Here is a 144,179-nt window from a genome sequence, read left to right as displayed (position 1 = left end):
GCTGTTCTAACACTATTATTCCTCTCTTGTCCATACTAGCGTTCATGTGTGTGTGACACCTTTGTAAGTGCCCTGATGTCTGCTGCTCTACTACTCTCCCTGTAGCCTGGAATATCCATTTCACACTCTACGGACTTAAGCAGTTGCTGATATTTTACTCATCGTGCATCAGGTTCGTTCCATTACTTCAAAAACTATGGTATGTTACCAACTGTCAACGGAGAATGGTAGTCACGTATCTATTAGCAAGTTGTTTTGCTTGGACCTGACTGTAGGAGTAGCTCATTTCTTCTTCATGTATTAAAGAGGGTTCTTCACCATGTGCTCATATCTAAGCTCATGGATTGCGTTTGCTACTATTGAATTTTAGTAAGTAGAAATCATTACAATTAAAGCAGCTATTCAAGTCACTCTTCAGCAAAATGCGTATTAGCAGAACCAACCTTATAACTAATTGGCCACTGGAGAACATTAGTGATGTATGAAATTGTTGCTTGAAAAATAACGTTTTCTTTGTACGTTGAAAAGCAGACACAGCAGTTTCAGGTACGTGCAAATTTTGTCTGGTCTATGACCAATTATGTTGAATATAATGGATAAACTAAAAGAAAAAGTTCTCAGATTATAAGATATAACATTAAAAAAGCATAAAAAGGAAAATACTGAAGCATAAAAAAACAGATGCAGAAAGAGAAAATAAAAATTAAATTGTATGGATTCCAGCTGGCTGTTATAACACCTGCTAATAGGTATGGAGACGTTTCTTAAATTAAATTAGAATACATTTTTTATAAATAGAAACATCAGAATATTATGTAACAGATCTTCTAAATGTACAGCTCCAAAATGAATAAATACCGTTTTAATGTTTAGAAACCATTTTATACTTCTTTTTCGGTATTTTGATGGTCACAGTTCTGATTTTAACTTTCTGTGAACTTTTGTACTTGGTAATCTATCATGCCACTATTATTTTCATTGGATTTTGTTTGCTTTATTAATAAAGGTCAAATCCCAAGGTAGTATTTCAATTAAAAAGTGTCCTAACAGTAGAAGCAATACCACAACGATCGATTTGCCACAACTCATTGAAATTTCTGATTTCTTGATATTACAGTAGGCAGTGGAGAATAGATTATTTTTGTAGGTATCAGCTAGTTGTGTACCTTTATACACATGGTGTAACTCCTTCACTGAGTAAAAGGTAGCTACTCTAAAGATTATATTGCATTTTGTGACAGGAAAACCCATATCACTTAGTAATTATATAGCCTTTCATTTTAAAGATAGTGATTCAGGGAACCTCTCTAAACCTTTCAGAATACTAAAAAATTCATGGCAATCTTACTGCTTTTAAAGTGTTCTTACGTTGTAGATGGTCATAAAATAGCGAGAATGGGAATACACAATGGCAAGCATAATGTCGTTCCTCTTTATTTCAAAGCATCTTTTCTTTTCTGACATTGCAGTAACTTTTTTTGCAAAGTAATTGCACCATGACCGGAGTAAGTTACCTATTAATTTCTGATACTACGTACCATAAGTAAGTCACAGTGTATAATGTAATTTCCCTCAAAATATTGTGATTTAGAGATAACTATATTCCTTTTAAGAACAAAGAACGAAGAACTGATTTTGTGCCTGGAATACCCACTGGGTTGCTCTGTAGTGATTCTTTGAATCTAGATCTGCCCATTCATATTGTAGAGTACACCAGAACATGCAGTAAACCACCATTTGAATTTTGCTCATGTGAAAACCAAGCTGCAGAGAGGAGATAATGGGCACATGAATATGGGCCTAGAAAGATTTTGAAAAACAGCTGCTACGCATCTCTTGGCCTGTTCTTGCATCAAGGACTTAGCAGAGAAGACGAGAACTACACTGGTGATGTACATATATGAAGCACGTATATATCCTAAGAGCCAAAGTCTTGAAAACCTTCACCTTCTTCCGTGCACTTTTTTCTCAGGCGACATATAGCTGAGTTGAAAACTCACTGCCCCATTTTTTTGTTTGTTTGTTTTTTTGTTTTACTGTGTCTAGACTCCCCTAGCCTAAAGATTAGTCCTAACTCCAGCAAGGAGGTTTCCTTGCTAAAGCCCTCAAAACCTATAGGTATGCTCAAATCGCTGCTAGTGTTTAGATGAGAAATCAGACTCTTTGTAGAAGGGGGAGGAATGTTGTGATGTTCCCTTTGATGCAGTAATGTGTGACTAAAGTACTATAATTCAGGCAAGAGCATTTTCTTTGTGAAGAAATTGCTGTATCCTAGGAACTTGTGTAACTTGTGTGAGTTTGTATCTCATCTAGCAGGTATCTTCCAAACCGCTGCATTCAACAACTGGAATTTGTCCTCAGTTACAAGAGACTGTTGGTAGGGCTCTTCTCTTTCACAAACAGCCTAACTTTTCTTTTTCCCATTTACATGCTAACATAATGACAATAAGATTTGTTCTGCTCTTGATAAATGATCAAGAAAACGTAGGTGAATGTTTCTACTTGAGTAGGAGGATGTTTCTAAACGCCTGTTAGTCGTGCATAAAGTTGAAAGGTACTTTGATCCTTTTGTCTTTCCTTTTTGTGAAAGTATAGCAGTTAAAATAGTCTTCTGCATCATCATAGTTTCTGTTTTAAGGGAACAGTCATTCTGCAAGAGTAGTACCAAAAATTGTATTACTGGCTGTTGCTTGACGTAGATTAATATAATGCGGCAGAGGACCACATTATCCTAAGTTGTGGTGTCTTGGTGAGGCAGCAGAATTGTCACTCCCTTAATAGTAAGACTGTAGTGTTTTTTACATTCTTCTCAGCAATATTTCACAAAGTTTGATGAGCGTGTTGTCACCGTCACTAGCTGGCGATGGCTTGTGTGTTTGTCTGATATAAAGTAAAATAGAATTTGACTGCAGCAAAGATAGGAGCAGAACTTCTTGGTCTTCAAACTAAGTCTTGGTTCCTGTCAGAACCAATGAATGACAAAAGAATACAGGAGTGAAAATATGCTTCCCCAATGGATCTTTAGGATCTTAAATATCTTTACCATGTTTTCTGCAACAAGAATTATTATTTCAAACCGGAGTTGTTTTTCTTTCCCATGCCTATTTTTAATGCAGTACTTTTGAAGCCTGTTTTGGCTGTACTTCAAAGAAGGTGGCAGCATTGCCTAGAAGAAAGTAAAGAAAGCTGAGAATTTGGGACTTTTACATATAATCATGTCTCTACCAGTGACTCATCAGGTACTTGAGTGAACAACTGACTTCTACATGTGCCCAATCAAGTAGTCAGGCAGTTTATAGGATTAGACTGAGCTCTTAGCCTCAATTCATCATTTTTTTTTTTTTTTTCAAGTTTTGTGGGAAAAATTGCTTTACCTGCAGTGCTGATAGAATTACTTAATTAATAGTCTGTAATTTGTCAAGGACAGTAGGCTTATGGCTGCAATTCAAAACTTCTACCTTCACTTAAAGGTAAAAATTTGATGAGAAATCCAGTCTCCTACTGCCTTTTAATCTCACTACAGAAAGCAGCTTTTCATTACTTCTGAGATACCACCTGTTTCTGCCATGGCGTAGTATAACTGAATTGGTAAAGCATCTTTAGAAACAGCTGTAAGATTTAGAAAGACTCACAGAAAAACACTGCTTGTTAAGTCTTGGAAAAGGTAATACATTCGGTATTAAACTGTGAAAAGATGGAAAACCATGTGAAACATAAAAGCTTAAGTGCACAGGGATGAAAGACACATTAAGATTGTAGATCACATGCAGCAGTGTGTGAAAATTTTTTCAACATATATAGATACTGTGATCTATTATGTGTGAAATATCATCAGTGAAATAATGTTGTCATCTTCTCTTCTGAATTTTTAAATATGCTATTGAAAACCCGCAATGAAAGTATGTAAAATTAAAAAGAGATATATTTATAATAACTGTTAGTCAAATGCCAACATTTAAAACAACAACAATAACTGGACTTTGTATTTTGGGTATCTAGTACAAATAATTTTAAAATAGACTGATTTCTTCGTTTTGCAGTGGTTTATGATGACTCTTTTAGGAAATCTTTGTTTGGGAGGCTGAAATAGTCAGGTGTGAAAAAGCTAGCCAGAACCTGTGAATTTTAACTTAGTATTCCCAAGAACTTAGTGATTAGTAGAAAGAAGTTTGTTAACGATTCAGTCAAGATTTATCGAGATTAACACAGAGAGACTATAGTGCATCTTTCACCAATTGTCAACAATTTATGCCGTCTTTTCTTCCTTTTTGATGTTACAAAATATTTTGGATCAGTTTGTGTACTTGTGTCTAACTTAATTGTACACTAGAAATGCCAATCACTTTTGTAGGCTGTCCAATGTACAAAAATTGAGATACCTAAGGCTTTCTGGTGAAAATTTTGTTGCACTTGGTTACATCTAATGGTTGTTTTTTTCTGCACTACCTGAATAGGTGAGAGTTTTAAAATTTCTGTTGAAATTCAGCTGGCCAAACCACAAGCAAGTATAGGCTGCTCAGGATTGCTTTTCATTGCACTCTGGAGACATCACAAAAACCCTTCTGTTCATGAAATCAGAAATTTTCATTTGCTTGGAGGGGTCCCAGTGTGACTGGCAAATCACAGGTGAAGGCGTCCTTTGAGCTTTGTTCTCTGATCGGTATCATCTACTCGTGAAGTCCTTGTCCTCTTCTTGCTACTAATGGTACAAAGCTATGCTGAAGGTCAACAGGCAGTGCCAAGAAAAGTTTGGAATAGATTTTGATAAATGTTACTGTTGCAATATATCCCTCATACTTATATTCCTCTCTAGAACTCTACTGTGGGACCAGTTACAGTGATAAAAATCTCTCTCACGCATATTGTATGATTAGCTTGCACTTTCTATAGCCTGTGCTGAGAGAGCTTATTCTTTGCCTTTGCTTAAAATTGCAGTTCTCAGTCAAGCAGAGATTTCTTTGAATTTTGTTCATGTGATGCTTCTTGTAGCATGTTTATTTTTTTATTATTATTTTGTGTAAGAATTCTGATTTTTCTTTCAGCTGCTTAGTAATTTTGATATGACCTTCAAAGAGGACACACACAGATGAGGCAGCATCTACAACAATAGCTGTTGTTGAAAGCTTGCTGAATAGAGATTATTGTCAAACAATTTGCCTTTGTAAAATCTGATAACAATATAACTCCAGAATTACAGTATATTAATCATGAGAAACATTTATATTCACTATGCCTTCTGTGTATGTTATATGTATGTTAGGGTTGCTAACATATAATAACTGATGGCTAAAAATGCTGAAAATACTCTTGTATAAGAATAGAGTAAGTTTCTAATACATACAGTTTTAAGTCTTGTGAAAAGTAAAGGGGTTTGGGAGTATTTGAGAAAGAAGACATATCTTGTATAGTACGTTTTTTCTTATCACAGATCATAAAAACACCTATAGTTCCCAATTCCAGATAACTCGAGACCCATACGTATTACTGGAACATTTCAAACGTTATTTATGACAAGGCATAGGATTCTTAATGTTAAAGAAATAAAGTTTTGTTGCAAGATAGTAAAATGTGATATAAATCCCATTTTTTTAATACGTTATAGTTTTTTTTCTTTAAACTAGAAATACTTAAAGGAGCCAATGTCTGTTGTGGTTTTCGTATATTTCAAACAGAATATTTGGATATGTAAGTATTTAAGGAAAAACTGGCATAATGGTTGCACGTCAGTCATAACAAGTTCTTTGATGGTAACGATGTATAAAAATCAATTTTTAAAAATGAAAAGCACATTTTATTATCCACGGACGCTGTTTTTATCCACTAGCTGATGTTGGAAACAAGTTTGCAGCTGAACTATTTCCTTTCTGCACATAATGCGAGCATTTCAATAGTGGACAATTGAAGTAGTGAGAAAGAAAAAAGAAGTTTATTCAGCTGGAGTATCCTAGCAACTGAGAAATATCAGGATTTTAGACTGACAGAAGAAAAAGTGATACTGGTTGAGACACCCATTATAGTTTTTGAATGTATTATAAATATATTATCCATCTGCTTGTTTTTTTTATTTGTTAACTTGTTGCAAAGAATTCCTTATTTTCTCTGCATTATGCGTTAAGAGATACTGCCATTGGCAGGGGAAATTTTTTTTAGCTCATAAATGGATACCTTTCTTCATTCTAAATTATACTTTCTTCTAAAGTATCTCCTCTTAAGCAAATGGAATTACTGAGAAAATAAGCATCAAGTCATGACAAACAGGTATTTGTGTGTATCCTGAACTTTTCTTTATGACCAGGTAACTGGTCATGAAGACTTTGAAAGAGAGGAAGGATGAATGATAATTTTAGAATTACTTGCAATTGACTGAAATAGCCATCAGTAAGAACAGTAAACTAAGTTAAAATTCAGAAAAGTTGAATGACTGCATTTGTATATTTTCCACATCAGTTTGCTCCCTTTTGGGCTTCATTGAATATTGTTGAAGAAATTATTGGTTTCCCTATGAAATCAACAGAAAGCTTCTGATTGATTTAGATGGGTGTTGGATTGTGTTGGAGCTTCTGGTTGTATTTCCATGTCTTTGTGAAGCAGATCCAAAAAAACAGTCTGCCCTAAACCATTCCAATTCACTGGTATGGCCTGGAATTCAGCGTGTTGTTTAGGGGAAATATTTCTATTAGACTCAATAGACACGGGTCTTGGAATTTCTTTTTCATTAGCTCTTTGACTTTTTTTTGTTTCTCCAGCTGAGACAAAACAGAGTTTTAAAAGAAAAAGACAGTTCAGACAATCTGTTTTTTCAGTCAGCCTCAACAAATAATGTTTTCTTCTACTCTTTTCTTTTGATTACATTCAATAATAGAATGTTTAAAATTCATTCATTACGTTACATCAGTCTTAGAAAGATCCTTCAAAGCATACACACCATAAAAGTAATCAACAGTCCAAATATTTTCAGCACCTATTGGCAATTATGGTAAATATTTAGATATAAGGGAAAAATAATTATTAAGATCTTTTGTTTCTTTACACCAACCACCTTAGCTTCCAGTTTGCGGAACAAAGATATACCTCGTTATCTCACTGTTTTTAAAATTATTCTAGGGATAATCTACATAGCGTTGAACACAACTTTTGTATGGTCCAAACTCATACAAAGATACCTTGAAGCAAAGAACATTTTCATAGCACATTACATAATAGACTAGGTGTGAAATTAGTTTTATGGTGAATGGATACCCTGAAGGTTGTTAGTCTTTTATTATGTACAGCTTCTCTTATATAGGTACATTAGTATTTTTTTCATAGATAATAAAGTACACTTCAATGAATGAATTATTCTTAATGTATATAGAAAAGTTCCTAAATATCTCCTCAGCTATTTTCACGCCATTATATTTATAATGATTTAGAAATTTGCATAGTTTACTTTGTTTACAAACATTAAGCTATCCAGAAAAAGATGAAAATTTGGTTTTGTTAAAGTTGAAGTTCTAGATTTGTGTCAGTTCTATGGTTAGAGTTTCTCAATATCTATCTGGTGTATCATTTTAGTTATACTGAAAAAGGATTAGGGAGAGTTTTCTAATGTTCAAAAGTTTTTCTAATGTTATGGGACCTCATCAGTGCTGCTGCAAAGCTTTTGAATGTATCTTTCCAAGCTTCTCAATCCCAAGAGAAATTATTTTGCTATATATGTTGTTCTGTAAAGCTGAATTTCAGTTGTAGGAGCACATAAGAAACCACCTATGTGCTGCTTCAAGTTGTTTAGACTGGGTATTCGTGTATAAGGTAGCTTCAGAGAAAATTATTTAATCTGAATATTCTGTTTATATAGCACAAAAACCTGGAAAAGCCCAAAACAAGCAGAACATTCTTTTCTAGACAAAGACCAAATTTGCTAATTGACGAGATTGCTTTTTGCTGGAAAACGTCTATTTGCTAGGACAGAACAATTTCCCGTAAATAGACTAATTTTGGTGTAACTTTCTTAGCTCTAGCAGTATTCAGTACTTCAGTAATTGGAAATGAATCAGTTATGTAGGGAGCCATAAGGTTTTGGTTGGATTTTTTTTTTTTCTTCTCCACCTGATTCACATCTAGGTTTTAAACCACTGCTCATGCTGGCATCTTCTGCCACTTTTTTGTGCACCTCTCTCACTTCTGATGTTACACCAACAGAACTGCTACCTGGCCACAGGTTAAACCTTGTAATGGAATAGATTTATATTGCTTATATATATGAGCAATATATCTGTGTGTATATATGTATTTTCCTAATGTAGATGTCTGTGTGACTACAGTATCAGTTGTGCTGGCAGGAGGAGACCCCAGAGAGTGAGGTGGGCAGGCAAGGTGAGTGGCGCCGCAGTTGGCAGAGGAGCTGAAAGCCAGGCTTGTCAACTAGTCCTTCCAGTCTCAGTATTTTTGAGCATCAGAGCGTTCCGTGGTGGCACTTGAAATGGTTTGATACTGCTGTAATGGGAACACTTAAAATCTCAAATTCAACAGCTAGACAATAATTTCTCAATGATTTCTGTTACGCATTTTAGCTCCTTGACCTAGATTTATATCCAATTTTCAAGTGATGTCAATGCAAGTTCTGTCCGAAGAGTAAGCGGAGAGTACGCACTCAGCATTTTAGAATTTTTAAGTATGGATTGGTAGCTAGGCATTAGGTTTGCCTTAGCAGTTGCAAAATAGGTCATAGATGATAACTATAAACCATAACCATTTCTATTTAGGCCATGTAATATCCTATTTGAGTGGTTGAGTGGTTTCATGACATGTCTAATCTTTAATTGAAATATTTATTGTTAATGTGGGAGCATCTCTTGCTATAAGATGTTTCATACTTGTTCAGTAATTTCTCTATACTGACATAAATCTGGTTATAGGAAAGTCCTGCAGAAAGTCCTCTGGGGAAGACCGAGACAGTCAAAAGCAGCACACTACTCTACCTTGAGAAAAATTGCAAAAGGCAGTGCTGTCCAGAAAGCAGGAGCAGTTTGGGCTTTTACTCAGTCAGTGCATACCTTTTGACAGTCTTTGCCTCAAGGGCTACTGTCAAGGCTCCAGTGAAAATTAAAACTGACCCTGACCAGTGGAACTCCAAAGAAACGAAAGACACATTCGTCTTTCTGGCTTGGGAGTGATTTGGTGTTGAGTTGCTTTTGCACTTCCCTGTACAAACTGCATGAAAATTCACTCGACCGTTGTAAACTTTTCAATTCAGACACCTAAAAAATTACCTGAATTGAATTTCTCTTTTAGAAAGGGACTTTCTTGGTGTCTAAGGCACCCCAGTAAACTGGATGCATGTAAAAATTATATTTCATAATAGCCTTTCACACTCTTTTTTACAAGAGCTGTTTTACCATTCTAAGGGGGAGTACAAACCAAATAAAACTGGCTTTCCCAGGGATTTGGACTTTTCTTTCTGCTGGGAGTGTTTGTATGTTACAAAGGATAATAATAAAAAAAATCATAGGCCTAGATACCTACTTCTAAAATAAGTGAATATAAGACATCTTTATAGATGTAAAGTGGAAGAAAAAAATCTGGTTTGGCTAGTGCATTTGGAGGGACCTTAGAATATACTATGTAAAGACATGTTCACATAATTAAACAGGTCTGATGACATGAGGAGAAGTGGTTGGGGAGATTATTTTCACCAGCAGTGTGCTTATATGAGCTGTTTCCTTTTGAAGGCTTAAAATCTCTAGTCAGAAAGAAGAGAAAAGAAATATCTCATTTCAACCTTTATTCTGAGAAGAAATAAAACAAATGTCTGCAGAGACATGGAAGTTATTTATGAAATATCTTTCAAGAAAAAAGAAGTGGTTGTACACATAAGAGTAATTAATTTAGTAAGTAGCCTAGGAGATGTGGTAAGTGTATAACAAAAAGTCTTGCTACATTGATCCCTTTGAGCAGCTGCAAAACTGCAGTGGAATTTGCAGGTTGTGTTCCAAAGATGGGGCGAGCTGGGGAGAGAAATTAATATGGCCGTTTTAAAGGGACTGGATAACCATTCTGTATTTTTCCTGATGGTTCAGAATGGAGATGCTAGTGATCCAGTGCAGCCTAACTTTAAATCAGCATTGCTCACATAGAAAAGAGCCAACTTTCCAGGGTGTCTGCAAGATCTTCTAAGTATAAATCTGGAGACAAGACATGTCGTGGTTTCTCTGGCGTAGGTTTCTATTGACCTGTATTTCCTGCAGTCTCATCAATTCAGATCATAACGATGTTCTTCCTGATCCCACCTCCACATCAGATAAGAGTGGAGTCTGGAGACTCATGCAGTCTACTGTCTTCCTAGCAGTTTAAAAACCCGGTTCCTAATAAGGAGACCTTACTAAGAACCTGGTTTTAATAAGGAAATATGGTTCTCTTTTATTATATATATATTTTATTTTATATATTACATATATTATTGCTACATAAAAAATTTAAGGGCAAGACTGATGTCTTTGTTCTTTGAAAAGAATAGTGATTAAAAAAACTATAAAGAATGAAAACTTAATGAGTTTATTTAAGGGAGGGATAGTAAATTTTACTTTAAATGGTAGGAAGGCAACTAAATCAAACAAGTGATTACAGGTTTTAAATTGTCATAGCACAAAACAAAAAAAGTGAAAATCAGGGAAATAAACATTAATAATAATCAGGGGAAAATTAAACTATAAAGATTTATACATACTTCAGTTCTCGAAAAAAGTTGCAGTAGAGGTGAAGGTTCGTAAAAACTTCTTAGACAATTTATAGTACCTCGTTGAAAACTTATGATATGCTTAGGAAAAATAGAACAAATAATTCTTTCCGTTCTTTGGCAGTGTCTGATGTTTGGATTTCCTCTGCATAGGTGTCCTTATCCTGTGTAGGTACAGTCTTCCTATGCAACTCTTTCTGCATGTGTACAATTGCATGCTGCGGACTGAATTCCTATATTTCATTATTGTGGTAGGAACTTTGCATGTTCAAAAAGATGTTATTTCAAAAATATGTAACTTGTGATGGAATCGGTATTCTAAGTCTCCTTCAAGTCCTCTTACTGTCAATATATAGCACAAGCTGTATTCCAACCCCAGCTAGACTTTCTAATAGCACAGTATTCCAATCACAACTTCACTTTCTAAGTGCACATGTACTATAAATTGTTTATGCACCAATATAAAATAAATAATGGCTGTTATGGGTTGGGCGTTCTGTTAACTAAGATAAAACTGAAGTTAATTATATTTCTATAGTTACTGCAAAGTTCTTCACCCCCTACTTATTTTATACTGATTTATCCTCAAACTAATCTTGAATTGCAAAGCTCGAATTATTCATGTGTGTCATGAGACTACTGACCATATATTTGTGATTAGTGGTATGTTTTCCACTTCAGTGTAAGGTATGTCAGTGGAAAGTCTTTCTATCCACACAAAGATAAAGCAAGTATGCGCTATTGTGTACAGTTAACACCTTACTTTTCAAAGACTGGAATTACAAAAAATAGTCCATGTGTAGAGTGACAATATTAAAAAGGGAAAGTAGTATATTCAAAAGCAGTTTTATTTAGTAATTTGTGGTATACATTTTAGAAATGTTGGACTTTAAAGTAATAAAAGAGTTTTAGGTTTTGTTTTTAGGGTGGGTTGTTTTGTTGTTTTTGTTTGTTTTAATGGAAACTTCATAAAGCAGTGAAAGGATGCTGGGTTTGATGAGATTCTGTTTCTGTTCCTGAGTTTGCTACTGGTTACTGCATGATTTTAAAATGCAAGATGTGAATTTATAAGCTTCCAGTGTAAAGAAAAAAATCATGCTTTATACATTTTCAGGAAAGACATTATTCTCTGAAGTATTTTTTGAGTTAGATACCCACATACTGTGTTCATTTCTTTGAACTTATCCATTGCAGTGAGTTTAAAACTAGATTATAAATCATTAACTTTCACATCAAGCAGTCAATGCTTAGGATTTCCAAGCATTAGAGAAGATCCTTGCTTGCCTAAGGATGTCATTTAAGGCAACTGTTAGAAGGCAGAGAACTATACTATGGGGAAGAGATTGATACAAACTTAACTAACAGACCCATGCATCGCTGCAGAATTCAACTTTTAAATGCTTAGTGAAAAAGTTATAGATGGTTCACCTAAGTGATAGAAAGATTCAGTGCATGATTCTTTATACTATGTTACTTTATATAATGCCCTTTTTACAGCAAATACCTTTTTTTTTTTTTTTTTTTTTTGGCCTGAAATAGGCCAGCTATAGGGGAGCAGAAAAAAGCACCAGGTCTTCTAATTATCACTTTGATAATTAGATGACTTAATTTTCCCTATGAGAATGTTCATTGCATTTAGCTGTGCATATGTGTTATTCAATTCAAAATTACTGTAGCTTTTAGAAGGGGAAAGTTTAATAAACACAAAATCTAGTAATATTTGTATTTGTGTGTTATAAATCAATAAGTCCTCAGGGAATGTTCTACCTCTAACAGAACTGGTAATAATGAAAAATAAAATAGCTGAAATTAAAACTCTTAATTCTATCCAACTCCTTCTCATACTGAGATTGCAAATTTTCATTCACGTTTTGGATTTTTTTTTTTTTACATAGCAAAGTGAAAAACTTGTTTTCCTCAGAACCTTGTAGGACTCCCTAAAAGGCAGTCCAAAAGAACGAGAGGCTGATAGAAAATCCTGGCACTTTAATGTAAACTGTAGGCACTGTGTACTTCGCTGTGGATGTCTACAGCTCAGCCTTTTCAAATGTTCACTGTGATCGTCCCATAATTGGAGGCTTGATTGATCTAAACTACTGTGGGGCAACATAACCTACTAGTAAGTGAATATTGTGCTCATGCCCTCTCTACTTGATAAATACAGGGGCGACTAGAAAGCCTCATTCATTAATTTAAGCGAAGTATCGCTCTCAGCGTTGCTGTTTCTGGTTTAACCAAGCAGTTAGCTTTCGCACAATCCCTCTTTGTTAGACTTCATACAGACTACCATTGTGAAGAGACACCGGGTGCTTTCTGGGCTATTTTTGTTCCTACTTTGGTGTCATTTGAGTGCAAAAGGGTTATTTGGACTGAAACTATGTTTGCTCTTAGTGTATGAAGAAGTCAGAATCTAAACTTGTACCTTCTAATAATATCTAAGAACACATACTGTGAGACGGTGAAGCCAGTCATAGGAGACTAAAGATTTCAATAAAAACGCAGCGCAGAATTCTCAGTAGCGCATCAGGCATAAGGGAGAGCAGAGAGAACTGCGTTCTGTAGTAGAGGAAATAATAATGATTAAGGCGACTGTTCTGCTAATAAATAATAAATCAACAAGAGAGTTCACTTGTAATAATACTATTAAAGAGCAGAAAAGAGACACTCTCTCTCTGTAAAGTAAGGATTTTACACAATGTGAACAATTTAACACACCTCTGAAGACTTTGCTCTAGTTGATCAAAGAGAATTTTATGATCAAAGGTGCTTTTTAGAGATGTAAAGGAGCAGTGAGAAAATAACCTTTATTGAGTGAGCATAAACTCAATATGTAATTCATGACCTCTAAAAGCATGAAATCCTATATTGTGGACAAAAAAAAATATAAATCAGTCTGTAGTACATACTGACGGGGAAAAAAAACACCTTTGTTTTATAGGGAGAAGAGGAACAGGACAGCCTTGGGAAACATGTGCAAGAAAATGTACTTGAAGTGACTGACAGAAGCTAAAGGAAAAAAGAAAAGGGGTTTGGGGTTTGTATTGGATTTTTTCCACAGCTGATGACCTTTCACAATTGGAAGGAGGAAAAGGCTGTATAAGAATATCTGGTAAAAACCCAGCTTCCCATTAATATGGGTTCTCATAAACGTACAAGAGAAGACAGTGCTGTTGGAATTTTAGAGAAATCTTCAAATAAATGAGAATTAACTCACTTCTCACGAAGGTTCAAAGTTTGGCTGAAGATTCTTGGCGCGGCACTTTAAGGGAGTGCGCTCTCCAGCCCCTGTGATACTAAAAGGTCACAATGACTGAAATAATAATTTCAAACAATATGTTTTAGGATTTCATTTTCACTTATTGTGAAACTAATCACTTACTGAATGAGTGAAATAAATATCAAATAACCTCCTAGTAAAATGCGCCTACAACCAAAAAAGTCATGGACCAGCTAGGACTTCTTTTGAAATAAAGGAGAATGTGTCCATCTCCTTTATATAAGCTAATACTGATAAGCGGGTACAGGTTACATTTATTTGTGCAATCCAGATCTAAACCTGAACCCAGCGGACTGGATTTAAAGCTGCTGCACGTGTTAAAAGGAGCTGTGTTAGCCCCTGAGTTGATGCCCTTAATAATGTACTGCTGAATTCCCCAATTCCTTTCCAGGATTTGTTACTTGTGCAGTAGGGTTATTCACACGCACCATGTTATTGTCAGAGAGGTCTGACCCTGCTGTTTTCTGTTCCTACGCACGCTCTGCTTCTGAAGATGTCTCCTCATATGCGGACTCTCGGGGGGCGGCAGGTGGTTGCTTGGAGATACAAAGAGAGACGCTCACTCCTCCTGCAGCCCTTCCCCTGCTCCAGTAATAGAACTGACTAAATAAATAAACAAAAAGAAAACCCGGCCCTCCTTCCCACTGAACCCACTTATTTAGTACTTATTACATGGCAAATAATATTCCGTCTTTGTTTTATCCGTCCTCTTCACAAAATTCTTTTTTATTAACAAAGTATTGATGACATAACTCTAAGTCCGAACCAATATGAATCAAGAAAGCTATTCCCTCAGCTTACATACAGGCAGAACCTTTAGATATTCACATTGCTGTGTAGATTTAACTAACTTACACTTACAAACCCACTCTGCAAAACATCATCTTAGTGTGAGAAACATTTCTCCATTAATTATCCCCAGGGAAATTTTGAGGAAAATTGATCCTGTTATAAAAGATTCAATATAAGAACTTATGAATTTAGAGTGGCTGCTGTTTGTAAATAAAAAAAAGTATATAAAATTTAATATTTTATTTTCAAGGCTATTGTAATAATACAAAAATACTGTTTAAGAAAATGCGCTGGTTATCTTGACAAAGGATTTTGGGGATTTCAATGTTTTAATGATTTGGTATCTTACCAGCTAAAAGGTCAATGTCACAAATTATCTAGCAAAGAAACAGTGTATATTCTGATTTGTGGAAGGTCATTAAGTGCCAAAACTTCCGTTGCAACTTCATGATTGAATAAATTACAGGGAGAGGTTTGAATCATGAAAAGAAAAGCAGTCTTACACCCCTAGCAATGTGTGGAACACATGCCGCCCATTTCCTGGACAGATAATCTAAGAGAAGAGAACAGGGGAAAGAGTTCAGTCATTAGGAATGCCTGGCTGACAAACCTAATACCTGTGGTGTATTATGAATTCAGATCTTACCTGTTTTCATTTAGATAACAATTGTATATATTAAATGTCTGAAATTAGAAGACAATATTTTTAAATTTCTTTATGAAGGTGTGTTCACCTCTTTTTCCTTTTTCTTTTCTTTGTTTTTAATCTGTGGGTGCATAATTCTTCAGTAGTCCATTAAAAAAAAATAATAACAAATTGCTAATGAAATAGACAGTAGTTACCCTGTGTTAAACAATAATGTTATTCCAAAAAGTTTTGCTGACATATCTTAAAATCTTCTCTATATTGTAAAGGAATGGGATAATAAGAATGCAGTGCAATAACTTGCAGTTAAAGTAAAATTACCTGATGATATAAACACAGTCAATTTCTGTTTGCTCCTTAATCTATTTAAATTTTTCTCATTATATATGCTAGGTAAAAGTAAATGAATAAATAATCCCAGAAGAAGGAACTCGGATGTCTCCAGCTCTAGGTGAGTGCTTTTATCACCCTACTACAGAGTCATACCCATCACTGGTACTCTTTCCAGCCCAATAATTTTTTCATTCTTTGTTTTCTTTTGGCACAACTTCTATAAGAGTGTGAAGAATGCCTCTGTACTTCTGTGGAGACCCAGGCTGGAAAATGCCGATGAGCCTGGTAAGTAAAGCTCATGGCTCAAAGGTGAGAGAGAAGACTGAAAGAGGCGTTAGATCTTCTTGGACTTTTAACCACTGGAATATCTTGTGGCCTAACCATTAAGATACTGTACAAAAATTGGCCAGTGGCAGGTAACACTGCAGACTTCATTGCAAAACAAAGCAGCTGCACTTTCATTTTGTGAGGAACCTTGTCCAGTTTGCATGTCAAGCATGCTCTGGAGATAGTCTGCTGTACTGGTGAGGAGAATCTGTCTTCCAGATCTTAGTCTGGAGAACCTAGGCCTTTTAGTTCAGGCCATTTTAGTTCAGGCTGTGTAACAGTGAGTTTTTGAAACACTGAATAGCTACTAACTAGGAGTTGTTCAAGTTCTGTGACTAGCTTCTTAAGCTTTGAATCCTATTTTCATCTAGACCAGGGTTATGCTTTCCATAAACAGTCTATAACTTATGCATGATGCTGAATGAGAGTCCTACTTTGGGTTCTAGTTGCATCTTTTTTGGTTAAAGCATAGGCAAGCAACAGCATCAGCAGCAAGTCATTGATGCACTTTCAACAGAGGCTGTTACCTTCTAATGTAGAGAGAAACATCTTTGAGCAAAGAGAAACTCTTCACACTGCCAGTCATGAGTCTCAGCTGAGAGCACCATGTCCCAAATGAATCTGGCACCTGCCTGTGTGAAAGATTTTTCCCTGTTGCTCTGTCAACCTCTTTGACTCTCAGTGGACTAGTACTGAAAAGTGCTCGAACAGCGTATACTGATCTTAGGTGAGAGGTGACAAATGTCAGACTCTGCTTGGAGGCATTGCTTTTAATTGTCACTTCTCAGCCCAGGCCAACACTTCGCTATATAAGCACCTCCCAATTTGTTCAAATTCCAAGGGAAACAGGTTAGCTTAAGCTAGAGCTCCAAAACAAGTCGAAAAGACACTTGACAGCTGGCATGAGTCACAGTGATGATGTGGCAACTTAGAGCTTTGCTTCTTGCGGGCTTGTTCACAGACCATTAAAAACTGAGCTATAAGCTGCTTGGCTCCACTTCTAAGTGAATGCCTTAATCTCTGGCAACATTACTGAGAAAGAAAAATGTGAGCAGTTGGAAGACTGACATGGAAGAACCACGCACATCAGGAATGTAACTAAGGACCTTCCTTGCAAAATGCATTTGCTAAATGTCCTTCTGTCCTATATATGTTAACAGGATATCAGTCTAACAGCTCTGTTGATTATCAGTTTTTCTTTAATAGTTTGATTTTGAAAGCTCGGAACTCTGTGCATAAATGCCTGGGTTTTATCATGTGCTAGAATAGTTGAGTAAGTTTGCAGAGTTTGCTTCACAGAACCCTATGGAGCAAGTTTTTTGTTTCACTTTTGCCTTTGCATCTTAGTTTTTAGGTTAAATAGAAGATCTGATTTTGCTACCGAATTTGACTCTGAATCGACAGAAAAAAGGAACTGGAAGCGTAGCAGATTCTTGAAAAAACATGGTAAGTGCACAAGAAAATGGACTAGTTTGAAGTCTAAAGGGACAAAAAGCCTGCAAATTGATCAGTGATAAGTATCTTTAATGGAAGCTGAGAGAGAAACGGTCAGCTGAGAAATGTAATAAAAAAGAAACTTGTGATTTTGTTGTCTCTCCTACTTCCTCAGTTTTTGCCCTCTCCCTCCTCTACTAAATTTCATCTTAAAAATCTAAATGATGCAAGTTTGTAGTAGGTCAGGTTTTGCTTATATTTATACTGAAAAATATCTCATTGTATCAACTCCTTGCATTCTAAACATAAATGTATTTATAAAACCATCTATGAAGCTGAATATTTGTATATATCTAAATCTTCTAAAGACTTACAGACTGGGATTCAGACTCATTATTTTTATTCCATAAGAATAAAATTTTAGGTATATGGAGTATATGGTTGTAAATGGAAAGCAATGACTTTAATTAAACTTAAGGATTAGAAAGAGGGCTGAAGGTATTAAACAAATTTGAATGTATTACTGAAATGCCTGTTTGAATTTGGCTCAATCCATGAGTTTGTTCTCAGAGATATTTTCATACCGTAACTGGCAACAGAAGATTTGGAATAGCAACAGTAATAGAGAAGCTGTATATAAAAAAAAAAAAAAAATAAAAATGAAAAGACCCAGCAGCTATCAGCCAAAATGGTAGTTCAGAAGAGAAAGCCTACCTGCTTAAAATTAAAGATATGCAACTGTGACAGTGCTGGGAAGAACGCATTTCCATTCAGCTCAAGGCTTAATATTAACATGCAAAGAAGCTGAGGGATGTCTTTTCAATGCGTAAGTTTTTATGAAGTAGATGGAAGTGACTCACGAAGGGCCGAATCCTGCACATGCTTCAGCTCCATAAAATTACAGGGGGAGTGAAAATTCTCAAGGGTGCATTAGAAGACTGAGCCTACTCAGTGGGTAGGCAAAGGACAGACCTGATTACAGTGGTTGCGGAAGTTTACCTCCCCACTGCCCCCAAAATGACTATACTTTTATTTTGATTCTGAGAAAGCAAGACAGAAATCCAGCACTGTGTCAAGCATCAGCAGAGGAGGGATAAGGCTGGATATTGACCAGTTAGTTAATCAACGGCTTTGAGTTGAGCACCACTTCTGTGTTGATAATACTAATTTTAATTGCACAGATATGGTTGATGTTTTATTTGTAACATTTCTTTTATAAAACTGTGACTTTTCATTTCATTCCTAATTTCAACCCTAAGTTGACAAATTTCAAGTGAGATGGTAATTGTAGTATTTTGGTCAGACACAAGGATAGACAGGCTTGGGCCCACTGATTCCGTATTGATTAGATACTACTGTTTACTATTTTAGTGTGACTTTACATGTGGTTTTGTTTACAACTACATGTTTAATAAACACTACCAGATTATTCCTTCATTTTTGTTGAGCGGATTGTGGATGTTACTGAAGACTCTTTTGAGAGTTGCTCAGATGTCTGTTTTACAACAGCTTTAAACCCACAACTTTGTATATATCTGTTCTTTCCTGTTTGATTCAGCAGGGTGTTAACATGAAAGTAACCTGGATATATCATATCCATGAAATTGCAAGTGAAGAAATACCAAATGTTTTTTCACTTCCCTTAGTCTACCAAGAGGATACAAAACTGGAATCCTTTCTCCTCTTAAAATTGAACTGATGTTTGGAGTTTGCCCTTCTAGACAGAAAAATCTTCCAATGTTCTTAAAATATTCTCATGAACTTGGATTTCTTCTTTTAGTCAATCTTAATTATTTTGAGTGAGAGTAAGGGGAGTAAAATAAAGGGCATCACTTTTTGTGGCATCGGAGCTAAGAAACTTAATCTTCTAGTAACCAGCATTTGATCAAATGTCTCTGTGAAAGCTTTATTTTAGCTTGTATACCGTATACTTGCATTTTATCAAGACAATTTGTACAGTTATGTGTTCAAGAACTTTATTGTAGGTATATTATTTGTGCAATATTTTAGAAGAACAAAAGTATTCATTTATATTTGCAATAGGATGCTATTGTAAATATATATATATAATTTTTGTGTAAATCATAAGACATACCAGCACACTTTATATTTGCTAACATATTTGCCTTCTGCTATTACAATGATTGGGTCATAAAGTAACAACACAAAACCATTAGACTCCCCCTGTTATCAAGGAAGCTCCAAAATCCCGTATTTTCAAACATTTAATTAACTGTTAATATGATAATAGTTAAAACATTGAACAGATTCTTTGCTTTTCATTTGGTTTGTTAAGAGAGGTTTGAAGATGTACATATCACAATAGCCAGGATAAAACAACTTTAACCTATGTTCCTACCAAAGAGTTTACTACAGGGGAGGCAAAAAAAAAAAAAAAAACAAGAATAAAAACAGATTATAAACTGTGCAAACTATAACTACTGTACATAGACACAAATCACTGCAGTGGCATTCAAGTTGATTACTGAGTGCGCTGGTCACCTGAAATGATTTTAGATTTACAAAAAAAAATCAACTTTCTTCACAAAACAGAATATTAAATTATGAAGTTAATTTGGATTAAACTAAATGTTTAACTGAATCTACTTACTACATCATTGCTGAATAGACCTCTTGTATTCTGTTATAAAACAAGAATTTATTAGACGATATTTCCATCTATCTATCCACTGTAGTTACCAGTCAATAAGAAGTTTTATATACGTATATAAAACCAACAGAAAGTGGAAAGGAGTGAGGCAATACTACAAAACCTAAAAGTAAAATGAAACATTCAAAAATTTACTAAGGGAGGGATGTGCATGAAGGGTACGAGGAGATATTTTCCTGTGAGTGATGATCTGAAAGGCAATTTGGACAAACTCTTATGAGTTGTGCTTCAACAGTGATAATGAAAATAACATTTGTTACAATATTTTGACCAAATACTAATTCCACCCTACAAGGGGTGAAAGTATTTGAATTAATCAGTCTGTTACCCATCAATAAGTAGTTCAGCCTGAACAGGAATTCCTCAGGTTTTTTTCAAGACAGCAGGAGAAGCAGTGCTCGCACAAGTGATACAAAGAATTGTGTATTAGAGTAAAGGAAGACACAATGAAGTCCAGTTGTACAGCGCACCTAAAGTTCTATTTTAGCACAATTTAAAGGGTAAGACTTCAAGTAATTGATAGGGAATCAAGGCATATGATTTTCAAAAGCGTAAATTCCCAGTTGCGTTAACTTTTTATCTGAAGTGCTAGTTCGTTTGCCTCTTAAACCCCTCTCTATAGGGCCCTGCCTCATATTCATAGAAGGAATTTCTCAGGTTGTCACAAATTTGTAGGTTAGCATTTGTAGGTTCACATTATCAGGCAAAAATGATTAGTTCTAATTCCCATAATCTTCTCAAATCTGCTTGTGTATGCATACTTTGTGGATAAAAGTACTCAAAATATCATTTTGTCCTGATCTCAAAACATTTAACTGAGGTTATTCTTATTTTCTGTAGGTGGGAAACATCTGAGGTAGATGTGTGTTAGCGCTGGCATAAATTTTTTTGGTGCACCTTTACCGAGATCGAAACGTTAGTAGTTGTTCTTGCTGTAATGTTGTGCTGTGTATATGTGCGAGTTTGTGCTGATGCTCGATTCGCAGGGGAAGAGACGACACCTCTGTGCCATCCCCATTGCTCAACCGGGCAGTACCCTTCCAACAGCATTACCACATTAAGATGGACCTTTCAAAACTTTCTCAGCTGAGGGAAGTACCATTCTGGTAAATAATAAAATAAGCTTAAACTTTATGAAAAAAATACAGAACTGACCTTTAAATGTTCCAAACACCAGTAGTTCTATGGCATTACAATTTGTTTAACCTTTGAGAGAGAGTTTATTTAAGTCACTCCAGCTTTATTTTTTTTTAACTATAAGAAAATGAATTTTGTCACAAAAAGTGCTTTTATTCATATTGGATAACAAATTTCACCGCATTTTATATTTTTAGTCGTTCATTTACAAGACGTGAATTAGTCATTTGGTATGCATGTCTCGCAATGTTTCTTTTATTTTTAGTTAAAATATTATTTAAGACTGTATTAGCAATTGCCCTTTAAGATTTCTACTCTAACAATGCAGGGCTTCGAGAGACCAAATGACTCTGCTATTAGCTCAGCGCTTGCTTTATCTCTTTAACAGAAGGTTAACTGTATATTTCAATTGTAACAGTGCTGCATATCAAAAACTGAAATCAAAACATGAACGTAATAAAGAGTAACAGTCATAAGAATAGAGAAAATATGAGTCTATCTGCTGCCTCCTTTTTCTTCTAGAAGAGGATCTGTCTTAATCTGCATTTCAAGAGCAGAGGGCTCAAAAGGTCCTGTTTTATGCACTGAGCTAATCTTTTGTTGTGTGTGAGATAAGTTCCTCCTGAAAGCCCAAGTCTTGTTTATTTACTAGAAAGAAGGCTTTTGATCTGAGAAATGATTTGGGGAAGAGGGTAAAATGGTGTTGTCTCTCTGAATGTATTGCCTTCTGAACAGGAATACCTGGACTTTTTTGGCGAGCAGCACAATCATCCTTCTGAACATTTAAAAATAATACGGTGTTATTCCAATTATTGTACAGGCTTTAAAATGGCAAGAGAAAATAACGCCAGTTTTCATGAATGCAGGAACCAATTCAGGAGCCACAGGATGGCGTAATAGGTATCGTGTCTGTACATAAAATCTGTTTCGGAGCCCTCCAGAAGAGGGATTTAAAGCATTCTTGGGAGCACCTAATTTGTAGAAAGCATGTTTCCTGCATCTTCAGCAAGATGTTGAAACTGAGACAGACTATTACCTTTCATATTAAAGGCCACCGAGAGCCACACGGAGGCATTTAATAGTAAAAATTAGATATATTATGAAAGGTGAGAAATCTCAAGGAAAACCTTGAGGTACTCTTCTGTCATTTCACGTGAATGGTTGGCTCTGAAAGTCATGACATACAGAGCTGCTTGACTACCTGATCCTATTCCTCAGCTGTTTTATCAGTCTGCTGGCCTATTGTTTGACGAGATCCATTGAAAACACTGGAGTATTTGAAGCCAGCTGGGTCAACAACTTCAGCATGTCTGTAAATCCATCTTTTCACGAGCAGAAAAATGTTCGTCTCTAAAATTATCCTTTGTCTTTTTTGTGTAGAGGGACAATCACATAATTTCCTTTCAAATGTAAAGCTCTCTATGAACAGCTTGCCACTTTAAATTCTGTTAATATTATATGTTTTCCACAAGTGTATTGCCAAGGTTAAATGCTTTTAATGACAATATTAATGCATATTTAATGACTGGGGCTTATAACACACTTAGATTTTTAACTTCTTCCAATATATCTGAAATAACTCTGGAAGTTTTGGCTTTTATCAACCTTAGACATTCAAGCCATCAGTTATGTAGTGTTCACCAGAATATACTGCTCATCAGACAGAATTCTATTAAATGAGAAGTCTAATGCGGCTTTAATTGGTTAATAATATGCCTACGTGATTATCTTTTGAGTATGTATAAGCAATATTTCTGACAAAAGAACATATTCCACTGGGTACTATCACTCTAAATTCCCATTTTATTTTTTTAATTTCTATTTTTGCCATTACAAAAAAAAAAGGGCACAAAACCAAAACAATAAATAGCCTCAGAATCCTACCTACAGTGCAATTCTGATATGCCAAGTGAATTTATAATCACAGCACTGTTAAAAATATTTCTCGCTTTTTAAAGAAAACTTGTGACAATGTAATAACAAACAGTACCTCCTTCTTATTCCTTACTTAATAATTAACTATATTTCTTGTAAAATCCAAGTATAAATTATGTTCTTGGATGGATGATTTCCGTTTCACATAGAAATGTTTTATATTCTATATTTTATTTAAAAAGTGTAGCCGAAGTCAGAGGGAAGTCTGCGTACCTATGCTATGAAGGGTTGCTGTGTACTGTGAAATATGAAAGCCTGTGAAAGAAGGAGGATATTGCTTTTTCTCTGAAAACAGCAACAACAACAAAAAAAATGCGCTTAAGGAACTTTCTGGTTTCTCTTCCCCAGGTACCAGTTGAAAAATGGCGAATGATACAATAGTACAGAAACCTACATAAACGTGGATTGCAGTACTCCTGAAAGGAGCAAGAACTTACATGCAATGGAGAGAAGATCTGACACCCTCGCCTCAGCTGTGCTATAAAAAGGGCTCAAAGGCGACACTGCGGAATTGGTTTGAAAGTGCTTCCTGCCCTATCCAAGTTCAATAAGGTAGACATTTCAGGACAACGGTAATAGATGGACAGACTTCTGCAGTGCTTCTACTTGTCCTTTGAGTTCCTCTGAAGTCCATGCTTGTACTCAGTGTAGGTACCTGTGTATAGCTGAATTTCGTTGCCTGTGTTACTGCTTTCTCCTTTTGGTTTTCTGATTTTAGACTGGAGGGTATGGTAGGCTCCTCTTTAACGCATTCAATTCTAATCTCAGTGGGACTGTTATACAAAAAGATCTGTCTCCTTTTTCCTTCCCTAACTTTCTAACACCTACAATAAGGATTAACTCTCTTCAGTGTCAGGCTGTATCTGTCTCTGCAAGGACAACTTTTTGTTTAGGTTGTATATGTAAGAAATACATATATATTTCCTTTAGCTGACCCCTCAGCCTTTTTGTTCCCTTTTTTAACCCATGTAGTCATGGCTTACCCTAAAATTATCAGCCTTCTCCTCTGCCTCAACACATTGGTAGAATATCTTTCATTGTAAATTGTGCTTTCAAGGGGCAATTAATATTAAACTGTTTAAATCCTCAGAAGAAGCCTGACAGCTTCCACAATTTCATCACCTCTTCTGTAAACCACCTTCTGAAATGAGACAACAAACTAGTAAGCAATACTTTGTGGATAATGAATTCTGTTTTCTTTTTTCTGAACCTTGAGGAATAATACTCTGGGATTATCTCAAATTACTGCAGGAAGCAAGACTTCAGTTGCTTTTGGTATATACTTCACGATCTTGTAAATTCATTATTGAGCAAGCGTATAGATCATCTCCTTTCAATAATTTTGGTTTGCTTTTCTCCCTACACTCAACTTGATGCAGCAGACATGGCCTTTACAGGCTTTAGAAACAAATTGTTACGGGACCCTTTTTCAGTTCTGCTTGCTCTAGTGCAGCAGTGTGACTACAAAGAAAGAGCTTTAAAGAGACTTTTTAACTTCTTAGAATTTCCAAGCTAAGAAAAGTTGTTAAATATTTTGGGGAGCGAATAACTTCTTTTCTGCAAATGAGACTATCAGTTAATAGAAGCAATAAGGGACCTTCACTAACGCAATTAAAATTAGGTGGCTAATACAGAGAGAGATTTCCATCTGGCATCTTATTATTAGAAGAAAAACAACAACAATAAACAATTTTATTAGACTGATTTCTTCTTCCCTTCTTTGAATCTCAATACTAAATGTAATCAGGATCTCTGAGCTCCAATGGCTAGTATAAATTTCTGTCTTCAGCTTCCTTTGTGCAGACTAATGAAGACACCTTTAAGTAAAATATTATCTATCTTGTCTGCTAGAGAAGTATTCTAGACGTTAGTTTCGTGTCAGGCATAAATCAACCCTCAGAGTACTTTATATCCTCTGAATATCCCGAGGAAAGAGAAATTCATCAAGAATAATACCATTAGTGCATGCCTGGAAGGCAGCCATCTTATTCTCCTAAACCAATGAATAAACTGCAAGTATACAATCAGAGTTTTAATTGATCAGTATTTGCATGGAAAAGGAAAACAAAAAGACTGTTGTCGTGTTCTTTTTAAGGTTTGAAAAATATTCTGGCTCCAAGCTTTTATTACTGAGATCTATCACATTTTTTGTATCCTGCTGTTTCTGACGGAGATTTTGTTCCTAATTTCATGTGTTTGTTTATATACTCATCATATACTTGATAAAAAAATTTAAAAAGAAAAAAGAGAGAGAAGTCCTTATGCAAAAGACAATGATTCATTTTAATCTCTTTCAGGACATAAAAAAACATGATAGGGTTTAGGTTTGGGTATTTTGGCAGGTTTTTTAGTGTTGCATGAGAAATACTCTATAATCTCTAACTAAAATTATCTTAAGAAATTGATGAACAAGATATAATGATTCATGTACTTGCACTTGTTTGTACTTTCTATTTCAGCATCAAGAGCTACACTGTTGGGTGCCGGGCTGTTCTTTGCAGATATTCTCGATTATATTTTAAAGGTAATTTTTACCTGAGATTCTGGCTTCTGTTAACTTAAATATATCTTTTTTTCTCAGATACATCTCTGTGTTTATGTGACATTTTGCTCATTCTGTGATTAAAAAATTAAGTTCATACTACTTTTAGCATGAAAAGCTGCCAAAACTTTGTTAGCATTCCAGAATCTTCTAATGCATTTGTTACTATTTTAATTAATCTATTTTAAATATCTAGAAAATAATAAATTGTATCTGTAAAATTTTAGAAAGAAATATAAGATTGCAGTCAGAGGAAATTTTTGCAGTATCACATAGAAGGTAGAATAACAATACTTCCCTGTTAATTCATCCACATTACTTGATTGAAAACATGTTATAATTTAATTTTACTTTTCCAAGAGAACTCAGACTTATTAATGATTCAGACTTACCTCATAAAACACTGAGAAAAAGGTTGGGTTTTTCTCTTTTTTTGATACAGGGAAGCACATGATTTTAAGGGACTTATTTTCAAACATTCTTTTGATAAAAGCGATTATACAATGTGCTCTAAGCAGATCAGAAATTCCATGTTGCAAGATCCAGATCTGCTTTATAGTAATTTTTAAGCATAAGAACTGGTCAAAATTGAGAACGCCTATTTTTATCGGTAAAGCTATGAAAATAATAATAAGCATAACTAAAACAAATGGAGAGAGAAATAAAACTGATCTATAAGCCAACAAAATTACGAGATAAGTTACATATAGGTCCCATTTTCTGTTTTTAAATTCATATGGCTGTTCAGTTAGGAAAAATGTCTGTTGCTTCCTTCCTCCGCATTCTTGACTTCTTCTGAGTCAACTCCGTACTCTCCATCTTAACACTTTTCTCTGGAAGTATTTCTTCTACTTTTCTGTGTACCATGGTTTTAAAGCAGTTAGTTTGACCACAAACAAGTCTGTCAAAAAGTGGTGCTGTGAGACTGCGGGAACTGTATGGGGTCTATTATAGGGGACCTGAGGTGATCACGGTTTCCTGCTCCAGAGGACAAATTAGAGATTCCTGTAGAATCTCCAGCTGTGTCTCTGGCGAAGTTTGTAAGTGATGTGATGCAATCAGATTAGAAGTTCATATTTTAGAAATTTTTATGAACTGGCTTGATTAAAAGTAGTGTTTTAAAATGCATAATGGAGAAGAATGAGGGTACCTTCATACAGCATTTCCTAACTTCTGACTGTTCTGCAGTGCGTGTTTTTCTCTCTAAAGAAGAGAAAATCAGATCTGTTCTGATGACAATTTTGCTGTCTTTGAAATGACCGTAAAGTACTGGCATGCCGCACTTTTCTCCCCAGCTGCTTGCAATGAAAATTCACCTAGCTCAGAATGTTCAGTGGTGCTTGTTGGAAGAGGGACTCCTTATATTCCCCAGATGAATAAACTGGGATTTGGAGCAGTTAGTTCAGGGTTACCTGTTCCCGGTGAGATTAATCACATTGGTCTTTGGTCTCTGTTCTTCATCAAATACAGGTCATGTACTTTAGCACTGCCTCTTACTCTTTCTCCCAATTATATCTATAGGCGCCTTTTCCCCATATATGAATTTGGCTACAAATACTTAAAAAAAAAAAAAAAAAAAAAAAAAAAAAAAAACAAACAAAAAATGAAAACCCCAACAACCAGCCAAGCAAAGATATTTGGTGTTGGACAGAACCCAGAGATTTAATATAGGCATATGATTTTACAATCATCTTTTGTTACATGGTCTCTCACCATTTCTCCCTCTATTCCCTACATAGACTGTGCAGATAACATGAATGACATTTAGAATGCTTTTCAATGCTTCTTAGAGAAATCATTTAAATACATGTAAACCCACAGTATCGCATAAACCCACAGTATTGCAGAATGGTCAGAGTTGAAAGGGACAAGGGACCTCTGGAGATCATCTAGTCCAACCCCCCCTGCCAGAGCAAAAAAACTCTGCCAAAGTTTGTAAGTGATGTGATGCAATCATATTACAAGTTCACATTTTAGAAATTATTATGAACCGGCTTAATTAAAAGTAATGTTTTAAAATGCATAATAGAGAAGAATGAGGGTACCTTCATACAGCGTTTCCTAACTTCTGACTGTTCTACAGTGCGTGTTTGTCTTTCTAAAGAAAAGAAAATCAGATCAAACGCCCCACCAGAGCAAAAAAAAAAAACAAAACATCTGAATAATCATGATTCTTATTGGTAGTTTATTTTCTGTATTTATTTTATGCCTTTTTGAGTGCACTTTCAATTCAAAGCAGGAATTTTGGGTGCAATATGGATTCAGTTGATACATTAATGTTCTTTGTATCGTACTTAGAATTACTTGTAGTTTAAAATTCAAAATGAACTTGGGAAAGAGGATAGTCTCTGAAACCAGATCAATATATTGCTTTTTGAAGTAAATAAAACGAGCCCTTAAATATCTCTTCCATCTTGAAAATAAAATAAAACAGTACTTTGTTAGGCATTTGTTGAATAAAAATTTAAATCTAAATACTATCACAGGCACTTACCTGGGAAGTTTTTAAATGTGTGCGGCAGTGGTAGGATCAAAATGAGAACCATTCTAAGTACTGTATAATTATTTCTTTCTCCTTCTCAGACTAATGTACTTTCAGAAACACATCACTGAAGTTCTTCCCCTGATCTATGGGACATCCGGCAATCAAGCTTCAAGGAGGAATGGGATTTTAATGGATACTCTTCCCCATCAAATGACATCTAAATACAGTATTTCTTTCTTTAATTTTAATATGTTCTTACTCTGTCTATAATTATGCTGTTCAATCCTTTGGTTTCACTGTGAAAACAGAAAAGCTGTAATATGCAAGATTCGTGGTGATTAAGTAATTTGGAGGAGGAAATTCAAAGACTTCACAAGATCAAAGTGATAATGGTCAAAGCAGGTGAAACCTGCATTTGTAGCCCAGCTGAGCTGCTGATTTGTAAATATTGATTTTATTGTTTTTGTGAATGCAATTTCTTTTCGCAATGAAAAATTACAGTATCTTGTCAAAGGGGGAGGGCTATAATGTTTTGTTCTTTTTTCCATTCATTTAGGACCTTTACTTAAAACATTCATTTGCGTATGTTAATACTAGAAAAAGTGTGGTGACTTTTTCTTGCCCTTAATATTACTGAAAAGTTCATTTATACTTTTCAGGCAAAAATATGCCGTGAAACCTTTTAAATAAATTGGTTAAAAATTGCACTGCATTGATTATTCAACCTTACTTACCCGAGACATGATTATATGAAATAGGGTAATCTGTTCCCTGGCTGCAACTTAGCTAATAAAGTATCTAACAGGAGTTTCCATGGTAATTGAAGTTAGAAAAGTGCTTTTTCAGACAAGGATTCAGAAAGTAGAGGACTCCTAATCTTGTGATTTTTTTTTTTTTTTTTTTTTTTTTTTTTCCAGAGCAGAGGTCTGCTTCCAATGATTTTAGAAGCTTGTCAGAAAAAGCAGTGTGATTCTTAAAAGCTTCACATTTAACATGTTCTGTCCAGAAATACTTCTAAATTTCATGGTAATTACTGTTGCCTCTATTTTAAAGTCCTCTTCTTCCATGTTCCAGTTATCCTGAGTTGCAATATTTTGCTTGGCACAGAGGAACTGAAAAAAGATATAGGACTAAATCAGTAGATTGTGAAGACACCTAAAATTAGGGCACTGCTGTTCTTACTCCCTTGCTTGGAATCAGGAACACTGAATTGAGGTGTCTTAGCTTTTTACTTAGTATGAAATGCAGGGTCTATATAACCATCTGTCTGGGTGGTACTTTAGGTACGAATATTTTCATCTGCTTTCAAGTTTAGATTGTAAATTGCAAGGGCAGCAATATCTGCGTCTCACTCAAGGTTGCAGGGAGATATCTCAACTCGTTGGAAATCCCCAGTGACAATATCTCTTCCAAAGATATTGTATTCCCTATTTTTATTAAATCTAACCTACAGTTAATATGATAATATGTAATAATACTGCAAAAATATAGATCTAACTGAACTATATTTCAGCAACAGAGAGCTCAAGATTTGCAGTGCAAAAGTAAATGTGAGGCAGGAGGTTTGGACTCTTTGTTTAGAAGAGAAAAAATGAAGTTTAGGCAACACCACCTTTAAGAAAAACATGATTACAAGACCACTGAATTGAAAGCATACATGTAATTCAGTTTGGATAGATACTGTTTAGTTAGTTCGTTAAATTGAAGGAAAAGATGATGATGTTCAATTAGAGAGAGGCTATGGTGCTTTGTGGACAAATGAGCTGTGGCAGAGCCCACACTGTAGAGTTGTTATGAATCTAGGACAGGGATAATTTCTGAAAGGAAAAAAAACCAACACAACAAAAAAAAAAAAAACTCACACCAAAACTGGTGACAGTCACCTAGAAAACAAAGAACAAATCGGCCAGATGTAACAGTTGTAGGTATCATGCCACCATATCAAAATATTTTGAGGCTCAGGGTTTGAAGAAAAATATAACAGCGGGGAAGGGGAGGTTATCCAATGTTTCTAAAAGTAAAGAATGACTTTTCAACATTATAAACATTAAAAAAAAAAACCAACTATGGAATCACATTAACGTGATAATCATTCCACAAGAATAGCTAAGAAGTATTTACAATAGTTGCTCAAATGACCAATATTTATGCACTGCATAATGCATATAATAATTCTTCAAATTCTTTTGTGCAAATGTTTCTGTGGAATGTAACAGACAATTACCAATAATCAGTTTTACATTGGGAAAAGAATATCAGTATGTGAATGAATGATCAATGTTAATTATTTTTTAATCTTTCTCTAAAAACAAAAAAATAATTGCTCTGCTTCTTGCTCTGCTTCAGAAATATTTTAATTTAGATATTCAATCTCATAGCACACAGCAATAATAAAGAGCGAATGGGAAAGGGAGCAATTCATCAAGAACTCGCTGGCTGAAATTCGTTTGCCTACATGATATAAGCAAATATTAATAAAATTCAAAATCTGTTCACATCTGGTCTTGGGCAGAAAGTTGGACCAAATTCATCAGGCTGTGTTTGTAAGTAGTAATTTGTCCAACTCTAATTAAAATCCACTGAAGTAGTCAGCACAGAGCAGTGTTGTATTGGAATTGAATGGAAAATAGTAATCTAAAACGTAAATTGTGAGCACCTCTTCTCCTATTTTGCTATACCAATGAACTGAATCATATTTAAAATCAAAAGATTAACATTGTTCTTTGATTTGTAGGATTTCTTTAATGAGGAAGTGATAAATCCTTCCTTTATAATTAACGTAAAAGAGAGACTAGGAGTGAAGGACTCAGTATTACAGGCCAGACTCTACTGACACAGCAAGAACTACATTTAAACACTGTATGTGGCGTGCAGGTCTGGATCCATTTAAAGCATTTGATATTTAGAATGTACAGAATTATTTAAAAAATTGATTCCCTTTAGCTTGGTGCACAGATACGTTTATACTAGTAAATTAGACATGTCTTGAAGAGCTCTTGGGAACTGAGGGCGGCACCTGACACGGGCAATCTCTCATTTATGGAAGTTAGGTGAAGTGTCTCAGCCACCAAAGCAGAGTGGCTGCATTCAAACTGCCTATTAAGCATAGTTCCTGAAACGCCTTGGCTGACATATCATATCTGTAAATTGTTTGGGAGACCATGAATTGGCAAAGCCCCTAAGAGTACTAGAAGAAGTCTTAAAGTTCATTCATTTGGATGGTTACGTTCCAGTGGTTGGGAGTGTTGTTGGGCGCCATTTAATTCACCAACTTAGGTGAAGCCTGCATGTTCATATTTTAATTCATTCTGTGGTAACTTGTTTGCAGGCTTTCTAATCTAGGAATTCAAAATGGTGACTAACGCCTAATAATTCTTGAAAACATACAAACTTAAAGCTCGCATGCAAATAGATGTATATACTCTCAAAAACTTCTTCCATTTATTCCTTCCTCTTCAATGACTGATAATAATATATTATTTTACAAGAGAAATTCTGGTAATTTAGATTTATGGTTTATCTTCATAGAGTAAAAATACATAAAATTAGGGAATTTCTTTAAATCAAGGTTTTTTTTAAACGGTAACTCAATTTTGCAGTCTGTTAAGACTGAATATACTAGCATTTTTTTCTTCAAATTTAAAAGAGGAGTTATTAGAGAGGTCTCTACAGTAATCTGCATAACCCAGAAAATGAGTTCAAGCTACTACTTAATTCAAACAACTTTTACTTCATCCTTTACTTATGCTTAAACCACTAAGAAATATCTGACTTTTATTTTTGTCAGGCATTAGTACTTAAGTGTTGACCTTACATACTTAGTACATGACTAAAATCGCCATGCTTTTAAAATGTCAAAAAAATTACATCTCTCCCAAAAAATTAAGTCCATGTGATAGAAGGTGAGGAAAATTTAAAATAGGCTAAAGCTCACAGCATTTAGAGCCATGTTAATCATGAATAAAATAAACGGAAATATACTTAAACATAAGCCATATTCCAAAAAGTTTCTGGTACAATGTACATTTGTGTGCAGTTGAATAAATGTCCAGGGTATAGTTCTTGGATAGGGGTTGGGTGGAAGGTTGTGCGTTGTAAGCCAGATCTGATTCTTATCAGTGTGAAGGAAAAAAATATTTCCCCCCGTTGTTTTTGTTTGTTTGTTTTTGTATTTATTTCAGGCCAAATCCTCAAGTCCCTAGCCAGTCTTTGCTGCTACAAAACTCACATTATGAGGAGTATTTCTCTTGATTAAAGAATGAGTCAAGTAAATTTGCCCCACTGTTCTAATTAGTAAATGGGTCACTTGCTGCAAGGATATCCCAACAGTAACATTACACAGCTCTGTGATTAGACTCATACATAGCACATCGCAGGGAAACCACAGACTGTGGCGATGAAAGTATGGGATTTAAAATTGTAATTTTGACTTAGGATACCTAAGCTTTTAAGGTTTTATAAAGCCTTCGAGTTAATTTGACTTGAAATGTCAAGAAAAAGTAAAGGTCTGCTACATGTGAAAAAAAACATAAAACCTATAGATGTAGGACAATCTTCCACGATATTGACCAGAACTTAAGCAGGCGGTGCAGAGAGAAGCAACAGCACTGGTGGGTAACCAAAATTCATTAAGCTGGTGAGGTAAGGGATGTGAGCGAGGAAGGCATGAGCAGAGCGGCATGCATACCGAAATACCGTGGGTTTTGAGCAGAAGGAAACTGTTTGAGGAGATACTAATATCAGTTTTTGTAATAAAGTCTTCCAGCATCCCTGCCTGCTTTGAACATGTATTTCAGGCATGATAATTTTTAGAGATACTTCCAGATGCTGAACAGCTACTGTAACTTTCTTAGTATCTTTTCTTTTTCCTAAGTCAATAAGGTTGAAAGATGTTTAGCAATTTCAATCCCTTCATAGGATTAAGCCACTTAAAAACGTTGCTTACAGTACTTTTTGCTTCTTTTCCCTAGCACAAAGCCTTTTTAAAAGTAGAAACTGATTGCGGCATCGGTCTTGTAGCAGTATAAGGGACCACAACCAGTCAAACGGAGCGCAGTCCAGTCCATATATTTGTACACTAAGCAAGAAACGTGTAGGGAGTGCTCTGGCAGTTCCCAACTGCTGTAACAGTCTGTCTAGGCTCTACAAAAACTCTCACAGAAGGACAGAAGAGCAAGGGAAGTTTTAAGATATCTTAATGTACATGGATGTGTTTGATTTTCCCTGAAAATTACTCTGCTATAGCTGAGTATCCTGTCCCATTAAGCTGACAACCCTGACTTTGTGATGGCCACCCCTGCACTGCTGTGAACCGCCTGAATTACCGACCTAAGACAGTAAATCTGCTGAGAATCAAAAATTAAGCGCTAGAAATTAGATGGATGCTTTAAGGGGTTTTGAAGAAGTAAAAGAGAAAGGGGGGAGTTCCAGAAAATGAAGACCTGAAGGATACCTGGCCTGATTTCAAGTGTTAGCAATTTGCAACAACTGTATATCAATTACAAAGTTGCTCCCAGAGCTTAGATAAGCTCTGATTATCTGGCTGAGATAAATGAGATAAAGTTCCTGAATGAAAAAGATGTTAACTTAAGTCTAAGGAAGATTTGTTGACTTGGTATAAGTGCATTTAGAGGTATAATTGTTCATAATATAGGGTACTATAACTTCAGTAATATTAACAAAATTGAGCACAGAAGCAGAAGTAAAAATGCTAAATGAAGAAAGTTTCCCTATATTTCTTTTCAGACGTGTCCACCCTCCCACCCAAGAGTTTTTAATCAGCATGTAGTACTTCAAGTCAGAACACTAATACTTATCAAATATAGAACAGTTTGCTTTACTTCTATTTCCTTGCGTTACCTCTGCTTACAGACTTTATAATTTAGTCACATCCAAATTTCTCCGTTTTACAATCTGTCCAAAGTATAAAACTTTGATGCACCTGTTTTTCCATCTATTATGCATTATAAATTGTCTCTCTTACTCTATCATTTATTTTATTTTGGAAGCTTACCCACTGCTCGAAAGTTGTTTCTACAAAGTTATAGCAATGAAAGAAATATTGAATAAAGGCTGTACTACAATTGTAAACATTTTAAATGAATATTTCATCTAAAATCAAATGTACAGTTCTTATTGCATTTGGTTGCTGCACAGATTGCAAGACTCATGTTCTTTCCCAGCATAACATCAATAAGCTATTTTCTCTAGCAGCTGCTCACAAGTTTGGGTTTTTGTGCCTATTAACCATAGAAAAGCTACTCAGTATTGGAACTCACGTATGAAAAGACTCAAAGCATCTTGATTTCTTGCAGTTTTTGTTGGGCATTTTCTGGTTGAAGATATTTATATTTATATCAAGTTCTTTGCCAATTTCTAATATCTGTAATTCAAACAAGCCTTGCAAAGATTTTGTATTGATTTTTGTAATCGGCTCTGTAATTTCTGTCCTTTCTCCTTAATTTTGGAGTTTTTTTATTAAAAGGTTGATGAGGGAAATATTTTTCCCATAGTGACCTTTCTACTAGATTCATAAATATATGCATATTAATCTATGTGTAGATCTACATGGTTATACATATATATACACATATATACATATGTAGATATATGTATCCCACTCAGTACTTGAAAGGTAAATATTTTCCTATCTTCTGTGAAAATAACAGAAGCAGGAAATTCCCAAACAGTAAAATCACTGGTAGCATAGTGTTGACTGCAAGAGTATGTCAAGCCTCAGGCTTTATCCTTGGCTTGTGAAATTTAATGTGAGCTTCTCATACAAGGGAAATACTCTGGTAATGAAGCTATTTATTGTTGCTCAGTTGTTCTCTAGTTTTGATTCATAATTCTACCTAGGACTAAGGAAGCGCCTGTAATCAGAATTTTCTGGCAAAACTCAAATGTCTCCCAAAAGTTTGGAGAAATCTTTTTCCCACTAAATGTCATTGTTGAAAAAAGTGCCCACTGACTTACAATAATCCACGTGGTACAAGGCCGTGCCCAGGACAGTCTCACGCATACATAGGTTGTTCTCTATTCTATAAAGGGTAATTTGAAGACATGAGAAAAGTAGTCTTGGAAGTTGATGAAGCTTGTGATAGTGCAGGGAACGTTACTGTAAAGTGCTGAGAAACACCGCAAAGTTTATTCAGTTCTGCCAGATTCGATTGCTTCGAACATAGTATGGTCTAAACACTCCTATGTGTGAGAAATTTTAGCTAAAACCTCAGTATTATTGTCCAGAATGAGTAATAGCGGCAGATACTGACTCTCGGGTGGCACATTTCCATGCTGTTTGTTTCAGCCATATCCTTGTTGAAAGCTTCGCCCACTGAATGTTTTGGTTTTTTCTTCTGGAAGTACTCTAACCAGTCCAAAGGCTGAAATACTCTTTTCCTAGACAGAAAAGTGTTTCCGTCAACCGAAGCTTTCATTTTTAAAAGCGCACTCCTTGTGACAACTCTAATTCCAAATTAATTCCAAATGTTAATAGTTCCCCTTTGCTTCCTTATCTTTTTAGTGCACAAGTGTATAAACCCTAGTAATTTAATTTTTTTTCCCAAGCCCACCAACCAAAGCAGCACTTAGGATGCAGCACACTTCCATTGCTGAAACAGGAGAAAATACTAAACTCTTGCAGAGTCCCTATATTATTGTAGAGTTCATACTAATTAAATAGTTCTTTTTCCCGGTTCTAAAAATACAAACTTCACTTCTGAGTGTGACATGACCAAGATGATAATCGCAGGCAGCAAAGAGCAAGAAATGTCCCGCTAACAGGGAAATTTCCTTCTGTATTCTTAGATTTTGTTTGGTTTTATCAGTCATTTCATGGGAAATGTAGAGGTAAGTAGAGGTAGTAGGTAGAACTTGTTACAGTCTAAAGTTATGTTTTGAATGCTATGTTTTAAGAAACTCACTTTGTCTGTAAGTTTGTTGAAAAATGAACTTTCTAACAAAACTGGATCTACTGATATATAAAAAAACTGGATCTACTGATATATAAAAAACCTGGATCTACTGATATATAAAAAAAACTGGATCGAGTGATATATAAAAAAACCTGGATCTCCTGATATATAAAAAAAACTGGATCGAGTGATATATAAAAAAACTGGATCGAGTGATATATAAAAAAACTGGATCGAGTGATATATAAAAAAACCTGGATCTACTGATATATAAAAAAAACTGGATCTACTGATATATAAAAAAACCTGGATCTACTGATATATAAAAAAAACTGGATCGAGTGATATATAAAAAATCTGGATCTACTGATATATTAAAAAAACTGGATCTACTGATATATAAAAAAATCTGGATCTACTGATATATAAAAAAACCTGGATCTACTGATATATAAAAAAAACTGGATCTACTGATATATAAAAAAACCTGGATCTACTGATATATAAAAAACCTGGATCTACTGATATATAAAAAAAGCTGGATCGAGTGATATATAAAAAAAACTGGATCTACTGATATATAAAAAACCTGGATCTACTGATATATGAAAAAAACTGGATCTACTGATATATAAAAAAAACTGGATCGAGTGATATATAAAAAAACCTGGATCTACTGATATATAAAAAACCTGGATCGAGTGATATATAAAAAAACTGGATCTACTGATATATAAAAAAAACTGGATCGAGTGATATATAAAAAAAACTGGATCGAGTGATATATAAAAAAACCTGGATCTACTGATATATAAAAAAAACTGGATCGAGTGATATATAAAAAACCTGGATCGAGTGATATATAAAAAAAACTGGATCGAGTGATATATAAAAAAACCTGGATCTAGTGATATATAAAAAACCTGGATCGAGTGATATATAAAAAAAACTGGATCGAGTGATATATAAAAAAACCTGGATCTAGTGATATATAAAAAACCTGGATCGAGTGATATATAAAAAAAACTGGATCTACTGATACATAAAAAAAACTGGATCTACTGATATATAAAAAAAACTGGATCTAGTGATATATAAAAAAAACTAGATCGAGTGATATATAAAAAAACCTGGATCTACTGATATATAAAAAAAACTGGATCGAGTGATATATAAAAAAAACTGGATCTAGTGATATATAAAAAACCTGGATCTACTGATATATAAAAAAAACTGGATCGAGTGATATATAAAAAAACCTGGATCTAGTGATATATAAAAAACCTGGATCTACTGATATATAAAAAAAACTGGATCTACTGATACATAAAAAAACCTGGATCTACTGATATATAAAAAAAACTGGATCTACTGATATATTAAAAAACCTGGATCTACTGATATATAAAAAAACTGGATCTACTGATATATAAAAAAAACTGGATCTAGTGATATATTAAAAAACCTGGATCTACTGATATATAAAAAAACTGGATCTACTGATATATAAAAAAAACTGGATCTACTGATATATAAAAAAACCTGGATCTAGTGATATATAAAAAAAACTGGATCTAGTGATATATAAAAAAACTGGATCTACTGATATATAAAAAAAACTGGATCTACTGATATATAAAAAAACCTGGATCTAGTGATATATAAAAAAAACTGGATCTAGTGATATATAAAAAAACTGGATCTACTGATATATAAAAAAAAATGGATCTACTGATATATAAAAAAACTGGATCTACTGATATATAAAAAACCTGGATCTCCTGATATATAAAAAAAACTGGATCGAGTGATATATAAAAAAACCTGGATCTCCTGCTATATAAAAAAACCTGGATCTCCTGCTATATAAAAAAACCTGGATCTACTGATATATAAAAAAAACTGGATCTAGCGATATATAAAAAAAACTGGATCGAGTGATATATAAAAAAAGCTGGATCTAGTGATATATAAAAAACCTGGATCTACTGATATATAAAAAAACTGGATCTACTGATATATTAAAAAACCTGGATCTACTGATATATAAAAAAACCTGGATCTACTGATATATAAAAAAACCTGGATCTACTGATATATAAAAAATCTGGATCTAGTGATATATAAAAAAAACTGGATCTACTGATATATAAAAAACCTGGATCGAGTGATAAATAAAAAAAACTGGATCTACTGATATATAAAAAAACTGGATCTACTGATATATAAAAAACCTGGATCTCCTGATATATAAAAAAAACTGGATCGAGTGATATATAAAAAAACCTGGATCTCCTGATATATAAAAAAAACTGGATCGAGTGATATATAAAAAAACTGGATCTACTGATATATAAAAAAAACTGGATCGAGTGATATATAAAAAAAACTGGATCGAGTGATATATAAAAAAACTGGATCGAGTGATATATAAAAAACCTGGATCGAGTGATATATAAAAAACCTGGATCTACTGATATATAAAAAAAACTGGATCTACTGATATATAAAAAAAACTGGATCGAGTGATATATAAAAAAACCTTGATCTACCGATATATAAAAAAACTGGATCTACTGATATATAAAAAAACTGGATCTACTGATATATAAAAAAACCTGGATCTACTGATATATAAAAAACCTGGATCTACTGATATATAAAAAAAACTGGATCTACTGATATATAAAAAAACCTGGATCTACTGATATATAAAAAAAACTGGATCTACTGATATATTAAAAAACCTGGATCTACTGATATATAAAAAAAACTGGATCGAGTGATATATAAAAAAAGCTGGATCTAGTGATATATAAAAAACCTGGATCTACTGATATATAAAAAAACTGGATCTACTGATATATAAAAAACCTGGATCGAGTGATAAATAAAAAAACCTGGATCTACTGATATATAAAAAAACTGGATCTACTGATATATAAAAAACCTGGATCTCCTGATATATAAAAAAAACTGGATCGAGTGATATATAAAAAAACCTGGATCTCCTGATATATAAAAAAAACTGGATCGAGTGATATATAAAAAAACTGGATCTACTGATATATAAAAAAAACTGGATCGAGTGATATATAAAAAAAACTGGATCGAGTGATATATAAAAAAACTGGATCGAGTGATATATAAAAAACCTGGATCTACTGATATATAAAAAATCTGGATCTACTGATATATAAAAAAAACTGGATCTACTGATATATAAAAAAAACTGGATCGAGTGATATATAAAAAAACCTTGATCTACAGATATATAAAAAAACTGGATCTACTGATATATAAAAAAACTGGATCTACTGATATATAAAAAAACCTGGATCTACTGATATATAAAAAACCTGGATCTACTGATATATAAAAAAAACTGGATCTAGTGATATATAAAAAAAACTGGATCTAGTGATATATAAAAAAAACTGGATCTAGTGATATATAAAAAAAACTGGATCGAGTGATATATAAAAAAAGCTGGATCTAGTGATATATAAAAAACCTGGATCTACTGATATATAAAAAAACTGGATCTACTGATATATTAAAAAACCTGGATCTACTGATATATAAAAAAAATGGATCTACTGATATATAAAAAACCTGGATCTACTGATATATATAAAAAAAACTGGATCTACTGATATATAAAAAATCTGGATCTACTGATATATATAAAAAAAACTGGATCTACTGATATATGAAAAAACCTGGATCTACTGATATATAAAAAAAACTGGATCTACTGATATATAAAAAAACTGGATCGAGTGATATATAAAAAAAGCTGGATCTACTGATATATATAAAAAAAACTGGATCTACTGATATATAAAAAATCTGGATCTACTGATATATATAAAAAAAACTGGATCTACTGATATATAAAAAAAACTGGATCGAGTGATATATAAAAAAAGCTGGATCTACTGATATATATAAAAAAAACTGGATCTACTGATATATAAAAAAAATGGATCTACTGATATATAAAAAACCTGGATCTACTGATATATATAAAAAAAACTGGATCTACTGATATATAAAAAATCTGGATCTACTGATATATATAAAAAAAACTGGATCTAGTGATATATAAAAAAAACTGGATCTACTGATATATAAAAAAACTGGATCTACTGATATATAAAAAAACTGGATCTACTGATATATAAAAAAAACTGGATCGAGTGATATATAAAAAAACCTGGATCGAGTGATATATAAAAAAAGCTGGATCTAGTGATATATAAAAAACCTGGATCTACTGATATATAAAAAAACTGGATCTACTGATATATTAAAAAACCTGGATCTACTGATATATAAAAAACCTGGATCTACTGATATATAAAAAACCTGGATCTACTGATATATATAAAAAAACCTGGATCTACTGATATATAAAAAATCTGGATCTACTGATATATATAAAAAAAACTGGATCTACTGATATATATAAAAAACTGGATCTAGTGATATATAAAAAAAACTGGATCTACTGATATATAAAAAACCTGGATCGAGTGATAAATAAAAAAAACTGGATCTACTGATATATAAAAAAACTGGATCTACTGATATATAAAAAAACTGGATCTACTGATATATAAAAAACCTGGATCTCCTGATATATAAAAAAAACTGGATCGAGTGATATATAAAAAAACCTGGATCTCCTGATATATAAAAAAAACTGGATCGAGTGATATATAAAAAAACTGGATCTACTGATATATAAAAAAAACTGGATCGAGTGATATATAAAAAAAACTGGATCGAGTGATATATAAAAAACCTGGATCTACTGATATATAAAAAATCTGGATCTACTGATATATAAAAAAAACTGGATCTACTGATATATAAAAAAAACTGGATCGAGTGATATATAAAAAAACCTTGATCTACCGATATATAAAAAAACTGGATCTACTGATATATAAAAAAACTGGATCTACTGATATATAAAAAAACCTGGATCTACTGATATATAAAAAACCTGGATCTACTGATATATATAAAAAAAACTGGATCTACTGATATATGAAAAAACCTGGATCTACTGATATATGAAAAAAACTGGATCTAGTGATATATAAAAAAAACTGGATCTACTGATATATAAAAAAAGCTGGATCTACTGATATATATAAAAAAAACTGGATCCAGTGATATATAAAAAATCTGGATCTACTGATATATAAAAAAACTGGATCTACTGATATATATAAAACCTGGATCTACTGATATATATAAAAAAAACTGGATCTACTGATATATAAAAAAAACTGGATCGAGTGATATATAAAAAAAGCTGGATCTACTGATATATATAAAAAAAACTGGATCTACTGATATATAAAAAAAATGGATCTACTGATATATAAAAAACCTGGATCTACTGATATATATAAAAAAACCTGGATCTACTGATATATAAAAAATCTGGATCTACTGATATATATAAAAAAAACTGGATCTACTGATATATAAAAAAACTGGATCTACTGATATATAAAAAAAACTGGATCGAGTGATATATAAAAAAACCTGGATCGAGTGATATATAAAAAAAGCTGGATCTAGTGATATATAAAAAACCTGGATCTACTGATATATAAAAAAACTGGATCTACTGATATATTAAAAAACCTGGATCTACTGATATATAAAAAACCTGGATCTACTGATATATAAAAAACCTGGATCTACTGATATATATAAAAAAACCTGGATCTACTGATATATAAAAAATCTGGATCTACTGATATATATAAAAAAAACTGGATCTACTGATATATAAAAAAACCTGGATCTACTGATATATAAAAAACCTGGATCTACTGATATATAAAAAAAACTGGATCTACTGATATATAAAAAAAACTGGATTGAGTGATATATAAAAAAACCTGGATCGAGTGATATATAAAAAACCTGGATCTACTGATATATAAAAAAACTGGATCTACTGATATATAAAAAAAACTGGATCGAGTGATATATTAAAAAACTGGATCTACTGATATATAAAAAAACCTGGATCGAGTGATATATAAAAAAACTGGATCTACTGATATATAAAAAAAACTGGATCTACTGATATATAAAAAACCTGGATCTACTGATATATAAAAAAACTGGATCTACTGATATATAAAAAAACCTGGATCTACTGATATATAAAAAAAACTGGATCGAGTGATATATAAAAAAAACTGGATCGAGTGATATATAAAAAACCTGGATCGAGTGATATATAAAAAACCTGGATCTACTGATATATAAAAAAACCTGGATCTACTGATATATAAAAAACCTGGATCTACTGATATATAAAAAAACCTGGATCTACTGATATATAAAAAAACCTGGATCTAGTGATATATAAAAAAAACTGGATCTAGTGATATATAAAAAACCTGGATCTACTGATATATAAAAACCCTGGATCTAGTGATATATAAAAAAACCTGGATCTACTGATATATAAAAAACCTGGATCTACTGATATATAAAAAACCCTGGATCTACTGATATATAAAAAAAACTGGATCTAGTGATATATAAAAAAAACTGGATCTAGTGATATATAAAAAACCTGGATCTACTGATATATAAAAAACCTGGATCTAGTGATATATAAAAAAAACTGGATCTAGTGATATATAAAAAACCTGGATCTACTGATATATAAAAAACCTGGATCTACTGATATAAAAAAAAAACTGGATCTAGTGATATATAAAAAACCTGGATCTACTGATATATAAAAAACCTGGATCTACTGATATAAAAAAAAACTGGATCTAGTGATATATAAAAAAACTGGATCTACTGATATATAAAAAAACCTGGATCTAGTGATATATAAAAAAAGCTGGATCTAGTGATATATAAAAAACCTGGATCTACTGATATATAAAAAAACTGGATCTACTGATATATTAAAAAACCTGGATCTACTGATATATAAAAAAACCTGGATCTACTGATATATGAAAAAACCTGGATCTACTGATATATGAAAAAACCTGGATCTACTGATATATAAAAAAACTGGATCTACTGATATATAAAAAAACTGGATCTACTGATATATAAAAAAACCTGGATCTACTGATATATAAAAAAAACTGGATCGAGTGATATATAAAAAAAACTGGATCGAGTGATATATAAAAAACCTGGATCTACTGATATATAAAAAACCTGGATCTACTGATATATAAAAAAACCTGGATCTACTGATATATAAAAAACCTGGATCTACTGATATATAAAAAAACCTGGATCTACTGATATATAAAAAAAACTGGATCTAGCGATATATAAAAAAAACTGGATCTAGTGATATATAAAAAACCTGGATCTACTGATATATAAAAACCCTGGATCTAGTGATATATAAAAAAACCTGGATCTACTGATATATAAAAAACCTGGATCTACTGATATATAAAAAAACCTGGATCTACTGATATATAAAAAAAACTGGATCTAGTGATATATAAAAAAAACTGGATCTAGTGATATATAAAAAACCTGGATCTACTGATATATAAAAAACCTGGATCTAGTGATATATAAAAAAAACTGGATCTAGTGATATATAAAAAACCTGGATCTACTGATATATAAAAAACCTGGATCTACTGATATAAAAAAAAAACTGGATCTAGTGATATATAAAAAAACTGGATCTACTGATATATAAAAAAACCTGGATCTAGTGATATATAAAAAAAGCTGGATCTAGTGATATATAAAAAAAGCTGGATCTAGTGATATATAAAAAACCTCGATCTACTGATATATAAAAAAACTGGATCTACTGATATATTAAAAAACCTGGATCTACTGATATATAAAAAAAATGGATCTACTGATATATAAAAAACCTGGATCTACTGATATATAAAAAAACCTGGATCTACTGATATATGAAAAAAACTGGATCTACTGATATATGAAAAAACCTGGATCTACTGATATATAAAAAAACTGGATCTACTGATATATGAAAAAAACTGGATCTACTGATATATAAAAAAACCTGGATCTACTGATATATAAAAAAACTGGATCTACTGATATATGAAAAAAACTGGATCTACTGTTATATAAAAAACCTGGATCTACTGATATATGAAAAAAACTGGATCTACTGATATATAAAAAACCTGGATCTACTGATATATGAAAAAAACTGGATCTACTGATATATAAAAAACCTGGATCTACTGATATATGAAAAAAACTGGATCTACTGATATATAAAAAAAACTGGATCTCCTGATATATAAAAACATTTGCATTTGTGAATGTCTGAGAGAAGTCTAGACTTCCACTTCATGGGAAGTGTCAGTGAGGTGTCATCAGCTCACTGCCGAGAAACTCCTGAACCAGGAGTTACTGCAATGATCAAAAGTCATTTTGGACTCTTTTCAGCGAATGGGATTATTTTGCTTATAAACTAATAGAGTACTTAAATATGCATGTTATATATACAAATTAATTTTCTGACTTTAAAAAACATGCTTTCCCCTCGTACTACAAATGCGGTTTTATAGAACAGAACAGATGGCGATTTAGAGTGAAGACGTACTAAACTACTACGAAGGTATAGTTACTGGGATACTGTGTGGTGACAGATGTTAGGAAGAGCTTAAGAGTTTGGGGTTTGTTATTTTCTTTATTGTGGCTTTGTAGTGCATTTCATGCAGTTTGAAGCAACATAATCCTATTCTGCTTCAGAAAGTTCCAGTTTGGGTGCTGAATTTTTGCTTCATAAAGATTCTTGGATGTTGCTAAGTTTTCAACCACTCTTATTTAAATTTGCCTTTTCTAACAAGCATCTGAGTACAGAAATAAAATCTAATAATGTATACCTCTAATTTTACTCCTACAGAAAGGAATGTCTAAAGGCAACAGTCAGGAGGGTTCCAAATACGGGCAAAAGCGTGAGAGCAATGGACTTCTGTACCATGCTCAACAGACTTGGAGTCTGACAGAGCATATGGGAAAGCGAATCCCTAACTGACAAATCTGTACTGAGAATGAACCTGTTAACCAAAGAGATTTAAACCCAGGCAGTGTTAGCTGGAGTGCTCCAACTGACCTCAACCTTGTCCCTATAGCAGAGGGAAGCTCTTAAGGGTTTTCCACAACTGAGCTCATCTGAATGCATAAATGCAAAGAAAATTATGCATTTCTTGCAGGTTATTTTTGCCTGAATCTAATTATGCTTAGTCAACTGCCAGCTGTTGCCTCAAAATAGACCAAACAGGGAACTCCATGCAGAAAAATTTCAAAAATGCAAGCAAGCTAGTTGTAAGAATGGATTATACTTGTGATTTTGGGATACTGGTTTGGGGTTTTTTTCCTCAATGCAGTTTTGTATTTTCTGCTCTGGTCTAAGATCACTAGATCGCTCTGATCTAGGTGCTCAAAGAGCATTGCCAACCGAGACTGTCTTGAGAGAATTTCTCGGGCTGGAAAGATCTCCCAAGGAAGCGGACTATGTCTCAAGCATTGTATTCTCTGCAGTTTTCTATTCAGTTAAGCTCTGAGAATTGCAGATAGCAGCTGAAAGAGCATCCACTTTAAAGAGAAAGGTATGAATGTATGAAGTGGGAAAGGATTTTCTGACTGTGAGATTTGCCCTAAGAAACTGAAGATGGGTTTCTAAGGAAAGCAAAACAAAGGAACTGTCTCAGAATCAGCAGGATCATGGACTGTAAATGTGAAACAGAGATTGAAAATGGCCTATATAGGCATGATAGGATTTGATGGATTGAAGAGGAAGTTCAGGTAATTTTGTGGGACTGAAAAGAGCGCACACTTTCAAATTTATGAGTGAAGTGACTTAGCGTGGAAAGTAAGTCAATTTTTATAATAAAAGAATAGTCTTATAAAGAACAAAACAACCAACAACATTCACAAAAATATGTGTATGGAGTGGAGGGATGAGGGATGATCAGACAAAATGAGGACTAATTTTTAAAGAACCTCCCATGGGAGAACTGAGCCTTTAAACGTTTTAAGTCAAGGTGGCTTGTCGTCTTTGTGGACAGTTCGTAAGTATTTCTTGTACTCAGAGTCAGTCTCATCTCTATAATGCTGACATTTTACATGATAATTGTGTCTATAAAAGGCAAAAGTTGAATGCAAACACGGTTTCAGGATTAAACACTAAACTAGTAAAATTGTATTTTGCTCCTGTGTTGGTTATAAGCTGACACTGACCGGCCTAATGGTATTATTGATACTGCTATTCGTAGCACTCATAAGCTTAGAAACAAATTTGTGTATCTACCTCTCCTCAGGGAGACTGCAGGGTTGGTGGTTTGTTTTGGTTTTTTTTTTTTTGGCAAAGAATCAATGAAGGACTGCACCAATAATTGTGAAGTGAAGTTTTAGGCAAAACTTGAGCAGTCTAAGCAAGTATCAAGTAAGTATTTTTTTCAAAATTATTACACAGCCTACAGAACCGGAACTCTGCAGTGCAGATTTGCAATTGCGTTCTTCATTAGTGTTTTGCAAAAGTACATCTTTGGTGGTAAGCTTAATGGACAGATTGTGATTCTAACGGTGTTCTTGCTAAAAACTCATTAAGTGCCAGTAAATATGAAGGGAATGAAAGGCAGCAGAAAGATTAAAGGGGCAATGATGATCCAATAAAGGAAAGATGTATTTTCGTTCACTGTACACAGAATTGCAATTGCCATTTCGGCGCTCATGTATAAACGGCAAATAGCTTGTCTGCAAGGGGAGCGTTTTATAGCTGTATACTGTAACTTTCTGGGCATGCAGGCAGTGGGGGACATGCAGCAAGTATTAAATGGATAAATATGCATAAAGATTGTATTTGGTTGGGCAAGATACAGAAGCCTGGCAGAAGGGATCTTGGTGACACAACACAGCAAGCTCTGTGCGTCTTGTTGGATTAAAGACTAGATTTGTGTCTTAGCCAATATAATGTCATGTTGAGTTATGTAAATCCCATCACAGAAATGCAAACACAATGCAGCAGCAGCAGCATTCTTTGGCATGGCTCTTCAGCTATTTTCCTGAAACCAATTTGATGTCTTGCTACAGATTGTTTTTCCCTTGCGGCACAACCACACTGTTAGTTGAATTCGGTTCTTTCTTGCTGAATTATTACAATGTAAACCCCATAGTTTAATAACTGCGGTGCTTATTTTTCTGAAGTGCAATTCCTTAGGACAACTGGAAAGTTGATATCGTAGTAAATAAGGAAAGTGATATTATGCAGCAGAGGAGGCAAGTAACATTCTCTTTCAGCTAACAAATATTTAATGTTTAAGGCAAAAATCCTGACCGATAGTAGGATAAAAGCATTCATATAAGCAGACAGATTTTCTAATGTAGCTTCCAGAGACTGCAAATACTGAAGACTAGCATTAACCAGTCACTGAGCTCAGTAATACCATTCCTCAAACAATTGAAGATCATCTTATTTGCAAGCTCAGATTGGTTCAGAGTGCGCAGAGAAGGAAAAGCAGCGCATGGGCTTATTTCACCTCTTCCCATAAGTGGAGAGCAAGAGGACAGAGCCAGACAGGTGATGGAAAAAGACATGCCAGCCATCGCCTCTGTGCAAAGCCACCAAAGAGGAAATCTTCCAGCAGGGGAAAAAAGGGGTTGAGTGGCAGATAAGACAGCGGTTCCGAATAACTGTGGGTGAGTGGAAACCTGTTCTCTGATGAGGTGTGCTATGACTCTGTTTCTCCTTTGCTTAAGGCATCCTAATTATGGTTCTTTCTAGCCATAAGTGCTAGAGCTGTAATACTAAGGATCCAGCCCTACAACCCTGGCATTTTATAACAAACTCCAAAATCCTTTTAGGGATGCAAGTTCAGACTTTTGAGCACAGCTTTTGGACACAAGCTTAAATGATGCCCTCAAACTAAAATGCCTACAGGTGTCTTCCTCTCACTTTATAATATGTTAATATTAAGCCTAATGTAGTCAACATAGTAGGGAATTTTCTTTTAGGTCTGCTTTTTAGGGCCTACACTGTACTTGATAGGTATTTTGAACATCAGAAAAAGGGTTTTTTGAAAATGTCAACATTAAGCTGTACGGTGCATCCAGAAAAGATTAAGAGAACATCAAGCTTATAGCAAAATGTTCTTAAATTACATATACCAGAGTTTATTTTCTTTTATAATATCTTTTACAATAACTGTGAAGTAATTTATCAGTGTAAAAATGTGAGCTTAGCAGCATTTAGTTTGCTAGCATTCTTTGATTTTATAGATTTACTTACATTTACCTCTGTGTTCAGGAATATTGAATAGCTATGTGGCATTTATAACTTCTCCTTCCAAAGCCACTTTCAGTTTAGAGTAAAATAAATATTAAAGTATTATGTTTGGAAATTCAGTATTCCCTTTAAAAGGGAATAAGTGTTTTCCAATGGCACTATAATTCTCACGCCTTAAATCTTCCTGTTCAGAATATTTTGGGTTAGTAGGTTGGTTTGACACTAATCATATGTAACAGTTGTCTGCAAATGTGCAGCAACGCTGTCTGTTGAGATCTGTTAAAAGTACTAATAGCTTCCGGAACTGTTTGCTGCAGGAACAGTAGGTTGATTGCAACTGTTGGCAGTGATGAAAACAGGCATCAAGCTGAGACAGTCCAAGCTTGTCCTGAAGTTAAAGGATTACCCACCTACACAGAGGAGAGCTAATTGGAATACTGGATCAATGATTCAGCTTTGAAGTCACTGGTTCAGGCCACAGGTGAGATGATTTGTCTTGCCTGTAGATACTAGTTCACATGAACCCTACATAATTTAATGACCCACCACAAAATAATAATTTAGTCCCAATTCATCCCTGCATCGAGCAGTCTCATTATCAGTTTATCAAAGCTATCCAAAGGTGTATTAACGCTATTTAGGAATTGACTTCAGCTTTATAAAAGCACATTTGTGCTCCCTTACTCTGACAAACGCTAGATATTTCTGGACACTTTATAACTTGAAAGACAATGTGCACAAGTAGCATCTTCTCATGTGCTTACTCAGCCTTGTGAGAAGGTGAACACATTCAAATGAGGACTGCCACATGCATCTGTGAGTATATTTTGCACTTAGCTATAATAGTTGCAAAATACATGGTATTGCCTAGCTTAAGCAAACATTTCATTTAAAATATGTACCTCCATTAAACTTGTAAATGACAACCAAACTGAATTTTCATTGCTTTTATATATTTTTGAAGTTTCTATTAAGTTTAAAATCAGCCCGTGTGTAAAATATTGTAATTAAGTTTAGAAATATAATAGATGCATTAATTTTCAAGAAAACGATGTCCTAAAGCAAAACCAGAAAAAAATCAAAATCCCTGTGTTTCAACTCCCATGTAAGTATGGTAAAAATTTTAGTTTATGGTAAAACACATATCTATAAGTCAAAAGGAAGACTCGGATTCAAAGAGATCTTAGGCATTGTCCAGCAGGCCTAAAGAGTAAGGCATGCTCTGTGAGATACCTGAGTCGCATAAACATCGGAAGAAACGTGGCTACCTCCAGATGGGATCCACAGCTACTGAGGGAGGTGACTGAATGCATGCTTACTTGCATGATTGTTCATGGCAAGAGCCAGCCAGCAGATGTCACTGGGGTCAGTGAAGCACTTTATTGAAGAGCTTTAAGTGCATGGCTCCACGTACCCTGGAGCCTGACCAAGAAAGCAGGCAGCCTTTCTTTTGTGGATACAGTTGTCGTATCTTCTGGAGCTATCAACGCTCTGTTGTGTTTACATTCCCCTTCGCTAAAAGGACTTGGTGCTTCCTGGAAAGGAAGATGAAGCTGTGAGTTCGTTTACATCCTCCTTTATGTCAAATCTGTAACTCTGAGGGTCTCCAAACCACTTTTCGCTTCAGTGTCTGAAACTGAAAAAATCAAATTCATTCATTTTTGGGGGGAACCAACTCTATCAGTTACATTCTGAGAATTGCTACTCGAAACCCCAGGAGCCATAACAGAGAAATTCTTAGCTCCTTGATCTTTACTGGGAAAAACATAACACAGAAGTTGAACTAATGCTGAAAAAAGAGAGTCATGCCTGAATATTTGGAGAAACAAAACTGTAGGCATTCAATAGACTTGAAGGAGTTTTCAGGTACTATGAAGTGTACCACCTGTGTTAAGTAGAACCTATGGGACTGCCGGTATTAAAATTCAGACCTAAATGAGAAACTGAAGTCCTGTTTTAGTCATTTGAATCTTTTGTTTGATTCCAGTTAAATATTTGCTCATTTTTATGGATCTCTAACATACTAATAGAGAGAAAAACAATTACAGAATTGTAGACTGGGATTATGAATTACAAAATCTGACAGCATGAGTTCATATGAGTTATCACAGAAAGAAAATTGATTTTTTTTTTCCTTGTTGTTTTAATTTACTTATTTTTATAACAATCGTTAGGAAAATCCAGGAAAAAAGGCATGAAGGAATCTCTTTTGCCTATTTTGTTAGAAATTGTGCATGCTCAGACCTTTTATGGAAATCCATCAAAATTTTATTTGGCTTCTCAACATGAAATGTATCAAAAATCTAAATAATTACATGTAAAAATGAAGAAAGATTTATTTTCATAATAGCAGTTTAACTTATATTATTTAAAAATTAAAATAGCCATAACACAAGTGCAGAAAAAACCAACAGTATTCAAGGACAGAATAAGTAAAGATTGTGAATGTCATGAGCTTTTCACTTTTATGAAATATCACTGTTGGTTTTGGGTCATAAGAAAGATAGCTTCACTTGCAAAAGAGCAATGAATCATATGTAGAACGCTTGGGGAAAAAATGAGCTTTCATCTACACATTACTTTATTATTAACCAGAAAAGTTATTGCCTTATCTTGGAAACCTCCACTCCATCTGGAAGCTACTCCATGGTTGAAGGATCTATGAAGATGTGCTTCAGTGGAAGGAATACATTTACGTGAAAGCATCACACCTGATGTACGATGCACTAAGTTTTGATTTCATGGTCTCATGCAGACTGCACAAATATCACTCAGTACAGCTTTTGCTAGGAAATGACAGTCAGGAATGGATGAATAGGAGCTAGATATCCTGTAATTTCAAAAGCTTACTGGCTGTGTGTTAATTCACTCCGTTGCTTGGAAGTCTTACTTCTGATAGAGTTAAAAACATATTCTAAATGACAATAAAATGACACATTTGAATATTTACCTCAGATTTGCCTTTGGTGAAGAGTGAGTTTAATTTCCTTGAAAACACAGGCAGCAGTTGGATGCTTTAAAAATCTAGATATTTAAATCTGTGCATGAATGAAGACAGCAATGCTTGGAGCTAACAGTTAAACTACATTTAAAAAAAAAAAAAATTGGGGTCAAAGGTATATATCGTATTGATAGGCAATGAAAGTATTACTGAACTGAGAAATTATAGCAGTCTGTAGTAGTATACCAGTTAATATTTTCACTCAGGTCCCTCATGAACACTGATTTTAAACTTCACCTTTTTGTCAAATTTTGCATGACTTTTCAAAGAATTGACACAAGCTTCCCTTTGACGACTCCCTGCCAAATTTCAGACAAAGGATTGGCAAAACACTTCTCGTGAAGCCTCATAGTACATTAAATTCTCTGTCTCCTTCACCAGAAACAAAGGAATAATCTGTACAGAAAATACAGGTAACTAAGATGGGCTTATCCGAACAGCTGAACTTTGGAAGACTTGCATGCAACCGAAGAAAGTCTTAAAAATGGGAAGCGCTGCAGTACAGTGCTTTGCCTTATTTATTTATCGTAGGTACTGTACAAATTTAGCAGAAGAAATTTATACAGATTCCCTTCCAGACCAAATTCAACACTTTAGGCCTGGCATGGTTTCCAATCAGGACACAGAGATCCAAACTGTATACCTCTCTTGTTCAAACAAATGAAGTAGATTGTTAATTCTCTATGTGGAACAGTTACTAAAGCAGACAAAATGCGCATTTTGTTCCTGGCTCGCTTGATTACTCATTAAATATAAAACAGATACTGAAGCCATTCCTATACTCTTTTTCTAGAAATAAAAGCTAGAAAGCTTCCAGAAATAATATATAGCCAAGATAATACATCGCTAAAACATTGCTGTTGAAAGATGCTGTAAGAAAGCAATTAAGGCTTGGTGACATCACTGGCTTGGGGCCACTATTTGCAAGTCTTCTGACATATCCTGTGCTACACATTTCCTGAAACTCAGAGGAATGCTGCTTGGGTTAGCCGTAATAATATAATGTGATTTCTCTTAGCAGCCTGGAAAAGAGCTTGAATTTGAATCTGTGGTCTTTATCTTACTTTCAGACCAGCACTTCTTCTCAGAGTTGAAAAGGATGAAACTTACTGTTCTGCCCTACCTGGAGATCAAATTCCATGTGGAGCCTTGAATAAGTTCAATAGAGGTACAGTATAAAACATATTAAAACATAGAGTCTAAGTTGTGGCCATTATCCTTCTAATTATTTTATTCAGAAAAGTAAAAATAGTAAAATTTCAACTAATACCATACTGTTAAAAAATCATTTTCTTATAGAATAAGTCAGTTAATTAGGACTGTAATAATTTTAATTTTTCCTGTCTGAAGTATTGGAATGTGTTTTTTCCAGTCTTTTCATGGCTTCTCTTTACCCTTTATTGTAAAAGAAACAATCATTAATGTGGTTATATTTGGGAAATGTCATTTTCCCTGTTATTGAAAAGTCACGTATGGGCAGCAACTGGTTCTATCATAAGATTGTATCTGGTTTGCTGACACCAAAACTGTGATCGAGTATCTAAGTCTACCTGACTTGACTGAATCTAGTTAAAGATGGGCAATAGCTTTTAGTCAAGTGCATGCACTTCTTACAAAGACTTTGTTGTGATAAATTCCTCTCTCTTTTTTTCTACAAACATACGGTTTGGTCCTGCGATGTGTTGACTGTCGCTTGGAATTGATATCTTTATAAGTTGTGCCAGCCATATGATTTCTGAAAACTAGTGTTTCAGCTTTTATTAACATCACATAAAAGCACTGAAAATGTGTTTAGGGAAAATTAATGATATGAAAAGTGTTCAATCTTACAAGGAGCATTTACTAAGAAAAAGCTAATAGGTATAGCAAATCTTCCAAATGGAAAAAAAAAAAAAAAAAGAAAAAATGTAAAATGCTCTATGTCCTAAAGTGCTATCGACTTTGTATAAATTTAGCAATTTATTCTTTTAAAGTGAGACTATACTTTCATATGCCAGACTAACAGAGCAAAATGGCAAATACACATTCTGCATATTCTTAAACTAAGGAATTTGTTTAAAAAATACAAACTTCTTGGTGTTAAAGACATTAATTTATATACTGCTTACAGTGAAACCAGTGGTATAGATTAGCTTTGACTCTGTTTTCTTTATTCTGCCATAATACCATGCTTTTTATTTTGATTTTGTAGTGAATACAGTGAATGACACAAGTCTAATAGATGAATTAAGTCTGCTGGAAACTTTGTCAGTTATGTCTCACTAGTACAAAATAGAAAGAAATAATGCCAAGACTATATCACAATTTTCATATTATCATAATTACTTTCTGCAAATTTTTTTTATAATATTTTGTGCTATGTTATCATAACATGATAAGCTATCAGATGAATGAAGTACCTTGTGGAGGAACTTGTGGTAAGATTTAGAGCCAACTGTACCTGGTTTTAATACCTAAATTCATTTTTGGCCCTTTTGTCTGCTCGACGCTACACAAGCTTTCCACAGCTGATAGATTTTGTCATACATCTAAAGAGGGCTGGCTAGAAATTGTAACAATAGATTATCACCTTTACAAGTACAATTCTGTCAAATCTGAGACTTTTTTAGTTATTTAATATCATAGTTTCAACAAAGCATTCTCCAAGCTGTCACTGGAATCTCTAGTCAAAGTCAGAAGTATTCAGCATATTGATAGACTTCAGTGCTCTACATCCTGTAAAAGTGCCATGAACACTAGCCTTTTTTATCTGTGCCTGTCCTCTTCTTTCTCCTTTTAATACTGTTTTCCATCCAGCCGAGTGACTGAGAAGTGAAAAAACAGCCTGAATGAGCTCTGAAGTTGAAGCAACCTTCAATTCTCAAAGGTGGTGTTTGGTCACTTCACCTCTGTGTGCCTGTTTACCTTCTTTTGTTATTTCACTCTGAAGTTCAGGTAAGCTATTTTACAGGTGGCAAAACACTTAGAAAGCAAACAACCACACACCCCCTTCCCCTACTCAGTCTGGAGGTAATATAAGATCTTTCCTAGAAGGTATTTTAAAAGGCATAAGATCTCTATCATTCATCCATAGAGTGTCTAAAAGATCTGGATGTCCTTTAATCCATGAAGAAAAGGAATAGATCAGTAGCATCTCCCTGAACGTGCACAGGCATTTTCTAACTACTTTCCAGTTGTGATGGATAAATAAACTTCTCAGATTCAGTAATCTAAAAGCCAAGCAGCAATAGTATTGGATCTGCTATTCTAAGGTGCTGAGCACCCTTAGTTTTCTTGTGGTGCTCAGAACTTCATTGTTTTAAACACATTGTTTGCATCCCCTTAGCTGCAAGTAAGTTTGAAGGCACTGCTGTCTGAGAAACCGTTTGTATTACAATAGTGAAAGACGCTTATTGAAAAGTATTGTAAAAAGTGGATGAAAACTTAATAGTTGTTGTTTTACTGGTACAGTGAATTACTGAAAGTCCAGTTTGCCTTTTTTCTGGATGGTGTATCCTATAATCAGGAATATCCCATTTGTAATTCTCTTACATTGCAATTGCCTAGCATTTCATAGAACGTTTTAAACTTTTATTGCTACTGGGAAAATACAAAATGCTTCTTCAGCAGTAGAAAGTCTAGAAGTTATCATTTTTGGTTTGGGGAAAAAACATGTAGGAAACAATATGAAATTTCCCATTCAACATAACTGACCATCAAAGCCTTTATGCAGACTTAAGGTAAAGTAAATAATGTGACCAGCTGATATCAGTCGTCCCAGTAACTCCTTTTCCAGTGCTTCTTGAACAATTTTAAGAATTATTTAATGCGACTCAAAGCGTTTAATTAGATCATAAGCAAAAGGAAGAGAACACTCTATCTCACAAGGAATTAATGTGCTTAGTTAGCTGTTAAATACTTCAATATACCAGAACATATGATAGATAGTTTTTACCTTCATAAATTTATTGTCGTCTATCAAGAAGCAATAGGACCTTATAATAACAAGGTATTGTATGGTGAGTCCTGCTTTTTGGCACTAGGTGACTGCGGTCTAAGAACACTTAGAACACAGGTCTTCCAAGTCTGTAAGACTTTTTTTATCATTGTTAGGTGTTTTTTTTTATTTCTTCTGTTTTGTAGCTAGGTCTTTAATTAAACATTACTATGCTTCATCTCATAAGTAAAATTTCTAAGCAAGCAGCATGGAAGTAGTAGATACAAGAAACCCTTTTTCATTAAAGAGAAACAAGACACATTCCTCCCGTAATGGAAAATGATTGCTTTTGTAAAATTCTTTCATGGAAGTCATATTCTCTTGCATTTAGAATATATTTTTTCAAATATTTTACAGTTCTCTTAATTATTTGTACGTTATATGAAATAAAGCAAACAAGTGAAGAATAAGGGAGAATGAGTCCAAGATTACTTAATACTCTAAAGACATGTGAAATGTAATAAACACAAGCATATAAACATCATATTATACAAGCACAAGCCACCCATTTATTATTATTTTATTATTGTTAAATAATATTAATTACTGTAACAATCTTCAAACATGTAACAGTTGAGAGCAAAATTTAAAAAAAAAAAAAAAGTAGCATGTTACTTCAAAAAAGAAAATTCAAAGCCAGGAACCAGAAATCAATGCCTCAGTTATCACTGTGTACCTAAGTGTTAATTATAATTAATTTAATTTATATTGAGTTGTTATTATTAATAATAATACAGGTTCTTTGAGTGAAATTAACATAATGCTGATATGTCAATAAACTCAGGAAGACAAGAAAGAAAATATCAAGGGAACTTTAAAGTTTCATTATTTTCTTTCCAAAGCCAGACAGTAAATTTCAAGCAGCAGTAGTTTGAAAGATTCTAGCTGCATTCATTTGTTTTTGCACTATTTTTGACAGTAAATGTCAGTCCTGTGCTTGATGGCCTTTTGAATGCAACATACTACTTTATAATTTCTGTTGTCAGGCCTTTTACAGCTGAAATAACTTAATAAACACTTCCTTGTAAATATTCTTTTAATACATAGAGTACTTGGCTTGCCTTCTTCCAGATGATCTCTGCGACAGCATTGGCTTCAGACAGCTTCCCCTTCCCAACTGTAACTGAGGCACATCAGAATCAAGAAAGTGAGTATCATCTCTATTTATCATCTCTATTTTTTAAATGCTATGAAGCCATCTTAGCCTAAACTGGGGTTAGGAATAGCCTTAATGTAAAGGTTTAGAGAAGTAACCTATAAGGTAAGCGAGAGTGCTAGAAGAGAGGAGCTCCTCTCTTAGGTTCAGGAGAGAATCTGCTAATTTCTGTGCTGAGAAAATCAGAAGTATTCCTTCATCTTACCTTGTACTATTTTTTCCGTCTTGGCTTAATGTGAAGTTTTGTTTAGCATGTGAACTGCTAGCTAGCATGGTCTAAAAACAGAGTAACACTAGAAACATTTTCCCAAAGTATGTTTCTGTAGTAAGCAAATGTTCGTTGCGCTTCTTCCTGTAGGCTTTCTGCCCACTTGGAGTAGTTACTGTTACTATGCCACTTGGAGATCAACAGCTCATTGTGTTGACAAGTGTACAAGAGTAGCAGCGAGGAAAAGAACCAGTGGTTGTGGCCAGGACCATCTAGGTTATTAGAGTTTCTTCTAATCATCTTAAGATTACTAGTTACTTACGTTACTTAAATACTGCATCATTCTTTCTGGAATCATTGAATTGGGTCTCAGATAAATGCTATCATTTGTATAATAAATAGGGTTCAGGAAATAACATGTATGTAATTTGAATGGAAATGCTTGGAGGAGAAAGCCTTGAGTTATTTTAGGACAGTTGCCATTACATTACACCCTGAGAAAATAAGAAATGTCATTTCCCTGGGAGCCACTGAAGAGCCCTTAGCTCTCATCATAGGTAGGAGTTGGGGATGATGTAAGTGCTATTTTTAGTAAAACAAGGATTTAACACAATGAGTTTAGTAAAAATAATGTAGAGTACATTCCAGTAAAATTCAAGATAAAATTGAAGATAGACAATTACCATGAGAGAGTCTGCGAAGTATTTTTTACACAATAGCTATTAGATTAAGCCATGAAAAAGATGGTATTTCACTCTTTCAGGTTCCACTGAACCAGGGCAAAGCCCAGGGTCAGTGTCAGGATTACGGTTAGGGGTAAGTAGACTAGAGATTATGGAATCATGCTGAGCCTGATATTAGAAAGCGTACTCTGACTTGATTTTTAAGACAGCATTCAAGGAGGAAATAATTATGGCTCCTTAGCATGCCAGCCAGCCTGCCAGCCAGATGTGGGGTGTCAAGGATAAGGTTCTGTAAAGGAACATATGTTGAACTGTACTTAAAAGTGCCATTTTGGAAAGGACCAATAACTCTTTTTACATCAGCTCCCACTAGGTTCCTTTGTGAGAAAATAAGCAAAAAAATTTTAGATAGGTAAAGTATCTTTTATGGACTTCTTACTGAAGTGCTAGTGGGAGGAAGATCACTATATAATCATTAGGTAGTGTTCTTTGAGAACACAATGAATGCCAGTACTCTGCCGTCAGACGTAGTCTGTCTAAATACACAGTTTGGGCTCCCAAACAAGATACAATGGAGTAAGTAATAGTCACTAATTTTCAAAGCATGGCCATAAAATTTGAGGTTTCTTAAATGTCCTTGAACCTGCAAGTCACAGACCACAGTCTCAGCAGGTCTTACAGAGTTGCAGTAAGAAGGAAAAGCCTGATGTAGGTTGAAGTCTGAAAGAAAGGCGGGCACTCTTTTTTAGGTACAGCTGACTAAGGGCTGTGTCAGTTACAGTCGGTTTATCCTGTAGCAGAGTGAATATGTCTAACAGGAATTTGTGTTTAACAAATGCACTTGACTTTTCCTTTTTGCAGGCAACACTGTTTCTCAGTTTGCTATCATTCGGGAGGGTTCTTATCATAGAGAAGCACTTTGAACTTCAAGCTAGACAAAAGGCTTCACTTCCATAAAAGGGACTTGACAAAACTTTTTGTGTGTATAAGAGAAACACCACTGTGTTTGATGTTGCAAAATGTGGACAGGACAGTGTTTGGCAAGGCTTCTGCCGGAGCATCTCTCCTTTCCCTACTGAAAGAGCACAGTGCTGAGAAGGGACTGAGCCAGTTTCTTCGCCACTTTACAGTAGTGGGTGCTGCACTGGGCTGAGCTTGGCAGTCTTTGTCCTCATCGTTAATAGGAGTAAGGTACAGTAAGCAGTAGGAAAAAGCTAGGGTATCACAGAAAAGCAGTGACTAAGAGAGGCTGCTGGAGGGAGGGAACACAGTTGGGCTTTGGGCATCTCCCATCAGCTTGCTCCCAGAGTAACCCAGAGTTCTCTCTGCCATTGAACTCCACCTCAGCCTAGGGTTTAGGGTTCAGTGAAGTGTGAACTATGGAGTGTGAGGAGGCTTTGGGGGGAAGAGCATACTAATCAGTTTGGGGCTTGTCCCATTAGACTGCTATGAAAGAAGTACAGGAACACTCTTTATTCAGGTGTGATTGAATTTTGTCTCAGACTTCACATAGGTACAGCAATAGGGCGTCTAAATCGGACACAGTGGCATGACAGCGAGACCGATGCAAGAAATCTACTCCCAAATAAGTTTAGTACAGTATTCTTACACTTTTCAGGGAGATAAGGAATTGTGCTTTTCCTGTATGCTCAGTTTCAGTTTGAATTTAGAGTTGAGGTTTTAGGTTTGTTAGGATATACGGAGTGTGAGTAGGATTAACACGGCTCAGGAGCCACCAGATTATTCAATGTGTGAATTGCAAATGCCATTTGAGGGAGTATCCTCGAACCTTTTCTCTGTTGTGGATTAGGATTTATTAAAACGGTAACAATCAACTGGATATTATGTACCCCAAATTACTGTAAGACAGTAGTCTATAGTTTTTGGGGGGAGAAATTAGATGTATAGCTTGTCAGTCTAAGGTAGATTTTTGAGTCTACACCTTATAGTATCTGTCTTTTTGGAGGGTTCCCCACGATATCTGTATGGCTGGAAGTGCTCAGAACTGATAGGGGCTGTATTACGCAGCTTATGCTTTCTGAATGAGACAGACTGCCTGTGTACCCGTCACAGCTTTGCCCTATTATTTGAAAAGTAAAACAACATGGCACGTGGCAGGGTCATACCGAGCAGTCCCTCCCTTGCTACTTTGACTGCAGAAAATGTTAGTCACAGGGTCTCTATTCTGATGTCTCTTCATGTTCTGTGGCAAGTAAAGGCCCGGGCACCATCCACCAAATGAAATGCGTCCTGTCTGTCAAATGGTTTCAGCTCTCCCCCAGGGCACTTACCGCACACTCTGAAAAAGGGCCCAATACAATGGCATATGACTTAAGAGGATTTCTCTGAGCTTTAAACTGGAATGAAGGGTTCCGCTCCTTTGATGATGCTTTGAACCCGCAACTTGATGCTTGCAAAGCCTGTGCTAGCACCACCACCTCCTCCCCATGCTACGGGTATGCTTCAGGGAGAGCTAATCCACATTCTCATTCCATGAATTTAAAACTAAGGGGGGCTTGCAGCAAGCGTTAAACTTGACCTGAGGTATTCAATAGTAAAACAGCATCCATATGTCACTTTAGTTCCAAAAGTAGATAAGGCACTCAGCTGCATTCTTTAATGCAAATCCCTCTAAAACCTTATATGCTATTAGTAGTCTGCTAGTTATTTGATGAAAGAGAAAATTAACTTTTCAAAGAGCAAGGCAAAAAATAGAACTGAGTCTATTACACCAACCAATCCAATATTCTGCACAATGAGATAGTGTTTCTTTCTACTCATTATGCCTAGCAAAAGCAATCAACAGAAGCCTGAAATGATAATTGTACAGAAATGAGATCTGATTAAAAGTAGAGATCGGCAGGTATTGGAAATAACCCACCTATCTCTGAAAGAAAGTGCAAAGTCTATACAGTCCAGTGTTGGATTGTTTAACTCAGCGCTGCAGGCCTGGTTTTCTTTCTTGCTAAATTTGCTGTGGATTAAGACAACTGTGGTCATAATGGACACATGTCAGTTTAAAACTTGAAGTAAATAACATGAGAATTTAAAGCCATAATGTCAATTCAACTCAAAGACTAAAATGTACGTTAATATTGTGATATCTTTGTCGCTTATTCTATCCCAAAGCATTCAGTAAGCTACAGTAAATCAGAAGCTAATTCTGGGTTACACCAAGGTTAATTAGAGAAGATTAAAATGGTATTGGATTAGCCTATAAATTCTGTAGCAACAGTCATTAACCATTTGGTGTTTATCTAAAATTACAGGATAACACAAAACTATGCCGTTCAGGATCCTGTATTATACTTGCATTTCAGTGGGGGTGGGGGAAGATATTTCAGATACTGTTGCCTGGGAATTGCTGGTGAGTGGCAAACTGACATGGAAATTGTTCCTTTAAGAATAAATTGGAATAAATGGGAAAAGATAAGTGTGAGACACTTGTGTGTAGTTTTTCACATACCCACAAGCAGGCTGGAGACTCAGCATGTTCAAGATTAATTTGATAAATAGCAGCTCCTTTTCCAGCACATGCCACACTGAATCTGCTGCATATAGGGAAGGATGGAGGGAAAATTCATCAGAGGGACAAGACAAGAGGGTAGATCTAAAGTGTACCTAACTCCTATCTTTTATAACGCAAGATGATTTATGTTCAGCTGCATCTAAACTGTATGCAATGCCTCTTCTCTCTTCCAGCACAGTAACTGCATTTAGAAATTATTTTTGTCTTTGTATCCTTTTTTATTCCTCCTTCAGTCTGCCTCTTGCTCTCTGCTTCGTACAAAGCAAAGCTTTTCCTTCTTGTGTTCCTACTGCCTTATCCACACACTGCACAGGGAGTAAATTCTGGTTTGCTTCCAAGGGAGAGGGAAAGACCTCTGAGCTGAGGCTCTTCATCAATAAATCATGAGGAATATGGGAAAAGTCTCAGAGAGCAGGTTTTTCAGGTGCTGAAGAGGCTGAGGGCAGAAGAAATGTAGGAGCATTATGGCTGAGAGACTCCATCCAACTGCAGCCTGCATAGCCATGCTGTTTTTCAGCAGCAGCAACACCAAAGAGGTGGTGTGAGCAGGGAGAACTTCAGCTTTTCAAGGCTGAAGGGACCAATCCTCTCTCTTTAGGCACAGGCAAATCGAGTGGCCTGTTGGCCCCGACAAGCTGCTGACAAAGGCAGCTGAGTTCTACACCTATTCTTGGTGCCCATTTTGGGACTGATTCATCCCCTAGGTGGGTCTAAGAGAAAACTGTTTTTTCCCATGTGCGGGAAGGGTACAGTCCAGCTCTGTGGGGCTACGGTGGAGACCTAGTTTTAATAGTGACAGTAGAGAACAGATACTGGTTTGAAAACATTTGTCTGTCCTTTAGAGTACACCTGAGCTGTAATATAACCACGACAACTGTGGCCACAAGTGTATAATTGCTTTTTTGTACACAAAAAGCATGTAATGGAAAGTACTCAGTTGAATCTTAACTTTAAGAAAACAAAAGCTCAAAGTGAAGATGTTTCTGTTAAAGAGAAGAGAGAACAAAAACGGGAAAATGCTACTTGCCGAGGTAAAGAGACTGAACTGCTTAGTTAAAAAAAAAGGACTATTTTCATTATATAGACTATATTTAGGGGGAAGTGCTATAGAAGGTAAAAATATTGGGAGACTTCTCATTAAGTACAATGTTATTTACACCAAATGAGACACGATCTGTACATAAGTACTCAGATACTGAAAGGTTTCCGCTATCTGTAAGTTGCTAATCGTTTCCTTGAAGCCATAACCCTTAACAATATTTAGGTAACTAGACTAGTCAGGGGAAAGTTGTCAATGGAACTATAGTGGCAATCAACAGTAGAAATATTGTACAGCCAACAACCCTGTCAGTGAACCAGCTGGAAGAACAGGCATAAAATCTAGATAAAGGCAACAAGATGGCTGACTGTGCTAAAGATGACAGAAAAATAGATAAAGCCCTTGTTTTCAGAAATCCTGGGGGCAAGGAGGGATTTACCTGTGTGGACACTTGATGTAGTGTACATACCTAAGCATTTCCATCCTGTTGGAATGCCGTTTTTGATGTACAGCTTTCTACCATCCCCAACCAACGGCTCCCCACCACAAAAATGGCAAATAGAGGCTGTAATCACATAAGAAGTGTCCTACAGAGTCAGGCCCATATCTGCCAGTGGTCTAGTCTGATTTTCTGTCTCTGACAGTGACAGTAAAGAGGTGCTATTTTGGGAGGATATCCAAGCCAGACCACTACCTGTTCTGTAAAGAAACACTTCTTTTGATCTGTTTTGAACTGATCACCTGCAAGTTTCATTGAGCGCCAATAGTTCTTTTACTTTAGGATTTGGGAAGCAGCACTTCTGTCTTCACCTTATAAAGCCATTCGGAAGAAACGGCCACGGTGCATATGGAAACGCAATCAGCTGGTGAGAAATAGCCCAAGTGGCAACTCCAGGCTTGCTCTACAGACACAGCATATCTGCTGTGCCATGTGCAGGGAGTGATATAGTCTCAGAAATTTCAGGTAAGCTCAGTTTCTTCGGACTTTAACTCATCCTTATCACCACAATGGTGTCCATCTCAACATTTTCTCACGCAGTCACTGCTATTCTTCCTTCAGCTTTTATCCCAAGTAGGTTATGACAGACATGATTATTAATAAAAGTAATGTATTAATGTTTACATGCATTTAAAATTTTTAATGGGCACACTAGGAGAATTACTGTGTAGCATTTGTATTTACTGCTGTCCATTGAAATTTGATGCTTTAATTTGGTCTTTAGAGCTGCTGCTTAAAGCTGATCATCCATACAAAATACTGGAATTAGGCCTGTGAGAGATAAGATAACAGAGTGCAAAAGGGATGTCAGTGGTACAAAATAAATGCTGTTCCTTACAAAACTGCGGGAACTAAGGAATGCTTCCCATAAATATTTATTGAGGACCAAAATTGTGCTGTACTTCTGCCACAAGGGACTTGTATTCTAAAAGCAGTATAGAAGGAGAAAGCTTCTATGCATTTTTCTGTCTTTCTTTTTCAGATTGTACATATTCATGATGACATCCATTTCCTACATTGCACTTAATTTACATATTTGACTGCTGCATCTGCATGAATCTTAATTATCCATCTTCTCTGTGATGACTTACCTCATTCTAACTCTTCTGAAGGAACTATAATTTTAAGAAAGAAAGAAATGGAGGGGGGAAAAAAGTAAATTAAGGTTCTAGGGTCCCAAATGGCAGAGTAATCCTGATTTGACATTCAGGTTCAACAATAATACTTCACAGGGTATAATTTTAAGGTTACACAGTTTGTGTCCTTTTGGCCCTTAGAGGTGAGGATTTAACATCGCTGTAAATAAGACAGAGTCCTATATAAGCCACCATACATATCTGTGTTTGGCACTGAGACATTGTCTAGTCTACTCTCGTTACTACTTTCTGTCTACCATCTAAATTGCACTGGATGCCTTTTGACAAACAGACTTGAAAGGAGGAAGTGAAGAGTTATTTTAAAATTATTTTGAGGTTTCTAAAAAAGATAAGAATTTCATTGGCTGAAAGATTGTACGTATTTTTGTGACTTTTCGCCCCAGACATGCTTTTTTGCTGAAAACAAAACAAATATAATGTGGTTATGTTATTTTTTATTAATTTTATGTGAGTTATAACTATCTTCCCATTTGAGGTATGTAAAAAATAAGCCAATGGAATGAAAATAGTAATCTATTTTATATCTTGGTTAATAATAATTATTTTATACTAATAGTATTTGTTATTCTGTTCATTCATTATTTGAGCACTACATTGGGCTTTATTGTTATTATCTGGGAGAAAGAATAAGTTGTCAAAGTTAAATACTTATGTCAAAAGTGGGCAATTACACATATAGCTTCTGTTTCCTTTTCTTCGGAAATTGCACAGAACAGGTACAGGCTGCCCAGTCAATCCCCAAACTCTGCATATCTATTTTAAGACCGCAGTTGTACAGGTTCTTTCTGTGACCTTTAAACTTTTCTCCTTGATTTTGCTTTTCCCTGAAGAAACAACACAATATAACTTATATTTTCACTTAACAGTGTTTTTTGACTCTAAAGGTGTTATTGAAAGAAAAGCTAAAGCAGCCCATCCTAGGTCCCACTAAACGTCAGCCCTACATAGTACTGTAGGGAATATACATTCTTTACTTATTAGTGCAACAACAGAGGTTGGTAGAGAATCATTTCACAGTCCTAGACCCTACAACCTAAAGAATTACCAGCTGTCCTAAACATATCGTACTAGTAAGACATATATCCAGTATACAATTTTATACCTAGTAAAAAGCATAGACAGAACAGCCCACTGATAGCTTGATAACTGTCAGAAGTGTTCGCAGCTACTGTAAAAGCAAAGCAATTTGAAGTCACCTCTTCTTATGCGAGATGATGTGCCCCATTGCATGACACACTAAATCTGGGAAAGGAAGTAAACAACTAAACATCTATGTAAGTAACCCCCTCCCACATATATGTGTGTATCTATATAGAAGTACACAAATACATCAAATTTACATGCACCGTGGAAGGGACCTCTGGAGATCATCTAGTCCAACCCTCTGCCAAAGCAGGTTCACCTACAGCAGGTTGCACAAGATGGCGTCCAGGCGGGTTTTGAAGATCTCCAGAGAAGGAGACCCCACAACCTCTCTCTGGGCAGCCTGTGCCAGTGCTCTGCCACCCTCAAAGTAAAAAAATTTTTTCCTCATGTTGAGATGGAATTTCCTGTGTTTCAGTTTGTGCCCGTTGCCCCTTGTCCTGTTCCTGGGCACCACTGAAAAGAATCTGGCCCCATCCTCTTGACACCCGCCCTTTAGGTATTTATAAGCATTGATGAGATCCCCTCTCAGTCTTCTCCAGGCTAAACAGACCCTCAGCCTTTCCTCATAAGAGAGATGCTTCAGTCCCTTGACCACCTTTGTAGCCCTCTGCTGGACTCTTTCCAGTAGTTCCCTGTCTTTCTGGAACTGGGGAGCCCAGTTCTCTCTCTTCCAGTTTTCCATGTATGTCCACCAGTAGGCAGTCGTATTCTAAACCCAACATATGTTTTGTTAAAATAAGCATTTCCCAAGTTGTCACTGGATACTTCAGAAAAATGCATTATGATATATTTTTTCTGTAGAAAACTGAGGGATGCCGCTTTTTACAGACAGTTGCATTTTAATGTAATAGACATAGCCAACTGGCAACAAGGTCACGAACAGCCATTCCAACTTGCAAGGCTGGTTGCCAGCTGCAACAGATTTGTCTTTCATGGGATTAATGTTCTACAATCACTTGTACCAAAGCAGGTAATTGAAAATACTTTTTTTAACCATTATTTGGTCCATGTGGATTCCTATCCGAGTTTTAACAGGCTGGTATTCTATAAACACTTTATTTTTGTAGAACACACCCAGGATTAAGTGGAAGTAAAATAATTTTCTATGGCACTAAAGCACAAACGGACTTTGCTAGAAAAGCTGTGTAAACATTGCAACAAAGCTGGTTCCTGTGCAGGAATGTCACAGAAACAATGCATGAATTAATACGCTGTGCACTATTCTTCCTGCCAAAGTAGTTGGGGAAAGGTGATAAAAAGGGTAAACTTGAATACTTTTCTGGTTTTAGTTGTGATTGATACAGATTAACATACGTGTTAAGGTCTTCAGGCTACTTTGGGACAGCACTGCCTAAGGAATGCTGCAGAAGTGTACTTAATTTAGGCAGCATCCTTGAGCTGCACTCTGTAAAATGAAGTAATATCAGAAAATCTGGCTGTGTGGGCTGTATATTCTAAAAAATCTTGATTGCACTGTCTCTTCACTGACCACTCAAAGTTGAAAATAGCTTATGCAAAAATCTTATTTTGGATACTCAGGGGGAACATAGTTAAATATGATGAATCATATAGTCTTAGCAATTACTGTCAAAGTCTTGTCGTTTTGAAAGAAGAGAGATGTAAAATACTTGCTTAAATTTACAAATGAAAAAATAGAAATGGAAAATAAAGAAAAAGACATTTCAAAGTAGTTCCTATGAAATCAAATTAAAAGAACACAGAGGCAAGAACAACAGTGATGGTTTTTTCTACCTTCTTTCTTTGCTATGAGGAGGTCCATAGCAATTTAAACATGCACTAAATCAGTTTTAGTCTCAAAGAGAAATCAAGGAGAAAACAAGATGCGTTTCCAGGCTCAAGGCAGAATTTCATCCTCCAGCCCTATGGTTTGGATAGATTAAGGGAGCAGGGAGGACAGAGCAGGTGATATGCGAGCTGTGGGGTTTACCATTAATCTGTCATCTTGAACTTTGTTAGCTACTCCAGCAATATATGGGCTCCAGAAATCTATGTTCGTAAGTATGTTCAGCTTCAGAAGAGGTGATCATTGCAAGTAGCATGCATAGAACTGTTTTGTTTAGCATTTTCTTTTTCTTATCCAGATTCCTTTTGATGTGGTTTTATTTTTAAATTCTGCAGTTCAATGCAATCGTGAAGTCTGATTCTGATTTCACTGCACTGTTGTAAAATGGAAATAATAACATAAACTAATTTGAGTTTACAGGAAAAACCTGCAGCTGAGATTAGCTACGGAGATCAGTGCTACAAATGTATGGAGACAAGCTTGAACAGATATGACAAGATTTAAGTCAATAAAACAACGTGACACACGCTGGCTGAGGAGGAATAAAACCAAAAATGTTTTTGCATCCCAGTAAACCCTATCATGGCAGTAGGAAAATCCTGAAAATCAAACAGGACCAGACACTAGCTTAGTCAAACTGGGAAGCCTCAGGTCACCTTATCCAGGGGCAGTCAGCTACTGTACTGCACGATGACAAGAAGTAAGCCTGTCAGTCTTCTTGATGTGGTACTGAAAATAGCCCCTCATGCAAAAGCTGAATGTCCAAAGATCAGTCAGTGTGATGAGAATTTGAGAACCTAAAATTATTTGGAAAGATGCCAACGGGTATCAGTGCCACTCACGTGAATGCGTTCATTATTTAGTGCTGACAGATCAGGAATACATAGGGTAGAGGACCTAGGGGTCTCTGCATGTCCTGAAACTGAATTGGATCACAGGCAGAAGCACGGAAATTGTTGATAAAATGTGGCTTAATGATTGAAAAATCCATAATAAGGAATACCTGTGGTCAGATTCTCTTTGTGATATAAACAGTCATCATCACTGTCAGAAATCATTTATGCAAGAGAAGAAATGAAGAAGAAAGTGAGGAAGGTATTTTATATTTTCTGGCAAGTCAGAGGTGTGTCAGGAGAGAAGGGCCTAAGAATGTGAGGACTTCATCCTAGTTCATGTGTCTCTGCTGCCTCTGAGAAAAAGCCAAGTCTCCACGGAGATCGTGGATAAGCTATGCTAAGGGCTGACCCTTCGTTTATTCCCATCAACAGTTTCTACCATTTAACATAAACATAAAATTCAAATTAAAAAAATAACAAATGTTTTGGGTAACAAAACTGATGTTGCTAATACTAAGAAGAGGTACAGCAAGACCAGAAAATGTTTTCTTAGACGCATGCAAGTGGTTGTGTCACAAATGTTGGGTTTTATCTTTTCTCCTGTTTCTCCAGGCCTGTTTGTGTCTGTTTCTTCGTTTGGACATGCAACAGATTTGTAGTTATGATGGAGGCAGACAAGAAGTCTTGAGAGATGATATTCTGATTTTCAGCACAAGTCCATCTCTAGATTATATTACTGTTTAGGGCATTTTTTATGGTAAGGTGTCTTTCAAATGATTGTATTGTCTATGGTTGCCAGTGATGGGTATAAAAAGAAAATTATTACATGTCAGTGAAGCAACAGTATTTTGACCTTAATTTGAGATTACTTCTTTTGTAATGAATGAACTATAATGAAAACTGGAAATAATAATCTTATTTTTTACAAATTATTTGATTTACAAAAGTAGATCTGCAAGGCTCCAGCTAATATTTTATGGTGTGTGGTCAATTATTAACTCAGCTTCCTATCCACCCTGGATGTTTCATTGCTTTTTCATAAACTGTCACATACTAATTCTGCTGGTAGTAATTGATTCCTTCACTTTTTAATGATCCAAAATGAGCTGCATAGATCTAAAATGGATCTAAAAGAGCTGTTCGTTGCTTTTATCTTTGCACACGCTCAGATATAATATCTCAATCTATTAAGATGGTAATTTAATTTTTTGATTAAACATAGATGGAATGCTCTCCTCAGAAACGGAAGATGATAAAATACAGAATAAATTGATAAACCTCTATTGAAGGTAGGACACTGGGGTTCTTCTCTCTGAATGGTATTGATTCGTTCATTTGCAGCTGGATTTGGTGGTTTGCGGTGACAATATTGGTGAATATTTCTTGGATTACTAAACCGCAGTGAAAGGGGTCCTTAATAGGGCTCTGCTCATAAGAACATTAAATTTATGTTAAAAGGAGGAAGGAATCTATACTAGGAGAAAATGATGTGAACTAGCTACAAGATGAGCCTTCAAATGTATTTTTTAAATTACTTCTCTAAGTTGGCGTGAAAAATTTTAGCTCAACATTTTAGCTTCTTTTACAAGGAATCCCTGGGAATACGCATAAAATATTTGAAAGAGAAGATCTTTAAATTTTAAGCGCTTAAGATATTTAAATTGTAAGCAACTGAAATTTTAGAAGAGGATTTCCTTTGTTTTCTCTGCATAATGAACAACAGCAGACAATATTTTTGGTGCCAGATGCAACATATGTAATTGTAGAACACCTTTAAATTGGAAGGCTATCATTATATGTCCGTATTTAGATATCTGTACAACTGATTTGACTAAAAGATTAAGCATTGTGTTTCCTCTTGTCAAAATGAGACCACTTATATATACTACTAAAATGAATTTTGACACCTAATGATGAACATTTTCGATGACAATTTTCAGAGGTGCTTAAAACTGTGAATCACTGAGGTACAGTGTTTCAATACAGTGGATTTCCCTTTTGTAAGTAAATTATTATGTTCTGATTAAATATAGTATTGACAGCATTACTATGCAACTTTAACTTTTATTAAAGTTGAACCTGGTAATATCAACTCAGAAAAGCATTTTGTTTCATATTTCACTGCATAGAAAGAAAAAATTTGTTAAAGAAGCAGGTGCTGTACACAGAATACTATATATATTCTATACGTTTGCAGCAGAGTTATCACTACTCTGGGGATCCTCCAGTGATCTAGAGTAGGACAAGGCAGCTGAATTAAACATTCCATAGAGCTCTACTTCCTACCTTGTTGTGCAGAGACCACATCAGGAACAGATGCTGGTAATGTTGAGCGAGTTGAAAAATACGCAGTGCTGTTAGGTTCTAAGATAGATGTACCTCCATCAGCTAAGTCAGGTTATAAACCTTCCCTTTTCAACTGTATTGGGGCTACATGCCTGAGCTTCAAACGATGAAAAATAGATCTCTGCAGCCAGTAATGCTGACTGAACCTACTGGAGGGACTAAGTTTTCTTTTGCGTTTCTTTTATGCGTTTTGAAATGGAGAATACATCCACAATTGATAATCTCAAAAGAGAGGAGATTTTTAAATTTTATTTTTAATTTAAAAAATATGCATGGCACTACAGCTGGGAAAATTGACCTTTGCAGTATGAATGTCAAGACAGAAATGACAACTAATTAAATTAACCTAAGCTATTTCTAAATATATTTAAATAAATAAATAAAAACATGCTTTCCTTTACTGAATGTCAAGATGAAAGAATGCTGTGTCTCAGCGAGGACATCAAAGCGTTGAAAGAGTGGAGAAAAAATGGAGCGCTAATTCTTATTGAAAGCAAAAGTATTCCTAAGGGAGCCACTTCTTCTAAACCATATGTCTTTGACATAAACTGGCAATAAAGGAGAAAACTACTGCTGAGAATGTGAGAAATGCAGCTGAAATGCTTGCTCCTTTTCAGAGGTATTCAAAGAATTTGACCTCATTGGAGATACATTGCACATTCTTATTTTGAGGCTCATATAATCTGTTGAATTGAGTTTGGCACTATTCACTGTGTGAGAAGAAATGGAATACATTTGAAAGTAAGCAATAACAATAAGATTATAGTATTACTAACTGGAATGAAATCATCAACAGAGTTCACTCGGAGTTTATTTGGCACCTACTCTAAATACAGGACTCGGGAGCATTGTGGTAAATTCCCAGATCTGGGTCTATGTGTTTTGGTCTATTACGTGTAGATGTGGCGCTTAAGGATGTGGTTTAGTGGTGGACTCGGCGGTGTTAGGTTTATAGTTGGACTCGGTGACCTTAAAGGTCTTTTCCAACCTAAATGATTCAATGATTCTATGTATATCCTAACACCATGTGACAACTACAGAATCAACCACTGTTTCCTCATTACTGTGGTGACTATTTGAAAGAAACAGAAGGTTTTGGTTCTTTTCCAGGTCTGTCATGCAGTTTGAAAGATATTCAAGGCATACTCTAGCCAGGACCTTTCACTCAGTGTTTGGGTTGGGCGTATCCACACAGTGGGATTTCATCCTCCAGTACACAATGGGGACGGTCTCAATTTCTCTTTGTTGGTATGATGCAAGAAAACCTTTTCTGGGAAATGCTTGCTGCTGCTCTGTGAGAAACTGCGCCTAGAAAATAACATGCAAGAAATGCAGTAAACAAAAAGGTGTATCATGAAAAAAGAAAGATTTCTGACAAAAGCTACAGAGCTGTAAATAGCCTAAGTTTAACCGTCAAAGCCGCATCACGTAGTTAAATTACCACAGTTCTCCGGCCTTCTAAGTACCTAAGTGTTATTACAACACCTATTACCAGTTGCTAACTTTTCAGAACTGGGTTAGAACTGAAATGTTGGCCATTATGTGCATTTGCAGCTGCAAGAGGCAGTAAATGATAGATCTAAGGAGCGGCTTTAGTTCCTTTCCAGTTTCTGTGTAAAAACTCCAGAGCAATTCTATTTTTTACATTATGTTTACATTTTACTATAACGGAAATCTAGGTAAAATCCTTACTGTTGTACTGTTTTTTCTGCAAACACTCTTATTCGGTGGGTAAAATGCAAAATCTTCATTGTTTTAGGGACCTGAAGACAGCTTTTACTCCCACCCCGTTAGAGAAATTCAGTGACCAGTTTTGTTTATGTTCCCTCTTTCACCCACTGAAGTTTGAATTAATTTCTGCACAGTTGAATAACTTCAAGGGATTCAACTTATTCCTTCTCTCTTGGTAATCAGCCTTTCGGTAAGGGTGCTCATCTTGGAAATAAGACGAATATTGGAACTCAAATAAATGGGTAGTAGCCATGAGGTTCATTTCTACTCAGGCTTGATTTTAGAAGGAAATGGCAGTTTTAACTTTTATTTTCCCTGGAGTTTAACCTGGTGGGCATCCATTGACAATGTCTATCATACTGACCTCCTTGGAGTACGTAAGTGTTCCTTAGCCTAATTTATAAGAATTCAGGGATGGAACGATCTGAAATATCAGTCAGAGTACATTTTCTTTACTGATTTACAGGAGTTCTGCTCACTAAATGAGCTATAAGAGAATGACGTATTTCTTTAAAATTTATGAATGCACAATTTATATATATTTAGAAAAGTGTACCATTTGAGGGTTGTAAGAGAAGTTGCTGACTGCTTAGGGCTCCTAAAATTATACAGTTTGTTGGTTGGTTTTGGTTTTTGTTTTTAAGAAATTCAAAATCCATAATTTCCTGCATAGGTTTGTTAGGTCTGTACCGTTTGTATTTGGTATTTAGAGCTAACCTAGAACAAGTTAGCAGCAGTCACTTTGCTCTCCCTGCTAAAACAAGCTAAAATCAGTCTGCCTAAGACAAGCTCAGATGACTTCAATACCTGGCGCAATCAGGTCAGTACAAACGGCTGGGTTTTCACTAGTCATGGCAAAACCATAGTCACCAGGCTACAACCTTTATATTTCTCGGACCATCTTTCTAACACCTTATCTGACGATTTGTAGGGAAGCCGCAATGTCTTAAGTAAGCTCTGAAATTGAATTTTTAGAGAAAAAGGTTTAGGATTTGTTTCTTCTTTTCAGAAAAAAAATATGGTAGAAGTAGTTAATGGCATGTTATTTTTTGCTAGAAAGAAAGATCTTAGTTGTTGAGTACTAACATTCCTTTTAACAATGGGAGTGTTGAGAACAGAATTTTAAAGTGTCGGATCATTCAGAGTCAGCGCTAGTTCCCCCGTCTCTCCAGCACGCCTGTTCCCAAGACCTGCATCTATGTGTAAATGATGTTATTGCCCACTTAATAACGCTAATATAATTAAAAATAAATATTTACAATAGTTTGGAGGAAAATCCTAAGCTTTTTCTGCATATTTTTATTGTGTTCTTGAAAGCCAGGAAAATTTAATAGATTCTAAATTCTGAGATGAACCCTAAGGACAGAAAAAGGCAAACTGAATCGTTGCTCTTGAATGTTTACTTAATTTCTTCTTGGGCACTATGCAATTGATGTGTGCTTTTTCGTATGAACTTACTTGTACTGGTGAAAGGCAGCCAGAGTTTGTGTAATTTGTTATTTAGTAGTTACAACTACTGATTAGAATTTAGGTCCCTGTGAAGGCTCATACCTGTGTTTATGGAAGACTACCATGAACCAGTGGGAGAAAAAACACTGGTGCATTTTCTGGTTCTTCAGTGCAATTTACTGGTAGAAATATGCTGTTGGTTTGGTGTGGTTTTTGCTTGTCTGTTACTGTTTCGGTGTTTTTTTTGTGGGTTGTTTTTTGTTTGTTTGTTTTTAGAAATTCTGTCCAGCATTTTAATACATTGCTATATTGTTTTACAGAGCTGTACTTTAAAGGAACTATGATCTATGAATAATATTAAAAAAATTCATAAAAATTTATAAAAAAAAGAAGGGCTAAAGTAATTTTCTTTGTAGCTTAAAATCTGTGTTCACATTACAGTAACTTTCAGCATATTCATTAAAAAAGCATAATTCCCTTTACTCTTCCCAAAGTCTTCCACTTTCAACTGTTCCCAACAGTAAATTGAAGCCCAATGAAATCTAATTGCCTGGTGCGCAACCTGAGAGACATTTAAAGAGAAATTAGAAACTCTAATTATCTGCTAACTTTCCTCCATTTATGTTACGTTTGCAAATTTAACTTCCCATACCTTTAATTTTCTGTCTACTGCTTTAATTTTGGCTTTTCATTATTAGTAGCACTAAACTGCTGTCTAGCTGCATCAATATACTGTTAAATTTTCCTAAATGAGAATAAATCAGTTTATTTTCCCTGATGTTTATCTTGCAATCGGTATTCCCAGAAAAGGTTTGTTGCATGTTGTTATAGAGAACTTTGCTACAAAAAGATCAAGTAAAATGACCCAAGTATTATTAAAACATGAAGGGACATACTCCTGATGAAGGATTGAAGGTAATGGATTTTACCCCCAAAGTTCTCTATCCTTTCAGGTGTTGTATAGTTAATGAGAGTGTTATTTTTCTCATTTTGCCAGACAGTGCAGAGGGTGTTGATTACAGACAGATTTATTTAATTTGCCCATTATTTACCTTGTATTTTGAATGTAAAGTGTGATGTAAATTGAAGTTACAATTTTTAATTAGCATTCCAGTGGCGTTTCCTATGTATATGGAATATATTTGAACTTTTAATATCTTCAGTGTGTATATATGTGTATACACCCACTTTTGCGAGGTGTCTTCATTCAACTTGTTATAGGTAACACTTACAGAGAAGCTTGTTGTGGTGGTTCTGTTCAGACAGAAAAGTTAGAAGGAAGAGATATTGTCTTAAAATTAGTTTGATCTGGGAAATTCAAGCTAATAGTGTAATCAAGTGGCTCTTCCCTGACACCACAATAAAGTACAGTTAAAGTAGTATTTAGTATAAAGTTAGTATGTTTAGCTCTGATTTTCATATGTTGAAGTTAGTATCAGCATACTTAGGCCTACCTTAATTCTGAATTTCTTTATTTTTTACATTCATTGTAAGATTATGTTTTACCCTTAAATTCTTGCAGTCACCTGTATTAGTTGTTTTTTCCTTATGCAGAAATATTTCTGTTTCCATACAGTCTGAAAGGTTCAATGGCGTAGGAAAAAGCATTATCGAGTCAAATGCTCATGCTTCTGCGGACAATTGCACATTTTTTTGTCTCATTTACTTATTCATTTGAATAACTATGGTATGTCGGAGCTGCACTGAGTGCTGAGACCGGAGCTGTTTCCAATCGAGCCTGCTCTAGAACCAGCAAAAAAAATAGCTGCCTGGTGATGCAGAGCTGATAAGTTTAGATGCAGCACTGTGTTAAGCAGCTACACTGCCATATGCATCGAGCCACTGGCACTATATGGAATGTGTCATGTGGATGTGCTTTCATGGGATCCCTGCATGGCTCTTTCTATGGAATATAAATGCCCTAATTACTCATTTGTGATATAAGTATAAAGACTCTATATAGAAAATTATTAAGTGGCTATTGTGTGTACATGGATGTCTTTATTTGCTTTTATTGAAATCTCTCTTTCTCATCATCCTGAAATTTGTTCCTGTATACATGTAAAAGAGCTATATATTCAGTGCTTTCTATAAGGTATATAAGATACCTGAAGAATCTATAAAAGGTATTATTTTCAGGACTTGAAAATCTGGGTACCTCCAATAACATTACTGGAAGTTGACTAACAGAAAGTAATGCCTTATTCTAAAAAAAAAAAAAAAATCTTTGTTATTCATAGATATTTAAATCTGCAAATTGAAGATGTATATTTCAAAGTTGTTCTGTTTCAAAATTACACTCCTGCTAATCCACACATGAGCTGTGAAAATAAGATTTCAATTTCTACTCTTCTTCTGTGCTTATGTAGGTTTTTCAAGAAGAATTGATTACATGACTGTGTGCTAGAAAGCTTGCCTGATTGTTCCCCATTATATCAGCTGGTCTAATAAAAGATATTGCCTCTGCCAACAAACCTCATTTCTTCCTTCTGCTTTAGAAATTTCTCTGCTTGCTTGAGAAATGATGATTACCCAGCAACCAGTTGTCTAAGAGTGATGCACCTAATGCTAGGAAATGTATCAAACATGAAATACGCTGTAAGTCTGTATCGACGGAATAACTTTGTGTCATTTAGCATCATAACTGATGTGATTTTTTTACAGCTTAGTGATAGGAAAGTAAATTATTAATAAATAACAATAACTGCTTCAAGGATTAAGAAACTCACAGTGACCACTAAAATTAGAATCAGTTATACAGTAAGTGAAATGCCTTAGCAAATAAAAATAAACTTTATTTCTACTTAGGTATTTATTAGGTGCCAATTACCAGCAAATAGTGTACTAATATAAATTTAATGATATTAATGCTAGGAGATGAATTCTACATATGCTACAGGATATAAAATATACTTTCAAAGGATCACTTCAGTTTTTCACTCATCATTATTACATCTAACGAATTTCAGATAGTAATCGAATAGGAGAAAGGCATGTGGTAAAAACAAAGTGGTCATACCCACATGTTGTAGAGTGAGAGCGAACCGGTCGAAGTGAAGGTATTTTGACTTACAGGAGAATCTGACCTTCATATCTTAAATTTTGATTCTGCAGTCTCGTCTACTGAGGAAATCTCCCCCACTGAAGATTTTACATCTTTGTCCTGAAGATATATCCGGGTAACATTACTAGAGCTGGAACTTCGTGACAAATCTGAAAAAGAATTCAGATGTGTCTCACTGTATGCTGTACTACTACCAAAACCTCTAATTTCTGAGGTCTGTTAAGTATCACGACATGAGTGAGAATTCATTGTTTAGCTGAGATCTAGAAAACACGTCCTAAAAAGAAAGTAATGACAGCAGCTGTTCTCTTTTAACCAACAGCGGAGTGGTCCAAAAAGTGGTTTAAAGGCAGAGATCTATTGTCACATTCACTCAAAGGAATCGCAGCTGCGATGTGCAGCGCCCGGCACAGGGCCGGACCTCCCAGCCTGTCCCGCAGCAGCCCGCCTGCAGCCACAGCTAGCCCACCTACCGCCCAAGCACCCTTCTGGGATGGCAGCACATGGACATGCAGTCAATGTCAGCTTGGTAAGAGTCATATTTTTCATTCCACGCACCAAATTTTAATTTGATTCGTTCTGATTTAGATTCACAACGCTTCCGTTGCCTAAGATTTCTTACATGTCTTAATCTCTGACGGTATCTGTCTCTAAGCTAATCATTCCAAGTGTCTGTTGTAATCAGTGGAGTTCTAATCAGTATCATCTAAGGTAATTATTTGCATCCTGAAGTAGATATCTAAAAGTGGCTAAATTAATTGCATCTTGAAAGTGGCTATTTCTTGCCATTTGGCCACAAAGAAAATACAAAATTACTTACTTAGTGTCTGTAATCTGTATTATAGAACCCTAAAGTTAACTGGGATGAATTGTGTAATTTTTGCTGTAAAGCTGGAAAGCAATTAAAAAAAATTTAGAAGTAGTTTGAAAATGATTTTTGTAACAACATAATTAATTTGTATTACTTCCTCTTGCAGACCCTGTAAGATTCCATAGATACCACAAATGAATTTGGCTTGGTTTTTTTTTTTTTTTCTGTCCTGTTATCAAAACCTAATTTCAAAGCTCTCTGCAATTTCATATATGAAACTGAGACTGGCTCTGAACTGATGACAGTATTTCGGTTCATGTTGCAATTACATCTGTTTTACAACTCTCAGTATGAAACTATCAGATGCAGTGTAGCAAGACTTTGTCTTCTGCTGGCACCTCCACAGAGAAGCGATGCCTGGAATGAAGCTTAGGTGCACTCTCTATTCCAGTTTACAGCGATCTGTGTACTTTGCCTTTTATGATCTGACAGTATCATCAAGTAGCATGTTCCTTTTGCTTACCCTGGAGAAGTTCAGTGTGCTTTGCTGCCTGTCCCTGCTCTTTAGGAATGCTGTGTAAACATCTTCTTAGTGGAAAATGAGCTCATCTGGGATTCTTGCTGCTCTTAGTTATACACGTTTCAATTTAATCTTTTGCAGGTATTAAGTTAGGTTCTCTCAACAAATGCCTGTGCCACTTTACTGTGATGGTTTTGCCAAGTGAGAGGCCTCAGGCATTTATTTTACCTGTGAAAGCCCTGTTTTGGAATGTATGGCAAAGTGTTAAAGGTACACAGAGACCCACCTCAGCATGGTATATTTATGTCTATCATAACATGGTTTTAAGGCCATGTTGTGATTAAGGATTAAATGATGACTCCTATCTTCCTCTCATGGGCATCTTGTGAAAAAATAATAATAAAATCTGTTCTCTTAAGAACAAAAGAGAATATTTTTCTACTTTATTTACTTAGTACCTTTCCAAAGGTCCACTACTGAGCGAGCAAAACACTCGCCTATTTCACGGCAGCTAAGCACCGACATAGCCCATATTAAATTGTTAGTCCTGATACTTAAGACAAGGATGCTGTGGTAGCCAGCTGTTAGTTCTTCAAGTTATAGAAAATATGGGTGAATAGCTCAACAAACTCATGAGTTTGTTTATTCTGGTTTGCAGTCCTCAGTGAAAAATATAACATCATATTTTTGTGAAGATAGTGTGAGTGCATGTGTCCACTTTCATTTTAATTTCATTTGCATAATGAAATGCTCCCTTTTTTGGGTCAGTGAGAGCCTAACAGCCTGACCCTGCTTTCCCACATTTACATTGACATCTCTGGTTACTTGTTAACAGTTCTAGAAGAATTCATAATATATAATTAGGTTAATAAAAGGGCATTAAAATAATCAGCACTGAAATTCACACAAGCCAACATATTTCTTCAGCCAAGGTGGAGGTTTTGGTTGGGGTTTTTTTGCCTTTTTTCTTTTAAGGCTAAAGTGTTTGTTATACACATCAAAAAAAGCATTCTTTAGCCTAAAATTCCTCCTCTTCTAGAGTAATTGAAAGAGTGTTTTGTTTGGGGTTTTATTGTTTTGTTTGGGTTTTTTGGGAGATAATCAAATATGAATAATTTTCTGAGACTGAAAAGATGTCTTATTTCAGGGCTTTAGGAAAACATTCATCTTTCATACGAGCAAGCTACTTTTTGGTGTATTTACTTATATATGCTCTAGGAAACTATGTTCTCATCTGTATGGGTATACACATCAGGGGATTTACAATTTAAGCATCTCTTCGGGTAGAGCTGAAACTATAAAATAAAGTATTTTTCTCAAGCAAACAGAAGTATTCCGAAGGTTTGTCCAAACTCTTGACAAAAAAGAGATTATCATGTCAGCTGAAGAGCATATACCTTACCATGTAGTTTACTACCAGCCTAGCTTGCTCCCTACACTCCTCAGTAGCTTGCTTAGCATGCTGTAAAACTCCCCAATATCTTGCTGTCTCAGTACTGCACACCTCCTGTCTTATCTGACTCCTGATCTTGGGGCTCTTAAGATTTCTACTCCCATAAGAAACTGCGTCATTTTAACTTTTTTGTCCTGTTTCAAAACACTTTCTTTCCCCTTCAAAAACTTCTTCTTCACTGAGGTGGATTTCTGCTTTAAGGTCAGTTCTAAGTTAAAAAAAAAAGTAAAGTAATTATATTTAAACAATGCATTTGCATTCTTTGCCTGTCCTTAAGGTAGAAACTTTTGCCAAAAAAAATGACCTCCTTATAAAAAATAAAAGCATAATTGGCCTAATTTCTTCTGGGATAAAAAGAGACAAGATACCAGATTTAGTTTGGAAGCCACTAGGTCAGCATGGCAGCAGATGTTATCCCAGTAAAGGCTCCATTGACAGAGTATGATGGCTTGTTTTCTGTTTCTGCTACTATGTATTGTAAGAGAGGAATTACAATTGAAAGTGGAAATGTCAGCATTGTATTTGCTTTATAGTTACAGACAAATAACAGGTGTTGTATTGACTATAAGTTCATAGAGACAGAAGATTATTTCTGTTTGTTTGCTATACAATGACTTCCATTAGATACACAGCACACGATTCTGTGTTGTCTGGGTGCTTTTTTTTAGACGCTTCATAGTATGTGTGATTTTTATCTTTTTTTTTTTTCCCCACTTTCTTTGAACCAGAGCATACTACATCTTCAGTCACCTCCTGAACTGTTCACAAACTTAGCACCTAAGAAACTGGCAGACTACTCCTTCGCTTCTCCTCTGTTTAACCTAGAAAAAAAGACAACATAGAAAAAACCTCGAACAGGTAAGTATATGGTAAGAGACAGATGTAGAAGGGATGACAGCAAAGTAATGTGCAGAAGGGCTTTCAACTCTTCAGCTAGATCCTCAAACAGGTATGAAATAGCATAGGTTTGTTGACCCCGGAGAAATTTTGAAAGGCTCTTCTATTTGTCATAAGTTTGGATTTTTCTTCTGCTTCTGCACATGAGTACTGAAAACAAATACACATACAAAAGTGTTGTTTATTGTAATCAAGCAATAGTCTTTGGCCCGCTGGTTAAAAGCTTTACCTGTATAAAAAGAATAAGGTACTGCTTTCTATTCTATCATTAAGGCTGAGTACAACACATGGCAGTACAGGCTTCTGATAAGATTGTAAAAGAGTAAAGCTGCTGAACTGTTTAAAGTTTTCCATGTTTTGAGTGACCTTGGAAAAATCCTTCAATTTCTATAATTACGAACATGTAGGTCATAAACTATTCTTTCAAACTCAGTTTCTCAATGAAACTCTAGCTTTCTTGAGATCTGGAAATATTTACAAAAATTAAGCACTAAATGAAATGAACCTAAGAAACTGGCTGAAGAGCACGACTTAAACTAGTCAGAGTTAAATTCATGAAAAAAAAAAAAAAAAAAAGAACAGTACTTTAGTGTCTAATCATGTATGTTAAGCATAGACGTTTCTTTCAACTTGAGATTTGCAACCATCCAGGTATTTAATCCAGGCCATTATGTATAGATTTCTCATCCTTTACAAAAAAAAAAAAAAAAGATAAAAAAACAACATAGCCCCCAGAAAAACCAATAGTTGCACAGTTAAGTCACTGCTATGGAGATACTCAGATTTTGACAACAGGATTAAATTCATTTAGAGGGTACTCCACCTCTGGCCTTCAACTGGAATTTTGTTGATACAGCTAATGTAAGAACTGAATAATGAAAATTTAAAAAAAAAATAACAAAGGTAAAATAAAATCAGCTCCAAACTCCTAATGACCCTCTGCACAGTGGAGGTTCATAGTGCAAGCAGCTCCTAAGCCTGAGCATTGCTGAACTTCAGAAGATGTCATGTCCTGTGAGACTGTCCTTATCACCCACCGCTCCGTGTCATTCTGAAGGGGTCCTGTTTGAGACCTGGACATTAATGCAGTTTCCTGAGTCATTCTCAGTGCACCCATGGTCATTTTTGTACTGTGGCTAACCACGGTGCAGCTCTGCGGACTCCAATGGGGAGCTCTTGTGGTACAGAATTGTTCATCCTGTACAGGTGACCTGCGTGGGATCTCTAGCTGCAGGTGCTTCAATGCCTTGTGTGTGTATCTATGAGTGTGTACACCAATAATGTTCTGTCCATGCTCCAAGACAGACTCCTCTAATGAGCTGAAAGCTCATTTCCACCCCTCCTCCAATTTCCCCCCAGTTAATTACCTTAGTCCTTCAGATCAGTCATAAATTATATTTCTCAGGTGACTAAGCAAAGTAGTCCATGTTCTTTTGAGTACTCTTTGAGTACTTGGACTTGGTATTTCTACTTGTAAAATGGAGTAATCACCCTCCTCTAATTTTCAAGTGTGTTGTAAGGCTTGTTCTACTATGTTCTCAAAGGACTACGATACTGCAGTGTTGAGTGCCTCAGAAATGCCTATACACAAATAAAAATCAGAGGTAAGGCCTTGAGTGGGATCCAAGGGTCCTTGGATGTTCTAAATGTGGTGAGCAATCCACAGAGAGAAGCGCACACAGCTACGGGAAAGGTTATTTACTTCTCTTGCTCAGCATCTCAGTGAATTATAATTTTATTATGGAATACAAAACCAGCAAAATGTAGAGGCCCGGCCTTTGAATCCAGCAGAATGGGTTTGCTGCCTGCAGCGAGATCTGTTTGCCAACCACCTGAATGGGTTCCAAGCAATTTGGAACATCTCGCCGTTCTTTAGGGCGTAAATGGTTTCGCGGCAGCTGGGATGAATACATTTCAAATTTGAGATGAATATTCTGCGATCGTGCCAGTGGGGGGGTGGGGGGGGATTACTGTACAACAGTTTATTAGACACGACCATCAGTGCCACAACCAGAGTTAAATGGAGCCTGTTCTGACACCAAAGTGTTAGATAACTAATAGATACAAATAAATTAATGGATTTTTTTTTTTTTTTTTACAAATATTACACTAATATTTTCTAACTGAGGTGTTAAGGAATCATGTCGTTTTGTGAAGTCCTTGGGAACATTCCTCTCAGCATTCTGATCCCAGTTCTCTTCCCGTGGCCATTTTCACGTTTCCCTCTCTGGTTGCTTTCTGAGCAATGCTGCCAACCCAAAACCTCATGCCTGTGTCATCCGGAGAAATGCAAAACAAAACAAGACGCTACCTCTGACGGTATTAATTCCACGGTTTTTGACTTGTAGACCTACTGACGGGCTCATGGATTATTTTCAGGAATTCAGCTGAAGAAAGGGAGGGAAGTTGTTCATCTGCTCTCCACCCATTACACGTTGTGAGATTTGTGAACGTTTCAAGACTCCCTAAAGGAGGGACCCCCCACCCTGGTGTTTACAAATCAGAAATTAAAACTAAAAAATACCAGTACAGAGAAAAAAAAAAAAAAAAAAAAGGCTTGATGGCTACATGGACAATTGGATATTTTACCAAGCATTTTCCAGTGTGTCCAAGAGAATATGACAGGTTTTAACTTCCCATAAAGTAAGTAAATGTTAAGAGAAAATTATGGGGGTTGTATAAGGTAATTGTGCTGGCTTCCAACTTGACATTTAGCTGAGGCTGTAGAATAGCAGGAGTTTTAAGAGCACCGTTGATTTCGGCAGGCGTTACAGACACGCGCTTGTCTGCCATCACTTTCAAGGCTGTTCCATTGTTCATGTCCTCTCATGAACAGGTAGTGGTGACTCTCAAACCCAGAAGCAGAAAACACGATGTTTAAATCGGGTGGAACCCCTCCTTCCCCCAATAAATTGACCTCCGAGCAACTACGCTTTTCCAAGGCAAGTCGTACCTATCCCTCAGGGCTGTGGCAGGGTTGGAGCAGCGCGAGGGAGGAGAGGCGGTGGGGCGGCCGCTGTGAGGGGAGACCGGGGCTGCCTTCTGCCGGACACAGCCGGTTCCCGCCGGCTCCGACCCGCCCGGCTCAGCTCCTCAGGGGAAACAAGTATTTAAGAAAGGGAAAGAAAAAAAAAAAAAAAAAAAAAAGCCGTAGGAGGGGAACAAAAGAGTAAGAAACACGTCTGCAGACACCCAGGTCAGTGAAGAAGGAGGCGGGGGGGAGTTGCTCCTGGCGCCGGAGCAGAGAGCTCCCTGCAGCCCGTGGAGGACCCCAGGCTGGGACCGGATGGGTATTTCCTGGAGGAATTGCAGCCCGTGGAGGGGACTCCACGCAGGAGCAGTTTTATCCTGAAGGACTGCAGGCCGTGGGAAGGACCCACGCTGGAGCAGGGGGGAAAAACGTGAGGAGGGAGGAGTGTGGGAGAGGAGCCGCTCGGGGTGGCGGGCGGGTGGAGGAGCCGGGAATGAAGGTGTGATGGTGAGCCTGGGAACGAGGGTTGGTGTGGGAGGAAAGTGATTTGGTTTTCGCCTTTGTTTATCATCGTCCAGTTCTGTTTTAATTTGCAGTAACTTAAATTAATTTTCCTCAAGTGGAGCCTTTTTTGTCCGTGTCAGTGATTGGTAGGTGATCTCCCGTCTTTATCTTGACCCAGGAGCTTTGCCACCTTATTTTCTTGCCCTGTCCCCTTGGCGAGGGGGAGTGAGAGAATGGCGTTGTGGCATTTTGTCCCTTAGCCAAGGTTAATCCGCAACACTAGACAGAAACAGAGGGGTTTGGTTAAGCTTTTTATTTATCTTATTTAACTTCTGGTACTGTTTCAGATGTTTCTTGGTGTCTTTTCACTGGATTGGCAAGTCTGATGCTCCAGAGCAGAAGGATACACCTCTAGTCAGGACCCAGAGAGAGAAAAGATGCAGGTATGGTGATTAAAAAACAAACAAACAAACGAAACCAGAACCCAAACAAACGGGAAAAAAGCTACCTTTAGATTTTACTTCAGAGGGGTTTTGCTGTTTTGCCTTCTGTTTATCTTTTTTTTTGATAATTAAGAACATAAGCTGAAATTGTCTGGGACAGAAAATATATCTTAGTCAAAAGAATAGGGACTGAGTAAATTTAGTCTTTCTATAAGGTTGAGATTTTTCCATTAAGGCTGAAGAAGTGGGAATCCCTATTGCAAGCCAATGAGTTACCATGCTGTAGAAGAAGAAAAAAATGCAGTTATTGTATTTGTATGCATTAAAAATAGACTTTTAATATTACCCTTGAATTCTATTAAACAGTTTTCTTTGAGTAGAATTCCACAGAAAAGATAATGGCTTTTCTTTTTTCAAATCGACTAAAATCAATTTACTTCTACATTTGTAGCCTTTCTTTTTATCTTAAGATGTATGGTATGAGTGTTGAGGTGAGGTATTTCTCCTTCCTATCCAATAATTTGCCAGTTTTTCCACTCTATTGCCTTTGTTTTTGCAGAGACTTCTTATGTAGAGTCTTTGATATTCTGATAGGTGTTAAGGAAGAGGTTGCACATAATCTTCCTAATACCTGCAGTGTAAGAAGGATCATAACATATTTTTTAGAAAACCTCTTAATACATGCCTATGACTACTCAGTAACTCTAACCAACTTGCTCTCGACCTTCTTGACATGGGTTTGTATATTTCTATACCTACACATATGTATATGTTTGTGAGACCATGTGTTTGTGTATCTATCACTATATCTCTATGTCAGTGTGAGATATAATCTTCTTAAAGGAATTACTTTTTTTGCCTATGTTAGGAGAAATTAACTTCTAGAAGAACTCCATGTTACCTAGTTTATGAAGAAACTTCTGTGTCCAAAGTATTCTATAGCCTGAAGTGATCAGCCACCTTCTTGTGTGCTTAATGTGCGGTCATATATTCATTACTAAGCGTCATCACTGCACGCCAAGTAGGTTATTTTAGTCTGGCTAAAATTAAAGAATTTTCAGCTTTGGCAAAACAAAGATCAGGAAAATTACGCTGAGGATGACCAGTGTTCCTTGGCCCTACAGAGGAAAAGTAAAAATTTAACTCCCAATTTCTTTAATAGTACTGCAGAGCCATGCTATTTAAAATTATATATAAGTCCGTATTCATACCTCCTTATGACAACTAGTGAAAGCATCTACTGTTCACCAGAAGCAAAAAAAATATTTATAGTTGGATAACTCATTTCTTGTTTTTATGCTGATTTTACACAAAGCAAAACCTTGCACAGCTGCTCTTTGGAAGATAAAAAGGATTCAAATTGCTGTAGCAGACTTGTGAGCGGAAATGTTTTCAGATGTTTAGCAAATCAAATCGCATGGGGAAAGGGCAGGTTTTATTTGCTATGGATTGTTCGCCTCCAGAAATATTTTATCCTTTACTTATTCTTAATTGATTAGCTCTTCTTCATAGGTAGAGGGGTTTTGCTACTGTAGAGTGCACGGTATGAAAGCATAAATAAATAGTTTGAGAAGTTCACTTTGTAATCACCAGAAGAGACATCCACAGTGGAACTTGGCTAAGGTAACAATTAGGAATAGTTAGCTCACAGGTGTTCTGATATTAGTTCTGGTTTTATGTCTGTGATTTACTGTCATTGTCTACCAAGGCACTTACAAAGTGTCCATCACCTTACACAAACAGGTCACACAGTCTTTGTTGAAGTAAACTTGGATGTGTGGTAAGAAGAGCAGTATTTAATTATTGGATCTAGAACTAAATATTTCATAGTTAAAATAAACTGCTATGACATTAGAGAAGTGCTTTGTTGAAGGGAAATACAAGTGAATACAAGCAGAGATAAGAAGAGAACTAAGAAGGAAAAATAGATTTTATTTAAAGGAGTTGTGGAGGATTTTTTATGCACGGAATCTAAATGTGCTATTTGAAAGATTGAATTTTCTTCAAAATTGCTGCTCTATTCTGAAATGAGTGTAAGGGTAAGCTGAGTTTCTCAAGCTAAGATTCTCAAAATCACTCATCATCTAGATTTTATGGTGTCAGCATGATGGGGACTATTTCAGGCATTTCTTCCCACTGCTTGATTTACTAGGAGACATGTCATGAAATTCACCTGGCCTGCAAATCGGATCTGAAGAGGCGGAGGAGGACAATGACATGACTTCTAGCAGTCAGTCATTCATTATATAGAAATATCCTTCAAAAGATCTGTGCCTGCCTCGGGTGAAATAGATGTCAAATTTGCCCGAAGGATATGGATCAAAGACTACTGCCAACTCATACTACACACATAAAAACAGCCTACAGCTGAGTTGCCCTTTTTCTACTGAAGCAAAGTTTCTCTGTGCGTGGGTGTTGCATAAAATATATATTTTAATCAGTCTAAAATGTATTTTAATTATTTGCACTGACCTCACAATTTCCTCTATGGAAAAAGAAATAGTATATAAGATAATTGAAGGTGTTGGACTAATTCTTGCTGCCTCACACCTGTGTGGAAGATACGAGGTGTAATCGACTTGCAGGTTGGTTTTCTTTAACTAGTCGAGGCTATAACTTGTGCTTTTCAACTATTGTTTTGCTACTGAGTCTCTCTGTTAGGAAAAAAAAACCCTGTGGTCAGATTCTGCCTTCTGCAAAGCTGGTCCTATCTTAGTACCAGTAACTTACTTCCTTTAATTCTGGTATGAGTGTTCCAGGCTCCTTGGATGTGGGAGCAAAGGGACATCTGTTCCCTCACAGTTCCAGAAATTGGATTCCAGCTTTGGCTCTTAGGGTTTCAGGAGATTCATTCCCTTAAAAAAAAAAAAAAAAAAAAAAAATTCCTTTACTAAGGAGTCAATGCATCTTATTGGACCTAATATTCACACTATTTATCTGTTGCTAAAAAGTAGGCTTCTCTTCAACCTCAGTCAGTTTACCAGGCAGGAGACGGCTAAAGCGTGCTAGCTTTATCGAAATAATATAGCTGCTAAATGGTTTGCAGCCATATTTCTTGGATGACTCAAGTACCTTGCAAAATATCCGTCTTCTAGAGCATGTATGTTTTTGTCCGTGTACTTCCTTTACTTGCCAATGGAAGAGGACTCTGTTCCAAACCTCCCTTTTCCGAAAAGTTCAGTTAATAGAAAACAAAAGTCCTCGATCAGGCACATGAACCTCAATATCTCTCTTCCTCTAGTGCAAAAAAAATACCCCGCATATATCTACTGTTGCACTATAAAGAGTGCAAGAGGAGTATTCAATCATCCCATGCCAAATTCTTTTATCATTCCGAGTATTGTTTTTCCTAATATAGACATAATATTATTCTCAGTTCAGAAGACGTCATTCTTTTATAGGCAATGCCATGAACACAGAAACATTTAAGAAATAAAATGGACATAATTTTTATGGTAACAGAGATCAGAGCACCCAGGACTGTTTTGAATACATGCTGAAAGAAACTAACAAATGTGAGAAAAGTCTGTCCTAAAGCATTTCAGTTTGAATTTTGAGAAGAATTTTTTCGTTTAGATTCAGATAGCTATTTCATTCAGTCATGCTTATTTTAATTAGCTATTGAACATGCAGGAAAAGATCTGATGCTGCTCTTGCTGGTTCACAATGCCCTATTTTCTTCTGCCAAGTATGGCATGTATGAGAAAAATAGCCGATTTCCTTGGTTCATCCAGGAAAGCCGGTTTTAGAATGGAGAATTTTAAGTACCAAAGTTGTTCCATTGGTTTTTTAAATGCTACTCATACAGTAGAACTAGAGCCCATGGCTTTCCTGGGTTAGGTATGTAGTTCAAAGGGGCAGTTCTAAGGACTACCATTGCTCCTACTCTGAGAGATTAAAAAAAAAAGGCTTATTTCCAGCGAGGATTGCTGCTATCGTTGTGAAAATGCCAGTTTTTGTACCACCTTTAACCATGTTAACACATTAAATTCTTTCATTCTCTAAGACTTGGAGAATTTCATTCTCTAAGACTAATGGAGATAGCTGAAACAAAGAGCTTTGGGCACTGATTTTTTTGATGATTTCTTCTGTTGTAATGACTGACCTTATAGTAGTTAATCATCAAAGTTAATGTTAGGTTTTTAAAAAATATATTTAAATAGTAAGTAACCACTTTGTATTCATGCTTGTCATATTGTACTTCTGGAAATTAGTATGTTCTGATATTTTTGAGGCCAGGGCTAAAATGGTGGACCTTTCAGTCTTAGCTGCTGTCTATACCACTGTCAAGGAAAGATAAGAGAAGTATCAACAGCGACCCTCCCGCTCTCTAGCCATGTGGTTTCCTTGAAGAAGCCTGGATGTGAGGCTGAAAGGGAACTTTGTCAAAGGGGGCAAGTGCCCCATCATGGCCGACCAGATGAGATTGCAGTTTCTTTGCTGCACAAGCATGTAAGGACACAAGCCTGCGAAGTATTTCCTCTGTAGCATTGACCATGAGTTATCCAAGGATTAGATGAACAAAAAGGAAAACCTTGCATGTAGTCTTTCCTGAATTTAATTTGGTGAAGCTTAGCCATGGTTCACTGCCTGACCTTGTGTTTACAGGATTTCATTATATGAAAACATTACCCTTAGGAAAAGGTCTAATAGAATTTAAGAGAGATTAATCCAGAGGCCCTAACCAAATTACTGTAACAAACCTTAATCTGGAAGAATATTTTTTTCCACGGATATTCTTGAACCAGAAGAATCCTTTGTAAAGCATTGAAGACGACTGTATGGATACGAGCACTGTAGATGTGTGTGCTAATGTGGGGAGGGCTTGCAGATTTGATAGGGCTTTGCAGATTTTTCTTCTTTACTTTGAGGGTGGCAGAGCACTGGCACAGGCTGCCCAGAGAGGTGGTGGAGTCTCCCACTCTGGAGTAATCCTAAACCCGCCTGGACGCCGTCCTGTGCAACCTGCTGTAGGTGACCCTGCTCTGGCAGGGGGGTTGGACTAGATGATGTCCAGAGGTGCCTTCCAACCCTGACCATGCTGTGATTCTGTCAGTGGTGTCCAGTGACAGGACAAGGGTCAATGGGCACAAGCTGGAGCACAGGAAGTTCCGTCTGAACATGAGGAAAACTTCTTTACTTTGACACAGAATAATTGTCAGTGATCAGAATGTAACAAAATATAGCTTTCAAAGGAATACTTAGATACTTAAATAACTAATGTATTTAAATAACAATAAAGCTTATGGTTCGTGGTCTTAGAGCATAACGCTGTAGAAACGTAGGTATCTACATCCAAAATTACAGAAAGTAGTAATGAGAGTCATCTAGGAAAATTAAACGTGTTTACATAAATATTAGAATAAATATGAACTACAAATAAGCTGCAGTTTTGTAACTGAGCAATTATTTCTTACATCATACTGCTTGAAAAATTTTTTTGGTTGGTAGGGTGCCGTGAGGAGAAAGGGACCTGATAATACTCTGCAGTCTTTACCATACCATGCTGTCTTACGTTATGTGCGTATGTATCTTACGCAATATGCTATCCTATCCTTAGTTATGTGTTTCCATTTCAGTCAAATGTCAAAAATCAAAAAAGATGTTAAACTTCATATAAATGTTTTTGTTAATTAACACATTTCTGTGATACACAGTACATCTACATGCTGCAAAGTAGTTCTAAGTTGAATAAATTAACTGTGATGCCAAAATATGTGAAAAACAGGGTATAATAATAACAAAGATGAATTAATTGATGCACTAAGATAGCTTTAGTTGATTTTTAATATAGCTAACCATACTTTGACCCTCAGTTTTATATTCTAATAAGTAGCTACAAAGAGGATCTAGAATAATTTTAGTGATAGCTGTCCTATATTCCAAAGAGTCTTGAAATGCAAAAAGCAAAGCAGCTGTTAGTTAACTGACAGTAGGCAAATGTTTTCACAGAGCAGCATATTGGTGACGATACTAGAGGCCTGAATGGCAAAAGGTGGTGGAGAAGTTTGTTTCTTACCATCCCAAAGACAAAGTGGTTTTGACATCATCTGCGGGGTATCACAGCTATGCTTGGGGGTAGGGGAGGAGTCGCTTTTGCGCATAATCTGGCAGGAAATGAGAGAAATGGCACTGAGATCTAGTGTGCTCCCTGACACTGGAGCAGAGTAAGAGCAGCGTGTTTCTTCTGCTTTCCTTTGGATGAGAGTTTTCGATCACAAGCATTCCCCTGAGGTTTCTGGGAAAGAGGTTTGTGAGAGAGAACTGTCTAGTTGTTGTCTTTCTGTGCCCCCTAAGTCTGACCCTGCCTGTACCCACAGCTGCCACTGCACCCTCTTCCACAAGAAGATTTTTCCTGGAAGCCTATCCTGAAAAGGCTGGATTTGCAGAATGGCACTGCAAAGACATGATCTCATGTTCGGATCCAGAGGTAGTTGAAAACTAGATTTGTTTCTTCTCCAGCTGATGCAAGTTTAGTCCAAATCCTGTTTGTGTACAGAGGTGATTTTTTTTTTTTTCTTTCAGCGCATTAGTGGGCAATACTATATTGAAGTAGGATATAGGAAGTGGGATAACGTAGTGAAAGCATGAAAATACTAAACATTCCACGTGACTTATAAAATAGCTGGCAAATTCATGTTGCATAGAGTTTAGTGAGGCTTTAAGGTTTGTGGTTTTTTTTTTTTTGGTTTTTTTTTTTTTTTTTGTAGGGCATCTTGGATGCACCACTGATTAACTGTTTTTTTGGGAAAGTTACTTATTCTAGTTATTAACAGTGCATTATTCACAAACTGTTCAATTCTGCATGAACTATCCAACCACGTTTCTGAACAGCTAGGATTTGGAGCAGTAGAGTGAACTTTTCGTTCAAATTAGGACGCTAACCAAAGAAACGATGAAAAACTGCAATGAAGTCTATTCATAGAACTCTTCTTAAATGGACAGTTTGAATACAATTTTATTTCTTTTATTTCAAATGTGTAAAAGATACCAAGGTTCCTATGTGTAGGCTTTAACAGCTTTCATCAAATATCCTTTTCATTCTTTGTTAAGACAGATGGGTCAGTTTTGACCTTCTCACAGTTCTTGTTAGGATCTATTGTTCTGCCAACTTTGGCATCGCTGATGCCCAGTTTATTATCAGAAGTCAAAAGGGACAACAAAATGTTTGTAGCTCTGTTTTGTTTGTAAAAAATTCAAGCCTGCAATTTAACACTTTTTCACAATGTGCTGATTCTTAAAACTGCTTGTGTTTTGCTGCTTTTTTCACTTGAATAACAAAGATGTTTTGTTTGGTTGTTTGTTTTTAAATATACAAAGCCAGCACTATTTCCTAATTTTAGTTAAACATGTAAATTATTCACTTCCATAATTCAAGTAGTTGTATTGGCAAGTATGCTTTTATTTATGTTGTACAGTACCCTCACATTACAATATCACTTCATTATTTAATCATCTTCCTACTCGATGTCATTCATGTTTGGGGTGGAGGAACATGTCAGTTTCAGAATCCACGTGTTATGCTGTGCATAGACATTGACTGAGTTACTGTAAGCTCTCTCTGTCACAAGCACAACTTGATGCTTGATATTTTATTTCTCTGAATTAATATGCACCATTTTTCTGTTATAAATTCAGTATTTAAGTCAATGCTTAATGGATTGGCCAATGGAAAAAGTAATATAAAGTAAGTAGTGCTTATTTTTGTCCTCTTTCTGTCCAGCTATAGCAATCCTAACAGCTGGCTCTGTCTACATTTCTCTTGGTACAGAACTGTTTGGAGGGATTGAAAGGTATCTTTTGTGTCACTTGGCCTATCCTGCCATGTAGTGTACTTTTTTCTTTGTGAAAATCTTTTTCAAGTCAGATGCTGACGCTTTGACACTACATGGAGATGATATTTCATAAAAAGTCAAAGTATGTTTTGTACATACTTTGTGGTACCTTGTGTTGGAATGATCCTCATGGAACAATAAAGATGGATGCGTGGATCAGCTTTGCATGGGCAGAGAGCAGTAGGAAAAAGAGTGGTAGAAAGTGTTAATACTTTCCTGGTAAAACCCAGTGCAATCTGCTGATCACCATGAAAGAAAACATAAGAAAAGATCATGAGGCTGAAAATAGTGGCTCTGAAAACATGTATTTTTTTTAAATATACTGTATTCCTCAGTATGAAGGTGGTTAAAATTAATAATGTGAAATGCTGAAAGCAGCTAAGCATTTTTATTAGGTCAATAGAACATTCAGCATCTGTGAGAGTAAGGTTGTTTAATACTATGTGGAAAGATTTATTAATTCTTAAGCATCTCATTAATCCTTACAGGACTATGTATGTGCTAATACCATGACTAGAAAACTGTCACTGTGTAGCACCTGGCTTGAATTACATCAGTCAAATTGTATTCATATTTCAGAACTTTGTGTCCTGTTTTTTTAAAGCAGAACCACCTTCTTTAGTGGAAGCCTAACCTTGTTTAACTTCATGGAGCACTTAGCCTGAGCAAAAGAAAATGCTCTTCTGCCTCAATGACAAACTTCTGTGTTCCGCTCCAGATTATTTCAGGAGTTAAACTAATCAGCTCTTGTGCAAGTGAAGAAAATACCTGCAAAAAATTAATACAGCTCAAATTACCTATTTTACAAGTGATCCCAATTTCTTAAATGGATAAAAGCTCTGCATTAATACATAGAATGAATGGCAGAAGCATAGTTTAAAGAAGCAGGTAGCACTGACCCATTCTCTAAATCCTTTCCCCTGAAAATGTAAAATCACCAGTGGTCTTTCTGCTGCAGTATATGACATCCGTGTCAGAGCCGCAGTACTTGAGGACTCTGTTGTTTTATTTTACATTTCTCTCTTCGCACTGGACAAACTCATTCTTCAACTCAAGCTAATCTCAGAAGCTACAATAAGACATATTTTAGGTTTCAAATGTAGCATATTATTCAAAAGGACTACAGTTGCGAACATTTGTCTTGCTTTGACATTTTTAAAGGACAAACAACTGACCTAGAAATTGATCCATTGGAAATGGTGCTGAATATCTTCTATCACATTTTCTTTTCACAGTTTGTGGCACTGCCGAGGAGGATTTTTCTGCATGTTACTGTGTTTGACCTAACACAGATATTACTGTGTAAGACATAAGTCCTTTATGAGCGCACTTGTCATCTCTGCTAATACATTGAAAGAGCACTGTGATGATTTTAAAAGGGATATTACTCAGAGATACCTTTTAGCAAGTATATGTGTTGATTTAATCAGCAGACGTTATTGTTAGCAGGCTAGGAAATTCTATACCACATTGTAATAATTTACAAACAACAAACAGTTCCCCTTCCTCATCACTTGACTAAATAGTCAAAGTTATTCTTGAATTTGAGGTTAGGATAAAGTAAACACATTGGGAAGATTTTCTTACTCTATGCATCAGTGCTGAATGGCAATAGTACATAGCTTGTATCGAGTTTAAATGTACACCTAACATTTGCAGTGTATATGTCAACAAAAAAATCAGTTTCAGTCTTACATTCCCATATGCAGTGACAGTCCAGTGTCAAATGAAATACATGCTTTAAATTGTTGGTCTCTAGAGGTCCCTTCCAACTCTGAAAATTCCGTGATTCTGTGAAGTACTGTTCTACATTGAATATTAACTCTGAGGAGAATGACTTCAGTTTTCCTTTTGAGTTGTCTCATATGGACACTTGTTTGAAATCTGTCTTGATTAGATAGAATAAAGATTTGTGATCTAATTAACCTTAACTTGAAATACAAAGAGTAGCCTGTGAACTTACACCGAGAGTCTGTAAAACAGATGCCTTTGGTTGTATTCTAGTAATGACATCTGTCTTATGCCTTATTTCTTTCAGTGGATTGCTGCATGTGAAGTTACCAGCACTTCTCTTTGTGCTGAAGAGTCATATTTTTTCTTTGCAGCTATACTACTTCTCTACAAACAAAGAAAAAATAAATTAAAAGCTTGTTGTAGTTTTTAAGTTGTTATCATTAACAAATATCACTTATGACAGCTATGCGCCTTTGTGTCTTCAGGGCACTAAAGTAATTACAGATATCACAACTGTACGCTAAAATATTTTTCTACATGTGACTTTAGTGAAAGGCGGTTTGGTATCACTTATATATAGCACTTCATGCATAACTGTCTAATAAAACAACACTTTTATACAACAAGTTTTTAATGTCAGAATCACATTTTCCTTACATATTAACTTATTTGACCAGAATTTTCATATTAAATAAAGAACTGATTTCAGTAATTCTATTCTCAGGACTTTTAATGAAAGATAGAGTCATATTCAATTACTTGATGTACAGCATGTGGCCCCTTACAAGTTCTCAATTTATACTGTTTTCTTACCTAATAAAAATAGTATTAGTCAAGATGGAGGATTCTGTATTCATTTTATTATCCCAGAAATCAAAATAATTACAGCAGGAACAGTTGATCAATTAGCTGCTGCTGCCATTTTAGGAAATGTACTAGGTTTTATTTCAAACTGACTCTTGTTACAATGATAAATTATTCAAAATGGTTACTTACCTCATCTTTGTTGGAAATAGCTAGTGCAACTATTGATTGTTGCTCATTTGCATTTGGGACTTTCATCTGAAATTTTCTATGGTCTCTCTGTATTTCCTGCTAAACAGATCAATGGCAGTACATAGCTATAACTTGGTGTATACGTGTAATCTGGTTATTTATTTTGAATAAACTATCTGTTGTCCTTTCCTTTATAGGACTGGTTTTCCCATCATTTACTTACCTCTTTAGTTTTTCTTAACTTATTTGGGATGAAAATCTTGTGCCAAGATAAATGTTTTCGGACCTGTTCTACAACTTGGGTAATGTTAATAGGGGACTGTGTTGCCTGGAGTCCTGTCCGTCTGCATATTACTTAGAGCAGTGGAAGATCCATGAAGTAAGGTGTCATTAAACAAACTCATTCTAGTTTTGGCAGGTCTGCTTCACCCACGTAGCGTGTGACCCAGGCGTTTGCAAGATGTTAGGAGCCGGGAGCTCGTGCAAGGCTGCTGAATGTACTGCAGAGGCTTTGTGTGGTCATGGTTAACTTCCTTCTCAAAATAACTGCAGCTTCATAGCTTCTGACTCACAGCTCTCTTGTTATTGGTTGGATAAGCATGCAGGCAAAATAGATAGATATTTCCAGAGAGACTCTCAGTCTCTTTGCCAGTTATTTTTAGAATTTTATGTCCCTAAAGGTATATGAATATATATGAAAGCCTGCTAAGTTTCTCTGGAGTGGTCCTTTACTCCCTGCAAATGCAGTGGCTCCAACTATGTCACTTCACGTGCAGTGCACATGAAAATGACTTGCTGCCCTTTAGTTTTCTTAAGGGCATGGAATCCATGCTCTTTTCTTCAAAATCTGCCTCTGTCATTCTGGTAGAAGCTCTGTTGTAAAATGCTTTATGCTGCTTACTAACCTTTCTGCTTTAAGTGCTGGAAAGCTGAAAGGACTGGTTTTTTAAGTATCGATAATGAAAATATTCAAAATTCACACAGAATTGTGCATTTTGCCAGCAAAATTTCTGTTAGTAAATACAATTCTCTTAGAAACTGTGTATTTCCTAAATGTTTGTAATAAGGATGCTCTGTAACGATGATTATCCAGCAATGGTGAGATAAATGAAAACTCAGTTTTACAGGCTTCGTCCATCTTCTGCCTTCATCATTAGCTTTTAAGTACCCAACTGTTTCATTGCCTGTGTTTCTTTGAGGAGGAAAAATAAGTAATAAGGGGAAAAAAATCTTCGCAAAAGGATATTTTTCTAGCATTGTTGTCTTTAGCACATTTGTAAGATCCTCCAGGGCTAGAAAACAAAATTATGTGCTAACTTTTGAAAGGTTTTAGATTGCTGGTGGAGCATTGCCTCATCTCTATTACACATGCTTGAATTTCTGCGGTTTGTTTTTCTTAGCTGTGAAACTGTCACCTTTGAAATCGACACGTCTGCCAAAATACAGATATTATGAAAATAATGCAAGTGAAAACTTGCTGCTAAACTAAAGGATTTTCTGGGCTATAGTTATTTATCTACCCAACCTTACTTGCTTGCAGTGTAATAGATTTAAACACCAAAGTTGGTTTGATTTAAAAATTGGGGGGGGAAATATTGATAGAAAAAAAAAAAAAACCAAACAACTTCTGCATTGTATGTGGGTTATCTGTTTCTTTTTTTAAACAAAACAAAACAAAACTGTTGTATGACAGTAGTTACCTAGAGAATGTAAATACCTGGAAACAAGTCAACTTCCTAAAGTATGCCTTGGAAGCCATGTTAAGTTTTAAATCTTCACTGCCAGAATGGAGTGTAATCTCTGTGAAGTGGCACTTGGATGCAGAAACTCAAAAGACAATCGAAAACATTTAGAGCTAATAAAAAATGGATAGCTATGTAATTCTCAATAAGAGATTGTGCTCTGAAAATTTCTGCTTGCTGACTCTGTAACTGCATGCATAAAAAACATTTGCTCTAGATCATCACGTCTTTTTTCACTTACAGCGAATACACGTGATTAATGCTGTCATTTGTAAATGTGAGTCTGGATTGCTTTTAAGGAATAATTACCTACCTGTGCTTTTACATTTTTCTTTCAGTGTTACAGAATAATTTGTCATTAGGAATAATCAAGACACTGTTCATTTTCTTCAAGTTGAATATTTGAAGTAAGTGGTAAATGATTTCATGTTAGGCTACATCAGAAATTCTTCCCTTTCCTCAGTTTCTGTCTTTGCTCCCCAGCCCTCTGGAATATATACAGGTGTCCTAATCAGAAAACATATAGTTTGTGTGTGGGAATCCACTTATGTGCTTAACTGCTGCAAGTTAAAAAAAAAAAAATCTAAAAACACTAACCAAACAAAAAAAAGTAAAAGCAGGGTCCAACTGTATTATTTTGAGTTTAACTATGTAAAAATGCACCTTAAAAATCAGGCTCCTGTGGCATCCTTGTTTTTTGTCTCCTGGTTTGGTTTGGGTTTTTTTGTTTGCTTCTCAAGAATGTTTCAAGACATAAAAAGATAAGTGATGCAACTTCATTCAAATCTCTTTGGCTTGTGCCTATACTATGTATGCATTAGATGTTTTAAGTGCTGGACTTAACCTCTAAGCCTCACGACCTACTGCTGTCATGGCTGGGGTTGAAGGTGGTGATTGAAGCTTATCTTGGTTCAATTTGCCTCCAAGGAAATCCACAGGAAACTGCTGATGTTTGGTTTTGTGGAACTGACAGGGGAATTTGCAGTTGAGCCCACACTTGGGTGGGAAGTAACCAGGACATGAGATGCATCAAGGAGCAATTTCTGCAGTGGTTACTCAGGACGATCATGTTCTTATCCTGCGTTGTTTTCCCTGAGCTGACACTCTGACTAGTGGCAAACTCTGAAATCCAGGGTCAGGACAGCTATGGACGAGACCAAAGATATGGATGATACAAAGCCCAAATTCACATATTAGCGTAATATATAGTATTCACACATGTTTCTCAAGCCTGGCAGTGTTAATTTTTTCTTTTTCTTTCTTTCTTTCTTTTTAGATGCTTTTCAAATGACATTTATTTTTCTTCATTGTTTTGAATATATATACCAGAAACTGATTTCATAGATCATTGTACATTGTTAATGGATCCACTCAGACTCAGAACACCTGTCAGTCATCAGGTAGGAACTGGAGAGATTTTCATATCTGCCACTTATTCTTACTGAAAAAAAAAAAACAAACCAAACTACTGTGGAAACTAAGTATGTAATGCTATAAACCTGACCTGGGAGTCTGTGTCTGGGAACAGGTGAAGATGTATTAAGGAAGTATACTTGTTTTGAATGATTTTATTGATGTAACTTAAATTTATTATTCTGTCTTACTTAAGAATGGCTAAGAAAAAGGTGGTAGTTAAGCTGGAAATTAATTTTATTACTTGGTTAAACAAGTTATCATTTGGGTTTAAATTATAAAGAAAATGAAATTTCTTACATGAACTAACTATGATTTGTACTCTTAATATTGTGATAAAGGAATAGTATTAATTAAAATTGTGATAAAGGACATTATAATTGAATAATGGTTACATCTGTATGAGATGTATTGCCACAGAGACAAATATTCATTGGAAAGAAATACTTTAAATTAGTTTCAGAGGCTTACTTTCAAAATTGTTATGGCATATGTACATCTGGTGAGTATATTCCTAGTTTGGTGAATGCTGTAACACTGGTAGATAGCTCCGTGAGCCCGAAACACTTGATCTATGACCAGAATGAGACCATTCCAAAGTGCATGAGTTCTCGTAAGTTTTCCTTGCCCTGAGAAAAATGGATGACTGTAACACACACTCTATTAAATCAGCTTTCAGCTTCTGGCTTGATGACAAGCTAAAATCATGTCTGCCAGCCCTAGCTTATGATCTGAATGATCAGGCAAGCGCAGACAAAAGTAAGTCGTTAAAGGAAGTTTTCTCAGCTGTCTCCCTTGCTCCCAAAATGCCTGTTCTCACTGCAGTAATTAGCCAGAGCTGACTTCCAGGGCGCTGTGCATTCACTGTCTCGGAGATTTGTGCTAACTTCTTCAAAGATATCCTTGACAAAGCTGCACTCAGCGATGTATGCGAAACTTCTCTCTTCAGTGTGGGTCTTGATCCTTACTCCATGGTTTTGTGTAATACAGTTCTCCATTCTCTGTTATACTGCATTTCTATGGATAGAAACTCAGGATATACATAGAAAAAGCCACAGCACTCTCCAACCAGGCATACTGTTTTGATGAGTGGGACACCAGAGCTCGGGGGAGAATGCTACAGAGGATGTCTATTTTACCTAACTTTGGGCTTTGTCAAAACATTATCCAGGCTTCCTATGTGGTGTAGGGAGAATTAAATTTCATATATTTGTTGGTCTGAAGATTTCAAGTTTAAATATTAGAAACTGAAAATTAAAGGCAAGGTTTAAACACTTAAGTCATTAATTTATTTCCTTACCTAGTAGATCACTAACAGCAGCAGTATCCTGGAGTTAGGTAGAATAATTTGTTACTGTTCAGTATAGTCATCAGTCTGTCTTGACTCCAGGGGTCCTAGTTCAAAAAAATATTTAGTCTTATATAGAAGTAGAATTGTCTTCACAAAATGATTTTACCACGTGCAGTCTTATGGGGAACTCAAGCCTGTGCTCCACATTTCTTCATGTCTTTTCTTGATAATTTCTTGAACTGTTATGGGTCTCTTACTGAAACTTTGCCTCGGTGATGCCTGAGATATCCTCATGTGTATATATTTCATTTAGTTAAAAGCTGCTCTACTCTGTGGAGCAGACTCTGAAAGTCACAGTCATGCTCTCCTCAAGGGCTCCTGAAAAAATGTCATTGTCTTCATATGTCTGTGAACTACAGAATGACAGAAGAGCAGGGGTGAATTAACTGCTGATTAAAGCTCAAATGCTCTAGCTTCTTTGGTGCTATGGAATACATTGTAAATGACTTGGAAAAAAAAAATAAATTTCAGAGTAGCAAATCGATACTTTCAGTTAAGTCAGGCATCACTTCTGGCTGAGTGACGAGTGTTAGGGCAATACATGAATAATCGTTTTCATGAGTAATTCCTAGGGCACGGTTGGGTTGATTAGTTTTAAATGCAGTATATAATTACCAGTTGAATGCTACTGGAGTTTTTAGCTCTGCACAGAACAGGGGGAGACAAACTCTTTGTCCGAGAGTAACTATAAATCTATCTATAATGTTCAAACAAAATGCATTGAGTCTACAGAAGACTGATAATCTATGCGGGTTGGTATGTCTATATATACATTCGTATTATATAGGTATGTCTGTACATATAGATTTAACACTTCTTGGTAAGTGGGTTACATAGCATACCAATACCTTTTGAGAAAAAGAATTGTAGTGTTAATTTGACACACAAGGCACAGAGACAAGAATGAGAAGAGGATACAAAGTTGTTCGAGAGAGTTGGTTGGGTAGGAGTAAATATGTGAAACACGAGAAAATGAAGGAGTACAGGACAGAAATGAAGTCAAGCAGGCTTCAGAGTTGTTCAGAGATGAGGATTGAAAGCTTCAAATAGATGCAAAATGTGAAGGACTGGGGGGTGGGGGGATGGGAAGCTGGAGGTGGTGAGGAGACATGGCCGAAAAGATGCAGAAGGGATGCTCATGGAGAGGGTTTGCTGGAAGCCAGGACAGAACTATGTTCGTTTACCTCTGCACCATTTGGGGTGCAACTCCCACACTTTGGTGTAGAAATAAAACTGATAAATTGTGAAGTGTTGCGAATATTACTAGGCAAGGTAACACCTGGTTTGGGGGTTTATTTGTGTTTATTTAATAGCAAGAAAGCTTAGAGTGCTGGGTTTAAAGTTCAGTATGTTGTATATAAGACACTCGAGATCAGTGTCTTGTTTCTTGTAGATGCATGTTATTTCTGTCTTCCTTATATTGTGACATTTCAATGGACAAGTAATATAAATTGCTCAGAGGACACTGGAAAAACTAACAGTGATATAGAGACCTTCCTTGACTCTTCAATGCTAACACAGAGTATTTGGAAAAATCAATGGAGCTTGTCCAGGATATCAGTGAGAGTCTCATCTGTGTGATATCCTCTAGTGCTCTTTGAAAAGACAGAGTGCTTGATAGCTAAAAGGCAGGGAATACTTTCAAATAGCAGGAATGGAGTGACTTTGTCTTGATAAGATTTCCTGCTGCCCATGTAATATATTGCATTAAAATTCTATTTTTTAAATAACTTTTTTGCTTACTGCTATATATGAAATCCCAGACAAAGGAATGAAATTGAAATGTTTCTTCTTTTGTGTGTGTGTGTGTTTTGTTTCTTAGATTTGGCGCTTAAATTTGTTCTGGTAAAAGGTGATACGGAATCCTTTATTGATCTCTATTGTAGAGATTTATTTTTTTTAATTACTTTTACCAAACTAGAAAAAGGAACCGGACAGCTTATGAAAAATAGGTATTAATTTGTGTAGCTCTCAAGTTTCAGTGACATTAGTTGGTGTGTGTATTTTAATTTATTGCCATTTTTATTTTGAAGTGAAGTAGAACTCACATCCATTTATGTGATTTCCCCCCCCCCCCCCCCCCCCCCCCCCATATTGGCTTACTTTCTGACAAATGAATTGCACGCACATACACACGGATATGTACTCTTCCATTTCTTTCTTGTTTGCCTTATGAAAAAGTCATAAAGAACTGCTTATTCTTGCACCTAATTTTTGTGGGGTGTTTTTTTAGATGTGACTGAGACAAATGTTTATGCAAGAGGCTAACTTCAAGTTTCTGTGGCTTCATTCACACATTAAAAGATAGGCTCTTGTCTAAGTAGTTACGTTAGTTATTTTCATTATAATAACGGGTATTCCACTCCTTAGATTCTGTGGTTTTGCTCACTTTTCTGTTGGGCCACAGAATAGACGAGAGGCTTTTATATCTGCAAATGGGTCATAAGCTGTTTGTATCACACTGGTAATCGGGAAATTTTGTTTACACAAACTGCAAAGTCAGAATTCATAAAGAAAACATTACTAGACTGCACTCTTTAAAAGAGTTTGAGATTTTATTTTCCAATAGTAATTTAATTTTTGACAAACTAAACTTATTCATCGGTTCTTTGCCCTGGGAGTCCTTTATCCTGTGTAACTGCAATGAGAAACAGATGTGTTTTACTTTATATTCAAAAGCGTGTATCTCTGTCAGATTATATGCAAATGAATGAATCAAGGGCTCACTCCCACTCCCCTGGAATAAATTGAATGTATGTCATTGACTTTAAAAAAGGTAGAATTGAGTTTAAAAATAATAATAATTCATAGAGATGATTATCATGGATTATTTTAAAATATGCTTTTTTGACAAGACAGTAATTTTGTATTATTTTAAGATGAACAGTGTAGACACAGGAAAGAAAGCAGTTGGATCAAGTGATGAAAGAGAATTGGGTATCTGATTAAAAATCAAGTCAAAGGTGGTTTACTTTGAAATGCCCTTCAAAATTCTAAAACCTTCAGTGTTGCATTTTCTTCTCTTATCTGCAAAAAAAATTTTCAGTTTTACTTATTTTTATTGTTACTGTGGCCATGCATTTTTAGCTTGCAGCTGTATATGATTTGATACTCTCAAGTTGAAGGTTTTTGTTGTCTGTACACTTCAGAATGGACCTAGTTCAGTAAAGTATTTAAGAATGTTGACCAGTATTCAATAGAAGCAAGTATATGAACATGCTTAGATATAAGTACGTTGTAAGTGCTTTGCTAAACTGGGTATTATACTTCTACAAGTGAAAAAATCCTCTGAAGCATGTGTCGCAGCATGAAATTCAGAGAAGAAACAAATGTTAAAACTAAACATTCTTTCTTTGGTATCAGACAATTGCATCTTTGGGCAGTTCTTGATTTGCAACTTATACCACATTAAGGGAGTAAAGTTAAATCTGAGAACTATTGAGAAATATCTCAATTTTTGTATTTGATTCGTTAAATGTATATTTTAATTTTTATACAATTCAGCCTCTGCTTGAAGATATCTTGAAGTTGGAGACATTAGAGACTGGGAAAATACATTGAAGGAGTTTCTGTGTATGCATACCCGGCTCTTAGGCTCTTCCACTGGCCGCTGTCGGGTAGTGGATTCGGTGGACCTTTGGCCTGCTTTGGTAAAGCTGTTCTTATGTATACTTAATTAAAAGACAAGGCCAAGTGGCTTTCTGATGTATTCAAGCACAAAAGGCTATGGATGTCTTGGGCAGTGATAACAAATAGAATGTGAGAATTCTCAAATATAATTTCTGCCATTTTTGTGAGCCTCCAGTACACAAGTGACATCTCGATAGAACTCATGCCTCTCCAGACACCAAGATGCTGCAGTCTGTGTCATGCTTTATTAATGGCTTCATATTTTATGTGAATCGGTTATATAGTAGCTTGTCCTACCTGCGCTTATCTTGGTAATTAAGACAAAAATTTGAACAAATACTGAGAATATATGTGGAAGACTTTAAATCATCGATATAAGCAGCTTTTTTTAACACGTTGAAAACGCTGCTATATTTTTATGCCTATGATCCATGCTGAGTCCTTTCAAATGTCTTACTGGAGCATCATGAAAGTGAACATATTGAACTTGACTTAACAAGTGCCACCATGCCACAATATTCATCTTACACAGACTTGAGTTACAAGCAAATATCACCTTGAGGCTTATGTGTTCTACAAATCCTACATGGTCATGACATATATGTCAGAATTTAACTTCTGCAGTGATGCCACCTTTCTTGACATATTGAGCCCTTTTTCTGATTTGTCTAACTGTGGAGTCATACTTTGGAGAGCACTTATGCAAAGAACAACATTGTATTTGTGTTTTGATTATCTCCCCTCAGTATTTTTACAGTTATGTCTCCAAAGTAGCCCCTATTTTAGTATAGCTCAGATCTTTAAAGAAAAATACCTGGCTTAGAAATACTTATTAGTTTATGTGCATATGGATTATTTTTTTTTTTTTGTAAAATAGAGGTGGACTTCATTTCTCTATCCTTTTTGGAGGTTAAATGCTGAGCTTGTTCTGTTATAAAAATGCAATTCTGCGAAATCAGTGAGCTACAAGAAGCATTTGGCATTCTCTGGCCTTAGAGATATTTTAATCAGAAAAGTCCTTTTGAAGTCTGTTATCAAAGAAAACGGTCTTTTATATTCTTACCTTCATACATACATTTCCAGTAGTGATCAATAGAGGAAGATTGCAAAGATCCTTCCAGTGTCCCTTAAGATGCATCCCCTTTTAGGCCAGTGCTGTAGGAAATCTTAAAATTAAGAGGTGCCTGGTGTAAAAATGTGAAGCCAGACCATTTGCAGGCTTATGGAACCTCTCAATATTAACTGTAAAAACTAAAAAATACAAATAAAAAGCTCTTAAATAATGTCTATGTAATACAAATGCCCCCTTCCCTGTGAAGCTTGGGCATGCGTGTAACGCAGGAAACACATGTAACAGATAACCCAAGAATTTGTTGAAAATAATTTAACTGAAGCCGTGGTAGTCTAATGAAAGAATCATAGTTAGTCCAGGCAGAATTACAAGTGAACGAAAAAGAACACTTCTATTCAGAAATTATTTTAGTAACGTAGTTTCTACCCCTTTTCCTGGTGCTATGCTCACCCGTCTCTGGCTCCTCTGGGCCGTAAGGTTGGAGGTTTCATGTGGGTAGATGGTAAGTTGGGAACACAAGAAGTCCTTCACCGTGAATAATATGATGTGCATGTCCTTCCTTCCTTTAGGATCCACTGGGGGTCATTTTTTTATGTTCACTAACACACATCTCCCTCTTTCTTCACTGATCCACAGCTCTACGTAACACCCAAATTTACTATATATGTTGCCTTGTACTTATGTTAGATAAAATTTCTTTGTTCTATTTCTTGTCCCTAAAACCAGATGTGTCCAGGTCTGGGTCTGGATGCCTTTGAGTGACTGTGGGTGAGTTGTTTATAGCTGTGGAATCTCACGGAATCACAGGATGGTCAGGGTTGGAAGGGACCTCTGGAGATCATCTCGTCCAACCGTCCCGCCAGAGCACGGGAAGTTGCACAGGATGGTGTCCAGGCGGGTTTTGAATGTCTCCAGAGTGGGAGACTCCACAACCTCCCTGGGCAGCCTGTGCCAGTGCTCTGCCACCCTCAAAGTAAAGAAGTTCCTCCCCATGTTACGATGGAACTTCCTATATTCAAGTTTGTGCCCGTTACCTCTTGTCCTATCACTTGGCACTACTGAAAAAAGATTGTTCCCATCCACCTGGCACCCTCCCTTTAAGGATTTATAAGCAGTAATAAGATCCCCCCTCAGTCGTCTTTTCTCTAGACTAAAAAGACACAAGTCCCTCAGTCTATCTTCCATGGCCACACTCTGTGCTTTGTCCTGTGTCCCCATGTCCCAAGGCTGTTGCCTTGTATTTCTCTGCAGTGTCTCATTTTGTTGGAGCTGTAAGTATCCCGTGCTATGCAGAATAACTTCTTCTTTACTGGTGTAATCCTGTGGTTGTACCGTACAGAGGTAAACACAAGTAGTATGAATTAGCCATAGACACCCGGTCAGATTGAGAAATTGCTGTCACAGCTTAACCAAGTAGAGCAAAGCTGCAGCAGGTCAGGAGAAGTTCAGACAGAGCAGATCTGACAAGGCTCAGTCCTGGGGCCTCGCAAACTCAATACGAAGCTTACAGCCTGTTTTTAGCTACTGCAATACGGTACTGCAGGGCTGCATGGTTACGAGCTGTATTGCCTTAAATTTTTTTTGGCTTTAGCTTTTTTTTTTTTTGTATTTTCTGGAGATTTTGTAACTGATGAGAACCAACTATTAGTAATAGAAACTGCCAGAAATAATATTTTTTTGTAAAGTCAAAATTATTATTAATTCCATTAATATGTTTGGAATCGTTTGAACAGTCTCACTTTTGAAATCATATTTTCTTGCGTTATTTATATTGATAAATAGGAAGAATGCGGAAAAGAACTGTGAAGATAAGTTATACAGATGATTTTCTGGCAATATTTTGAGGTTGGCAAAATGCTCATAAAAATAATTTTAAAAGTTATTTTAGCACTGTGTTCAGTCTATTTTTACAAGTAAGATCAAACATTCTTCTTAATTGTTTCCTTATACAATACTGAATCAGCCTCATTGCATGATGGAAAAGTTTTGGTAGAGTCTGGATTTTTTCTGTTTTTTTTTTTTTTTTCTTCTTTTTTTCTTTTTTTCTTCCCTTTGGTGTAAATAGTACTTACTGCATTCAGGAATTGAATGCTATGTTCTTAATTCATAGTAAATTTTTATTGCTGTGGTAAATTCATTGAAAATGGATATTTTATCTATGCTTTTTTGAAACTAAGAGAAAAGGAGGATGTGAACAGTTTCACTGATGTGGTAAGGAAGAACATTTCAGATTCACCTTGAAAGCCTTGAACCAGCAGGAATAAAGCTGGTTGTTTTACAAAAGGTGCTGGAACAAATGAAATTAGGAAATCTAAATTGGAAATGATGTAGAGGCTATTGACACCATCTTGTTCAGCTTGTGCACCTGCCAGTTTTCCTGATTTCCAGAAATCCTCCTCCCTAACAGTTCAATTGGCAGGTAGCAGAAGCTGAGCCTGAGACTTTTTTGCTTAGTGACTTGCTAGCCCCACCGCTCCACATCAGCCTTCTGAAAAACAAAGAGAAAAAAGATTTATTTTGAATGTTGTTTTTTTATGGGAGAAACCACTGTTAATCTTGTGGGTAGCATGGTGAAGTTCAGAGGACAGCACTAATGTAGTAGGTTGCCATGTGTTAAAGTGTAGGAAAGGAAAAGAGGCTAAATGCGCAGATAACTTAGTGCTCATTCTCATTTCACATCTTGATAGCCCAGCAATTAGGTGTCATCAGGCAAAACTGTGTTAAATGTTTGACAGATGTTATAATGGGAGGGCAGCATTAAAAGGCTGACTGGAGCTCCTATAGGTGTTATGCTGGGATTGCACTTGCACACTGATTTTGTAGCCAAAGAAAAGGGAAGGTGCACACTCCAGAGTACTCATGCAAAAGAATTTACAGCATGTAAAAATGATCGTATACATGAAGAAGCTTATGTCAAGGCCGGGCTTAATTTTGCAGTCCCAGTGACATATGCAGAGAATGAAAGAAGGTAAGACTATCAGAGAAAAGGGTGAGCTTAGAGTTAGTGCTTGAATGATAAGTATTAATGCTGTGATTTACCAGAATCTGCTCTTTAAGGTTAGGTGGTCAAGTACGTGATTTTTCGGTCTGTCTCAATTTTTTTTCACAATTTCTTCTATCAGTGACTAATCGACAATGTACTGGTCCTGAAACGCCTATCATATATTGAAAACCAGAAATCTTTAAGGATACTATAAAAATAACCTGGATGACTAGAGATCACAATGATTCTTGTAAGGTTTTAATCTCTTCTGTAAAAAATGCATGGCATGCGATATGAGATATTAAATTTGGATAAAAAGGAATTATTTAAGGGTTAACAAAAATTCATAAGTAAAATTAATGATCTGACGTAAAACTATAAAAGATGGGAAACATAGTGTCTAGGCTTAAATTTCTATTTTGACTAAGGTAGATTCTAAAATCTTTCAAATTTATGATCCTGGAGAAAGAAAACAAAAGTTGAAGGCCTACTGACTTTCAGCTTTAGTCTAATTGTGCTCTTAGGTATGCACTTCTTTGTATGGTTTTGTTTTTAAATGTTGATAGATAACCTATTGATTTGTAATGAAATAGTGGTTGCTTAAAAAAAAAAAATCAGTTTTGTCTTATTCCAGAGAACATTGCTGATATGAAGATATCATTGTTTATAAAACTGCATTTTGATTTAGGGCAAGTAGAAGGAAGCACCACGAGTCCAGTCTCTAGTGGAGTTACTATATTATTCTCAGTCACTATGTCAGTTCTTTCTTCCTTCTTGGGCACTTATTCTACTTGCTAAGTCACCTAAAAGGTTCCTGTTTACTTAAAGGAGGTTAAAGTGGAGCTCGAGTTGAAAATGCTAAACGTTTTTGTGCAGCCTTTCTTTTATCCATTACATGAGTAATTGTGTCAGTAACACCTAAACAAGAAACTTTGTTGCAAGTAAACTCCCACATTTTCCCAGAAGCATCAAACAGAAAACGTTTGAATGAGAAGGCTCGTGATCTGGCTAATTTTAAACTTCTGAACTGTTAGTTTGAGTATTTCTGCTGAAGACAACCTCCTTTCCTGAAATTACAAGCAATGAATGACATTTAGGTTATTTATTTAAAACTTTCTTCTATGTATTGTGAAATAGCTTCAATTATGGAATCAAAAGCTTTTGCTGCTGTAATGTGCTTTTTTTTTGCCTAGCTCTTTACAGTATGCTACTGTCTTCTGTACACTGTAAATGCTACAGAGCAAACATTTGAGGTCTCTCAGTTACACTGAGGGAACCAGAATAGTTTGGGGTAATTTGCTGAAAACATTATGACAAATGGTGGTGGTGGTTGCTTCACTAGTGGGTGAAAATTAACTATGTTAGGGGCGATTTAAAGTTATTAAGATGGCTGTAAATACAATATGGTAGCTACATCCACATTTGCTTACAGACGTTAGTGAAAAATCTTCATCTAGCAGGTGAAGCTTGGAAACACTTTTTCCCCTCCCCCCCTGCTATTTGAAAACAGCAGGGAATGACAGTAGAAGAGTTGTGAGGAGTTTGCTGGCCTGTTGAGCGTCTGCTGATGGGACGTTTATTTTGTATTTGCTTTTTCTTCACAACTTCTATTAACTTGCACTCTGGGAATAAACCTTTTTGGTACCTGCTATCTGTAGCTGCACTGCAGTTATGGTTCAAATCTCCATACCGAACAGAGAAACCTTTACAGCTTCAGCTTGAGAACCAGGCTCTGGGTGAGCTCTGTAACAAATTTTCTTTCTCTGCATCAGGCATAGAGGGTGATATGCAGTATGTGCTTCATGAGATCTTTCTGGTCTCGTTAAAAAATTGCTGTTCATTTTGGCCAAATGGTGGGAAATGAAATCAGGTCGAATGGGAAGGACCATATGAGTACACAGATAGAGTTAGATATAAAATATTGTTACAGCTTTATTATCCAAAGTGATATAATGAGATAACTTTACTTTTAATTTGAAAATAGGAAATTATTTATTATAAGTAAGAAGGGGAATAGGATTCCCATTTTGAGAGGGAAATACACTGAGCCACAGGAATTAATCAGTTTACCTACAATGAAATAATGACAAATTGGAGAATATTTTGCTGCTTCAATGCAGGTATAATTTTGTATTTGCATCCTCTTTTACTTTCTTAAAGGTAAAACTTAATGTTGAAAATACTAACCTTTTAACTTGTGGTGCTTCTGTTACCTTTTCATTTCAAAAACAGGTTCAGCTCAAACAGAACCAGCTCAAAGGCTTGAGTTCTGCAGTTTTTACCGAGCACCTGAAACACTGTAAGACTTTGCATGCTGTTTCCATCAAACCAGGAAAGTAAAACTTAAGTTTGGATTGAGTGTACGCTATTTAAGTTAAATTAATAGCCTTTAAAAATAACAAAATAGCTTAGGTTTATTCTCTCTTGTGCTATACATGATGAAAAAAGTTTCTCGTTGAAGTGTGATAGTGCTTTATGTTGCCTGTACATAAAACCGCCATGGTTATTATACAGAAAGAAAAGGCAAATGACAGTTGGTGTCAACACTAAACAGCTTAGGGCAAACTATTTTCTCAATGCGTACGTAATTTAATTGAAATGCAATATTTCATGAATATTAGAAAGTGAGGCTTTATTAAAAATGGCAAGGAAAGTGAAAGCATGACTGTTTAGAGTAACAAGCAGCACAAATTTATTCATTCAATACATCACTGAATTATTTAAAACTCAGCTTAAGCACAAGGTCATGGAATAATTTTGGCAAGTACGCACTTTTGCATGATGCATTTCCATAATTCCACTGCATCTATAAAGTTAATCACAGCTTTGGCATGCAAGCCTGCTTCATGTACTAAGCTGAGCCAGAAAAAGGCTCTGAATTAAAACCTAGGAACAAACCAAACCACTGACACTACAAATGATTTGTGTTAGTTTAGAGCAGATGTGAGCTCCATAATACTCGCAGTTCTTACAAATATTTCATTTACTAATATCCCATATTTACTTGCAATACATATTTACAAGTGAAAAGATGTCGCTGGTCTGGGAGACACATCAAAATTTATGTGAGCGCACACACATTTAGATGTCATGAGTCTTCTTGAGGATATAATCTTCCTGTAAGGAGCGAGAGCTGACAAAAGGTGTTCTTTGGACTACGGGGAAGAGAGTGGTTGAGCTACCCTTTTCTTTCTCTGCATCAGGCATAGAGGGCGATATGCAATATGTGCTTCATGAGATCTTTCTCATGAAAAGTTAGAAAAACTCCATGAAAATTGAGTAAAGTTTATAAGATGAGAACTAGTATTCATCTGTCCTGACTCCAGAGTGACTGCTAACAACTCCATGCTGACTACTAAACCAGAGAGGCTTAATGCGTGTAATTTCCAAAATTGCATTGTCATTTCTAGGCTTCAAGTAAGACAAAATGATACGTGTGGATAATGCTTAAGGCTTCTTCCCAGAGTATACTTAAGATTCTAAGACAAAATCCAGGGTATTTTGAATTTTGCAATAGTTTGTGCACCCAGGATTTTGCATCGCATTTCCGTATGCTTCCATCGGTAAAGACGATGTGAGTTTGTGTAGGTTTCAATGGACTCCCATAATTGATCACCAGCTTGAAGATAATCTATTCTATGCTAATTCTGATACATGGCTAATTTATAATATCTGGTATAGTTGTTAAATGATTATTACTAAACCTTAGAATATTGTTGTTATTGCAGTCTTTACCAAATAGTTTGTGCAGTTCCAGACTAGCTTCTCAGCAACTTGGTTGGATAGAAGTGGCTCGTGGATATCGATTGCAGGTCTGCACTATCACTTGCAGAAGAAGCATAGAAATTGCCACTCTGGAAACCTGTAAGAATTGGATGCATTTGGATACTGCAGCAGTAGAATTGCCTTGATAAAAGTGACTCTGAGTGTCAGGCAGAGGACTACCTAGTAGTGCAAACAGTAATCTAGAAACGGTGATATCCTTTTCCTCTCTGCATGTTTTGAAAGAACTGTGTGTCAGATGGGAATTGCTGGACTTATTTGGTGTTTCCTCTACACTGCCTTCACACACAAATGGAGGAAGTTATGGATCAACCAGACTTTCAAACAAGAACATGACTTTCATTTGAAGGCTTGGTGGACCTAATTTTCATTTTAGATAATTTGCTTATTTTAGGTATTGTGCAGCTTAGGTTTTTTCCAAATTAGTCTTGAAATAGATGTAATTTATCTCAATATGCTCTCAGACCAGTGCACAAATGACATGAAAGATACGGCGTCTTTATTTTGAATATGTGCAGCATGCTGAATATATTTTTTCAGCGCATTTTATCTTAAGAATTGTTTAGTTGTTTTTAAAGAAGAATGCTATTTTTAAAGCAATGATTTTAAGAGTATCCTGTTTCTATACAGGTTGTTTACAATTTGGTTGACTTCCAAAGAATTCTCAGTTTTATTTTTCAAAATGTAGACATTTTAATCTTGGTAGCCCGTTCTGCTCTTAAAGTGGGTCTATACATAGCAGTCAGTGAGTTTCTGCTGAGATGATGCGTATAGATAACTTACCCAATCACTATGCTGCCTTTAAGAGAAATTGCTTTATAAATTGTTTGCGACCTCTCTGATTAATAACATAAATCAATGAGATTTTTATTATGTTGTGTTTGTAGATACTGAAAACTGTATTATAAGTTGCAAGTGTGTGAATAGTTATAAATTGCTATAAATCAGTTCTTGAAAGAATTAACATCTTTAGAAATAGCGGAAAGTTTCCTTGTGTTGTTAAATCTTAAAATAGTTTTCTTACTGGAGAAAGAAGCAGGAAAAATACTAGAAGGTTAAGATGTTTTTTAAAGTATTTGTTGGGAATAATAAGCAGTCATTTCTTCCACATTTTTGCATGTACTGAGCAATGTCACTCAAGAAAATAGACACATTAGAGAATAATTCTGAATGTTCTATGTACGAACTTCATTATATAATTTCATATCACTATAAATTTGCCGTCTATTCAAAACTGAAATAGAAATTGCTTGAGTACATTAAAAGAATTTTCCATTTTGGTGAATTTGCCTGCAGAGAACTTCTTCCTTTTCTTCAGTTTCTAATTGCAGTTCTACACAGGACAAGTTGCAAAATGACTTACAACCCTAGAGATTACTATATTTGTGTAAGCAGAGAAGATACAATTTAAAAGGCTTTCTTTAATATTTTAAGGATGATACATTACCAGTTTGACCATGAATTACATATTTAGTGCCATGGACCTATTTTCACAAGCCAGTAGGATTGGCTTTATTAGAGCCTGCTGCAGACAGAATTCTGCAAGAAGAGATGTCGTGGATGTCGGTAGGCTGAGAGGTAAGATCAGCTTACTGTTAAGTCTTGAGAAAATGATGCTTGAAGAACATAGTTTGTCACTGAATCAGGACTGCTGAATTTGGCAGTTACTGTACCCATCTTACACTTCTGCTGTTGGATTGGTGCAGGAATGCACTTGTGAGGAAAAACTCCCAGTCACCCCAGTTACTGTGCTTTTGGCCACTATGACCTGAATTGGATTCCTTTCAGGTGAAGTTAAGCTAGAAGATACTCGGTCACTATGACCTGAGTAGCATTCCTTTTGGATGAAGATAAACTGGAAGATAACTCTTGTGGCCACATCAGTGTATAAACAGGTGGTCTTAGGGGAAAAAAAAAAGTTTGCATTTTTAGTTTCTTGTTTTATCCTTTAGAAGAACTGAGAAAAATGACTTGTGCAATTGAAACCAGATTTTGGTAGTCCAAAGAGTACCGTTGGAGCTCTGAAACTGAGCACTAGCACAGTTTCCACTGGGAATTAATTCTGTCTTAAAAACGTCAAAAGTGTGACTGTGTCTGTCAAATCTTGGGAACAGTTAAGTGGCGATAACCTTCTGCCTAAATGTGTGATCAGCTTATTGTGGATGATAGCTAAGCACTTTACGTATACAGTTCCACAATATGAGAAACAGTAATATTCAGTAAGATAATATCCATTTAATTACTTTCTTTTTCTCCCCATCAATCTAATCAAAACATCAGATTTCCAAAATGCTTGGCATTGTTGTTTTAAGTACCGTGATCACAGTAATTAATCTGTTTATTGTATCATGTCTTAATGGCTTAAGACACATGAATAATAATTACAGAAATTGATTTTAAAAAAAAACACATGGTGGTATATGAAACTCCACTTAACATTGCAAGATAAAGCTCACAAAAATTCTGTGGAACATAAAATGGGTCAGTCTCGATCTATCTTTAACTGCGTTACATTATGTGCCTTATTTGTTAGCATTTGAAAATACTAATTTGGGGCTTTATGAGAGGACAGCAAACATCTTCTGTTTGCCTTCAGCCTAACAGTTTGTTGTTGACTTTCTGTATTCATTTAGCTGGAAGTACCAAGAAACTGTCACTCTGATGTGACATTTTGACTCCAGATGTTAGAAAAACATAGCAAATTATGCCTACCAAACATGCAGAGTCTTTGCTGTCACAAGCTACGCGTTGTCTTAAGACAGTCTTTTAACTGTATTGGTTCCAATGGGACATCTCAGTGCAATGACAGCTGTATGAGAATCTAATATATAAATCATGGATTATCTCATTTTACTGCCCTTTTTACTCATGAGTCTTGCAAGCCAGACCGTTCACAGGAAAGGGACCAAGAAAAGATCTAAAAAGATTACATCGTTATTCCAAATTACTCTTTGGCTGTACTTAAGGGAATATGTCCTATCCTTAAGCAACTGGCTTGATGTCATTCCCTGAAGGTTCTGCTAAAGTGGTTCTTGTGTGACATAACAGATAATAGTGTTGGGGTTTTGAGATGCCTGTTCTTCTCACCCATAATTTAAGTAGTCTTAGGAGGAGCACAAACTGTGCTATTTTTCTATTTAGTGAAAGCCTCTCTTTAAAGGTGAGCCGCAAACAGCCCAGCTACTCTATCTTAGATCATATCCCCAGTGATTTATGCATGCGTCTTCCTAACAGTAATTCCCACTGAAGCAATTAACCCAGATAACCACCCTCCAGAATCAAAGCTGTGTTCTGTTGGCTCAATTTTTCTCCTTTTCCAGACTCTGCAGATCCCTAGAGAAGAGCAAGAGACAAAGAGAAAGAATAATAGGGCTAGACTCAGAGGAGAAATCGTTGTCTTTCAGAACCGAACCTTAGGTGAAAAAGGTAGTACAGCCTTTTGTCATGATTTTTCTACAGAGCTGTTCCACCTGTGCTCAGGTATGGGTCGTCTGAGCGGGCAATTGAGCGCACAGGTCTGAAAAAACTGTCACTATTTTGAAGAGGATATAATGCTGGGACGGGAGCCACCGTAGGTGACTTTTGGTCTCAGACTCCTGGAAAATCTATTCCTTTGGGAACGGAACTTGCTGCCTCCTTGGCCACAAGAGTGGAGTTTTTCCCTGGAAAGGTCACGTTTCTTAAGATTCTTTCACACATTTTTACAGGAAGAGAAGATCTGAGCCTTGCCTAAAGAGCTGCAATTCCCGCAGATAATGACCAAGTGGTATTTATGGAAGTGGGGTTGTGAAATACTGGTAACTACTGGGGACACACAGATCCCCTCAGCACCACTGTTAATGAACGATGGACATGACCATGAACTTTACTGCCTCATCTGAGGAATATTCCTGTAAAAGGTTGTAAGCAGCTCGTTCAGTTTCAGGATGGACCAAAGATGTGGTTTCAGCGTATTGTATGCAATGCGATTCTAAGGCTGTCCACATTTTAAATATGACATCTAGGTTGTGAATGCTGCTATATTTAGTCCTGCAACAAAATCCTACACATTAGTGAAAACAAGGAGTTGATTTTATGGTCTCGTGCCAACACAGAGTTGTTTCTCTGTGCGTGGGTTTGGTGTACTCTGAAATGAAGAAAAACTGCTGATCTTAAATGCCTCTCCAGACATTCTGAAGCTACAGATATTTCTGTGGGATAAAATATAACAGAAACGGAACAGGGCTAAAGGGTGGTCTTGCTTGTTAAAATGTTATGGAAGATTAAGCTGTGAAAATACTTTCTGTGACCTTGCTTTATGAATAAAACACGGCTTGTTCCACTGGTGGGTGAAATTAGAAAATGCAGAAGAAAAGAAAATGACAGCTACCACTTCTTAGGAAGTTATGTGCCCATTGCAAGCTCTGTGGGACAAATTGTAACCCGTGCTATCCAAATGAAGACCATTTCAATTCTAATGACCAAGGTGAATATGCAAATACTGGAAACAAAAATCTTCCTGCTACGGTAAAGTACATATTTACTTTGAGAGAGTAGCGGACATCCCATTTTTTTAAAAAGCCTTTTCATCATTTGTACTTTGAGGGCCCTACATAATAGTTTTTTTGCTTACCGTTTGTTTTAAAAATAGTCTGTTTACTCCACTAGCCTGTCAATGCCACTGCTTCAGTCAGCAAGATTTCAGCTTCCCGTTAGTGATCCGTTTCCTTCCCTAGAGATATATGGCCTCCTTGGCACTGCTAGTCTCTGTTCGTGGCTCCCCATTAGGCACTGTGTTGTGCTACCACTAGGCCACGATTCTAGTTGGCATATGCTCATTTTACTCTCCATCATATGGATTTTATGTCATTGTAATGTATTAGTGCTCTTAATATCTTCACCTTTCTAAATAGCGAAGCTGGTGGATTGTTCTGTGAATTTGTTTACAGCTTGCTTCCTTCATGGGAGTTGGGTAATCTCAAGAGCCAAATGAAAAGAAAATGTGTTTAAATGTCATGGGTACCCCAGTGGCTGCTGCAATACAGTGAAGAAACATGAGGAAATGAAGTTAATGTTTGCTTCATTTTACGTGCAGTTTGCATGTCTAGCTCCATTTATGGTGAATAAGAGTGACTGCATATCTGTATTTTAAGCGCAAATGTTGAAAAGATCTATTACAGGTCCATCATATGATATTCTAATAACCCTGACGTGTAATTGTTTTTAAAGTGACAGTTGCTTTTTAATGGCTTTTGTGTTACACAGAAAATTAAGACAAGCTACAGAAGAATAAGCTGTATTTATAAAATACTACCTAATGTTATGTGAACAACCACTGCAAACCAAGAAACCCCAAACTCTCATAAAATACACAAACCTTCTGCTTGCTCTGCTCTGTTCCAAAAAGTGAATCAGAGAGAAGTAAGGAAAGAATATTTCTTCTCAAACAATGTACTACTTTACGTTTAAAATAATATCGTATCAGAGACTATGCTCCTGGTTTATTAGCATTACCTACAATCTTGGAGTGTTAGAAATGTCTAAGGGTTTCTAGGTCTCTGTCACCTAAGTATTATACTTTGTTAATAAACTTAATAGAGCTCCAAGCCCATCATTTTTATTGTAGCTGCAGCGAAGCTCTCTTGCAGAATCTGGGGGTTAAGGCTAACTGACCTTCTGACTAGAATTGTTTTTCATCTCTTTGCTTTGTTAGAAAGGAAAATGGTTGCAAATAGCTGGAAGATTCATCTCTAAGCGTGGATAGATTTTCTAAATATCATTTGTTCAGGGCATTATAAATTTATGCTGCCTAATGTACTGTAGATCAGTCAGCAAGATATTTGGGTATATTGTCTATATCAATAATGCTGCCATCCTATGTGGTATCTAAAGATGTCTCATACGCTTCCCATAGGATTTCAAGAAAAAGGCCTATCAGCAGTCATAGAAGGGAAAATATGATGCTTTTTATTTCTTAGAAAATAGCGCTTGGAGATGTGCTGAAAATGTGAAAGTAGAATCCTTTTTTAAAATTTAAGTTTTTTTTATAAATTGAGATAATTTGTGGGATTACACAAATTAAATGACAGCATTGAATTTGTGAAGAAGTATTTTTCTTCAAAAACTTTCAACGTTGTGTTTCCCACAACTATGACTGTAACTGGAGACCCTGTAAGGAAAATTCAAGTGACTTTGACAGCGGGACTGAATCCTGAGGTAATTTAGGCCAGATGTTACACAACTGTGGTAGGGACTGGGCAATTCTTAAACTAGATTAATCTTATAATGAGTCTCTGAAAGCCCCTATGCCCCAGGATGTCCTCAAATAAAAAACTGCCAAGTAAGAAATTAGTTTAAAACTATATAGAAGTCAGTTTTACTTTATTAGTAAAGTCTTTTTCCAATCCTTGCTTCCTTTCCCTTCCCACGCCTGAAGGTATGTGTGGAGCCCAAGACATTGTTCTGTCTTTCAAAGATTTTAACAGAGTAGTAGAAAGATACTCATACAAATGCCAGAAAATTTCTTGCAGGCGCTGAGGCATGGATAAGATATATTCCGCTGTTTTTTTTTCATTGGGGCTTTATACGTTCATCTAGAAATTATGTTTCCAGATAATTATGGTTGCATCATTTGCAGGAAAAAGAAACAGTTATAAATCTCCATTGCGATTTTAGGAATCTCTTACCAGTAATCATGCTTTTGTGGCATGAAGATAGAGGCAAACGTGTTATCAGTTATGATGTAAGTTATCAAAAGACTTGCAATAGAGAATTTCTTAAAGACAGGGCAGCAGCAGACTAAAAAATAAAATTTGCTTCTCATGAATTTTTGAAAGAATTTTGCATATGGAATAATCCATTTGAAATATATTAATAACTTGATTCTTTTAATATTTTTGCTACTTTATGGCATGAAATTAAGATCTCGGGGCAGGGGGGAAATCTGCCTTTGGTTTTTACATGATTTAGAATGATTGATCTTGAGAATGTGCTTGAGGCATTCATCAATTTCAGCCTTGCAGTCAGCTGGAGAAGTCAACTGTATGCTGTTTCCTTGAATAAATCCACTGGATTGACAATTCATGGAACACTGAGTCAGAAGGAACTGTTTTTCTTGCCCCCAAAATGAAAGCGTAGAAGCTTGGAAAGCTATTTTCTACCTAATACAAGAACAGTAAAATAACCTAACTGTGTGTCTAAGTACTTTGCTGAAAGTGGTATGAATCAAGTATGAACATAGTTGCCTGAACTGGCTAGTGCTTATTATGAGCAGCAATTTCTTTTCCCTCCAGAACCACTTAGTAGGGGAACATGTCTGCCTGTTCACAAGCTTTACGTGGTAAGAATAGTGTGTTAATTATTTTATTTTTATTTATTTTACTTGGAACCAAGTGAGAGTTTATTGCTTGCTTTGTTTTTTGCAGTGTACTGTAAGACGTATCAGAAAGAAAGCAGTAGGTAAGGCCCTTGTTTAATGTGTGACTGTAGAACACTGAATTCCTATTTAATTCTGGCATTGATAAATATCGTAATGGCAATTACTCATTAAAAATTATAATACTGTAGGAAAAATTACTTTGATTAGCAGCTTTTAATAATACATTTGTAAATATGGATATTTTGCAGTATCACTTAAATTCTTTTGAATTATCCAAAAGGCTCCAGGCTCTGTTGTGGAATTATCTGAAATTAAAAGTTCTGAAAAAAAAAAAATTCTGAAAAAAAGTTGTTTTCAGCTTATAAAGACATAAAAATGTTGAAATGTTTTCTTCTCTGATTATATTGGAATGAAACTGATATTTTTATGTCATGTGCATGCTGTTCTAGTTTCTAAATGATCATTAACTTTCTACAGGAATGTTTTTGAAGTTAGAGCTGTCAACTATAAGCTCTCTTAGCAGCAATTAAAATTACCTATTTGTTCTAGGATGTATAAAATGCACTAAAATTCACATAGCTGTGCTTAATGGGGGTAGCTTGTAAGAAGCTAGGCATGTCTTGGAAGAGTAAAAGATTTCAGTTGTGATGTTTGACCAGGTGGAACTCTTTGCTCTTCTCCAAGAAATTGCACTCTGCAGTAAAAGAAGAGACAATACCAGTAAATGATAGAAGCCGGGGAGAGGAACTGGGTGCTGTTTTGAGAGCACTTCTTGATCTGGGGGAAGGGAAGGCAACACTAGGTAGAAGAGGCTGTGTTAAACGTGGAAGGAAGATGGTGCCAGGTGTTTTCGTGCCTCAGCATACAGGGGGTTTTGGAAGGAAAAGAAATATATAAATGCAGCTTTGTCATTTCTTTATTACCAGATAAATTACAGAAACAGTCACCAACTCAGTTGAGCTGTCATTTCAGCTCTTGTGCTGCAAGGGAGAGCTGCAAACATGAGGTGGTTGCTCTTCTCAGTGGAACAGGAATCAAGCGGGAATTGGAGTGTCAGTGCTCACAGGCTCTTCCTGCATTTGCTTCCCCGCATGCCACTGAAGTACCAGGTGAGTGCCATAAAAACTTGCCTTGCTAATATCTGGTTTTGGTAGGAAACTTTGAGGCAGGAGGGAAAAAGAAATAAAAATAATTTAAGATTATTTGCTGCTGCCTGCCCTCAGCAGGATTGTACCCCTGTGGAAGAAGATAAATTGGGGTGCTAAATTCTGTCTTCTACAAGCTTCAAAGCATAGAGTCTGTATAATACCAATTTAAGAGGTATATTATAATCTCTTAATCTGAAGTCAGAAAGCCTATTTAACATAATATGCCAACCAGAGATACCACAGGGAGCCCATCAAAGGACTTCATGGGAAAGCAAAGAGAAATTAATTTGCCTCAGTTGCCAATGCTCAAAATGATAAATCCAAAAGAGAAAAACACAGAAAAAAATAATTAGTGAGGCTTCAAAACCATGAGAAACAAGAAGACTGAAAATAACTTGAGGCTGCCTAAGGCAACACTTAGATACAATCAGCAAAAAATATTCATGGACAGGTGAAATTTAACTCCAATTCATTGAGACAAATAGTTAAATTAATCTAATTCCTGAGGTAGGCATCAGAATGCCATCTATATTTTGAACATCCTTTGAGATTTTACTTCTAAATGAACAAACCTTTCTAAACACAGTCAGAAGAGGATAAAAGTTGTGTGATACGTATCATATCACTGCTCAGAACACTACTGTAAAATTAAGACTGCAAGATCAATACAGAAAATATTGGTGAGGAAATGAAAGAGGGCAATAGCAAATTACTTTTACTTAGTAAACACGTGTATCTTTCTTAAGTCTTTGTGTAATTTGAAGATCTGAACTACAGTAGTATAGACAACTCGTGAATTCTTACCTTGTAATCTGCATACTTCAGTTGTTATTAAACATATTAAAAAAAAAAAAGTATTAGTAGAGCTGCAAAGAATAGTATTTGCCTGTCAAACTAACTTTACTCTACTTTAAAATTGTTGCCATTCTGTGCCAAAGATGAAACAAAGTTTTTTCCATTTTTTCATTCAAAAGTAGCTAGCTATTGCCTTTAGAATTAGGACATTCCGGGCTGTGGGACACCTGATTTTGGATCTTGTTAAAGACAGCTGAAGATTTGAGCAGCTGCTCTGTAGCAGGTGAAAGTCTTGCCAAAATGAGTCCAGGTGCTCAGCATCAGAAAGAAAGCCCTACAAATTCAGTATTGTCCTCTGTTTCCCAGGAAATACTCAGCTGTCCAAAGATGACCGTTTCCAGCAGACACAGAATGTTGTCACTCAGCATTAAGTCAACATGTATCAGCCAATCCACAGTACCTACTAATGGGGTGCTGTTAGACAGTGGCAAAGGTAAGATATTTCAAGTTAACTTTTTCTCATTAGCCAAATATTTTTTTCTAATGGAAAAAATACCGAGTTTACCAGGAAATTTACTTCTAGGTCCAGTTACGAGTTTAAAGGTTAAACTTTTAGAACTATTTAACACGTGAAAAATGTTAGCTGTTTCAAAAAGGCTCTAATGAATGACAGTATAACCAAAAGTGTGCAACAAGTTAAAATGAAGATAACGGCTTGCTTTTAAAAAAGTGAGTAAAATGGGAAACTCTTCTTTACAAAACAAATTGACAAATTCCTTTTAAATGCACGCTCCAGCGAAAGCATAAATTCATTCTCACTTGTATTAGGATAGTCAAGATAAGGGGTAATTAACTGCTTAGAACTGGATGGTAGATTGGAGAAAAGCAGGTAGAAATTTAAAATAACTGTTTACTATTCAAACAGTGGGATTATTAGATCTCGTTTTAGGTCTCTAGGACAAAGAAAGTCCCTGACCAGCCCTATCCTACACAATGCAGTCCTTCATTGCCCAATTATATTTTCAAATGGAAAGTTTCGTTGAAGTTAATGATTTACATATAGGTGCATGCCCCTGTATCTGTAAACTGAGTTTTTCCAGTTCCAGAGACCTATCCATTTAAATACAGTTTGGTGATACTCCTACTAAGATTATTATCCCCCCTCCTTTTGTTTTTAAAGAGTTTTAGGAAAAAAATTACAGTTCAAATTGTGAAATCTAGCAGTAACATTTGGAGCTCCAAAATTTTCGTTACAGGAAATGCAGTAAAATGGATACATTTAATACTATGGAATAAAGCTAATGCTTCATCTAAAGTAAAATATTTTAGAAATCATTTTCTTCTGAATACAATACAGGACAAACAGATGTGCTCTGAAAGAAAGCAATTTTATTTCCTTTTTCCTGGAGAATACTTGGCATATCTATTTCCTTCCTAATATCTGCCAAGCCATGGGTCTGTATGTCATGATGTGAAATTGCATAACTTGTCAAGTAAACACAGATCCTGCAGCTCAAAGCTCATTGGAAAGCTCAACCTCTATGCAGACAAACAATCAGCTACAAAGGGACTTTGCCTCTGTGAATATAATTGTGTGATCAGGTCTTAAATTTTTTTTCCCCTCTTGTAAAACATAATTATTACTTAAACACCGCTAAAAAAGGATGGAGGTAGAGGGGAAAAAAGGAAAAAACTCATTGTGTGGTCTTGCAAAATAATCAGAACAGCTGAAACAAGCATGAGAGACTTTGCACAGATGTTTGTTTTCCTTTGAAAACAAACAGTACTTTGTTGATTTCAGTCATAAGCAGATTGAAAGTCCAGCTCTGACTTTCTTTAGGAATATGTAAAATGTTATTGCTAGCCAGCTCAGAAAATATCGAGTTTTATGCATTTACATTAAAATGTTAGTTTTATATTATGTTGCAGTTTATAAAGTTTTTTTAGAAAACCTGCAGCATAAAGAGAAAACTCTTGCTGTGATATTGTTTCTCTCTTCCTTCAATGGCCGATGTCTGAGGAGGACTCTGTTCGTCTGCCTGTGAACCCAATCCTGAATGCAGATCCAGAATCCAGTTCCCGTCCGTTACTGAGTCCAGCCTGGGACTGCCCCAGTGCCAGCCAGTGACGTGATTGTCATCTCGGGAGCTTGATATGGTTTTGTATATATTTTTTCATTATTTCTTTTTATTTTATTATTAATATTTCATTAAAGTAGTTTAGTTCTTTCTAAACTCATAAGTCTTTTTCCTCCTCTGCCTCTCTCTTTGAAGAGGGGTAGAGGGGAGTATCTGTCGGTCCCATCTGGGGTCCCTCAGGTCCCCAGTAGAGGATTTTGGCCTAAACCACGACATTTTCTCATATAACTGCTTTTGGAGTAGCTGAAAGAGAAAATGTAATGGTAAACAAAGGGGAAAACCAAAATTACTCTCTCAATATAACATATTACCAGGAGTGATTTAGAGGTGAGCAATTACATCTTTCTAGCCTAATTGAGCACCATAGTGCTAGATGGAATCAGGATATGGGTGAAGCAATGCAGGTGTCAAAATGTAGGTGCCTACCTCTAGTGTACGTAACACAGTAAGTCCATTTTAGACAGTAACGGGACAAGAGGGCACAATTCTTTTGTAGATCCAGCGTCATATTTGCAAGCCCATCAGTGTGGATGTTACTGGTATCTTAGTGCAGCTGAAATAAATATAGATGGGTGTATTTAGCACCTGAGGTGTCTGTAGTCCTGTTCATTGTCCTGAAAAACTTAACATTTTGTCCATTGTTTGTTTCATATTTGCATTTCAAACATTGATGGAGGCATGTTGTTGGAACTGTGTAAATATCCAACGCAATATTTGGATAATGCCCTTAACAGTAGCCTTTAACTTTCGGTCAGCCCTGAATTGGTCAGGCAGTAGATGATCATTGTAGGTCCCTTCCAACTAAAATCCTTCTGTTCTATTCTGTTCTGTTCTATTCTATTCTATTAGACATCCGGTGATAAAAAAGAAATTGCAACCTGTCAAAAAACCCCACATTTTGTGGCAGATTAATATCAGTGTCTCTGCATTGTTTCCTACATATTAATGTGACATTTTGTCCATAGGGTAAAAACTGAAACAGTGCTATGTCTGAGAAAAATAGGCTCTGGAGAGGCACTCGGGCTTTTTCTGGCAGAAAACAAAATCTTCAGATAGCTTAAGGTGTCTTAGGCTTGTCTCTTTTTCCAGGCCAGGCCTGTAAACACCCTTTTCCAAGCCTGGCTGAGCTGGCACGTTGTTTTGTGTGGCTTATCGTGGCCATGCTTTAATTTTAAGACAGTTAAGAGAAAATGGTCATTTTTCAGTCGGTCTGGTTCCACAGTCCCATCCACATTGTCATTGTGTCAGCACAATGAAGATGTGCTGCACTATGAAGAGGAAGTGGCTTAGATCAGCAAAGGGCTGGGAACTGCCCCAAAAAATGTGCACTGAACTGTGGCCTTGAGGGTGTGATGAAAGACTGCAGAGCCAGCACACCCAGGTTTCCCCGCTGTCATAGTGACCCTGGATATCTTCAGGCTTCCGTGCTTGGTTTCCTTCTGAAGAGTCATGCTGAATGATAAGGACAAGGGGACAACGGGTCGATACTGTCCCACCCTGCCTCCCAGGATGCTTCTGAACCTGACAGCTGTGAAATGCTCCCATTTTCTGCCATTTACACATACCCTGTAGACCAAGCAGTCCACAGTCATAGAGGAAATCTATGATAGAAATGGGAATGGATTGCAGGCTTTTCAGGTGAATAGTCTGTAACTGGTTGAGAAATTCTTTGGCAGAAGGGAGTGTGCAGGGGCTGCAGAGGCAATATAGCCAGCTTTACATCATTGCCCAAGCCCACAGCTATGCTCTGAAAATCCCTGGCTGCCTGACTAATTCCTCTCAGAGCAATCAGAATACTCTAAATTGCTTTTTAGGAGCAGACTGACTCTTCGTAGTCTGAGATTCAGAGTTTAATCTCCCGGTGAGTTTTGTTGTAACTTAAAGGTCCCTGGATAGTCAACCTACTTCTTCTGTCTCCCAGGCTTATTCTTTATTTCTAAGAACTTTTCTGTCCATAATTTCCTGTGTGTTTCACTTTTTTCCTGTATGTATTTATTTGTATTCCTTTTTTCTTTCACAGCTGCTTGGTGTGGCTTTTACTTGTTATATGCATTAGTACAGATAAAAGTCCTTAACCTTTAGTATTAATAAAATGTAAACAAGCAGCAGGTGTAATTCCTGCCTAAAGTTTAACTTACATTAAAAAAGTATGCATGTCTGTGTTCAACAGTAGTCTTTGCATGCTTACTTTAGTGAGTGATTTTTTGGGGGAATGTTTTTATTGAAATTTTTTTTCATATTTGTGCCTAGCTGTGACAATCTTTCCTAATTATTTAAATAAATCTTCAAAAGCACTCCCTGCCTATGTAAAAAAACTTTTTTGCAGTCATTGTCTGCTGAGCCAGTATATGTATGTCTAGATATAAAAAATAAACTGCTAGTCTTAGAAGGCAGATTTAAGGAAAGAATACAAATGTATCTTCTTTAAGATAATGCCATATGAGATTATAAATTGATCTGAAAGGGCTGCTGGCAGCCTCCTGTTTAACTGTATTAGGTTTGTCTCCATTAGATCAAAATGCAGGAGGCTGGATCTGTGTCTGAATGTCAGATTCTCATTCAGTAGCGCAGAGACACAAAGTCTGTATGAGTAAACATGCCCATCAAAGATGAGATTATTAAACTAACAATAACAACAAAAAAGCAGCAGCATAAAAATGTCCCCTCCTAATTGCATTTAGTGTCAAATCGTCATGGCATTAATGGTGCTGATTATATCAGTGACATCCTGCCCTTTGTTGTTAGGCTTTTCTATATCTTGCTGAGTAATGGTTAAAATACTGTCATAGATCATAGTCCTCCAAAGGACTTTCATTTATTAGAAGTAGGAGAAAATACAGTTTTTACTCTTGTCAAGGTCCAAGTCAGCTCCACAATGTAGATTATCCTCTGCCACAGTCTGCCCTCTCCATTTCTCTTCTTTGCATTCAGTGGAAATATATTTTTGCTTGACATAAACCAGAACAATTTCCAAAAGATAACGATCTGTTTTGCTTAATTTCCCCTATGTATAATTCTTAGAAATCAGTCCAAAAAATTTTACACAGAATAAAATGTAATCCTGGTAGTAAGGTGAAACAGGAGTTTAGGGATGAAATAGTTGGGAAAGTTATCGGAGAAAGGATAAGAAGGGATAGGGTTCTGATTGCAGAACAGTGAGAAAGAATCAAAAAATGGAACTTACGCATACTGAGTTCCATTCAGCTTCTTAATCACAGCTGGTTGTTTTGGACATAGGTTTTGTACAGTAGAATAGTGAAGAAAGGATGATTTCCCTGATGGCAACAGCTGGTAATTGTTCCTCAGTGATGGGATGTGCTGCAGTTTCTGCTACACTAACAACTTAAAACAACTATATTGCATCCACTGTTTCTGCTTTTTTTAATTGCGTTTATGATGCTAGGCATAATTAACGCCATTTTCAATCTCGTTTGCCTAACTTATTAAAACTTTTTCTTCCCCCTCAATTGTGTTTTTTTTTTTTTCTATTGCTTTTTCTTTTTAACTAAGTTCTCTTCCTTTAGCATCTTTATGTCTGCCTTTCTCGATGCACTTGGAGCATATGCTTTCATTCTGTTTTCTTTCTTACAGCCACTTTCTTTGTCTGAGTCTAACTTCTACTGATACAGAGCAATTTTCAGTCAATTTCAAGCTTGCCTCAATTTGTGCATGCACTTTTTTCCATTTATAAACCTGTATCTATGCAAATCAAGTATTTAGGTGCTATGGACTAGGTTCATACAAAGGACAATGACAATGAAACACTCTGCATTACAAAATTTAATTTTAGGTGCCCAACTGTTTTCTAAAATTTATGTTTGGTGCCCATACTCCCTATCCACTACACAGGAAACTTCAGTGGAGTTCACAGAAGTCAAGCAGCTCTCTGGAGAGCCTTTGCAAGTAGTCGTGAGGAGGAGACAGCAAAACACGCTCAAAAGACAAGATTCATTCTTGAGCATGCAGAGGTGCTTATCCCTCTTTGGAAAGCATCACTGTGAGATTCTTTTGGCCTAACGCAGGGAATTTTTTTTCTTTCTTTTCCCCTTGGCAATAAACCAACCAGAGGAGAGGGGAGACTGTAGGAGAAGACTGGGATGGAAGACATCAAATATATTCTCTGCACGTTTAACGGTTCATACCGTAGTTGAAGGTAACTTGGTTTTCAAAGCTGTATTATCCGTATGACCAGTGGCAGAAACATGTGCATCATGTAGGTTTGCCTTGCTGAAACTTGGGCAACTAGTGAATTTTTGGAGTACCTAACAAAACATTAATGGGTTCAGTGGTTGGCAGTTGGACTACGTGATTGTTGTAGGTCCCTTACAACTGAAATTCTAAACTAGAAGGGCTACAATAGTCTATTAAGCGATAGTTAAGACTGTAAGCCAAATAGAACGGGCACTGTGGAGTCTGACATATGTTTACCTGTTTCCTTCAATGTAACTTTTAAAGTAGCTTTTAAGGTTTTGATTTTTCATTGTTTTTTTTTCCCCTGTTTTTTTTTGTTAGTTTGTTTTCCCCTAAACTGAAGTTCAGGGCTAGTTTCCATTTGTCTATGAGTTATGTAATGATGAAAGCCAGACTTTTTGTAAACTGCATTATATAGAACCCATTCTGCTCTTAAACAGTTCTGGTGGAAGTCTAGTGACAATTATGGGGTTGCTATACTACGCATGTAAGAGCTTGCATCCTTATGGTTTTTGTTTCTGTTAATTCATTTTTTTTTTTAGCGGTAGTGTTTATTCCAGAAAAGGTCAGGGAAGCAAACCAGAAGGGTCTTACAATAAAAATTTCTTGGTACTTAGCAATTGTGTGAAGTTAAATGTGTAATTTTTTTTCTTCTCCTTAAGAGGTCCTTCATGATGCAGAGTTTGATTTATGACACAAGAGGCAAATAGCCTGCTCTGTTCTCAGTTTGTAGAATAAGTGATTTTGTAAACTGAATGTGGAAATAATGAGTTGTTTTGTGCCATTCAGCCTTGGTTTTGAAGAACGATTCTCAGAAATCCCATAATCTACTAGTGCAGATTTGCTAATACAATATACAGTCAGAGTCCTTCAGAGAGTGGTCCTTTTTTCTTCTTGCAAGGTGTAATGCCTGATAACTTTTTTAAAAAAAAAAAAAAGGATTCTGTGATTTCAGTTCTGATTTTCTTCACCTAAATACTGTAATAATAAACATCCTTATAGGAAAATAACTACTTATTTCTATACTAATAAACAGAGGGCCCACAGTCCAGAACACTTGCGTATGGTGATCTACATAAACCCAGATCTGTTAAGTTGCTTTTCCTGCTGCAGTTACAGCCTGGGCCAGTGGCCATCGTCACAAATCATGGCCATGCAGAGGTTAGGATTTAGCATGGGCCAACGACCATTTGCAGTAAGCAGCTCAGATACATCTTGTTTCAGAGAGTTAGAGAATTTTGTGATAGAGCCAGTTTACCTGTTTCCTGTCCCACCTCATTTACTGCTATTCCTCATACTACCACTTAAATGCAAGCAGACCGCATAGAAATAATAAAACTCTTCTTGATACTGGAATTCTTTCAGTTTTAAGGGCATGTATGGACAAAGTCAGAGAAAGGTCAAAGCACAAAATTAAATACAACTACCGGACATAAAAGATTATAAATAATTCTATGAGTGCATTAGCAGTAAAAGGCAAACTAAGGAAAGTGTTGGTCTGCTGCTCAGTGGTCCAGGAAAGCTCTTTGAAAGATGATGCCAACAAAAGAAATAAATATTTTCTCATTCCGTCTCCAATTTATGCAGTTGGATATTCTCAATACGAGTAGCAAAAGTATTATCAACAACAAATATTTTGTATCAGACTAAAGAAAGATGGATTTGGATACTTGAACAAATTGTGTTTTGAACGGGCTAAATCAGATAAAATTGATTCAAAGGTCTCCAAAGTATGATTGAAACAGTCTCAGAGGCTGACGCTTTATCACTCAGAGATAACAGGAAAGGTTCCAGAAAACTGGAAAAAGAATCTCATTGCTTTAAAGGAAACTTTAAAAAGGAACAGTAACAAAATTATAGTGCTGTCAATATAACTTAATTTATGAGAATAATTAAACTCCTTGCCAGCACCTAGGAAAAAAAAAAAACAGGCTTATGAATAAGAGCTATCAAGAAGAAATCAAGGTAAACCTACTACATGATCTTTTAAGAGAAGGTAGGAGGTTATATCAATAGATAGAAGTAGTAGATGCTTTACAAGTGATTTTTTTTTTTGACCATGTCTTGGTAAAGGGCTCTTTACCAAGGGTATGCCATGAATTTCCAGACAAAGCATTCAAATGAACCTTTATGGCCCCAGTTTAGAGCCATCACACTCTGCCTCCTCCAGCAAACGTATCCTTTCACTTTTTGTGCGGGTTTATTTGTTGTGGTTTTGGTAATAGTAGATGATCCATACACAGTATTGTTGAAACCAAATATTAAAAATTAATCATGATTCTAGACACCTTATATTATTAAGTTGCTTTATAATGGTGTATAAGAAATACATAAGATTCATTTTGTGCCATATTTTTAGATATTTCTGCTGAATTGTGAATACTAAAAGCTTTTTAAAGACAGGTATCCTTATTCTAACAACCAAGGCTTAGGAAAAACACGTTGTTCATGATTAAATGCAAAGTGTTAGCAATAGTCCATTTAGTTGCTTAACGATATGCGAGTTTTAATGTAGATGCACTAACATAAGGTCTTTACCGCAGATTTTCATGTATGTCAAGGTTTCAGTCACCAGGCTAAATTATTGTTGAGAAGGAAGTACTCTTGTAAATGTAAAATGTGATGTTGTAAAGACATCATTTATGTGATATCTACTTGGTAGTTTATCAGAAATTGTTGAAGAAATTCTTTTTCCAAAGTTCGTATCAATTTTCTCAGGAAGGCAGGGCTAAAAGGAGATTCATAGTGCTGATGGTTATTCAAAAGAGTCCTCTTGGTAAAATAATAATTACATGAAAAAAACCTGAAAGAATGTGACACAATTTCTCATAAAAAACCTTAGAACCAAGATTTTGAGTTAAACTATATTCAGTCCTTAATCCTATAATTCACAGTGCCCCTTTCTCTTCCTAGACTAGCCAAAGACTAAACTGCTGTATTTTTAGTCATCTCTAAGGACCGTTATTAACCAGCCACCTTGGATATGGAAACCCTAAATCCTTTTAAATGCTGATGGTCTGTATAATAGACATCTTGTTATAAAGACAAAATAGTCTCCTTATGTAGTGAGAGTCTCGTATTACAGTCTTGAAGGGTACACGTTACTTTTTAATCCCGTTTGTGATATTGAGATTTATCTGGTTTTGGATTACTGGATCTGTAAAAGGTAGAAAAGGTCCTGTTTAAGAACTAGAACAGGATAACTGCTAGGCTGTCTTTCAGTCTTTGCTGAAAACTACCCTCAGCAGGTCAGTGTAAAAGTTCTTTAAATCAGCTACTGGAATACTTCGAAAGATGAGGACTTAGCTTTTCTTTAATGTCCTCTTTTTAAACTACTGAAAAGTAATAAACAAGCCTTGTTTCTTTGAAGGACTCTTTTGATAGATCCATATATATATATTGATTTAAATTTGTACATAATAATATTACACTAAGTAAATTTCAAATAAATATTTTATAATTATTTTAGGAAATATTTCCGTAGTTGACATTTTTATTGTAGTTACATCAGTTCAGATGAAAAAAAAATTCATACAGTGTCACTGAAACCAATACTATCCAGGCATTAAATTTACATTTAAAAAATGAAGTAAGTAACATTATTTCACCGCTGAGTCAATGTATTCACCTATTTACATCTGATTTTTATGTAGAAAATCAAGTCTGAATCTCAGCATAAATACAGCAGTATTATTAGTGATTGATATTTTGACATCTTCTATTGTGGACGGCAATGCTGTCAGATATAGCATATGGATATCAATTCAAAGAGAACTTTTGTTTCTGAAAGGCACTTCTGAAGAGTCCAGCATGTCCAATCTATCACTCAGGTGCAATCCCTTGCATTTCTAAACCCTGATATTTCTAGCCGTTACCATAAGATAGTATTGTAACTATAAAAAGTTGCAAGTATTTTGCATATAAATTGAAGAATGGGAGACAAAACTGAAGCCTGTTTCTTACAGTCCATCTGCTTTTATAATAATGTGAGTAGCTCTTCAGGTGGTGCCATACAACAGTGCTGTGTCAGGAATATTCTGTTCCTGATTACTCTCTCCTGACAAATTATCTATCTTGAGATAAGTAACGTATGATGAAACAGTGTATGATGAGGTAACTTTATGACAGTGAATGAAATAGTAATTTGAGGATTTTATTTATGTCACTGGAGAAATTTTGAATAAGGAAGCAGATAAAGGAAAAGGCCTTTTGCTAAACACCAAAATACCCCCAAAGAGAAAAACACCTTTGAAACAAACCTACCAGTTTATGGTTATGAAATGTAAAAGGATCTTAGAGAAATATTATGCAGATGGTGAAATTTAAGTTTCATGAAAATGAAGTCAATTGTTCCCTGCTTGTTTGATGTTTGTTGTATCAAGGTTTAACATATCTGATAGGAGAAGATTCTTTTGAGATTTAATAAATTGATAAAAACAACGCAATAAGTGTTTTAAATGTTAGCATTTGGAAAAGCATATATCACCGAAATTCTCTTAAGGTACTGAAAAAAAAACAATCAACAGCATGTAGCTTATTGCCTTGACAATATATTAATCTCTCAGCAGCCTGTATAAAATAGTACTTCAGATAATGTTTTTCAAATGTGTTTCTGTGACATTTTTAAAATTAAGCTGAAAACCAATCTTTTTTTGTTGCTGTTAAGCACAGATGAAACAAATGTTTTAATTGATTACCTGCTTTGCCACAGAGAAAACAAAATTCTATCAATAAAGTCCAAAACTCTGGTCAAAAGCAAACACAAAATATGTAATTGATGTTGGTCAGCTCATCTTGTTTTGAAAATGAAATGATTTTTAAAAGGTCTTCAAAATGGAAACCAAAATTAAAGCATGGAATTGAGTGGGATAGACCAACGTGACACACTGTATTATGCTGTTTTGAGTCACTAGACTAGTCTTGAAATTACACATGCAGGTTTTAAGCGTTTTGTCTTACAGTTTCATCCTTAACTGCATTCACATTGTACCTGATCCTCTGTGGTTTAGTTATGTATTCATAATTTATGTGTGAATAATCCACAGGAAATTAGAAATAAAAATATTATGTTCTTGTTTAACTGAAGGCCTTTTCCTGCTTTCTTGGCTAGTTCTTTTTGCTGTCCAAGCACAGGAAAGGAACTGAAAAGGAGATACTGCGCTTAGATGAGACTTTGTAGGGACCAGACGAAGGCAGGGGGAAAAACATTTACATCCTTCTCCAGAATCTCATAGTCCTTTTCTGTAATCCAGTGCCCCAGCTCCAGCTAGCCACCCTACACAGGAGAGACTTCTAGCCTGTCTTAGTAAGGTAGTTTGTACCAGTAACACCACCATTATTTAAGCTGTATATTCTCACATGGTTGAAAAGACACACTTTGACCTAGGCCCTGAGCAACTCCATTTGGGCTAGTCAGCCCAAAGTAAATAATCTTATTTTATTATGTACTCAAGACCTTAGAAAGTACCCATGCCATCATCTAATTAGTTTTGCTCATTTGCATTTCTAATTTGAATCCCATTGTTATTTTCAGAGATGACTGTTAATATACTTACTGACCCTGTATAATCATTTTTCAGCAAAAGAAATAGAGATCCACGTAGTTTGCTATAGATAACTTAATTGAATAATGTATACATTTAAAAAGGTTATAGTACCTTTATTTATTGGAAGATGGAAAATCAAGCATTCTGCTTTTGATAAGGTAGTACATATTTTGGTTCCTAGAATGATTTGTGGCTACTAAGTGAAAAATTAAAATCTAATGCTCTAATCATGCTGAGGTAATGTTTGATGATGAAATTTGACATAGGTATAACTGAATGGTTTGTGTAACAAGTAAGAGTTAGATACGTGTCGTCTTTGAAAAAGATGATAATCAAAGGTATAAAGGCATAACTGAAGTTATGAAGTTATAACTAACAGCCTGATCTAGTGGACTATTATAAACAAGATTAAATACTGGAACCATAATGGAAAATACATGAGGGATTTTTTGTGTTGTTTTTCTCTTTTTTTAAGATTGCTTTGCCTACTGGTTTCTGTTAAAGTAAGCCTAGGATTCATTGTGAATATGTCAGAGTGATAAACGACAGAAAAATCAAGTGGAAACAACTAGTGTTATTTGGATCCTATCTTATTTGAGTCATAGCTGACATTTAATAAATTACTATTTCTAAAAAATCTCTTTCTTGAATTGAGGAATATTCCATAGCTGCACTGTCTTGCAAGAAATTCTTATTTTGTTATCTGCCCAGGTTTCCAATATGACCAGATCTCTCCTGTACAGTTTTTCCATCATCAGTAATGATCCCATAGCTTTGCAGCTTAGTATCACTTATAAGTGTCACTAACATGCTGTTCACTCCTTATTGCAGGACTTTAAATGTTAAATAAGAGAAAATCTGCTATCAGTCCTCACACAAATCAGCAATGCCTTTTTTGCTTTTTCAGGTTTTAGCACTATGTCTGTTTACATCCTTTTAGCCAGTTTTCAATCTACATGATAGTGTTCCTAATTAAGACAATTTGAATCAATTGTCAGTCATTGCAAAGTTTCCGTACTGTACTGTTATAAAGAAGTCTTCCTCAGAAAGAGCGGACTGCAAGAAATAAATGTGCAGATGCAAAGTTTGTATTTGAAGATTGTAACACTTGACATTGCCGTGCTGATTATCACCCCAAGATTTCAAAACTGTCTGCAGTATACTGTGTGCTTTTGGCTTTAGGAGACCCTGAAAACTGTATTCTTCTCACTTTCTTGATGGTTTTAACTGCATTTTTAGTTCACAAACTGTATTATGTGACTTTGACATGAATTGCTTTTCATGTGTGATTTCACTTAGATAAAACCAGGTGTTCCCAAATCTTCAGTTATTCATGGAGTACAGCTTCTGTTCTTACATAATTTTTAGCATTATGGAAAAAAAAATAGTTTTTCCTGAATAGGAAACAGTACAGAAATTTGAAAGAAAATACTGAGTACTTACGTTGCAACATTGTGTTTTCAAAGCCCTGTTGGAGATGTAAAAGGCAGGTAAGTAAGTATTCTGGTATCTTTTAAATGATGGGGAAACTGAGTTGTAAAGACGTTAAGAGAAGTGCTTATGGACATTCAGTGAATTACGTACAAAACCAGGATTATCTCTCTAAACTCCCTGCCTTTTATTCCACCTTGTTCACACTGCTCATGAAGAGAATCAGATTAATGATAAGAGGTTAATTAACAGTACCTTAAGTCATCTGTTGTTTTCTTTCCTGTAGCGTAAAATCAAAATCATTCAATATGATCTACTGAATGAAATAGGCATGGTGCAGTTAAGGTATCATTAGCAATTACTACATTGTCTTCTATGTATCTCAGACATGGGTTGGGATAGAGTTGGTTGGGCAGGACTCAAAACAACATGGATTTTTTTTATTTATTTTATACTTTTTTTAGGATATGGCTGCTAAGGATTCTGTTGTGATAATGAATGTATTTCACAAGAAATGAGAGAACTTTCTGAACAGCTTAAGAATGTTGAGGTTTGAAAGCCACTTCTGCCCTTTTCCTGAAGAGGAAAATGTAATAGGAACATTCATACATCTCAGTAATATCTAGCTACTTGGAGGAGATTCAGGATGTCTTTTGGATTTTAATTTTGTCCAAAGCTGGAAGACCTAAATTTATGTCTGCATTGACACATGTAAGTGTATAACTACATTGGGGTCTTCACATCCTCTGTATCATTTCTATAATATTCGGGATATTTCCCCAGCCTTCTTTCCCAGCTTCGAAAACCAGGACAGATGTTGATGTTCAACTACAATATTCTCTTCAGGGTGTGCTGTCAGTTTATTTAGAGAATCCTCCTACTTCAGCAGTGTCTGCTAATACAAGTACTGTTCTTAGGGTACAGAACTGTTAGGGGGACACATGTTGTAAACAGAAGTTAATTCAGGTGTGAACATTACATTTTAGGTGCTGCTTGGAGTTGGTTTCATGCCTGGCTAGACTGAGTTCACCCGGTTTTGAATCTGAATTCTCCCTCTGCCAGATCCAACAGGTGTGTGACTTTCATTCTCTAACATTTGTAGCAAACCTTCTGGTTTGCTGCTGAGGGTACTATTTACTGTACAAGAATCTGTGTTTACATTAGCGCAGAGAATTAGTAAAAGATGAGTCAAAGTAATTAATGTAATAGATTTTTTTCATGGTACTGTAATTCTCGGTCTGTTTTTGTCTGAGTTCTAAGGTGGCATAATCAGGTGCTATAGCCAAAAGAATTAGTCCTTTTCTGAATTGCTAGGGGGGACAAGCAGAGGGGTGGGGGACTCAGGGCAGCATGGGAAGTAGGGAGCGGGGAAAAAGGGCAAAAAAGTTGGTCTGAGTATATTTTATACCTCAAAAAGGAGTACAGGAGTATAAGCGTCTCTTAATGTAATGTGCAGCACCTCTGCCTTAGTCTTGGCACAATGTTTCACGCAGTCATGTGCTGACTTTGCTGGCAGAACAGATGTGGTACAGCCTTTTGTTTTCTAAGCTGTATGATCTGGAGTTTGTCTGGAGCTAAGTTTGTCTGGAGCTAGCAGTGGTGTGCCAGGAATCAGCATTAGGCTTGATCCTTAATTAATATATGCTGAACAGTTCTGAAACAAGTGGAAAAAACAATATGCTGTTGGCATTTGAAGGTGCTAGAAGTACAGAAAGTATTGTAAATACCAGACACATTTGCAAAATAGCTTTGAGACTCTTCTGTTAAATATCTGCTTCTTTTTAAAGCCTCATCTGAAGCAACAGAGTAGCATAACTGTGGTTTTCATTTATTCTCCTACAAAGTAATAGTTTGTTACCTTGATAACACACTCTTAAAAATGAATTATTTTGTCTTTTTATGTTTCTGGAAAAATAGCAACCACTAAAAGTGGGCTGAACACTCTTTCCACCTCCCTTTTTTTGCAGTGAGATCACATTTTTTTTGGTGAGACACAGAAATCTACAATACATTAGAAAAGAAGATCTGATACTAATCATGAGTTCATGAAAGCTCCTCTGTGAGATCCAGTCATCATTAAGACTGTTGGGGAGTGCTCCGAGTCACAAGCAAAAGCTTTGTCAATGTCTCCACGATTTTTGCAAGGTAACAAAAACTGGTGATGAACTATAACCCCTCTTCAGGGATATATAATATCCTCCTCAGAGCCTTGTGGAAAAATAGCTTGTTCATGAAAAAATATGGGGTGTGAGTGGACTTTAATTCTACTTTCTGATGGAACTTCAGGAGCCTTGGCTGAATGTGGTGTGGATGGGAAAGAAAGATTAGTAAATGTTTCATATGCCATTGTCATAAACACTTAAAAATCAGGTGACTGAGACACTCTTTATGTTACACTTGTCCCTTTGGTTATCTTATCACTGCAATAGTGCTGTCTTCTCAGTGTTTCTGAAATGTCTGCCAGCTTCATGGCTCTCTTCTTTGTTGTCTAGGGCCCATTGCTTTTCAGGTCACATCTGAAAATCTTGCGTAACTCTTTAATTTCTCTCTTCCTACTCAAGTAGTTATTATTATATCAAGAAAATTATATTAAAAAATATTAAGGTCACAAAGCCAAGCGCTCAAATTAAAAAACATTAAAATTAAAGTTGCCCATGCAACCTTCATTTGGCTCCCTTGGGCATATGCGTTATAATGGGCTTTAATTACATCATCACAAAGTTGTTTTTTTACATGGGATCCCTGACTCATTCAGTCAGGGATGGTACTTCCTTAATTAGGAATATTCAGTATTTTGTTCTTGTCCTTGTTCAGTGTGTGGACATGCCTTATTGACTTCACACTATTCAGACTGCACTATTTAAGCAGAAATTATTGATTTTTCTGTGCTATTTTTAAAATGGAACTCATAAAGTAATGCCTGACATTATATTAATATTCACAAAATCCTTATAAGGTTAAGGGATTTTATTATCTCCATTTTACAGATGGGTAATGGCTGTGCAGGGAAATTAAGCTTAAATGTATTCACTAGTTTTGGGCACCCAGTTTGGGGTGTCTGTAAACTGCTGTTCTTCAGTGTGCTTGGCACAGTTTATTGCTGTACACACTCAGGATACAGGCTCTACTGAATTCTCTGTTTCTTCTAAATACTCAGGAATTTGGCTTGGGTTCTGTAGCAGAAAAACCTACAAGACAAAGATTTAAGAACTAGCAAAGGAAAGCCTTTAAAAAGTCATTACAAAGTTTGGAATAAAACTTTTTTACAGGGCTGCTAAGGAAAAGGCTAACATCTAATCCAGATCTGTAGTGCAGATACAGCTGCCTTATTTTTATTTCTGAAGCTGCTTCTTCCATTCACTACATATTCAACAAAAAGTAAATAGATGGTATGAAGAGCATATATGACTATGCAATGTTAGTACATTATCTGCAAAGGTCTTGTGAATAAGCGTGATTTTCTGAAGTGAAGAGGGGAACATCAGTTGGCAACTGCAAGTAGTTTAATAACGGATTACTACAATGAGATTAAGTTTTAGTTACGGACGTTATCTCAATTTTTCTATTGCTTTAAATTTGATTTTATGTAGATCTTTGAGTAAGCTTGTATGTATGGTTGGGACAGAAGGGTTTATTATATTTATGTTTGGTGATTACATTAATATCAGAGATTAGTCAATGTAATATGTACATTTGGGACATAGATTCAAACAAGGAACAGAAAAGCATTCCATTATATCTCATAACCAGCTCGTCAATAGCACTGGAGTCTCTAAATCCCCAGCACAGGCCTCTGGCCCTAGAGCTAACAGAGCAGATGTAGCGCTAGGGGCTTTCACCCTCCGAGCGTATAGACTCTTTGGCAGTCGTGAACGATACATGTTGCTAGGATTCATACATCTTTACTGCTGATGGAGGACATCAGTGTACCAGATTTCACTGGGGGATCTGGAGGGATTCTTACTGTAATCAGAAGGTTGCAGGTACTCCATACTGACTTGGAAGTGGTCAACATGGATTTACCAAGGGTAAATCATGCTTGACCAATCTGATAGCTTTCTATGATGTTATAACTGGTTGGCTGGATGAGGGGAGAGTCTAAGGGCAACTAAGACAATTAAGAGCTTGGAGCATCTCCCTTATGAGGAAAGGCTGAGAGAGCTGGGACTCTTCAGCCTGGAGAAGAGAAGGCTGAGGGGAGACCTTATTATGGCGTACAAGTATCTAAAGGGTGGGTTGAAGGAGGATGGAGCCAGGCTCTTTTCAATGGTTCCAAGTGACAGGACGAGGGGTAACGGGCACAAGTTAGAACACAGGAAGTTCCGTTCAAATACATGGAAACACTTCTTTACGGTGAGTGTGACAGAGCACTGGCACAGGCTGCCCAGGGAGGTTGTGGAGTCCCCTTCCCTGGAGATTTTCAAGACCCGCCTGGATGCAGTCCTGAGTAATGTGCTCTAGGCAATGCTGCTTTAGCAGGGGAGTTGGGCTAGATGATCTCTAGAGGTCCCTTCCAACTCTGAAAATTCTGTGATTCTGTAACTTCGTCATTCCCATTGCTTCTCCTTAGTCTGAATATCAGCTTTCTTCCCCTACAGCCTATCTCAGTTCTCACTCACCAGCTCCCTGCTCACTTCCTTTCTCATTCACAGATTTTCTTCCCATAGTTCCCATTTATCTTTTGTGTTCCTTTCCATGATGAAATGTTTGATTCTCTACTGAGCAACATTTTCCTTCACAATGCTTGGATGCGAGAGGGCAGGGACCGTGCAAACACATGACAGGCCTTTCATTCCCTTGCTATGCGTGGGATGTGGATGCGTTTATTTCAGTAAGATTGTCTGATCAAGGACCTTGTCAAATGGGATAATAAGGAAAAACAGGTAAACCAGAGACAAAATGACACAAACCTGACAGGCAAAATAACAGAGCCAAAACCAAGAAACAAATGTTGTCACTCACACTAATTGATAGGCTATCAAGAAACTGCATGCAAACCAGGACTTCGCAGCCAATAAGGATGGAAACCTGAGGGTTCAAAATGGTGTGGGGGAACCTCAGCGGGACTAGGCAAACTGATGAGGGAACAGGCAGGGGAAGGGAATGGAGGAGGAACAAAGGAGAAATAGGCAGGGGGATAAAAGGGGCTGGTCCTGTGTAAAATGGGGCCAGTCACTATGCTTGTCTGACTAAGCTCTGTGCCTGATCACCACAGTCTGTCCTACTAAATCCTTTCTTAACTCTCTCTCTGCATGATCTCACTCTCTGTCCCATGTGTGAGTGCTGCAAGGACTAAGTGCCAGCTACTGGGGGGTACTGGTATGAGTGGATATGAGCCCCCTACTGTATACAGGCTCAGCTTTGCTACTAGTTGAACCAGCAACTGGGAAGGCAGCAGCTGCCACGTCCCTCAGCTGGGGCAGAGACCCCGAGTCCCTGGGTGCACTGGGCTGGGCTTCAGTGCCTGGGCAAGGAGGGAGTCCTGGCCAGAGCTGCTAGAGGAGGGGAGGCGTCTGCTCTTGATGTCCCTTAACAGAAAGGTTTTCATTTGGCAGAAGTACTTTCAAAGAGTAAATTGGGCAGGATATAATTTTCAAGCATTATAAGAATAATCTAGCCTGATCCTTGGTGCAAGTATAATGAAAAGTTTATCTTTCATATGCAGGGCTAATGATCCCATTTTTTAATAGAAAAGCTTTTTGTACTATTTATTTTCTAGGTTACATGACCTATATATGATAATCTTTGAAAAGATTGTATGATTATGAACAAGGTGATGAGAAATTTCAAGACAAAATGACTATGTGGTATTCTTCATCTTACTTAAATAAGGTTTGGTTCAATTTCCTATTTAAGATCACGATATGACTGAGAAAATTTCCATTACACTTATCCAGGTATGGATGTAATTTGAATTCATAAATATCAGTTGTTTCAAGGTTGTGTAGGGTTATGCATAATATACTTTACTGTATACCGCTTCAGCAGAAAAAGATAGCAGAATCACTTCCTCATAACTATTGAAAACAATGGGTAAACTCTCTACTTCCTACATGCTTTCATATGTAGAGTTTTCCCCATTGTAACACTTGCTCAAAATATTATGGTTTAGCGTCAAGTTTTTGTTTTTGTTTTTTTTTTTTTTTTTTCAATAAACAGTGAAAATGATCTCTGCAGTAACTGGTAGCTCAAGCACTAAGGTTATTTGAGAAAATTGAATTGTGCTGAGGGGCAACTGTGGTTATGAAGTGTGTAGTGCCTGTAAACAAACAGAAAAAGATGCATATTCCCTCAGCAAAAACTACTTCCATAGAGCAGAGAATGTCAATAAATAGGCGTATGAGGTGGCTATAGCAAATAGAGCAGACAGAGGAGGAAAGCCAGATGTTGTAATGCTGTGACACTGCACAGAAGATCAACGTGTAACATGAAAATAAGCAGTTTTTCCACTACAGCTGGCCATGCATAGCACAGTATACAGTTGGAATATATAATGCATCTGCTTCTCTGTAAGGCTTTTATTTTCTTTTTCAGACAGTTATAATCTCAAATCTTTTATTTGATAACTCAGATGCGCTTGACAGAAGAAAAAAGGGTGCAGTGTTGTCATGATTGCTAAATACATTCCTTTAGCAATGAAGGAGACCCCAGAAATTATGTACAGTACACTGCAGTGAAAATATGAAAAGCATTTGCTTTGCTGCCTGCTGCACCCGAGTCATGTTCTTTTCTTGATACAAGATGGAGAATGGGGGACAAGGAGTAGTCAGAAAGGTAAAAAGAGAGGCATTTCTTTTATGGTTGGAGCAAATCACAAAAGAATGGACTTTTTTAGAACTGGAGTTTGTTGCTTCACTTACATTTTTTCACTTTAGGGCATATAAAACTCTTAATGAACTGCAAACCAAAATTGCTTTATACAGATTTTGTTTTGTCACACAAACCTTGGTTTTTTTCAACATGTTTTTTCCTGGTCAGTATTTAAAAGTAGGTTTAAATATATGTAGGCACATTCTTCCACTATATGGATATGTATTTGTTGTACTGGAAAAGACATTGTGATTTTTAATGTATTGACAGATAGTAATTAAAAATTAAGAATGCACTTTAATACTGTTTTTGTGCCTGCAGGTTTGACCCCAATTGAATAAACAGTGAAGTTTGTTTAGTTTTCTGTGGTTTCCAACAGTCCTTCCAGGCTATGGTGGCTTAGTCTTTTTAATAATGTTACTTTGCCTTTGGATAAAAGCCTGCTGCATATACTGATTACACAAATGAATGTACAAATATTAAAAGGGGAAAAGGGATTTATACCTGAATATTGGATTGATCTAATTACATTATAGAATCAAATAAAATCACTTCTTGGGAAAACAGACCGCTAAATTTCGTGCATAATTGTATATCCAGTTTGCAAAAGTAAACCAATTATGTCACTGGCATATGCACATAGAATGCGATTGAAGGTCCCAGCCTTTTGGTAAACATACGTGCCCTATTGAAAGGTACGGGCTCTTTGCTTTCTAATGCCAGGTTTGATTGTACACACCAGTGATTTATCCCTTTGCATTTCTCCCTCTTCAGATCCCTTGCATGCAATCTCATGACCTTTTTCAGGGAAACCTTGCAGCCTTTCCCACCCATCTCCTTTGCTGACAATTTCTTCACTCTCTCCAGAATACCAGATACATTCTTCTTCCTTGCTTCGTGTATAGTTCTCTCATCTCCACCTAATTTTGTCTTCCCCCCCCCCCCCCAACTTTTTGAAGTACCTATACTGGTCTGCTAATCCCATAAGGCTTCAATTTATCTGTAATTCTGGCCGATTCTTTTCTCATAATTACTTGTTTATTCTTTCTCCTGCCTTATTCTGCCCAGTGGAGGAATGAGCCTAAAAAGCACCGTAGTCTGATGCCTGAATGTGCAAAGCATGGCTTCTGTGCTGCAGGATCCAGTGATGAACTCCAAGGTCAAAAGCTCAGTGAAACAAGTATAGGTGAAAGAAGATATACATATCTTCCTGAGTAGAAAAGTCGGGGGCTTTCTTGTGAAGCAGAGAAAAGTAGCACACAACATCAAAACGGCAAGTAGCCCAAAGTAATTTTATTTCTCTTATCTTGCTAGTCAGTATTTTTCAGAGGGTAATACTTGCTGTCAACAACACAACAGTAACTTTTAATGTCTACATCAGCTGTGTTATCTTTGGTTCTTTTGCCAGAACAGTATTCCATTACATTTTTCCTGTCTTAAACAATATGTTTACTTCCATCCTCCAGCTATCCTTTCTCATTTTGTCAGGTAGGATAGGAAAACTGAAACCCCACTGAAAAAAAAAAAAGCAAACCAGAAAAGAAGTTATTAACTCAGGCTAAGATGGGTTATTTTCTCACATTTCCTGCAGAGACATGTTACAAACCAAAGAAGAATCAATCCTGAGCTGCAAAAGTATTGTTCTGCCTTCCACAATTTCTACAGATTTGCTTCTTACTCCCTTTCAGAATTCCATTTGGTTGGTTTTTGCTGAGACAGTACTATTAAAGCTGAAATTAGACTTGAAAAAAATTAGACTATAGGCCAAGTGGAAGAAAACTGATTGAAATCAGCTCAGAGGAGGAGAGGTTTCAAGTTGATAGCCTGTGTTCATTCCAGTAAGTCGATGTGGTTCAGCAGATGACTGGAGCTGTATCAAAGATAAGAAGAGTAGGTAGCCAGAAATATGAGGGGACCCAGAAAAAAAACGGCGACTGAAGCAAAACTGTGAAACATAAAGGGGGAGAGGGGGGATGTTGAAGAGACGGAGGAGAGAGTGGTGTTTGAGAGTCTGAGAGTCTGAATGATTAAAAATAGACACTTGAAAACAAGCTTAGGAAATAGATGTTATGAATCTAAGAGTTCAATGCTGCACTAAATTTAACAGATGAACATTAGGGAAAAGTCTAAGCCCTCAGGAATCTAGGAGAAAGTTATATAGCGGGTAATTTCACAACTTCTTTATCACAGGCTGAATAGGAAGGATTATCTTTGCTATAATAAGTTTATTCCTAAAACCTGATTCCTAAAAACTTTATATGGAAATCAGAGTAAAAAGAACTGTGGAATAACTGTCACCATCCTGCAAAAGACTTAGTGGACAAGCAAGTAGATGTAATTTAGTCACCATTTAGTAAAAGAAACGTTTCTGCTATCAGCTAGGAGAAAGATTTTCTCTGTGCTGTGTTGAACTGGACTCAGTTACAGGCAGAGAAAACATAAGTCTTCTGAAGATGCTTAACTGGAAGTGCAATAATAAACTTCAGGGTTACCTGTATTTTCCAGAAAACTTTCTGTATGCATACTGCATGTTAAGGAGACAAAACAAGAAAATACACCAGAAAAAATAAATTTGTATTCATTTTAACTGCACGAGAGGCACTAATTTAGACTACAGTAGGGTAATTTAGTACCTGGTTTAGTCATAGGCCTAGTTTAAACTGCTGTTGACTACAGAACATTGTAATATACTCTTCACCTCACTTCACTTTGATCTATATAGGTTATGTATGCTGTTTTTCCAGCATAGTTATAATTATTTTCTGTAATTAAGTCAGTGTATTTTTTATCATTAAATCAACAAAACTTAGAAATATATTCATGACTGAAGCATCTGAAAAGGTGCTAGTATTAGGGACCATAGTTCATTAATTAATTATGAAAAATTATCCATTGTGGTCATCATCCTGAACTCAATCACTGTCTATGCCTGAAATACGGTATTAACATTACATTCATATCATATTAATGTAAGTACTTCATTTCATCACATACTAGGAAGTTACCATAAAATTATTTGAAGATTCTTAGAGCCTCTGAGTTTTTCTGGGTTAGTTGGTTGATCTGGTCAGCATAGGTGTTTTCCTACTAATTTTTCTGTAACCCTTCACTCCATGAGACGTTTTTCATCTAAAGAACTCCAGCTGAAAGTCAACAGAGACTTGGGCCTGGCTTGCTCCCAGGAAGACATCCTTCTTTGAAAACAGTTGATCATTGTCATTGGACTTGTCCTCTACTACCTTCTCTAAGGAAACTATGAAAGCATCAAGATCAGACTCTTACTTGATAATGCCAGATGCAGTGCTCTTCTGGTTTCAGTCTAATTAACCAATCATTGATTTTCAGAGAATGTAGTAAGAATCTCCCGATGACCAGAAACTGGGAGGGACTTGGGGCTCTGAATTTAGAACATAAATGAGAATATGAGGTTAAGTTATTGCTCTGGATAGAGTAGCTTAATATTGTAGCCGTAAAGGGAATTAGATGTTTTGTTTTACAATACTAGAGAATCTGACTTATCCTCGTGTACCATTATGGAAGAGTTCAGTTCTAGTCCTTCCTGCATCCCCTGCCCACTGCCAATCTAAATAAGGTAGTGAATGAACTAAAAATATCTGTACATATGTGCAGCCAGCTATAAGGTTTTTATATCATGCAATCCATCTGCAAAAAATGGTAGACTTCCATTTGGTAAACTTATTGAAGGTCCAGATTCATTTCTCTAGGTGTCACCCTTTAACTGTTCTGCTGTGTGTCACTCCTCACGTAGCTGTATCTTTCAGCTACACCAGAAAGAAACAAGACAATAATATAGGTGAGTGATACAGAAAATGTCAAGTGATCTGAAGTCAGGAAATTCCCTTTGCATTGGCAGTGATCTGAGGATGCAGATAGCAAGAAAGACTGATCACCAGAGATGAGGAATGGTTGAGTGATTCCTTCAAATGAGACAGAATATGTCTTTCACTATATAATGTCTCGTTTCCAGGAGGCTGGCAAAGCATGATAAAGGAAATTTCCACCAAAGACAGTGGACTTTGTCATATTTGATTGTAAAAATGTAGGAAGACTTGCATTATTACTTCACTATCCCTGAAAATTAGTTCTTTTACTAGACTGTGTAAAGTCATTTTGGTGGAAGATGAGGTTGCTGCTTCAGTGCTCAAGCTGTGGTCTGTAAGAGAAAGAGATGTACAATGAAAAACAGTGCTTGACATTCATTATTTTCCTGTTTATAGCTGGAGCATATTCTAGTACATAGCATATTACTGCATTCAGAGATGTATTTTATAATATTGTCAGTGATTCTAACTTTAACCTGTGCTTATCATTATTTCTCATCTTCATTTACGTTGTTGCTCTTACTGTTTTCCTTCTCATTTGCTGTATCTTTTGATAAATTAGGTGACAGGCTCTTTGGGGCAGTAGCCCTATTTTGCTGAATGCTCTCTGCTAAGAAATAAGACCTGCTTTGGACTCAAACCTAAC

General features: G+C 36.0%; 1 protein-coding gene and 2 long non-coding RNA genes across 3 annotated transcripts; all 3 read left to right on the top strand.

Annotated features, from left to right (window-relative positions):
* Positions 1-82,943: 82,943 nt before the first annotated feature.
* LOC309671664 lies at positions 82,944-95,724 on the top strand. Its single transcript, XR_014269172.1, has 3 exons — positions 82,944-83,014; positions 83,641-83,736; positions 95,702-95,724. It is a non-coding gene; the product is annotated as an uncharacterized lncRNA (long non-coding RNA).
* A 1,613-nt stretch (positions 95,725-97,337) lies between these two features.
* On the top strand, positions 97,338-120,006 carry LOC309671244 (uncharacterized protein; the record flags this gene model as incomplete). Its single annotated transcript, XM_082482450.1, has 4 exons — positions 97,338-97,443; positions 117,679-117,712; positions 118,559-118,741; positions 119,942-120,006. Exons 1-4 carry the CDS (start codon positions 97,405-97,407, stop codon positions 120,004-120,006), a joined length of 321 nt encoding a protein of 106 aa, XP_082338576.1. The 5' UTR covers positions 97,338-97,404.
* A 14-nt stretch (positions 120,007-120,020) lies between these two features.
* Positions 120,021-135,022, top strand: LOC309671344. The gene is made up of 3 exons (XR_014269129.1): positions 120,021-120,068; positions 133,868-133,952; positions 134,849-135,022. It is a non-coding gene; the product is annotated as an uncharacterized lncRNA (long non-coding RNA).
* Positions 135,023-144,179: the final 9,157 nt, after the last annotated feature.

Source organism: Vanellus vanellus, assembly GCF_965231255.1.
Source record: "Vanellus vanellus genome assembly, chromosome: 4".
NCBI lineage: Eukaryota > Metazoa > Chordata > Aves > Charadriiformes > Charadriidae > Vanellus > Vanellus vanellus.
Note: the sequence above shows the minus strand (reverse complement) of the source record. Positions and strands in the feature narration are given on the sequence as shown.